The 131,498-nt window shown below is 39.5% G+C and overlaps 2 protein-coding genes across 8 annotated transcripts; both read left to right on the forward strand.

The window, feature by feature from the left end:
• Positions 1 to 21,641: 21,641 nt before the first annotated feature.
• Positions 21,642 to 121,267, forward strand: LOC123319288 (transcription factor collier). Of its 6 annotated transcripts, none has more exons than XM_044906162.1 (15): positions 21,642 to 22,129; positions 23,866 to 24,209; positions 34,325 to 34,478; positions 39,411 to 39,474; positions 60,014 to 60,069; positions 74,950 to 75,023; positions 76,344 to 76,412; positions 106,368 to 106,449; positions 112,313 to 112,454; positions 117,942 to 118,108; positions 118,169 to 118,295; positions 118,356 to 118,444; positions 118,517 to 118,709; positions 119,075 to 119,275; positions 121,005 to 121,267. In XM_044906162.1, the coding sequence occupies exons 1-15, from the start codon at positions 22,127 to 22,129 to the stop codon at positions 121,250 to 121,252; spliced, it is 2,013 nt and encodes a 670-aa protein (XP_044762097.1). In that variant the 5' UTR covers positions 21,642 to 22,126; the 3' UTR covers positions 121,253 to 121,267. The 6 variants fall into 6 exon arrangements, with proteins under 6 accessions (XP_044762097.1, XP_044762098.1, XP_044762100.1 ...); XM_044906163.1 differs by having other exon boundaries at positions 118,517 to 118,694; XM_044906165.1 differs by having other exon boundaries at positions 21,643 to 22,129; positions 112,313 to 112,430; positions 117,954 to 118,108.
• Positions 51,464 to 53,794, forward strand: LOC123319289. Of its 2 annotated transcripts, none has more exons than XM_044906170.1 (2): positions 51,464 to 52,973; positions 53,048 to 53,794. In XM_044906170.1, the coding sequence occupies exons 1-2, from the start codon at positions 52,623 to 52,625 to the stop codon at positions 53,777 to 53,779; spliced, it is 1,083 nt and encodes a 360-aa protein (XP_044762105.1). In that variant the 5' UTR covers positions 51,464 to 52,622; the 3' UTR covers positions 53,780 to 53,794. The 2 variants fall into 2 exon arrangements, with proteins under 2 accessions (XP_044762105.1, XP_044762104.1); XM_044906169.1 differs by having other exon boundaries at positions 51,464 to 52,970; positions 53,045 to 53,794.
• Positions 121,268 to 131,498: the final 10,231 nt, after the last annotated feature.

The following is a 131,498-nucleotide window of genomic DNA, read 5'->3' on the forward strand; positions in this document are numbered from 1 at the left end:
GGGATAACATTTCTGATAACCAATTCGAAATCAAAGAGCTAATTCCTTAAAGACGATCCTAATGGAACTGTTGAAAGTGGTTCTCCTCACATATTGTTCATCGTGAATATGCAGAGTTTAAGGCCACAATCTACAGCTCCTTGATCGACGATCGCCGAGTCCTGACCTGCGTTCTGAATTATTTAAACTACCCCTTCGTATCGATGTCATGTGGTCTATACATCAACCCTCTAGTACAAAGGTCGAACTTATGTTGTTTTGACGCTCGAGCGATCATGAATGGCAAATCCGGATCTCATTCGATTCAATAATTTCTTGGTGGCTTGTTTGAGAGGCTTAATGATATCAAGAAGCCAACAGGCGCAAGCTGATTTATCGTTCAGAAGGCGTATATGCGACTTTCAGGTGTTCTGACTTACCTTGTGAGGGTTTAGGTCATTATAGTTTCTTCAGAGATTAAATTTTTCACCACAATGGAAATGATCTTCCAGTACGAGGAGGTATTGATGTCTAGTTAGCCTAGGCCAGTTCCATGCATAACATGAGTTACGCAATAAATTAAGAGAAAGAAGATGTCCACCGAAATTGTGAAAATCGAGCCATCAACAAGTACCTGTATTTAAAAGGGTTAAGAAGTAAGCAGATTTACGAAGATATGCCTAATACCCTTGGTGATCAATGTCCTTCGTATGTGACCGTGAAAAATTGGACTGCAAGCTTCAAAAGAGGTAATTTTTCCATTTAAGATGATGACCCATCGGGAAGGCCAGTTTCTGTGTCAGTCCCCGAAAATATCGATGCAGTTCATGAAATGATTTTAACAGACCGTCGAATTGGGCTAAAAGGGATATCTGAAGCACTGAATATTTCATACGAACGCGTTCATCTTATAGTTCACGTCTAGTTGGACATGATAAAATTGCTGCAAAATGGATACCCAGATGTTCGAATGTTGACCCAAAGCGTGCAAGGGTAGAAGCATCGCGTTTGATCTGTGCTCGATTTGAAAACGATGTAGACTTCTTCAACCGAATTGTTACTATGGATGAGACTTGGGTACATTTCTACGATCCAGGAACAAAGCAACAATCGATGGAATGGCGACACTCTGGTTATCCAAGACCAAAGAAGTTTCGTGTCCAAAAATCTGCTGGAAAAGTTCTTGCTTCAGTTTTTTGAGATTGCCATGGAGCAATCATGATTGAATTTTTGCATAAGGGTAGAAAAATAACCGGAGATTACTATTCGACATGAGTGGCCACTCTAAGGGGAAAATCAAGGAGAAAAGACGCGGAAAGCTATCCAAAGGTGTTTTGTTTTTGTAGGACAACGCCCCTGCACATAAATATCAAGTTGCCATGAAAAAATTTCGTGATTTAGGGTTCGAATTACTAGAACACCCCCCTTATTCACCAGATTTGGCTCCATCATCTCTTTTCTGAACTGGAAAAAAGTTCAAAGGGTCGTGAATTTTCTTCCAACGAGGAGGTAATAAAAGTTGCTGTGGAGGTCTGGTTTGCAGAGCAAGAAGAAGCATTTTTTTGAAAGGTCTAGAGACGTTGTAGGTTCGCTGTAATAAATGTATCCAATTAAAAGGAGAATATGTTGAGTAATAAAATATTCTGACATTGAAATTTTGTTTGGTTCTATAGTAGGCTAAGAATTGTTCAATATATCCTCGTAGACCTACTTCCTGCGTCTAAAGTCACTCTTTTGAAGAGACAGAGTAAGGGTTTGAGTTACTAGTTACATGCTCATTTTTTTTTAGTTGGGACTCCCTATATGCACATTCAAGTATGGGGTAACATAATCATCCATTAATCAATGTCGCGAAAGATGGTGGAAACGCTGATACGAATCCGATAGAGATAGTTGTCTGCGCTAAAGGTCGCAGATAGCCATCTATCCGACTGTCACCGAGGTCATAAGTGAAGCTATCTCTATGGGGAATCGAGAGTTGGTAGAACTGACTGCACAACTGTTCGGATGTTCCATTTTGGGACATAATGGAATTACACAATGTCACCCCGTACGAGAGTTAATGAAGTGGGGTGCAAGTCTTGCCGGTATGGGTCGATGTTTTACCCTTTTTTCCGCTTTTTTCTCTTATACAGTCTTCGATCGTTTCAGGAAACGAACTTTCCTAAATCTACACTGCACTCGTCTTCTGCTAGACACATTCTCACAGGTGGTAATGGCCTGTAAGGAGTCCAGTGAGAAGGTTAAGCATATTCTTAGCTTAGAACCTTCTTAGATCTCTTGATATTGAAGTTTCAAAGAAACTTTTTGAAATGTCCAATGCCTGGATTGTCTTGGAATGGCCTCATGGGCTAATCCGTCTATCACAAGATGAAAAGGTTGGAGATGTATAATGATGTCCAATGCCCTAATTAGGTTACTTTAGCTCCAGTGATACAAATACACGCTAACCTATGTATTATACCGATGAATCTCCTCCTGTTCTGACTTGCCTTGGCATAACTGAATGTTGCCCCATAAGTTACTATCGGTGCCACAGTCATAACATACGAGGATATATCGAAAAATTCTTAGCCTAGTATGGAACCAAACAAAAGATCAATCTCAAAATATGTTATTACTCAACATATTTTCCTCTTGATTGGATAGATTTATTACAGCGAACCTGAAACGTCTCTAGACCTTTCAAAGAAAAAAGTATCTTCTTGCTCTGCAAACCAAACCTCCACAGCAGCTTTTATTTCCTCCTCGTTGGTAGAAAATTTACGACTTTTAAAGCTTTTTTTCAGTTGAGGAAAAAGATGATAGTCGGATAAAGCCAAATCTGGTGAATAAGGGGGGTGTTCTAGTAATTCAAACCCTAAATCACGAATTTTTTGCATGGCAACATGAGATTTGTGTGCAGGGGCGTTGTCCTGCAAAAACAAAACACCTTTGGATAGCTTTCCGCGTCTTTTCTCTCTGATTTTTTCCCGTAGAGTGGTCAGTAATATCGAATAGTAATCTCCGGTTATTGTTTTATCTTTATACAAAAAATCAGTCATGAGAACTCCATGGCAATCCCAAAAAACTGAAGCTAGAACTTTTCCAGCAGATTTTTGGACACGAAACTTCTTAGGTCTTGGAGACCAGAGCGTCGCCATTCCATCGATTGTTGCCTTGTTTCTGGATCGTTGAAATGTACCCAAGTCTCATCCATAGTAAAAATTCGGTTTAAGAAGTCTACATCGTTTTCAAATCGAGCACAGATCGAACGCGATGCTTCTACCCTTGCACGCTTCGGGTCAACATTCAAACATTTTGGGATCCATTTCCCAGCAATGCTTCTCATGTCCAAATTGACGTAAACTATATGATGAACGCGTTCGTATGAAATACTCAGTGCTTCAGATAAACGTTTTAGCCCAATTCGACGGTCTGAGAAAGTCATGTCATGAACTGCATCGATATTTTCGGGGACTGACACAGAAACTGATCCTTTCCGATCAGTCATCATCTTCAATGGAAAATTTACCTCTTTTGAAGCTTGCAGTCCAATTTTTCACGGTCGCATACGAAGGACATTGATCACCAAGGGTACCCAGCGTATCTTCGTAAATCTGCTCACCTCTTAGCCCTTTTAAATACAGGTTCTTGATGATGGCTCGATACTCGATACTCCAATGCTTGGAACTGGTCTAGGCTAACTAGATATCAATACATCCTCGTACATCCATCGCAATAGTGTTATATCTCCAAGATCTGGACCTCAGACTTTCACTCTATAATGTCTCAATTCAGGGAGAGGTTTCTCGGTCCACCATGTGGACTTAGTTGGGTTTAAGCCCACAGACCAAGCACCATTGCTCGACAGTTCTGAAGCCCCATTGGGGCTTTTCGAATTTTCCAATCAGCCAAGCTCTGTAAGCCTATGGAGCAGCATCCACTGCTAGACACAGCAACTGAGCTATAATCTCACTACTTCATTTTAGTCTCGTCCAAAAGTTACACAAACTCCAAGAACTTTCGTTCACCATCCAGACGTCATAGGTGTCCACAAACAAAATAAGTTCGCTCAAGATGAATATCATACGAATTTATGGCTTACCTAACACGTTTCGTTTTACAAGAAGCTTCACCGCCCCTTTCATGGCTTTTTTGAACGGAGTTACGCGGGCTCCCTCTACCGGCGGATATAAGATACAGTAAATGAGATTCGACTGCCGGAAGAATGGGGAAAAGTAAAGTGACGGTGTCTATAAGACTCCAGGGGGCCATTCGACCTGTGCACTTTTCTGCCGCACGATTGCCGCGAAGGATGTTATCACGAGGACATAAGTTGGGGTTGGATGTAGACGTAATTGGAAGATCAGGTCCTGCTCAAGCTGCACGTGTAGCGAGCTGGTAACTCGAAAACCACGCCGGAAGAATCATGCCGAAAAGGGGTGAAGAGGTGATGTTTCAGTCATTCGAATGTCACTGACGATTGTCATTTAGATTTTAGACCACTGCAATATTCTGCCAGTTAACAAGTTTTGTGAGCGCCATCTCGTGTTTCAAATGTGTTTCTGAGACCTTAAGACTGGTCAAAATATCAATTCGAGGGCCAGTTGGAGAGAGATATATGAAATTTTGTAAGATTTGATATGGCTAGCTCTAGCTCTAGCTTCTTCTAGTTGCTGATCATAAAAACTTTTTCTCTTTTTCAAAATTATTGTGTGTTGAAGAATTGTAGATCAAATAATATGGATTTTTTGAGATGAAGTTTTCACTTCACTATGTAAAATGGAAATGTGAGTATTAAAACTCTTAACATGTGACTCGGTCATTCGCTGATTTCTTCTTCCTGTTCTCCAAAGTAGATAAAATTTTCAGGGCATAAAGACAATGACTTGAGCAAACACTACACCATGTGCAGTGAACATTTTACTGCAAGTCAATTGAGAACTTCATACAGGTAAATTGTTGTTCTCAAAAGGCATCCTTTGCAAGAAGGGCCCTATTAGGAGAAATTATGATCTATATACGTCCATTCAATGATTCTGAATTGCTACTACTTCGGTATATTCAGAACTGAAAAGGTTTTATTGATTTCGTTTTGGAATTGACTGACTGTCAAACCGCTGAAGAGGCTGTCAAAGTTTTGTGTAACCTACTGTGAGTCTTTTGTTCATCCATTAAGCAATTTGTGTACTGTGCCATAAAAAAACCATAGCATGAAGAAATCATTAAAAAAGCATCAAGAAGATGGGCTAACATACAGGTCTTGTACAACTTTCTGAGGTTTTTTTCTTTTTCGAACACAAGATATGACCCACGTCTTCCTGTTTTCTCATTATGACCATTACGTACCACAAAGATACCAAAAATTCCAGGAACCCAACTCTTGAAACTTTGTTGGACGCTATTTGATGAATATTTGAACATTTTGTGAAATGAAAACATTCCTCATATAATGCACCGTTTTCGAGTAATTTGATGTTCAAAAATCGAAAAGTATCTGTGAAATTTGAACAATTGGATAATTTGTCTGACTGCAACTCTGATTGAAAGGTCCACAGATGCATAGGTCACAGATTTAGCCAGTTATTCTGAAGGGAATTTTGTATCTCTACTCTAGGGGTGGCATAGCTCATTACGAAAACTTAAATGGCTATATCTTTTTATCAGTGCTGAATCGCAAAAATTTTATAGGAAAAAAGTGTTTCTCTCGACCTTTTTTCCTGTTGAATATATAATTAAATAAATATGTACGAGTCAAGGACTCCCCCTGTGTTATATGTGAAGAACTGAAATGTGTATGCTTAATGTTAAATACTAACACCTTCGACGTATAACAGATCACCATATCATCACTAATGGATGGATTGCATTGAGAGATATACAGACGGATGCGCCATCTATCGCCAGGTAGGCGTACCTGACACCTAGTCCACGCCCGGCTTCTACTGATCCCTCTGAAACGGCTACCAACGACGCCATTGTACAAGCCATCAGTCTCGTAACGTCCAGAATCAATTGGCCCAAAGGACGAAACCGATTTCGACCCGCAATCAACCCGAATTCACGCACCCGCACCATCATTACCCCTCAAATCGAAGATTTAGGACGTTTACAGCGTTCGACGACGACGTGGCAAACGCAAACAGCGCGGAGAAACATTAGGTGGAGTCTATCAGATTTACCCCGCATCGTTTGCACCTGTTTGCGATCCGCAGAATGGGTCCCAGGCCGGTCGTGGCGTAGTCGCCACGTGGCCGTTTTCTGGCCGCTATTTACCTCCGGCAGGCGACGTAATAGCGGCTTTAACGGCGGCTATCGGCGACGCGCAATTTTCCATACGCGAAACCCTTCGATTTTGGCTGCTAGGCAGATTCGGATCGTTGCGAAGTCGAGGTGGAAAGAAACTGAGAATTTCATTGCAAAGGATAACTGGAAAAAACAGTTTCAGCAAGGGGAAACATTAAATATCGGCCATAACTGCCCCAAAAACCAGTTTTTTAGAATTACCCCCTCTCCTGGGCTTCAAATCGTTTTCGCATTGATCATAAAAGTTGTAGAGAATAATATTTTCTACAAATTTTGTCCGAAGCAATTTTTCCTACGTCTAAACGTTTTTGAGACATATGGCGATGAATGTACATTAGACTGGGTTTCTACATTGACCTTGGCCTTTCGCATTTATGGCTAAGCTCCTCGCCCTCTACCTCGAAAACGGTTAAGGGTATGAAATATTGCTTCAGACAAAAGTTGTATAGAATTTTATTATCAACAACTTTCATGATGAATACAGAAACGATTGGAGTTACAGAAAGGGAGATATTCAAAGAAAAAACCTTTCTGCATGCACCGTATGATTTAGGCGAGTTCCACAGGAGTCAAACGTCTTCTATGCACGACTGATGCACCGATAATGCTTCCAATTCTACAATTTTTGACAATTTAAATCGAACTTTTTCGTTCAGAAAAGACAAGAACAAGTTTAGCAACAAATACCACATGGTTTTTATGCCGCCTTTCGCATGTATGGCTAAGCTCCCCGCATTTATCACCCTCTAGCTCGAAAACGGTTGTCGATATGAAATATTGCTTCAGACAAAAGTTGTATAGAATTTTATTATCTACAACTTTCATAATGACTACAGAAACGATTGGAGTTACAGAAAGGGAGATATTTGAAGAAAAAGCATTTCTGCATCTATCGTATGATTTAGTCAAATTCCACAGGAGACAAACGTCTTCTACGCATGACTGATGCACCGATAATGCTTCCAATTCTACAATTTTTGACAATTTAAATCGAACTTCTTCGTTCAGAAAAGACAAGAACAAGTTTAGCAACAAATACCACATGGTTTTTATGCCGCCTTTCGCATGTATGGCTAAGCTCCCCGCATTTATCACCCTCTAGCTCGAAAACGGTTGTCGATATGAAATATTGCTTCAGACAAAAGTTGTATAGAATTTTTTTATCTACAACTTTCCCAATGAATAGAGAAACGATTAAAGTTAAAGAAAGGGAGATATTTGAAGAAAAAGTCTTTCTGCATCCGCCGTATGATTTAGTCAAGTTCCACAGGAGCCAAACTTCTTCTATGCATGACGGATGCATCGATATTGCATCCAATTCTTCAATTTTTGACAATTTAAATCGAACTTTTTCGTTCAGAAAAGACAAGAATAAGTTTAGCAACAAATACCACATGGTTTTTATGCCGCCTTTCGTATGTATGGCTAAGCTCCTCGCCCATATCACACTCTAGCTCAAAAACGGTTAAGGGTATGAAATATTGCTTCAGACAAAAGTTGTATAGAATTTTATAATCTACAACTTTCATAACTTTCATAATGAAGACAGAAACGATTGGAGTTACAGAAAGGGAGATATTCGAAGAAAAAGCCTTTCTGCATACACCGTATGATTTAGTCGAGTTCCACAGGAGTCAAACGTCTTCTATGCATGACTGATGCATCGATATTGCTTCCATATATTCAATGATTGACAATTAAAATCGAACTTTATCGTTCAAATGAGAAAAGAACAAGTTTAGCAACAAATACCACATGGTTTTTATGCCGCCTTTCGCATGTATGGCTAAGCTCCCCGCATTTATCACCCTCTAGCTCGAAAACGGTTGTCGATATGAAATATTGCTTCAGACAAAAGTTGTATAGAATTTTATAATCTACAACTTTCATAATGAATACAGAAACGATTAGAGTTACAGAAACGGAGATATTCAAAGTAAAAGCCATTCTGCATGCACCGTATGATTTAGTCGAGTTCCACAGGAGTCAAACGTCTTCTATGCATGACTGATGCATCGATAATGCTTCCAATTCTACAATTTTTGACAATTTAAATCGAACTTTTTCGTTCAGAAAAGACAAGAACAAGTTTAGCAACAAATACCACATGGTTTTTAAGCCGCCTTTCGATGTATGGCCAAACTCCTCAGCCTTATCACCCTGTAGCTCGAAAACGGTTAAGGGTATGAAATATTGCTTCAGACAAAAGTTATATAGAATTTTATTATCTACAACTTTCATAATGAATACAGAAACGATTAGAGTTACAGAAAGGGAGATATTCAAAGAAAAAGCCTTTCTGCATGCACCGTATGATTTAGTCGAGTTCCACAGGAGCCAAACGTCTTCTATGCATGACTGATGCATCGATAATGCTTCCAATTCTACAATTTTTGACAATTTAAATCGAACTTTTTCGTTCAGAAAAGACAAGAACAAGTTTAGCAACAAAAACCACATGGTTTTTATGCCGCCTTTCGCATGTAAGGCTAAGCTCCTCGCACTAATCACCCTCTAGCTCGAAAACGGTTAAGGGTATGAAATATTGCTTCAGAGAAAAGTTGTATAGTATTTTATTATCTACAACTTTCATAATGAATACAGAAACGATTAGAGTTACAGAAAGGGAGATATTCAAAGAAAAAGCCTTTTTGCATGCATCGATATTGCTTCTACATCTTCAATGATTGACAATTCAAATCGAATCTTTTCGTTCAAAGGAGAAAAGAACAAGTTAAGCAACAAATACCACATGGTTTTTATGCCACCATCGACACCCTACCACTATCAATCGATTTCAGAGGAAAAAAGCTTCAAAAAAATAAAAAAATATAAAAACAATAATATATTATCCAGATAACTCAAAAAAAGCCACGAAAGAAACAGAATTTCTACGCGATCTTCATCTCAATCGTTGAGCAGCGTATCCCGAGAAGAATTCAACACTTGCAGCTAACCTAGCCAACCCTTATTAATATACGATCACCGCCAAACCCCAATAACGATAAAACCAAGCGATCCACCATAACGACAAGCACCTGAAGACAAAGGTCCCGCAGAAAAGCATCCCCCAACGGTGCACTACTTCCCTTATCAACCCTGCCCTGCGACACCGTACAACGATTAAAAAGCCGACAATCGGCCCCCGACGCCAGTTCGGCATGGCGTCCCGATGCCTCGTAACGACGTTACGTAATCTGATTGTCCATTAAAAAGTACGGAGCGATCGTTACCGTTGATTGTTAGCGACGTCGAAGTGCTCGTTGTTATTTCGGCAGGACAGATTGAATCCGGACGGTTCTAGGACCGGAACGGGTCGACCACGTGACAAAAGGGTCGACGGCGATTCGATTTGTATCGACAATACCGCGATGATTATCGTCGGCGGCTGCTGTTGCTCATTGTTCGGAGATGTGGAATTGTATCGGAAAATTCGATTTTTATTGTTGGGGTTGAGTCGACAGCAAGAACAAACGTTCATTTGGTTGTCAATCTCGAAATTGACATCCAAAGAACGGCTCCAGAGCTCTCATAAGGTCACAGAAATCTAGCAGCGGCTCCTTCAAATGTCAATGTCAGTGTGACATCTTCTGCATGACACACGATCACAGAATAACCTAATACTGATCTGTGCTGTTTTTGTATCACTCTTTAGGCATCTCCTAGTACTCGTTGATCTAATCCACCGTTGAGCATAAGGCATAATCACCATACTCTAGGATAGGGGCAAAACATTAATGCTTTCATGATGAATTATAACTTTTTTGGCCTTAGGAACAGTGAAGAGAATGTTTGGACCAATATAGGTTATCGCAGATGTAATATATACCAAGGTCTTTCTGTTTAATCACAATATGGCCATAAGATGACCACCAAGAGTTAAACACCTTATATACATTCACTGATATTCATCAGAATCATGCTCCTTTGTGACCACACCATAATAAACCCATGCAGCTTCTTCGACGGCTCATTCTCTCGAAAATATCAGAATAAAAGAGGCTCCAACACTGACCCTTGTGGCACCCCGTTCAGAAGATCTCGTATATTGCAGTATAATTCAGGTAAAACGCTCACTGGGATTAAAGAATTGTGCTTCAACCACCAGAGAGATGATATCGTGATACTATTATGCTCCAAATTTTTCAGCAGTTTACTTGCCAGAACTAGAAGTCATCAGTGGAAGATTAAATTGAACATACGTATGTGGTATTGACGAGAAAAAGCCCAAATGAGTATCGAAACTAGGACAAAAATTCATCTGAAGGGGTTCATCTTGAAGGGGGTCCCATATTTCCTAAGATCTTGATGTTGAAAATTTTCAATGATATCGAGCCCATCCACCACTATGAATAAACCATCATCCTCTCAATTTGACTACACACTTCAGCTCTAGTATCTACCATCATAACCTATAAATATTCAGGTGTCCCGATATGGAACGCGAATATCAGAATAAGGCCTTCTGCACACCCTTCCGATCTAGTGCCATTACCCTTCGAAGTGGCTATAAAGACGAAGAAACAGATCACATTATACCAAAAACCAATACATGTTATAATAATCAGCATGCCTGATAGTGAGGCAATAACGCTTTACGACCTTTATGGGCTGCCTCTTCATAATTTGAGGATGCAGCGTTGTCGGTTCAGACCTTCTCCAGACTGGTTGAATATACTTTATACAAGGTGGCAGGTTCACGTTTTATATTGAGGAAAATGAGACGATTCTGAAGAAGAATCATTAAGGTGGCTATTGAAAATATCCACTGGACCATTTTTAGTTACTCAATCCATGTATAAGTGCATGATTATTTCTACATCTGTTAAAGTTGCATCGAAAAAATCAGGTACCACAATTTGAACCTGACAGCAACCAAACTCTTATTTTTGAGAATGGAGTTGTAAAAGCTACGATATAACCTTCTTGAAAGCCTCCTAGATAATGAAGTCCCAGAACATTGTCTCTGCAAGGTTAATGGTGTAGTGGATGAACAGCTCTGTCTGATAGTGATAGGGTGAGCAGTAATCTCAAGGTAGAACTGCAGTGTTATCCCTCAAAACAATCTACAATGTGCAGCCTTGTTGGCTTAAACCTCTAGGATCCCTTAGTTACTTTAGTCGATCTCAAGCGATGATCATTAGTCATCATTGGTATTTACCATTTGTTTTCAAGAGCTTCTGATCATTGTTGGTTATAACGAAGATTAACAACGCTTTGGTTATAAACATATGATGTCATGAACTATTCAACGTCATCATTTTGAAGACTAGATGACCCCAGGTTACCTTACGCGAGAGCTGGGTTAAACTTCTGGTTATTAAAATGAGGTTGAAAGTTGTGAAGGGCCACAAGACACATATCCAAGGGTATGTTGATCGCTTGAAATCGATTTCTCTGAGATCAAGCATCACCAAATCATACAGTGTTACGTCTCAGTCAATATAGATTAATGTTGCGACTTGTGTTCACCAAAAATTGTGTTCAGCTGGGAAAACGCATTGTTTTCTTGTATCTCACAGCAAATGTCAGTTGTCAAAATGTTGTTTTCTTCGATTGGCAACACTCAATCGCGCAAATGGCGCCAAATTCAAATATTTCACCGTTATAACTCTTTAAAGGTGCTTTTTTCCCGATGTACCACAGATTTCTTGGGCTTTTTCCTCGAAAAGATTAAGCTATATACATTAAGCATCCCTCAGAACGTCTAAGTTCACATCGGCAACGTCGCCTGTAGATGGTACCTCGAACAATAACGCCGCTAAGACCTAATTGTCTCGGCTGTTCATGACAAACACGGCATCTAGCGAAATGAGAACGGATGGTTTCCGTAGATGGACCAAATTGCAGATGCTGGCCCTAAAAGTCCACGCGACCTCCTTTGTACCGTCGTTTCGAATAGGTTAGGTGTGTGTGTGCCGTACGCGACAAATTGTTATATTATGTTTGCACACACGGCGGGGTCGTTCTTAACGGACGGTGGTGGTCCACAATCTCAGTCTCCAGGGACGGATCGTATCATCCGAGATGGGTTACAAGTCAGAGGAGTCATGCATGGAAAATATGATTTTTCGCAATACTTGGTTGAAATTCAAATCGTTAACGTTAAGACAAACATTCGAACGACAATCATCATCAACATTATACGATATACAGGGTGTATTTGAAGGTGAGGCTTTTTTTCCAACAGAAGGTAAAATGGTCAAAATGAAGCATTTCACCAGAAATCACCTATACAAAACTTTCAAAATGACAAAGAAAAAAATCGAAAATAATTACTGAACTAGATCCTAATACGACCCTAGACCGTTTGTTAGCTGAATTATCGAAAAGCAGTGGGAAAAAACTTATCTGCTGATTCGACCATGTGGTTTCGTTTAGGATATTGGCTCGTTCGATATTTGCGTGATAATGAAAATGGAAACATAGGATTGCCGAATTGTTCTCATTATTTTTTAATTACTTACACGATTTTATAAAATAGCTCATTTCGTTACCAACTTACAGAAGAAACTTAGGACACAAGTGTTAAAAATAGAATAATACTTCAAAATCTCACCAATAAAATTCGTCTAAGTTATTCACGAATTTTTTCAAAATGGGCATCACAATCTTCTTGTTCTAATATTCCAACAATCTTCGTAAAAATTGGATGAAATGGGGAAAGATCATAGGACTTTTTCAACATAACTAACATAAGCACTTTCAAGAAACTGCCTCGATTTTCTACATTTTTTTTCACCCTAAATTGCACGATACAACAATTATGATTCTCTCAAAAGCGACCCAATACATCTGAACCAATGAACTTGGTACTGAACCATTCATTGTCCAGCCATATGTTTAGGTTTTGTTTCGATGCCGGAGTCACCTTGTATCTCAGCCATCTTGGATATTTTATATAGACATGTTTGGTTGAACGACTAATTTTGATGAGTTCGACCTTCTGTCAAAAAAAAGCCTCACCTTTGAAAACACCCTGTATATGTACATATTTACAAATTTTTCAGAAATTACGGTTTGTAACAGTTCAGAAACTATCTTTGAAATTTCTGAATGATGTGGCACGTTTTGTGTGCCACCGTGTATGTCACTTTTGGATAGTATAATCTATAATCTATAGTCGAAACACTTTCACCCAAAGAAATGGGTTATTCTGAAAAAAATTCCGAGATATAATAATCCCTGTTAGTTTAACTCTTGTTGTAACATTGATTGTGTCAAATCAGTCCACCATCACCTGCTCAGTATTTTTTAACTCACCCTGTAATAAGTCGTAACTGATAAGCCTCATTGTGAAAGATCCATATTCTGCTCTGAACCTGAAAAAATCATCAATCCTGACAAAAAAACATTGAAATAAAGTTCATCTTCAAATTGGATGACTGACAGTTCTGTATTCAGATCGGGAAATTTTCCGAATTCAATTTCGCATCATATTTCGTTACCAACGTGTTAGAAAACACAAAATGAGATTCTTCGTACTCACCAATTCTCGGAATGAAATCGTATCTGCCAGGAAAACTGTCAAGCACTGCAAATTTATTTACGACTGTCAAACCACCCGCTGCTTCAACATTAACCGCTTCGTTTCACAAAAAACCACATTCACTTCAACCCTTCCTCATTATTAAGTCCTCAATTTTCGCCACAGAGCTTCCGCAAAATTCAAAACGACAGATGACAACTTCGGAACCGGTTATTTATTGGTGTTTTGTTCGACTGCCTTCGAGGTATAACAACGTGACTGCAATAATGGGATTTTCTATGGAAACAAGGCAGCACTGATGGAATTACGAGACAGTGAAGAGATGTTTATGGGATAAATCATAGATTCCTTGTAATCCTGTTACATAGAAGGGTTGCCTGAAAGTGATACTTGAGGAATTTTCGGAAGCTAATACAGTAGCTTTTGTTGAATGAGTTGCATAGACGGGGGCTTTGAATGGGTCTATATTTATGTTCTGTCAAGTATGTCCAAGATTTTTTCTATAGTTTCGAACATCCCAGTCGTTGTGTTCAGAAGGTATCTCAGTGAACTCAATTTTAGCAGTAATACAGGTATTTTAAAATAGATTTTGGTGGCTACTATTTGAAAATTATGAATGGGTACTGAATAATCACTCTGTTAATAACACTAGTTTTCTCTGATTTCCAAGGTTCAATATTCAATTCGACGAATGACAATTTTTAGTTCTAGAAATTCCTTCTTTATATCCTTCCTTTCCATTACAAATACACAGAAGCTGTTAGCGTAGGAAATCCATTTTTTCGTTGTCAACATATTGAAACTTACGTTCATGAGGAAGAATGTTCTTATGCACTTCACACTCCACATACGTCATACTTTGCATTGATCACAATTGATATTCAGCTCTATGGGGCTGTGAACAATCTGTGAATGGAAAGCTCTCCGTGGAATTTACATGGGGAGGGTTATTCTTTAAAAAACATATAAATTGTTATTAGGAATGGAGACAATATCAGAACTTATGTTAATATGGGGCGAAAATTACTTGGATAGGTTCATAAGGTTATTTTTTCGAACAACAAATTGAATTACACAGAGTGAATGAAAGCACAGAATTAATATCTTCCATTTTTATTGTATTGTGTAGTGGTGTGGTGTTAGTGGCTCTAACAGGTAAGTTTTTATGTTAAATTACGAAGCTTCTTATGTATAATTCCGTTTTTCATGCACTTTTATATTAACTCAGGTCTTAAAATTTGCAATTTTCGATATTTTTTTCCAAATTGGGCAGATTCAAATGAAATTCGGTAACTGGAGATATTTGGATGAATTGAATCGTCTCTTGATCAAAAACCTTAGTGATTCTCATCAGTGGCGGAGAAAGTAGTGGTCTTCCATACAAAAATTATAATTTGCGAGTAGGAAAGTGATGTAATTGGAATTTTAATGAAAGAAATAGACTCCTTAAGTGAATGTGACATTATTGCTGACGAATGTCAAGCAATCACTGCTTGACTCTGTCACCTGACAATACTCATCAAAAATCACCTGACATACACTCATCAAACTTCACTTTTATCTGGAGAATGTTGCTGAAAGTCGGAATTCTGAGATGCAAGGCAGGAGGAGGGCTAAAATAGGTCTAATGACTTATGTTTTTTGCATTTGAGCCGTGAATGTGTTTTTGGCTTCTTGGAAGAATTTTTGGTGAATGAAATGATATTCTATTTTTCTCTTCGGTTGCACCATAGCTTCGTGCTCAGTGCTTGTGAAAGCACTTGGAGTATTTTTGTACTCCGGAGAATTATGCTCCTGGGAACTTTTCAAAATCTTCCTTACTGCTTAGTGATTCGAGCACTTTATCGAAATTCCTACATCCAGTGTCATAATCAACTTCAAAGTCACTTTAAGTTTAGTTTAGTGTCAGTTTCAGTAGGGTTGAAGAAAAGCTTTAAAATTGAAGGGGCTTTAAGTTTGATTATGAAATTGACCATTAGGCCTTCGGAAATCGTGTCAAAATACGAAGAAGCGATCGACTTATTGTCACCTTATGAGCATATATGGATACTACAGATATATTATATATTATCATATTATCCTGATTCCCCGTAGGTAACGACGAACCTCTCAGGAGCTCTGTGAGCTTGTCAGAATCAATAACGTCCGTTAAAACTTTTGAAAGAAAAGAGATAGGGTAGGCATAGGTTAAGGGTCCAAATGTGCCTATACATACCTTAAATGAGACAAATCTGTTCTACAGAAAGCATTTTGCTCACATGATTCGGCAACAATCGAACGCAACAAAACATTCGACCAATTCTAGCCCCACTACTCTCTTGCATCTCAGAATTCTGACTTGTATCTCAGAATTCCGACTTGTAACTCAGAATTCCGACTTGTATCACAGAATTCCGACTTGTAACTCAGAATTCCGACTTGTATCACAGAGTTCCGACTTGTAACTCAGAATTCCGACTTGCAAGTCGGAATTCCGACTTGTATCTCAGAATTTCGACTTGTAACTCAGAATTCCGACTTGTATCACAGAGTTCCGACTTGTAACTCAGAATTCCGACTTGTATCTCAGAATTTCGACTTGTAACTCAGACTCGAGAATGTACAAGTGGCGTTTTTTGTTGTGCAAGTTTGGCGCCTTCCCACACATTTTCGTCACGCTTAAATTGTCAGATTAAGAGAATATATACTTTTCAACATGTAATTAACCACATATATCTTAATCTGACAAGCTCGAGTATGTACAATGATCGTTTTTTTTTGTTTACTATTGTGACAGGCTGTCCTAGACAATTCCCCCTATTTAAAGGTCTAATTTTTGCTATAATTTTTCCATACAGTATAGGTATACCTATACTATCCATCCACCTCGTCACCTGGCTATATCCGAAACCCTTCCCGAAAAACCCACTTATATCCCGTTTACCCCCGAGACCGCCCGTCCCATTCATTAATTTGCGAAAATCGCCAACCACCCCTACATCTAATGGACTCCGGGCAGTTACCGGACTGGAAGTAGGTGAATATCATTAGGAGAGACGGCGACGCCGGATGTTCGGCGCATATAACGTCAAGTCGGGGACGAAGGCGGAGAGGCGTCGGATAATCAGCGTCGGCAAGTGCATGATCCTGTCGAGCCCGCAGGAAATCCCCGGACTACTATCCCGATCCATCACCATATTCGCAGCCAGCCATAACCTGGTTGAAAATCGGGACGCGAAATGCGATGCGGAAAAATCAGGGACATGGTTTCCGCGGAAAATTCACCTGAAAAATGTGTCTCGAAGTCATACTAAAGGTTGACTAACTAGATAAAACTATTCAGGGTGTATTTACTAGTCTGAGTTACAGTTTTCTCATTAGGACCATTACGTACCATAAAAATACCAAAAATTCAAAGAACTAAGCTATCTAATGAATATTTGAACGTTTCGTAAAATAAAAGTATTCTTCTTATTTCATCGTATAATACGCCGTTTTCGAGTAAATTGATGTTCAAAAATTGAAAAGTATGTGTGAAATTTGAAAAAATGGGTACTTTGAATACAACTCTATTCAATATACAAAACATCCACAGATGTGTAGTGTCATAGATTTAGCTAGTTATTCCGAAGGTAATTCTGTTTTTCCAGGGGTGGCTGAGTTAATTATGAATCATCTTTTTATCAGGGCCGATTCGGAAAAAATGTTACCTATAGGAAAAAATGTTTCTTTTGACCACAAGAATCTACTTTTAAATATTTGTAAAAGTCAGAGATTCCCCCTGTAGAACCAAGCCAATTCATCTCCTATTCCATTTTCAAAACATGTACGTTCAGTTCACCCTATAATTTTTCTGGAATTCCTCCTTTTGCCATCTATACTTCATTCAACTTTATTTTAGCAGTCGGTTGGCCATGGAAATTTGACACATTTCACTCTGTATAGTACGAAAATGTGGGGTTATGAAGCTTGTCAAAACATTTTTGGGTTTTAAATCAACGCTATGTTGCCCGTTCTACGTACAAGTTTCTCTTATTACGTATTTTATCACAATGTCGAATCTCTTCGGAAAATATCTGACGAACATAATTGAAGTTTACACAAACTGATTGAAGGCATACCAAATCCAGTTATTTGCATGGAAAATACAAGAGATCAGTATAATATCATAATATGCACTAGCTTGAGGAGAATTAATGTTCGTTATCTTCTTTGGCTTACATCACTTGTAGATTTCGAAAATATTAACCCGAAGATGAAATGCATATGATGCAGTGGTTGGCAATGGGTATCTCCCGAAGGAATTAACAGACAATTACAAGAATGTTAAATTTTTCAATAAAAATTATCTTGCATCAATATAAGTAAAAGGAGTTGAAGGAAGTTTCAAGTTAAGATGCAACTTCACCGTTGAACAAAAATTTCACATTAATAAACAGTAACAGGGCAACTTGTGCGTATTTGTGGCTATTCATCTTAATATATTGATGTAATTATAATATTTAGGTATTTATTAGTACCTTAAGACATTTACATTGTATAGGACAAGTCAAATGAAAAACAGAAAAATCCATTTTAGGGAACTCATTCTACGATGACATTTATCGAAAATCCTGTAGTTAACTTTTCGCATTAATTCACTCAAACATAAAATTCTGAAATGCCACCACTTTTTTGGGTCTCCCAATAGAAGGAAATTCTTTGTCATACTCTTCATTCACAATCTTTCTGATTGTGGAAATATTCAGCTGAAATATTAGTCGTTTAGATTCAGATGAAACGTTATATAAATTCTCTTACATTGAATATGTTCGCTACCGTCTGACGTATTGTGGATTTTAGAATATCAGGGTATAACTATTTGAATGAGCGGACCTGAATTCTAAATAGCACTTCCTGAAACCCTGTCTCTTTTTTCAATCACTTTCGGCATTTTCGAATTTTCGTAATAAAAATTGATATTAGTTGTGGCAACGGCGTTATGACATTAACGACATTTCATGAGTGCCAACCTAACTTCGTTCTAGTTACAAAAACTTGAGAAAATTATTTCATGGCCAACCGACTGCTAAAATAAATTTGAATGAAGTATAGTCACTAAGCACCTCCTATCGTTTCCTGAAGAAACCATCAATTTCCCTCACCCCTTCCCCGATCTTCCGGAATTGGCAGTAGTTAACATAAAACGGCAATTAGACAAATTTATTCGGCTCGTAAAAATTCCACTTTAATAGCCTGAATCTCGAGAAAACTCAGACGCAGGCGGTGAAGCGTTAAGAAGTGCCGGGGTTGGCGAGAATGCAGATTAAGACTAATGAACAAAATTGGACTTAACGCATCTTTAATTTCGCGGCGTGTTGTCGGGGTTGTCGAAACCTGCCGGGGGGTTGGAAGTGGAGTGTCGCCTCGAAAACGAACCGAAGGGTTAGGGGAAACGAAGGACCAAGAAGCTCATCATCCCTAGGAAACATTTTTCCGGGCAAACAAGATGGCGGTTGTCAAAAGTGACGTTTTTAATGTCGAAATTATTGAATTCAAGATGGCGGAGATGACAGTTTATGTTTGGATGTCACTCTGAACCTTTCGAGCTCTATGAATTTTCCGTACGAAATTATAATTTTATTTCGACATCATAAACAGATTCCATTCGTAGTAAGGGAGTTTTTTGTCAGCATCTGATGATCAAAATGGCAGTTCCCAGGTAGCAATAAAGCAACAGTTTTGCGTGACTGACTCTAGTCAGAAAATTGGGGTGATTGTGATAAGTTTATTTATTAATTCATAGTTTTCTATGTCTGCAGCTCTTCTGGAAACAAAACGGATGAGATATATCGTTTTTACGACGAATTTTGATTCAAGGGGGAAAAATTTTGATGTCGCTTCAACCCTTAGGCCCGTAAGATTAATCGTAGTTTAAACTTCCGATTAAGAAATCTCCGATTAAAGTTAATCTATGGTTTAAACCGTCGTGTTAAGATCAACTACAAAATGACAACAGATTAACTAATCCTGTGCAGTTGTCAAAATAGTTGGCCTATTTGAACTAATTGTGACTCATTGGTTGTCATTTCTTAGTTTTCTGTGTTAATCTGTGGATCAGTGCTTCTGTCAGACTGCAGCGATCAGTTTATTTATTTATTGTGTTCTCTCGTGATCTTTGTATCAGCACTATTATTGTTATATTATTGAGGTGTGAGCTAAGACCTATGGTTGATACATAGCATTCAGTGCTTATATTTTTTCTCAATCTCACTCAATTCTTGTAGAAGTTTTAAAGATAGAATGAATTCCATATCATCCCATTTATCCCAATGATTTTCTCGATCACGGATAATATATGGTCTATCATGATACCTGTTGAAATCATTCAACTCGTGCAAGATTTCAATATCTGAATCCGAATCACTATCATATTCCAATTCCATGTTCATTTTCAAACATTGAAGCATTCGCTAACCGGGAACGCAAACCTAAACACAATTTCTTGAATCAAAACAAGCAAGAAACTTCAAAAAACTTCGTAGAAAATAATTTCATAGAATATATATAGGGTTTAATCCTTTTTGGATGGTTTAAACCTACCGTCCCGAAGGTTTAAACTAATCGATAGTTTAAACCATCTTTGATGGATTAACTATGTTTGATCTTAAGAAATAATCGTTATCCAAAGTTTAAACCCTCATTCTTGGTTTAAACTACCATTAATCTTACGGGCCTTAGTGTTTTAACCCCAACCCCTATATTTTCAATATAGAAGATGGGGTAAGTGACACCTCATTTGGAACGTTTTTTCTTTCTGAACTCACCATATTTTTTTTTTCATTCAATTCGTTCGTTTTCGAGATATTCAAATTTGAATTTTGTACAGTCCTACCAAACAATTTTGTTGAATATGCTGTGTGAGTCAATCAAGTTTTTACTGATTAACTCTGTGGTTTCGATGATAATCATCAACTGCCAAAAACCAGACATCAAAATATTATTGATGGATTTTTGCATTAAGAAGGTAATAGAGGTTTACTCATTGGTAAAAAAAATGGAAAAACTTTGTTTATTTTTCAAGAAAAACGAGGACTAATGGAACTATAATAGTAAAAATTTGATTGATCCACCCATGCTGAATGCTTGAAGAAAAAGCCAATATTGTTTATATTTCAAATGTTAATATTTCGAAAACTAATAGACTAAACGACAAAAAATTAAATAAGCTGAATTCAGAATAAAAAACCCTTTCAAACGAGGTATCACTCACCCTATCCTTCCTACATGAAATTTAGGGGGTTGGGGTTGTAACACTAAGGGTTGAAAAGATACGATTGTAAATTTGATTACAGAATTTGTTCCCCTCGAATCGAAAATCGAGATATCGGAGAATTTTTTCGAAATGAGCTCATTACACCTGTTATTCCATCTGTTTCGTTTTTGAAAGCCTATTCTGTTTTTTTTTTCAGATTCCTTTGAAACTATTCTAGTTCCAGGTTCATTGAAGATTTTTCAAGTGGAAAACAATTTTTTTCCTTCAATAATTGTTACTATTCCAAGAGTTTCCCTCAAATCCCGAAAGAATTGCAAAAACGCGCCTTAAAACCTGCAAAATCGACCGTCCTCTCTCTCCGGCGTTTCGTTCCTATCTGCCGTCACCAGAGACCAGCGCCACCGGTCTCTGGAGCCTCGGCCCAAGGTCCACCCCCACCACCGCCACAAAACCCGCCCTTCCCCCGAACTCGGCACGCCATTGGCCGGTTTCTTTCCCGCTAACCGCGACAATTGGCGCGTAGCAGCGCGGGAGTGCACCGTAGCGACGCCCGGCGACGCCCAGGCGTCGTTCTTTTGGGCCTCTGGGAGGCAGCAGGGCGCATAACGCGTTCCACCCCCGAGATCTGCCGGTGTCAAATTGCCGTCGGATTCCTCGATGGTTATCTGCCACTAGTCAGTGTAGTCCCAGCAGTAGGTACGCAAGCGACGTCCGGCGTCGTCACAAGTGGTCTCTAGACGCGCGATATCTCAGAGACGCATTTCCGTCGGGACGTCCCGACAGTCCACGAGGACGCGCACGTCAATCCTGAGGAGGTTTCCTGAGGGTCGAAACGCGGTGTCGCGGCGCGGTTGTGTTTGTGAGCAACGGTTTATGAGGCGTCTCGAGGCACTTTGAGACGTCGCTCGAGGGACTTGCAGTTTGACAGTTGTGGAGATTGAAGGTTAGGTTAGTTATTTGCATGCTGTGACGATTTGTTTGTTTTGCGACGCGAAAGGGGATGTGTGAGAGTCGAATAAAGAATTTGATTAGTTGAAATTATTTATGTGAGAGAAGAATACGATAGGAAAACGTTAAGAAACAGATAACGACAATTTAGACAGAAGTAGTGTTCTCAAATCTGCGAATTTCGTTAAATGGTAAGCAATAATAATAAAAATCACAAACTGATTCATGTAAATTCAGTAGGTACATAACTAAACCTGTCAATCTGAAGAGCAAAAATTGATCTCTAATTAATAAATATAACTAAAAAATTATATTGTTGAATATAATAACTTTATTTCGATAAAAAAAGGATATATACCTACAAATTGGTGTAGAGATAAATTGAAAATTTTACATCAGAATTTTCTTCGGAGAAATTTTATCTATGAGTAAACGAGGGATATAAGAGAATTATCATTTTTGGTGAACTTCTATTTATGCTTTCTACTCAAATGTATTTTTACAATTATCTATTAATTAATTCATTGAAAATATACAAAGGAATGAAAGATATAACTACATAGTACATTTCTGAGTGCGAATATTTTTGTAATGAAAGAATAAAAATAGGGATGAACGGAAGCAATTTTTTATTGATTCGTCTAGATTCCAGAATAAAAATAATAAACTTATCAAGATTTTTAAATCATGGCCCAATTCAGCAGAATTAACTAAAATTAAAAAAAAATATAACAACTAGCGAATTATCTCCATGAAATCTTAAAAATGCATTCAAATATTTTTATTTTTTGATTTTATCAATGAATAACGATAATATGTGATGTGAAAAAATTTAACAAAGCTTAGAGCGCTGGTGATAAAGTAAAATTAATTCTGAAAAATATTTTATCAGCTTATATTATCCTCTAAATATTTTTTTCTGAATTAAAAAGAAAAAAATTATTGAAGGTTGCGTTGGATAGAATTTACTAAGAAATACAAATAAAATTTGAAAGTGAATGTGCTTTCGCTGACTTTGAAACTTCGAACAATTATTCTCCGACTTATTCGCAGAATGTGGAATGAAAAAATCTTCATTTAATACAGTTATGAGTATTTTATTTTCATAGTTGGTTTATTTTTACAAAATTTTCGCATCGAACTGTCGAGTTAATTTTTTTACCATGTATTGTGGATATTCAATTTTTTATATGTAGATACTATGAAAAGTTTCAAGATCTTGAAGAGTTCCAAACCACCAGTCATTGAAGTGTTAAACTAATATATTCACCATAAAAATTAATCATTTGATATTAATTCAGTAAATCAGAGTTACTTCTCGTTGAAAAAATGTTTGACAAATATCAACTACATAATAAAAATTTAATGTCAGGAGAAAAAATGATAACAAATATTTGTTATCATGTTTGTCTGTGAAAAAAGTTGAATAAACTTTACTTTGATCTTGTTACTTATTTTTATTCAACTTCTTTTTTTGACAAAAAATAATACCTCTTGACATTACCTTTTCAAACTGCCTGCATTATTTTATCGAGTTCAGATCCTTCATTTTAGAAATAGTTGATGTTTGTTAAAATGTTAAATATCTTTTCAACAACAAGAGAGCAACCCTCATATCTCATATTTGGGACAGGCTGTATAACATTTTCCTGCGTGAAAAAAACGCAATTTAAAATAAAAATCGACCTCATCCAGTATATTCACCAGAAGAAAACTATATTTGATTTACTGAATTTATCTCCAGTTTTTTTCTTCCTGAGAAAAAAAAAACAAAATATGTGTTCAACTCGGTATAGTAGAAATGTAAGATTTGACGTCATTTTTCTATCTTCACCACCCTGTGTAATTGAAATATCGAACCAAACATGAAGAATAATTTTTTAATTTTTTTTAACTCAACTTATCTGAACTTTTTCATCCCCCGCAGGTTCTCTCAGCCGTCAAAACGCGGTCGGACGAGTCTCTAACCCCCTCAGAGCGCTCGGGCTCGGGAGGCTACCCCACGACGTCCCCTTGGCCGGCCCTGTCGCTGCCAGCCCCCGAACTGGACCCGGTAGCCGCCGCCTGGGGTAGAAAGCTCTACTCCGGTTCTGCGGGCGCTGGTCCGAGGGTAGCGGCCGGTCCTGGACTAATGTTCGGGCTGCATCACCACCAAGACCATGCCACCGGGGGGCTGCATCACCACCATCAGCCCAGAGGGCCCAGCCTCAAGGAGGAACCCCTGTCCAGCACCAGGGCATGGATGCAGCCTTCTGTGCAGGATCAGAGTGGGTGAGTGCTGTTTGGATGTTATTGGGGGTGCTCTTGAACATTAGAAGATTAGAAAATACCAGACTTCACTGAAATTAATGATATAAATTTAATATTTGATCGCGTTTCTTCAAGAACTACTACTTCTACCACTGCTGTCATACTACCACTACTACTATTGTTACTAGTACTACTTCTACTCTACTACTACTACTTCTACCATTATTACTACTACTAGAACTGATTACACTTTCATTTGTGGGTAATATATCTGTCTCAAGATGATAAAGTTTGAGTCTTCTGGGCTGTAGCCGCATCCTGCTCAACTACTTCTACTTCTACCATTATTACTACTACTAGAACTGAATACACGTTCATTTGAGGGTAATATATCTGTCTCAAGATGATAAAGTTTGAGTCTTCTGGGCTGTAGCCCCATCCTGCTCTACTACTTCTACTTCTACCATTATAACTACTACTAGAACTGAATACACGTTCATTTGAGGGTAATATATTTGTCTCAAGATGATAAAGTTTGAGTCTTCTGGGCTGTAGCCGCATCCTGCTCAACTACTTCTACTTCTACCATTATTACTACTACTAGAACTGAATACACGTTCATTTGAGGGTAATATATCTGTCTCAAGATGATAAAGTTTGAGTCTTCTGGGCTGTAGCCCCATCCTGCTCTACTACTTCTACTTCTACCATTATAACTACTACTAGAACTGAATACACGTTCATTTGAGGGTAATATATTTGTCTCAAGATGATAAAGTTTGAGTCTTCTGGGCTGTAGCCGCATCCTGCTCAACTACTTCTACTTCTACCATTATTACTACTACTAGAACTGAATACACGTTCATTTGAGGGTAATATATCTGTCTCAAGATGATAAAGTTTGAGTCTTCTGGGCTGTAGCCCCATCCTGCTCTACTACTTCTACTTCTACCATTATTACTACTACTAGAACTGAATACACGTTCATTTGAGGGTAATATATCTGTCTCAGGATGATAAAGTTTGAGTCTTCTGGGCTGTAGCCGCATCCTGCTCAACTACTTCTACTTCTACCATTATTACTACTACTAGAACTGAATACACGTTCATTTGAGGGTAATATATCTGTCTCAAGATGATAAAGTTTGAGTCTTCTGGGCTGTAGCCCCATCCTGCTCTACTACTTCTACTTCTACCATTATAACTACTACTAGAACTGAATACACGTTCATTTGAGGGTAATATATTTGTCTCAAGATGATAAAGTTTGAGTCTTCTGGGCTGTAGCCGCATCCTGCTCAACTACTTCTACTTCTACCATTATTACTACTACTAGAACTGAATACACGTTCATTTGAGGGTAATATATCTGTCTCAAGATGATAAAGTTTGAGTCTTCTGGGCTGTAGCCCCATCCTGCTCTACTACTTCTACTTCTACCATTATTACTACTACTAGAACTGAATACACGTTCATTTGAGGGTAATATATCTGTCTCAGGATGATAAAGTTTGAGTCTTCTGGGCTGTAGCCGCATCCTGCTCTACTACTTCTACCATTTTTACTACTACTAGAACTGAGTACACGTTCATTTGAGGGTAATATCTGTCTCAAAAGATGATAAAGTTTGAGTTTTCTGGGCTGTAGCCCCATCCTGCTCTACTACTTCTACTTTTACCATTATTACTACTACTAGAACTGAATACAAGTTCATTTGAGGGTAATTTCTGTCTCAAGATGATAAAATTTGAGTCTTCTGGGCTGTAGCCCCATCCTGCTCTACTACTTCTACTTCTACCATTATTACTACTACTAGAACTGATTACACGTTTATTTGAGGGTAATATATCTGTCTCAAGATGATAAAGTTTGAGTCTTCTGGGCTGTAGCCCCATCCTGCTCTACTACTTCTACCATTTTTACTACTACTAGAACTGAATACACGTTCATTTGAGGGTAATATCTGTCTCAAAAGATGATAAAGTTTGAGTTTTCTGGGCGGTAGCCCCATCCTGCTCTACTACTTCTACTTTTACCATTATTACTACTACTAGAACTGAATACAAGTTCATTTGAGGGTAATTTTTATCTCAACATGATAAAATTTGAGTTTTATGGGCTGAAGCCCCATTCTGCTGCAACCAGACGTAATCCAGATTGTTTTCTCCAGCAAGTTTTTACAATTCAGGCTGTAGGAAGCTTTCTAACATCGAATCGTAACGCTGTGAAGTTACTGTGACGGTGATATTTTCCTAATCGAAAAAGTAAGGGCATATCACTCTGAATTGAGAGACAGCACACCAAATTGTGACTTTAGGTGAGCGGAGTGGCCTTTCATGGAGTTGACGAGGGTTATCTATAGCCCAATACAGGAAACTTTGCTTATTCCCTGTTCCACAAAGTTATTTCGGTCCATATCATGGCCTCAACTAAAAACAACAGACCCTAAGGAACACAAAGAGCCCTTCCTCACTTATCTTCACAGATCGAGCAATGACGCTTCGAAACTCGTCAATCAGCTCTACTTTGTACCCTGTATAATCGAAATTCATGAGCTTCCTCAATGTGTGGTATCATGAAGAATGAAATCTTTTCTAGAAAGTTTTCTATAGGTCTTTGAACTCATTTTCTTTCTCAATTTCATGGTTTGACTAATAGAGTGGAGAACTCTTAAGCATTATTTCTTTTCTACGTTGAATGTTCACATATATACAGGGTGAGTCTTTGACTCGTACAAATATTTTAACAGTAGATTCTTGGGGTCAAAAGAAACACTTTTTTCCTATACCATTTTTTTCGATTCGGCCATGATTAACAGATATAGCCATTTTTTCATAATGAGCTGTGCCATCCATGGAAAAACAAAATTACGTTCAGAATAACTAGCTAAATCTGTGACACTACACATCTGAGGATCTTTTAAACAGAGTTGTATTCAGCCAAAGTACCCAATTATTCAAATTTCACAGATACCTTTAAATTTTTGAACAACAAATTACTCGAAAACGGCGCATTATACGAGAAAATATCAAGAATACTTTTATTTCACAAAACGTTCAAATATTCATTAGATAGCGTCCAACTTAGTTTCAGGTGTTGGTTTCCTTGATTTCTGCTATTTTCGAGGTACATAATGGTCATAATGAGAAAACTGGAAGACGTGGGTGATATTTTGTGTTCGTGAAAGATTCATCGAATAAATGAAAAACTATATTCCGAAATTCATTTCATTCGATAAAAGCATTTCTAAGATAAAACTAAAAATATAATTTTTTATGGTTTTTAAACAGCCTGTATCTTTTAAACCGAGCCGATTAGTAAAAAATGGTATAGGAAAAAAGTGTTTCTTTTGACCTCAAGAATCTACTGTTAAAATATTCGTACGAGTCAAAAACTCGCCCTGTATATCCTAACCCAGAGGTCTAGTCTCAAAATAATCCATCAATAGAAATCAACACTCCTCTAGCCCCCCTAACCCCCATCTCGATATTCACAGCCCACCGCGATAATGTTATAGGTCGCAACGCCAGATCCATCACTCTGTAATTTAAGCGTGTTTTCATTAAGAGCTGCGCGTACTTAAAACATTCGATAATTACTTGATCTCATGACGCGATAAGTCGGTCGCAATTACTCCAAATGTACGTCGCATCGATACGACAGCGGCTCTACACGAGGAAAAAAAATAGGAGCGGTATTAATGAGCTGTTAATAGTCGAATGGAGTTAATGAATTGGCGTCTGGTCCGAATAGAGTTAAAACTGGCGCTACAGCGCGATCATCGGGGGCTCTGGGCGTGAGTTTTTATCGAGCGCGATCCGGCTCGAAGGACCAAAAACGGCGAAGACGGAAAAGAAGGGAATTTATGAAGTGAAACTCTGACTGATGGACAAGATCGAATTATAAACCGGAACATCCCAGGGTTTTTTCAATAATTCATTATTTTGTAGGGTTTTCATCGGTCCAAAGGTTAAAGTCCATGTATCCCTATCGCCAAACACGGCGTCCATTTACATAACGACGTAACATTTTCGCTTCGGTGCAGGTCGGAGGCTGCGGCCGTCATATATCACCGCGCGCGGATATTCCGCCGTTGCGTGCGACAGTATTTCAATATAATCGACGCGATATACGGGCGCGGGCATGGTTAAAACGCAGCGCAGCCGATTGACCGCGGAGATAAACGGCCGAAAAACTGACGGTTCGGCGGCCATTATCCCGTCCGCGAATCGCATAAATTCGGAGGGCCTTCCGGCGTCCGGGCGCGTCGTTACAGCCGCTAATTGAACCGTTTATCCGGACGGAGGTCGTCTTTTTTTGTTGCGAGCCGCCGGACGGGACGGAATCCGTCAGTGTCGCGGACGGGACGGTCGAACGTTTTGGTCCTTCGAGCCGGATCTAGCGCCCGCTTGGGATTCGGTGATGTTTTCCACGTGATGGCGACGTGTGCATGATATGTAAAGATAATAATCTGAAACTCAGAAGGTTTCTTGATACTAAAAGAGTTGCACTTTAAGGAGATGTAACACTTTTAGCTCTACGATGGTTTTTCTGAGAGATACGCGTGTCGAAAGTACGAAAATTATGGGATTACTTAAAAATTCGTCAAGATCGAACGGTTGCACTGGGGTCTATGAAATTTTGATATTTATTTCTAGAAGAGTTGCTCTTTCAGAATATGTATAATTTTTAGCTTTACGTTTGTTTTTCTGGGAGTTATGCGTGTCCAAAGTTAACCTTCGAAAAATGCCGAAAAATATGGAATCAATGAAATAATCGTCAAGACCGAACGGCTGCATCGAGCATCCTGATATTTTGGGATTTATTTCTAGAGGAGTTGCTCTTTCAGAATATGTATCATTTTTAGCTTTTCGATGGTTTTTCTGGCAGATACGCTTGTCAAAATTTGACATTCGAAGTGGAGTCACTTAAAGATGCGTCAAGACCGAATGATTGCACTGAAGTCGATGAAATTTCGAGATTTATTACTAGAAGAGATGCTTTTTCAGATTATATATCATCTTGAGTCCTACGACGATTTTTCTAGGAGATGAGCACTTCGAAAGTTAACCTTTCAAAATATATATCACTACTATACTTCATTCAACTTTATTTTAGCAGTCGGTTGGCCATGGAAATTTGACACATTTCACTCTGTATAGTACGGAAATGTGGGGTTATGAAGCTTGTCAAAACATTTTTGGGTTTTAAATCAACGCTATGTTGCCCGTTCTACGTAAAAGTTTCTGTTATTACGTATTTTATCACAATGTCGAATCTCTTCGGAAAATATGTGACGAACATAATTGAAGTTTATACAAACTGATTGAAGGCATACCAAATCCAGTTATTTGCATGGAAAATACAAGAGATCAGTATAATATCATAATATGCACTCGCTTGAGGAGAGTTAATGTTCGTTATCTTCTTTGGCTTACATCATTTGTAGATTTTAAAAATAATAACCCGAAGATGAAATGCATATGATGCAGTGGTTGGGAATGGGTATCTCCCGAAGGAATTAACAGATAATTACAAGAATGTTAAATTCTTCAACAAAAATCATCTTGCATCAATATAAGTAAAAGCAGTTGAAGGAAGTTTCAAGTTAAGATGAACTTCACCCTTGAACAAAAATTTCACATGAATAAACAAGTATAACAGGTCAACTTGCGCGTATTTGTGGCTACTCATCTCAATACAATGATGTAATTATAATAATTAGGTATTTATTAGTACCTTAAGACATTTACATTGTATAGGACAAGTCAAATGAAAAATAGAAAAATCCATTTTAGGGAACTTATTCTCCGATGACATTTATCAAAAATCCTGTAGTAAACTTTTCGCATTAATTCACTCAAAAATAAAATTCTCAAATGCCACCACTTTTTTGGGTCTTCCAATAGAAGGAAATTCTTTGTCATACTCTTCATTCACAATCTTTCTGATTGTGGAAATATTCAGCTGAAATATAAGTCTTTTAGATTCAGATGAAACATTATATAAATTCTCTTACATTGAATATGTTCGCTACCGTCTGACGTATTGTGGATTTTAGAATATCAGGGTATGACTATTTGAATGAGCTGACCTGAATTCTAAATAGCACTTCCTGAAAACCTGTCTCTTTTTTCAATCACTTTCGGCATTTTCGTAATAAAAATTGATATTAGTTGTGGCAACGGCGTCATGACATTAACGACATTTCATGAGTGCCAACCTAACTTCGTTCTAGTTACAAAAACTTGAGAAAATTATTTCATGGCCAACCGACTGCTAAAATAAATTTGAATGAAGTATAGCTGCACAATGATTTTTCTAGGAGAGCAGTCTAAAAACTTTGTGAATGTTTGATCCATACAACCAACAATTACAAATGAGTCAGTACACCGTCCGGTTCTATCCTTTCACCCCTTTCATAAACGACAACCCCACTGTATCTGGTATCTCCTTTGTCGCCTCTCTAATCCACTAATACCAGAAATAAACCCATTGAATCGAGATCTATTATTCGAAGTGTCAAAACGTAACACCATGTGTGCGTGGGCGTGTATCGACTAAGGGGTTCAGTGGAAGTGTTGTGCATCGTCTGATAAGGCACCGTGCTTGTCATTTTCGGCAAGTGGCACTTATATTACAGGCCCTCTTGATATCGGGACCTAGAGGCGGATGGTCCGTGGCATCGTGTTTCATTTAAGTACGCTTAAACGTTTCTCCTAATGGCGTTAAGGCCATATGGGTTCGAGTGGACGGGCTCCATTGTGTGGAAAATTGAATTTTGAAGGGATCGGGATTATACGGAAAGTATGTTCCGATGCGTGGAAAGGAACTGAAAAGTTCAGGAGGATTTTTGAACGGTTGTTAAATGTTGATTCGATGATGTGGGAACTGAAAGAGGGATGGAATTACAGAAGAAATTATGGAATGATTTCCACACAAACTTGGCCAAATTTCGAAATGTATTCAAAAGTTGAGGAAATTATAATTTTTTGAATGTTTTTTCTTGAAACTCTTTTTGTTATCTCATAGCTAGAAACATCATTTGTCACAACTTTGGCAACGAATTGGTCAGGAGATTCTCGATAGCTTCGTGAGAAGCATATTAAGAAAAGGCCTGGCAGTTTTTGATGCTCGTGGAGGTCAAATTTTGTACTGACCTTATAAGCTGTCCTTAAATATAATAGTTGGGGAGGGAAATTCTGGATTTACTCGAGCGTGTCAGATAATTGAAAGAGCAGATACCTTAGGCCCTGTAGAGTACCCAAAATTAGACCTGTATATAGGGGGAATTGTCTAAGACAGCCTGTCAAAATAGTAAAAAAACCACGAGAATGGTACAGCGGGTCAGATTAGGAGATATGTGGTTGATTACTTGTTGGAAAGTATACATTCTCTTAATCTGACAATTTGAGCGTGACGAACAAGTGTGGGAGGGCAACAAATTCAAAAAAAGGTCACGCACAGTTGCTTTTCTTCTCATTTTGAAGCTTATGATTCAAGAATAATAGAAAAAATATAATCTGACAGTTTCAGCAAGCCGAAACAATAAGAATTGGCCATAAAGATCACAAAGATGAGTGTTTTTGAATTATCTCCTCTCCTGAGCTTCAAATCGTTTTCTCATTCATTATAAAAGTTGTAGAGCATAATATCTCCTACGAATTTTGTACGAAGCTATTTTTCCCAAGTCCAAACGTTTTTGAGATACAATGGCGATGAATGTACATTGGACTGGGATTCTACATTGACCTTGGCGTTTCGCATGTGTGGCTAAGCTCCTCGCCCTTATCGTCCTCTAACTCAAAAACGGTTAAGGGTATGAAAAATTGCTTCAGACAAAAGTTCTATAGAATTTTATTATCTACAACTTTCATAATGAATACAGAAACGATTAGAGGTACAGGAAAGGAGATATTTTAACAAAATGCCTTATAATCATCTTCAAACTGTCAGATTAAAAAAACCCCTTCTGATTAGTGTCAGATTAATGGACCAACACGTCTGCAACACTGAGATTAACCATCTGTATGAAAATCTGATAAGCTTGAGTAGGTACAAGCAACGATTTTTCTGCATTTTCAATCAATCAATTTGATATAGTTGAGTTAGGAATTAGGATCCTCGTATAATGAAAAATAGCATATAATACTTGTGCATTGAAGCCTTCAAAGTACACATAAACTTCTTATATGTCCTTCAAAGGCTCACTTATTGAGTTGCCCATTTTTTGGGTTTAATCCATCTGAAGCAAAATAAAACACTTCACCATCAAATCGATTTCTGGCAATAAACGAACACCACCGCTACCAACCTGAAACAACCCCGTCTCGGACGAATTTCAAGCGTCCCTATCCCTACGTGCGGGATGACCAGAATGTCCAGCAGGCAGCTTGCACAGCGCCCATCATTGCCGTTTGTGGTTGTCCTGCTGGCCGCAGGATCTGACTCGCGAGATAGGCCTAAAATATACCCCGGAGCAGGGGCAGCATCCTACGGATGAATGGGGTACAGAGGGACAGGTTAATTTATGTCCCCGGCCTGTTAATTTGCAGACCCGATATAATCTCCCCGTTTGATATACAGGCTCTTCCGCGACCGATACTGGGCGCTGAAATGATCCTAGATTGCTCTGAGAGTTGTACGACAGGTTCAGGAGAAAATTTGCGGACTCACATATTTTCGATTGAGGCTGAAATTCTTCTCTATAGATGAAAAACATCTTGAAATAGAAGTGGATAAAAAAGGAGAAAGAAGATTTCGACGAATTCAAAATTCGTCAAGACCAAACGCTCTGTGGTCGATGAAATTGAGAGATTCAAAAGTCTGAAAAGACTTTTTCAGAGTGTGTCTCATTTTTAGCAATCTGCTTGTTTGACCAGATAGAGTACCCTGCCAGAATGGGCTATTAATTCGTGATGATTTGAACATTAAATAAATAGTATTGAAGAAGTACAAAAATTTACAGAAAAGCAAATATTTAAACATCTCATGAGCTCAAACTCAGTGAGGTTCAGATTGTCACTGACACTTCCACTATTCGTCACCACAAATGGAAGCCAATTACAGAAATGAAAAGAGTATTTTTGAAGGAAACCAAATACTTTTCTAACCTAAAAAACATCTTGGAAAGCTTCAGATCTAGAAGATTGTGCCAGAGTTTTTTTGTTTCTATTTCATCTTTGTTCTGAAACTTTTTCTTGTAAATTCAATTCTGCTTCAACACAGAAGCGTTTCCGAGCATTTTCAAGGTTATAAATCGAAAATAAAGGAACAAAACGAAGTCAGATAAGAACGACATGCAAGACAAACATACAGATACAACCTTCATCGGAACTAACTGAGCCTCATTCATAATACAGACCGGTAATGCGGATCCTGAAAAATATTGTAGATTGAACCCGTTCACCGCCCTCGCTCTAGCCGCCCCCTAGGCCATTACTTGGCACCCCATATCCAATCGACTGAATATACATCCGGAATATACAATCGTCCCTCTGCTTCTTACCTGGCGCAGTTTCCGTATCAATTCCAACTCAACCTTCGGTTGAGGGTTTTACAGCTTAATAAAATATCGTTCGCGCCCGGGCGCTATAGCGTCGTAGGTGCATCGCGCCCATTCGTTGGGTATCGACAGACGTTGTTGCAAATGCGGCCAGTTATTTGCAGTTATTTGGGATTATGGACGAGATGTAAAACGGGGAGGATATTGCGGTTTTATGGAGTTTCTATCTACGGAAAAGACTCTCGTGGTGGGCGTAGATGGTCTGGGAAATTTCCTCGAAGGCTGCAATGATGGCTCGACATCTTTCGTGCATGATTTTGATCGACTTAGAAGGAATGATAGCCCGAAGTTTTCATTATTTAATTCAATCAGAACCACCTGATTATAGGCACTTTCTATATGATTCAATACATGTCCTTCGTGTACAGTAAACAAGATTAATATTTAGGTGTTTATCTAGGATTAAATGTGTCCTTTCCTCCTCAATTTATGGAATTTCCTCAGGCTACTTCTTTGCGACAATTGGCAACTGCGAACGCCGTATGTTCTAGAACTCTCCTAGTTTATCTACTTGAACAGATCTCTCTAGTTGACCAGTTTGTATCTATAATGAACCACGCTTTTTTTGCAGAATTGGTGTTGGCAGAGCCCATTTCGAGAAACAGCCACCTTCTAATCTCAGAAAATCGAACTTCTTCCACTTCGTTATCGCCCTCTACGACAGATCCGGACAACCTGTTGAAATTGAGAGGACAGCTTTCATTGGTTTCATCGAAAAAGATCAGGTAAGCAAGATACACATTTTTACATCCATATAATCATCTGAAGTGGGTTTTATGAAGGTTAATATGGACACGATTTTTCTTTTATGGATTAAATCTGATATTCAATTGATATTGATGTTTGAGGTGAATTATTTACCAGTCAAAATAATCAAAATAGTCAAATAGTACCTAAAGATGATCCATATGGACCCTAGACTACCCAATAATGAGTTACTTTTCACTAATTTCACCGTAATTATGCAAACACCTGATCGTTAAAGTTCGACGAGTATTAAGGATGAAAAAAATGATTATTATATTTGAATCTGTTCGAAGCCCTTTTCATACCACGACTTAACTGACGTACTTCAAGTCTGTCCTTTCGAGCTCCACCCTATAATTAATTGCTTCAACTGGCGCGACAATTGAAAAATATGAGCGAGAAGATCCCGCCTCAAACTGTTGCAACTTCTCTTGTTTCGCATTAGCTAAATTAGTCTAACTGGCGGGTGGAACATGCGAAAACAAGTTTTGCACGCGTTGTCTGGATCGAGTGTCGCAAACGGTAATTTTTCAGGTCCGGACGGGTGAGAATTCCCACCCAAATTGAGTCATCGTTACTTTTTATGCGAAGTTTAACGGGAAAATGTTTGATGGACCTATTGTGAATTGAAATTGCACATTTCAATCTGCGATATCTCCTGTTGTATTCGTCAGATCGAATTGGGAATTCCGGATCTATAATCAGCGTTGCCTAGGCTTTCACCCTAGCATAAAAACTCGATTTTTTGGGTCAAAAATGAGCAAGGGGTTAGACCCCCCTAAAATGACCTATTTGCCACTCTGTCGGAAAATCAGGATGTTCTATTACTGTCTTAGGATATGGAGTGCATAGAATTTGTTTTGAAGATTCTAGAAAACCAAACAGTTGATTATTCAATAGAGAATTGCACTCCAGAGAGCTCGTCAACTCGAAAATGAAAAGAGGAAAAACAAAAAAAAATACTTTCTACTGAACTGGCTCAGATATTTGGAACATTGGTATGAAAATATAGGTTTTCGAACACGCTGAATTTACTGCGAGCATTTTCGAAAGCCTATTTCCCTTCGTTTAGATTTTCATACTGGAAATGGCATTTTTCAAAAATTGCAAATTTCAATCTGCGATATCTCCTGTTATATTCTTCTGATCGAATTGGGATTTCCGGTTATATAATCAGCGTTGCCTAGGCTTCCACGCAAGCACAAAAACTCGATTTCGAAAATCTCGATTTTTTGGGTCAAAAATGAGCAAGGGGTTAGACCCCCCTAAAATGACCTATTTGCCTCTCTATCTGAAAATCAGGATGATCTATTACTGTCTTGGGATATGGAGTGCATAGAATTTGTTTTGAAGATTCTAGAAAACCAACCAGTTGATTATTCAATAAAGTATTGCACTCCAGAGAGCTCTTCGAAGTCAACTCGAAAATGAAAAGTGGAAAAACAAAAAAAAAGATTTTCTCCTAAACAGTGCCAGATATTTGAAATTTTGGTATGAAAATATAGGTTTTCGAACACGCTGAATCTATTGCGAGCAATTTCGTAAGCCTATCTTCCGTCGTTTAGATTTTCATCATTGGGAATGGCATTTTTCAAAAATTGCGAATTTGAATCTGCGATATCTCCTGTTTTATTCCTCTGATCTATTAGGAATTTTGGGTTATATAACCAGCGTTGCCAAGGCTACCAAAACTTGTTTTCGAAAAGCTCAATTTTGTCAGTAAGAAATGAGCAAGGGGTTAGACACCCCTGAAATGACCTATCTGCTCCTCTACCTAAAAATCTGGATGTTCTATTACTATCCTAAGATATAGAGTACAAAGAACTTGCTTCAAAGATTCCAGAAAACCAAACAGATAATGATTCAGCATTCAATGAGTAAAAAATCCGATGATTTCAGTGCCTGTAAGTTGCTAGCATTGCACCTGCCTAATACGCCTCTGAATTCAAAGTCTAACATGCATATCTTCATTAATCTGTGTGCACTTGCATAATGAATCCATAATATCACACCCGTTGTTTATACATTTCAATTTTAAACACCATGAAGTCTCATCACCTTAAAAGTCTGGACGATAAATTATCAACTCATTTTTTTTTGTCAAAACTAATTCAATTAACTCAGTGTTACGTAATAGTTCAGATCAAGTGATAAAAGTTACTCTAAATAGTGCAGGAGGTATTAATATTTGATTACGAGCGAAGAATTTCGTCGTAGTGGAATCTCAAGTTAAGTTCAGTCTCTTTTTCGATTGGACTCGAAATTTCATTGACAAGACAAGAGGTCTCTCGTAATTTCTGGATTTTAAAATGACGATATGATAGTTGCGATGCGTCAGAATGACGTTCCATTTATTTCCGTAGTAAGGTTGCTCCCGAAATGTACCCAATACAGCGATACCCAACTTGGCGACGAAACCAGGACATCCGAAATAGAGTCATAGAATTATCTGACATAAAATCGTCGAATAGAATCGGGCAAAAAATCGTTTTCCATCGACTGGCGACGGGCAATGAATCCGTAGGAATTTTCGCGAGGCCAATTCACCCGGGCTCAAGAAACAACCCCCAAACACCGTCCCCTAACGCGTCGCAACACGTCGGGGGCCCCTGACGAGCGTCGGCGGCGTCTGCGGAACGAGGTGGCGGCGTCGTAGCCATGGCAACCGGAAAAGGGCCCACGGTGAAATGTACAACAATAACGGTCGGGAGCGGGAACTTCGGGAAGCGGTATGAATAAATACAACACGCTGTTTTGGATCCATTGTTGCGGACCGGGGGCGGCGGGCTTGTGTAAGGGACGGAATTATGTACTGGAATGGCATTCCGGAAACAGGCTGGGGGATAATTGGGACGTGAACGTAGAATTGTGAGGTGTTGTCTTTCATTTTGGACTTTCGCTTTTCGCAACCATGCAGAGATGCTTCTTTGAGATATAGAAGAAAGATCGGGTCAGAAGGATGACCCAAAATGAGCGTGAACTCAATACAAAACCCAGGTTATAATAATAATAATATCGTTTATTTCATAATCTGAATTACATTCTGAAGATGAAATACGTCATAATACATGGGAAACAAAAGCAACAAGGCAAAATAAGAAGAAATAAGAAATTAACAATAAAATACATGAGAACAGCTTAAAAAATATATTAAGAGTTCATATATTCTAGAGTATGGCTCTAAATCTATTAAAACATTTAGGATAGCTTCCTTGAATTTTTTGATGTCCGTTAAAACGCGATACTGCTTTGGTACCCTACTGAACAATTTGAGGCACATATTTTCGATCTTTAGTTTGTTATTTTTTATTTAACCTGAAATACAGGGTGGGCAAAATTCGTTGTCTACCGAGAAGATCTCGAGAACTACAAGAGCTAGAAGAAAACGGATGATACTTTCCGACCTCTTTTTCAGAGAAACAAAGAGTGTTGAAAACCGTAGCCTCCTACGATCCTTCGTTTTTAAATTATTAGCAAAAACTGGGATTTTGACGATTTCCAAAAGTTCTCATAACTTTTTCGTCTTTGAAGTTACAGATCTGAAAATTGAACCTTCTATACCTCACTTCTTTACGTAGGATCCACTGACGGGCTGAAATATTTCTTCGTTTCGAATCATTAGGCGAACTTTCCTTTTTTTAAATGCAAACTTTTATTGAATTTGTCATTTTTTAATTGGAAAAAATCTTTTGTTAGTAGATTCAAAACGTACAAAATTGGCTAAGAATGTTTCAGATCTGTAACTGCAAGGACAAAAAAGTTATGGGAACTTGATGAAATCGTCAAACTCTCATTTTCGCTAATAACTCAAAAACGAAGATTCGTAGAAGTCTACGGTTTTCTCCATTATTTGTTTCTCTGAAGAATTGCTCGGAAATGTTTTATCCGTTTACTTTTAGCTCCTATAGTTCTTGACTCTCGAGATCCTCTCAGTAGACAACGAATTTTGCCCACCCTGTACATCCAATCGTGAGATCCACGAAGGATAGAGCCTAATACAGGGAATTCCATGTAAGAAAAAACGTTGAAACATTGTTTCACCCTGTAATTACCCTTGAGATTTCATAAACACAGAAAACAGAACATCAAGTGAATTTATTAGAGAGAATTTCTAAGGATATAAGGGGTGGATCTTTGACTCGTACAAATATTTTACCAGTAGATACTTGAGCTCAAAAGAAAGACTTTTCTCCTTTGCCATTTTTTCCTAATCGGTTCGGTTTGAAAGATACAGGCTGTTGAAAAATCATAAAAATTCTTATTTTCAGTTCTATCTCACAAACGGTTTCATCGAATGAAATGAATTTCGGAATATAGTTTTTCATTCATTTGATGAATCTTTTTCGAACACAAGATATCACCCACGTCTTCCAGTTTTCTCATTATGACCATTACGTACCATGAAAATACCAAAAATCCAAAGAACCCAACTCTTGAAACTAAGTTGGACGCTATCTAATGAATATTTGAACGTTTTGTAAAATAAAAGTATTCCTCATATTTTCACGTATAATGCGCCGTTTTCGAGTAATTTGATGTTCAAAAATTAAAAAGTATCTGTGGTATGCGCAAAATTGGGTACTTTGGCTGAATACAACTCTGTTTGAATGATCCACAGATGTGTAGTGTCACAGATTTAGCTAGTAGGTAATTCTGAAGAGAATTTTGTTTCTACTGGGGTGGCACAGCTCACTATAAAAACATAAAATGACTATATCTTTTTGTCAAGGCCGTACCGGAAAAATGGTATAAGAAAAAAGTGTTTCTTTTGACCACAAGAATCGACTGTTGAAATCTTGTACGAGTCAAAGACTTACCCTATATACTCAATGCTGACGCTAAACTGTTAGTTGCTTGTTATTAATCGTTATCAAAAAATGTTGCTTTAAATAATTTTATTTTCGTTTCAGGAAAGTGATGGTCAAAAAACAAATAATGGGATACAGTACAGGTTGCAACTTTTGTACTCCAATGGTAAGTAGAATTTGAAACTAACACGAAACACTTTAAGGTATATGTGAACCAAAATTTATTGAAATAGGGAAAAGGGAATAGATAAAGTTGAAGCTAGTACTCGATCATTCGATTTTTTGAGATAAAGTAATGAAATATCCAATAAAGGACCTTCATTTTCGTATCAGCTGATCTTTATTCACTTTCTCTCCAACGACAAGGAATAACAATTTGATATTTGGTATGCATGTGAAGTTCTTCAAGTGATAGTCATAAAAATAGGATTGCCCTTCAAAAAATTATAGATGACGTCATATCTCAAATGTGGGACACGCTGTATAACATTTCCTCACATCAAAAAGAGCGCAATTTTAAAGACTCATCGACCTATCCAAGTATATTTACAACAAAGGAAACTGTCTTTGATTTACTGATGCTATTTCAAGTTAAAAACTGTTTTTAACTTGTTAAACTTGACTGAAAAGTGATCTACTATGAAGGTCTTCAATGAGTGAAAAAGCAGTCTTGTTTCAATATGTCTAAATGTTGAAAAAAGAGATCCAAAATAGAAGGAAGATTTTTAACGGCATCCAGACAGGAATTGAATTCTGAAAAAAGTACCACCCAGAGCAGGATTCGAACCTACGACCCCCCGATTACCGGTCAGGTACTCTCCCAACTGAGCTACCCAGTTGGGAGAGTACCTGCCCGGTAATCGGGGGGTCGTAGGTTCGAATCCCGCTCTGGGTGGTCCTTTTTTCAGAATTCAATGCCTGTCTGAATGCCCTTAAAAACCTTCCTTACATTATATTTCCAGACATTAAAACTATCATTACAATCCAAAATAGAGCCACGTGATATTTTGTCATCCACGCAGACACGTGTCCTCTTGACGCCATTTCAGTCATTTCGACCATAGAGACTGTGTCAGTGCTCTTGAAATTTCACCTACAATCACCCTATTTCCAACTTCTTCCACCCCCCAAATCCCGAAAGTTCCACTCCGAACTTTCAGCGCCCTACTCCGGATTGAATCATTCACGAAATCTCCGATCGTAGGGCCTTATCGTCCGATGCGATAAGTTACACCCCACGCCCGAATTATTAACGAAGTTTGATAAATACGCGCCTCGGGGTGGTCTGGGAAACTACCCCCTCACGGAAACTTGGAAGCAGACTTGCGGTCGTCGAAAACTAAAGATCATTACTCGGACGAGCGACCCAGGTCGGTCTGAGAAATTTGCGGCTCGAGGCTGGAGTCTTGCGGTATTCCAAGTTTGGAGCGCGGGGTCTAAGGGAGATAACGCGGCGGTCGGATGCTACATGGACTCTGGTCATCCGCAGGTTTACGAGCCGGATTTGCCGGGACTAATAAGCCAAGTTCTGAGGGTTCCGGTTCATTGCGGTTGTCTGCCGAATCGATGAGGACGTATGCGTCTTATTTCTGCAGAAAATCAACAGCGTTTCGATCTCTGAATCATAAGAAGCCAGAATTTCTGAGAAACGGGTTGAATCTTGTATTTTGCCTGTCGGAATTCTGAGATATAAGGTCAGAATTCTCAGATATAAGTCCGAATTCAGAGATATAAGTCAGAATTCTGAGATATAAGTCAAAATTCTGAGATACCAAGCCAGAATTCTGAGATACAAGTCAGATTTCTGAGATACAAGTCAGATTTCCTAGACACAAGTGAGATTTCTCTGAGATACAAGTCAGAATTCTGAGATAGAAGTCATAATTCTGAGAAAACAACTCAAAATTCTGAGATATATGTTAGATTTTTGAGATGCAAGACAGAATTGTTAGATATAAGTCAAAATTCCGATATTTCGGGAATGAATAAGTCGAATACCAAGCATCGATCCTCTAAAAATCTGAATTTCGATCTCGAAATCCTAAGAAGCATGTCAGAATTCCGATTTTCAAGTGAGATTTCTAAAAAGCGGGTCAGAACCTGCCATTTGCAAGTCCGAATTCGGAGATATAAGTCAGAGTTCTAAGATACAAGTCTGAATTCTGAGATATAAGTCGGAATTCTGAGATATAAGTCAAAATTTTCAGATACCGAGTCAGAGTTCTGAGATACAAGCAAGATTTCTTAGATACAAGTCAGAATTATGAAATACAAGTCATAATTCTGAGAAAACAACTCAAAATTACGAGATTCGTGCAAGATTCTTGAGATGCAAAACAGAATTGTTAAATTTAAGCAAAAATTCCGATATTTCGGGAATGAATAAGTCGAATACCAACATCGATCCTCTAAAAATCTTAATTTCGATCTCGAAATCCTAAGAATCATGTCAGAATTCCGACTGTCAAGTGAGATTTCTAAGAAACGGGTCAGAACCTCCGTTTTGCAAGTCTGAATTCTGAGATATAAGTCTGAGTTCTGAGATATAAGTCAAAATTCTCAGATACCGAGTCAGAGTTCTGAGATACAAGTAAGATTTCTTAGATACAAGTCAGAATTCCCAGATACAAGTCAGAATTATGAAATACGAGTCATAATTCTGAGAAAACAACTCAAAATTCCTAGATACATGCAAAACTCTTGAGATGCAAGACAGAATTGTTAAATATAAGCAAAAATTCCGATATTTCGGGAATTTATGAGTCGAATACCAACATCTATCCTCTAAAAATCTGAATTTCGATCTCGAAATCCTAAGAATCATGTCAGAATTCCGACTGTCAAGTGAGATTTCTAAGAAACGGGTCGGAACCTTCCTTTTGCAAGTCTGAATTCTGAGATATAAATCGGAATTCTGATATATAAGTCAAAATTCTGAGATACCGAGCCAGAGTTGTGAAGTACAACTCAGAATTCTGAGATTCAAGTCATAATTCTGAGAAAAAGTTTCAGAATTTTGGGAAAACGACTCAAAATTCCAAGATACATGTGAGATTTTTTGAGATGCAAGGCAGAATTGTTAAATACACCTCAAAATTCTGATATGTGAGTCATATTTCGGGAATGAATGTTACCAAGTCGAACCTCAAACATAGATCCTTCGAAAATTTGAATTTCGATCTCTGTATCCTAAGAAGCGTGTCGGAATTTTGACTTTCAAGTTAGATTTCTAGGAAACTTGTCAAAATCCTGCCTTTTACAAGTCATAATTCTGAGATACAACTCATAATTCTGGGATATCAAGCCTGATTTCTGAGATTCAAGTCAGATTTCTTAGATACAACTCCGAATTCTTAGATACAAGTCAGAATTCAGAGAAACGACACAAAATTCCGAGATACATGTGAAATTTCTCAGATGCAAGACAGAATTGTTAGATAGAAGTCAAAACTCTGATTTGTAAGTCATATTTCGGGAATGGATCGCATCGATTCTCTGATTATGAGAACTTCCAACGTATAAGAATGATAACATCACATACAAGTAAATAAAAGGTTTAACGATTGAAAGAAGGTCCTGTCATAATACCATCGACAATATCCTAATGCAAATCAATTCCAAAACGAAGAGTACTAATATTCTAGGAGAGGAATATCCTATCAAACACCCTGATTTTCACAGCTAATAGGTGTCATTATTAGTTTTACCGTCGTCTATTAACACGTCGAAGTGGCAATTTCACACTCCCCAACGTCGACAAGACACCCATATTCGGATCTGGGGCTGCCAATACTCAAACGGCAGCAGATTTGCTACCGGAAGTTTGGTCGCTTCAGAGGTGATGGGAATTGTTGACAGATATACGAGCTTCCCTAATTGCTACAATAAATCAACGACGGGTGACGTTCTATCGGTTTCGGTGGTTTCGGTACGGGCCAGACCATTGTCTGGGATTTCAGAGATAGTAGGGTTATGACTGGTTATAATGGAGTGACAATAAGTCAGAAAATCGACTCTGGTACATTGAGAGCTTGAATAATATACGCATTAACACCAAAACGTCCTTTGACTTCAATTTGAGAAATATCTTATTAAATTAACAGAGTAAATCATGGACTAGGGAATGCTGATTTTGAATAGAGATGCACAGTGATTCTTTGATTTGTACATATATTTTAACAGGAGATTCCTCAAGTAAAAACATAAGTATGAATATAAAATTACTGAAATTACTGGTCAAATATTAATTATTGAGCGTTCAACCTACTTCGATGAGTTGGGTTCTATGATTTTCTGGTGTTTTTATGGTGTGTTATCGTCATAATGATAAGAAACTGCCAGATGTGAGTGGGGCTTTGTGTCCGAAGAAGATTCATCACGTCAATAAGATATGTTCCGAAAATCATTTCATTCAATAGGATTTTTTGTAAATTTTTTTCATGGATGTTCAACAGACTGTATCTTCTCAACAGAACGAATTGGAAAGAGTTGTGGTATCTTGTTGTAATAATAATGAAACGTAATATGTGATCGTATTTTCGCAGAATACGAAGAAGGCACAACAAAGACATCAAAAGCACATTAAGATTCTGGCATATATTTCTTTAAAGTCTCCAATAGTTCCCGAACTTATACCAAGAAAACACTAAAGGATAGTAACAAATTCATCTTGTATAAACTAAGTTCTAAAACGACACAACAAGTTCAGAATTCATGCATATTTCGAAAGTTCTTGTTGGTGGTAATCAACCAAAATCGATTTTGTCCAAAACACAAAAAGGCATCCACGACCTATGCCATCAATAATTGGTATTCGAAGCAGTTACCTCCGTCTCTAGAACTACATCTGCATCCCATGCAATATATCGTATATCTCTGAAATTCAATAATCTGTTGTGGAAGTTCCAACTGACAGATATACAAGCAGCGCTAATAGAAGCAATAAATCTATCGGAACTTGAAACGTTATCTACCTCTGAGCTACTGGCTGCGTTCGTGAAAGTGAAACCACAGTTGTAACGCCCATTTCTATGCTTCATCTTCGGGAACAGACTTTTTAGAATAGGGAATACTCCTTCTGACGAAAATGATTTTTTATGAAATATTTTTGAAATATCACATTTTGAAGTAAACACTTCAACCGTTTCCGAAAAAAAAATATTTTAAGCACTTAAAAATGAAAAATAAAAAAGGGCATTTAAAGATTAAAGCGTTTTGTGAGAATTGCACAAGCTTGCAACATCGACTGAAATATGCCTTGATAATAAAGGACAACAAATTATTTATCTTGATGAGATAGACAAAGATGGCTGTCTATGAAGTCTGCGACAAACGAGGAAGATCGTGAAATTTTATGGGATTTTTATGGCCGGTTGCAGTTGAAGCTCGCCAGTAAGTACGCGTCTGTAGATCAACAGCTGTTATTTTATAAACAAGCTGATGGGACATTGTTCTTTCCATTGTCCTATATGCGCTGTTGCCAAATCGTAAACTCCGCACAAAGCGATTTAAATTTTGAAACCCCATATTTGAAGGATGATTTTGAATAGTTTCCGCGGTGAATTTGAAAAAATCATGAATGAAACTCATAATAATTCAGTTTAAACTTGCATATGCAGTAATAACCTAAATTATGGAGAATTCCCCATTTGAAATTCGAATAGTGAGCCAGGAGATGCCTTGAAAAAGCGATAATGAAATGAATTTCATTAATGCCGAGGCATAAAACATACATATTGTACCATTAGACTATACAAGTCTAATTGGTACAACAACATAGGTTCTAACCTCACATTTGTCAGTTTTGTCAAACTGACGTTTGGTAAACGTCAAAAATCTTGAATTCTGCGTGGTTTTTCGGCCTTTTCCGATCTGGTTCGAGGGTTTAGAGTCGGATTATTGCCCTAGGAAACAGTTCGGTTCTTGGAGACGTTTCACTTCGAGGTACGACGGTAAAAGGGACCAAATTGTCGTTCGAATGCGTCGCGCGGAGCGGAAACATCTCTCCGCTTCTAGGTACATCTCCGGCCTTTTTTTCCGTCGTGACCAATTCGAGAAATTCCCAATCAATCAGTCCGGTTTAGCGGAGTAAAACATCAGTAACGTAGTCGTTCACAAATGGCGCATAGTGTACGGGCCCACCGCGCTCTCTCGCTGGCACAGGAGCTACGCGGCCAATTAATTAATTAGCCTTAAGTACGCGGCTTATCAATCGGTAATTACTTCTGTAAGACACGGTCGCCGCTCTCTATGTACTCGGACCGTTTTGTTGGATTGTCGTCGTCGTCTTTTCTTATTCGCTGTAAGAAAAACCGCCCATTTGCACTTCTATGAGGTTCGGATGGTAAGGCGCGATGTTGGGCGGACAGAGGCGGCTTTGTCAAGAGCCGACGCCGAGGAGAAGAAGCTGAAGAAGAAGAGAAGGACATGGTTTCGACTTTTTGATTGATTCAGACGAAAAAAGTCAGAAAAACCAGGAATATTCAGTTTTATCTAAGACAGAACAAGATTTACTTTACACATCCACGTTTCTATATGAAAAGTTGCCATGATCATCCTGTTTGTAGGTCCAATATATATTCTCAGGTACAAGTCTGAATTCGGAGATATAAGTCGGAATTCTGAGATATAAGTCAGAATTCTGAGAAAACAATCCAGAGTTCTGAGATAAGAGTCAGATTTCTGAGATACAAGTCAGATTTCCTAGACACAAGTGAGATTTCTCTGAGATACAAATCAGAATTCTGAGAGAGAACTCATAATTCTGAGAGAACAACTCGAAATTCCGAGAAACATGTAAGGTTTTTGAGATGCAAGACAGAATTGTTAAATATAAGTCGAAATTCCGATATTTCGGGAATTAATAAGTCGAATACTAAGCATCGATCCTCTAAAAGTCTCAATTTCGATCTCGAAATCCTGAGAAGCATGTCAGAATTCTCACTTTCAAGTAGGATTTCTGAGAAACGGGTCAGAACCTGCCTTTTGCGAGTCGGAATTCTGAGATATAAGTCAGAGTTCTGAGATACAAGACTGAATTCTGAGATATAAGTCGGAATTCTCAGATATAAGTCAAAATTCTGAGATACTGAGTCAGAGTTCTGAGATACAAGTCACAATTCTGAGGAAAATACTCAAATTCTGAGAAAACGACTGAAAATTCCAAGATACATGTATGATTTTTGGGATGTAAGACAGAATTGCTAGATAAAAGTCAAAATTCTGATTTGCAAAAATCATGATCATCCTGTTTGTACGTCCAATATATCCTTTATAGCTATCCCGAATATCCTGTAGGGATAAGCAATATATTCTACGACGATATCCATCAATATATCCAGTATGGATCCCTAGTGAAAAATTCTTAGCCTACTATAGAACCAAACAGAATTTCAATGTCAAAATTTATTACAGCGAACCTGCAACGTCTCTAGACCTTTCAAAAACAATGTTTCTTCTTGCTCTGCAAACCAGAGTTCCACAGCTTTTATTACCTCCTCGTTGAAAGATAATTTACGACCTTTTAAACTTTTTTACAGTTGAAGATAGTGATGATAGTCGGATTGAGCGAAATCTGGTGAATGAGGGGGGTGTTCTAATAATTCGAACCCTAAATCACGAATTTTTTGCTTGGCAACATGAAATTTGTGAGCAGGGGCGTTGTTCTGCAAAAACAAAACACCTTTGGATAGCTTTCCGCGTCTTTTCTCTTTAATTTTTTCCTGTAGAGTGGTAGGTAATGTCTAATAGTAACCTCCGGATACTGGTCTATCCTTATCCAGAAAATAAATCATTATTACTCCATGGCAATCCCAAAAAACTGAAGCAAGAACCTTTTCCCGCAGATTTTTGGACACGAAACTTCTTAGGTCTTGCAGAACCAGAGTGTCGCCATTCCATCGATTGTTGCTTTGTTTCTGGATCGTAGAAATGTACCCAAGTCTCATCCATAGTAACAATTCGGTTGAAGAAGTCTACATCGTTTATAAATCGAGCACAGATCGAACGCGATGCTTCTACCCTTGCACGCTTTTGGTCAACATTCGAACATTTGGGGATCCATTTTGCAGCAATTTTTCTCATGTCCAAATTGACGTGAACTATATGATGAACGCGTTCGTATGAAGTATTCAGTGCTTCAGATATCGTTTTTAGCCCAATTCGATGGTCTGATAAAATTATGTCATGAATTGCATCGATATTTTTGGGGACTGACACAGAAACTGGCCTTCCCGATCGGTCATCATCTTCAATTGAAAATTTACCTCTCTTGAAACTTGCAGTCAAATTTTTCACGGTCGCTTACGAAGGACATTGATCACCAAAGGTATTAAGCATATCTTCGTAAATCGTCTAACCTCTTAACCATTTTAAATACAGGTACTTGATGATGGCTCGATACTCCAATTTTTCGATTTTCACAATTTCGGCGGACATCTTCTTTCTTTTAATTTATTGCGTAACTCTGGTTTACTTTTTTGACCTCAAACTTCACACTGACACTTTTAATGAGTTATTGTTCGTTGGTATGGTAACTATGGTAATATTTTTTATGCATGGAACTGGTCTAGGCTAACTAGATATCAATACATCCTCGTACATCTCCAGAAAACGCCCTGTGTCTCGAGAATGAATTGGGATATCTAAGTTCTGCTTTCTGATTCCTTATTATCTCGTAAAATGAGATCAAGGGTCCTCGATTGCTATGGTAACGCAATATTTAGTACTAACTGGATATCAATATATTCTCGAATTAGATATCATATAGATATCCGTGGAAATATCTTATCTCCTGGATATTCAAAGGTTTCTGGGAAGGTTTTCCGCGTTAAAAAACGAAATTCGACAAATTTCTAGAATATTTTCGGCAAGATTCCAGGCTCTTGCCTCCATCATCGAACGGCCTCTACGCCCCTGCCCTCAGCAGCGTCTTATAAGGAAGCGATATCGCCAGGCGACCACCGTGGGGCTCGCGACGGCACGCATCCTGCATGCCAAATCGCGACATGCGCTGGTTTTAATTAGACGATAATTATTCCCGGGCCGGTCAATCAGATCTGCCCGATTTGGCGGCTGGGTAGATTCCGAGTCGCGATTCTTATTGGTGCCATGTGCGTCGAATACGGCCGGCACGAAATTATGCTGGAATGTTGGAAATTATGCCTGTCGGGTGGATGCTCGCCGTCTTGCATGGTTATTGAGCGATCTGTGGAGACGGGAGTAAGGGTGAAGGTTCGTGAGAGATCCACGGGGCGAAACAACACATTTGTATCATAAATTTCCAACCAATTGGCCATAATCCATTTTAAAATATCGTCGTAAACAGATGAATGCAGGAAAACCTTTTTTTTGTGTAAATTAAGAGTTGACTTGATCACTCGTTTCTACATCTATGAATTTTTATTCAGTTCGGGGAGACCAGAGATTGTATGTTGCTTAATATCTGTAAATTTGGACGAAGCTCCTGAAGATGCCTCAGTAAGGCGAAACATGTAGAGCGAATAGTAAAAGAAAGATCCATTTATGTGCAATATCCTCTAGTATTATTACATTTGTATCACTTTGAATATGCGGTATAAAGTTTATCACGAAACTTCATTATGCAGACGACTGCGCACTTATCGCTAGCAGCTCAGAGGATCTACAGATAATGTTGGACACCTATAAACATATATATGAAGCTTTAGGCCTTAGACTCAATATTGACAAAACCAAAATCCTGGTAAGTCCACCAGAAAGCCTTCAAACAGATATCAGCCTGGGGGATGAAACTCTAGAACAGGTCGAGCAGTTCAAATACTTGGGAAGCTTCATGAATACTATGGCTAACCAGGACACGGATATACACAACCGTATCAATTCGGCATCACGGGCATTCTGGAAGCTAAAGGACAGAGTGTTTCAAAATCACGACCTCAATCTGAAGACCAAGACAGCTGTTTACGAAGCAGTGGTCCTCCCACCGCCTCTTTACGGAAGCGAAAGCTGGACGACCTACAGGCGACATATTAAACATCTTGAACAAACGCAACAACGTCATCTAAGACAAATAATGCACATTATATGGTTCCACAAGGTTTCAGATGCAGAAGTTTTGCTGATCGCGAGTTGTATAACAGTTGAGACTTAAGTAACGAAGACGAAGACGAAGACGAAGTTCGTTTCGAGAGCTCCTGGAGTGAACACGTACTGTCGATTGCTCTGTTCTTTATTCCGATATTTCGCATTGTTTCACGTCTGTGAACTGTGATTCTTTCCCAGAAGATAAAACTTTCGTAAGTTTTGGTTTGAAACATTATCGTTTTCACAAATTCCTGATCTTTTGGAGTATTCTCCGAATTATTTGATTGTTTACTTATTATCTGCGCCATTCATCTGCATAATAAACACCGCCCGCGCATATCGCTCCCACCTCGATTAGGCTACCAACGGGGATAATACGTTCTGACTTCTGTTATTAATTATCATATCATTAGTATCAAACTAGTACCGGAGCGGTGTGTAGCGCTCTCGTTTGGACAGGATATTAAATTTACGCAGTTGAGAATCTGCGTAAAGGATCCTTTTATTCACCCCCTTCCTATTTCCTTCTGTTATCCGAGGCCTTCCACCCCTGTGTCCAAGTCTTTCCTACGGGCCCAGGAAAGTGAAAGGTTGTAATTGTTCTTCCCAACCATTGAAATGCCACGATGCTGTCCAGCTTGTTCTAAGGCGATTGCCTCCAATCGCTCCCAGCTCTCGTGCGCTAAATGCGGTAAATATTATCACCCCGAATGCACTAATTACACGGAGCGCGAAGTTGAATCTCTGAGGGAAAGAAATGAAAAGTGGGTATGTCCTTCGTGCAACTCGAGGGAGCGCTCGCTCAGAAGTGCTAGTAATACTGCACGCCCACAATCCCCATCTGCTAGCTCGCAGACCACTGCTGACAACTCTTTGAGCTCTTCCATGAACACACAACAGTTCAATATAATTTTGGAAAAGCTCAGTAATCTAACAAGTTCAATCGAACGAATGGAAAAACGGCACGACGACTTATTGAATACACTTGTGGCTTGCACTACCAAGATTGAGGAGCACTCCAAAATAATTTCAAACCAACAGATCGATATTCAGTCCTGCAAAGACGAAATATCTGACCTTCAACGCACTCAATCACATTTGAAGGCCGAAATCTGCTCAATCACTGCAAGTGTTGCCAGCTCCGGGCTGGATAATCGCCCCTACACAGAAGCTGTGCCAGAAATTCTAGAGAGGGTCAAGAAATCGCACAACATTATCATAACTAATGTGCCAGAAGGTGGCAGCGATTCCCATGACCTGGAGACGGTATCACAGATTTTGGACTGCATCAGCAATTCATCTAGTAAATTTATTACTAAAATAGTGCGCCTACCTTCGAAAGACAAATCCAGACCACGTTGGACTAGAGTTGTTCTTTCCGACCCCGACAAAGTCTACGCATTGTTGAAAAATAGAAATTCTCTATCGGGCCATCCTCAGTTTCGGCACATTAGGGTCCAGGAGGACAGAACTAAAAGGCAAGTTGACGAGTTGAATGCACTCAGAGACGAGCTCAAAATGAGACAAAGTTCTGGGGAGAAGGATATAACCATCAAATATGTACAGGGTGTTCCGAAGATAGTAAAGACCCAGGCAGTGCGCGGCACCTCAAAAAACTAAACACTCTCACAATATGGCCCATCATTTACACAAATATTCAATCCCTTTCTGCGAAATTCCATGAATTATTATTGTATGTTCAACTCAATAAACCATTTTTAGTACTCATTTCGGAATCCTGGCTTCAGCCTTCAATAGACGACAGTATCTTTTCTTTACCTTCATATACGCTTTACAGAGACGACAATACTGAATCAGTGGGATACAGAGGAGTTTGTATATATGTCCGAAACGATATTACTGACAACTTCAAGATTGATGTGACGCATAAGGATTGGCGTGGTATCGACAACCTTTTTCTACAAATAACTAATAATCACTTCTCAATTATGGTCGGCTGTATCTATCGTCCTCGCCCATGTGCTGCCGATGCCGACTTAGTCGAATTTCTATCCATGTCTTCTGCATCCCAGAAGAACATCTTAATTGCTGGCGACTTTAATTGCCCAGGTCTCAATTGGCCTTTGCTGCACTTACCGGCTGAATCATCGCCTTCCTTTCCCTATGCTAACTTTCTCCTCAACTCGGGTCTGCATCAGTTAGTTAGCAAGCCTACTAGATTTCGCTCTGGCCAGGTGCCTTCACTTCTGGACCTGCTAATCGTTTCCGACGTTAACCTTACTTCGGAGATATCTCATCTACCGCCGTTCGGTAAGTCCGATCACGCAGTGTTATCAACGGAGCTTCAGCTTGTTTGCTCACCCACCGCTCCCAAACATATTAGAACTTCAAGGAAAACCAACTACCAGAGACTCTCCGAAAAACTGCTATCATACAGTTGGAATGATCTCTTGCCCGAATCCGATGACATTGATAGGATGTGGTCAACCTTTTCAAGAATCCTTGACGAGTCGTTATCGGCTTGCTCGGAGGACATACATATCAAGCAGATTCCCTCAAGACCCTGGATAAACAGTCATCTGCTGGGGATGTTACGGCGCAAAAAATCCTTGTGGCAGCGGTATTTGAGAGATAGATCAGCTCGAAGCTATGACGATCATCGGTCATTCTCCAACTTTTTGTCCTCTACAATCCAGAAGACGAGATCTGATTACGAGAGAAATCTGACGATGAAAAGTAACAGAAAGAAGTTTTTTAAGTACGTTCGATCCCACATGAACGCAAAAATCAGTGTCCCTATTGTGAAAAATTCATCTGGAGTTGTAAGTGCGTCACCGGCCGAATCGGCTGATATTCTAGCGAGTCATTTCTCATCGGCATTTGTGGATGAACCTCAGGGCGCTATCCCCTCGATGCATACCGCCCGAACAACATCTTGCTTAGATGACATAACCATCACTAGAAACATGGTGGAAAGATATCTTTCTAATTGTAGGGAAGGTTCGTCACCTGGTCCTGATGGGATATCCACATCGATACTTCGACGTTGCGCACAAGCCTTATCCGAGCCTTTGTGCATTATATTTAGAAGATCTCTATCGACATCCAGTATTCCCAAGCCTTGGTCATCTGCTTTGATAACACCTATCTTCAAGGGTGGGGACAAACTGTCAGCTTGCAATTACCGCCCAATAAGCCTCCTGTCGACAGTTTCCAAAGTACTGGAGAAAATAATCAGCGACCAGGTACTTGAGTTTGCATCACAAAATAACTTGATCCCCAAGGAGCAACATGGTTTTCTGCCCCGGAGGTCAACACTCACTAACTTGCTCACTTGTATTGATGACTGGAGTAGGGCACTTGACATGGGCATTCCAATGGATGTGGTGTATCTCGACTTCGCGAAGGCCTTTGACAGAGTCCCTCATCGGCGTCTTCTGCATAAGTTGGAACACATGGGGATCCGGGGGAGACTACTGGAGTGGTTCCGATCTTTTTTGTCGGATAGGTCATTTCGTGTACGAGTTGGTGGTGATCTGTCTACGTCCGCGAAAACTGTTAAGAGTGGTGTCCCACAAGGCTCGGTTCTGGGCCCACTTCTTTTTATTTTATATACAGCCGATTTACCTGCATCAATTAGATCTAAATGTGCACTTTTCGCTGATGACACGAAGATTTTCAATCGCTCAATCAATTCACGGTTAATTCAGCAGGATCTCGATAATCTAAGCAGTTGGTGCCAGAGGTGGATGATGCCCCTGAATTTGAGCAAATGCTGTGTTATGCACATAGCAAAGAACAACCCTCGGGCCCCCTATTACATCGATGGGGTAAGACTTGGCACAGTGACTCGCCACTTGGATCTCGGTGTGACTATAGCGGAAGATTTGAGCTGGTCGGACCACATCGCGTCAGTATCAACAAAGGCCAGACAGATGATCTACCTCTTCAGCAAGGCATTCCCAAACACTGATGTTGTCTCCTGGGGCATGATTTATAAATCTTATATTCGACCGATAATGGAGTATGCTGGTCCGGCTTGGTGGACTTCTTTGCGAGGCGAGGTGGATGGGTTGGAGTCTGTTCAGAGATGGTGCACCAGAATTCCCTACGGTGTTAGGAGACCTGACTACGCAACAAGGTTGAGAGTGCTCGATATGCCCACATTTGAACAACGACGTGCGAGAGGCGACTTAATATTCTCCTACAGAGCGGTCCATGGTCACTTTGGTCCGGATATTATGAATATGTACCGTATGAACACGAACAATCTACGGGGCCATGGATTTAAGCTCGCGAAGGAAAAATTCAGGACTACCCAGAGGCAAATGTTTCTGTCAAACCGAGTGTTCAATGTTTGGAACTCCTTGCCTGAAACCGTCGTAGAATCGTCTTCAGTGAATGGATTCAAGAACAGCTTTGACAGATGGGTGACCTCGTCGAGATGACGGTGTTTCTATAATTTTTTTTTTTTTTTTTCTCTTTGTTTTCAATCATATGTTAAGTTCATCTTCAGGAGTTCAATTTAAACTTAGTTTTTATGTGAGTTTATAGGTGTATTCCTCTACTCTTATTTAAATAAATAATAATAATAATAATAATAATAATGACTCGGATGGAGCGGCCAAATTCTGAGGATGCAAGACACAAGACTCCCCAAAATAGCTGGTATGGCGAATTCACAGAGGGAGCTTAGAAACCAGGAGGCCAGTATAAGATTTTAAGGATATACTGCAGCAATCACTAAAATCAGTTGATGCCAATCATTACTGGGAACAACTAGCGTTACAGCGGTGGCCAGATCTGATTGGTGACTATCCATGCCCTGAGTGTGGAAGGATCTGTAGGTCACGGTTGGGTCTCTTCAGTCACAGGAGGGCACACAATGGCAAGTAGCCCCAAGAAATTATAAGTTTGATCGCACCGATAGTTTTGTTTTTGAGTATTTTTGTAGATTCATTCTCTGTAACGGGATACAGCAATGAATGATGGAAATATTGAAAAAGTGGGCTTCGAATTGTGCATCTATTATATACATCTGTATATCTTGTGCGTATATATCCACAGGGGACTTGTGATATTCTATTGCGTCTAACTGTAGCAAGAATATATACTTTAAACCTTAAGAACTTCAACACGATGCAATGTAAAAGGGGAGAAAGGGAAAAGGAATACACTACCGAAAATTTCAAAGATAATAACATTAAATTACAGACACACAGATGGTTCAAAGGATAGGAGGAAAGCACCTAGTCCACACAAAAACAAGTGTTTTTCAAGCAGAAATACTTGCGTTGACTCAAAGGAAACGAGAAGGAGATCAAACTCACCAGAAAAGGAGCATAAACGCTACCTACTGGCCCAGAATCTTTTTGGTATACAGGTATATGCACCTATAAGAAAGAGTTTCTGTAGGAGCAAGAAACCAAAAGAGAAATATTCTGGAGAAATATTCCAGGAATGGTTTACTCCAAGAAATTCCTCAAGGATTTTGAAACTGTATGATCCAAGGGGTATTTGGATCTCAATAAGAATAACTTACGCCTCCTCACAGAACATTGTCGTCTTAGGTAGCGTGTGATTGGAATGGGCTTATGAGAAACTGAAGTTTGTAGATTCTGTGTGGAAGAGAAGAACTCTCCTATTCACCTGGTTACAGAATCGCCAGCATCCCCATTGCAAGCCTTTGCAAGGAATGTCTTCGAGGAGAAAATTATGGAAGGCATGAAGGCTTAGCCTCACAGATACTGGAGTTCATTGGAATTCTGTAGCTGGAAGGTTTGCTGTAGATGGCGCACAGCTCACATGGATGGCACAATAGACTTTAAAGACCCAAACTATAACTATAACTACATCACTTCCTCATTAGATTTCCTCAGAGTTGTAGCCACCTCATGAGAATGGGTCCAGCAATCTCAGTGCCGGTTCTGTGATAAGAATTCGTAGTCTCATCAGAAACTGGAGTGTGTAGATTCTGCATGGAAGAGAAGATTACTCCTATTCACCTGGTTACACAATGCATTGCCATTGCAAGCCTGTGCAAGAAATGTCTTGAAGAAGAAAATTAGAGAAGGCATGAGGCTTAGCCTCCTTTAAGTCATCACAGATAGTGGAATTCATTGGAACTCTGGAGCTGAAGGGCTTGCTGTAGATAGCGTACAGCTCACATTGAGGGCACAATGGACTTTAAATACCCAAACTATAACTATAACTACCTCGCTTCCTTACTAGATTTCCTCAGTGGTGTTGCCACCTCATGAGAATGGGTCCAGCAATGTCAGTGCAGGTTCTGTGATAAGAATTCGTAGTCTCATCAGAAACTGGAGTGTGTAGATTCTGTAAGGAAGAGAAGAACACTCCTATTCACCTGGTTACAGAATGCATTGCCATTGCAAGCCTGTGCAAGGAATGTCTTGAAGGAGAAAATTAGGGAAGGCATGAGGCCTAGCCTCCTTTAAGTCATCACAGATAGTGGAGTTCATTGGAACTCTGGAGCTGAAGAGCTTGCTGTAGATAGCGTACAGCTCACATTGAGGGCACAATGGACTTTGAAGACCCAAACTATAACTATAACTACCTTGTTTCCTTACTAGATTTACTCAGGGGTGTTGCCACCTCATGAGAATGGGTCTAGCAGTGTCAGTGCCGGTTCTGTGATTCTTCCACATAAGAATTCGTAGTCACAGAGATGATCTGATAAGGTTTTCGGATGGCTGCATGGCTAACGGCCGTTTTCAATAACCTATCTATCCATCAAAACTGTGGATAGATAGATACTAGGGATAGACAAATCTGTCATTCTGTGCTTGTTTACGTTTCAATATTCTATCTGCAGATAGCGATTCTTACTGGCCGCAGCGATCTATCCCTTCCTCTGAAATGAGGTCAGATTGACAATCAGAGATAGGAACTTTCATTATATATGCGCCTATCTGCGTTTCAAAGAAATTTGAAGTAAATCATCGATTGTAAAAATTATCTCCGGTAGTTCAGTTTTTTGATCTGTCGAGTTCGAGCAGTAAGGGGTAGAGATAAGCGTTGGAAATTGCTATCAGGGTGCATTTCAGTGCTTTTTTCTTAACAATTGAATTGTAATTAACTTTAAAAAATGGATTATTTGAGTAGCGACGATAGCGACATGGAATTATTAGAGATGATTATGATGAAGAAAGTGAATCGGAAGAGACCCAAAAAGTTTATAAAGCACGAGTTGATTACATGATTATTTTTAATGATTACGAGTTCACATGTAGAATTCAACTGAGCAAAGGTGCTGTGAGTGAATTATTGGATTTAATTAATCCATATTTGAGGGCGCAATGTGGGAAAATTGAAACCGAAGAGTTGAAGGATTCGGTCAATCTTCTCCAACTCTCCTCTTTCAATTTATTGTTGGTAGCATTAATAGCTCTGCTGGTAATAACCCCATCAGCTGCTACAAATTGTATCAAACGTATCGCCTCTTCTTTAGTCATTGGTTTTGATTTAGGCTGCAAAAATCATTGCCTTCAGAACTTGAAATTAATGAAAAATGAATATCGATAACAACGGCGCTTTTATTTGAAGGTACTCACGGTTGAGGAATTCATTTTCAAGTATTGCGTGTTTGAGAATCTCGATCAACAATTATTGTGATGTATTTATTGCCGTATGCACCTTTCATTGAACGACGTTTAAGCATAGAATCTCTATGGGAAAAAAAGACATTAAGGAATTGAGCTCGTTTAATGAAATGGTGCATACGGGTATGTAGTCATACACACACGATTAACCTTCTATACATAATATTCAAATATTTACACTTTCTAACACACTCCAATATCTCAACCGCTAGAAATGAATTAATGATGTGAGGTCTTATATTAGTGTTCTGTGGTCTGAGCTGAATAGATTCCTATCTATCCTTGCCTTGAGATAGATAACGTCAAACCATAATTGTGAAATGCAAACCATAGATAGATAACTACAAGGATAGATAGGCAGACAAACTGGAGATAGCGATCTATCCCTTATCTTGGATAGGTTATTGAAAACGGCCGTAAATCGACTGAATTGACATATCCATCCCATTTTTCGTCTACGCCAATGCCGCCAGACGATCCGATCCGTTTTTGCACCCATGCCCGAAGTGTCCATACCGTCCGAATAAGTCTCGAAAAGCGGAATCACGGCCGAAAAGGCCTCCGTCGCAAGCGGAATCTGAAATGAACGCAGAAAAACGTTCACGGCATGTGTCCGGCAATCCAGAGGGCGCATCGATGGTTTACCGGCCACGCTAGCGACGCGTACAAAAAGGAGTGATCGGTCCTCGGGCAAAAAACGGGGCCCGGATTTGTTCGACTGGCCAATTTGCACATTGCCATTCGGGGGAGTTGGTTGACTCCGTCTCCCGGTGTGACGGATGTAAATGAGGCCGTTTCGGATTCCCATCTTGGATTTTACGGGTTTCCGCTGACTAGGACGGGTTTTTCTTGGAAATATCGCGAAAATGAGTCGAACTCGCGGACGTTAGGTTATGGATCAATAGGTTATGGGCCCAGGAATCTAATCAGATGAGGTAGTTGATATCGGGATTATGCAAAGCCCACTAGAAACCAGCAAGGCCATGAGGTTTCTGTAAAATGCGATGTTGCCGGAATAATATCGGAGTGTCGGGTATGTAGTCGGTAATTTTAATTAGAAATTCGGCCAAAGGGTGCGTGTTTTTTACTATTTTGTTTTGTTTGGTTGTTTTATCAGTGTTTCAAGTACAAATAGGTGTAAAAATTACAAGGACCGTGATTGTTTAGTGCCTGTTACTGAAGAATTCAACTTGGAGGCTTACTTTCCATTTGGAAATCGGTTTAACAAAATGAATATTGAAGCTGTATTTCCAAAAATATCTTGAAATTGATTTCAAATCAGTCACCGTTTGACAACGATGTTATGAGACTTGGGTACATTTCTCCAAGACCTAAGCAGTTTCGTGTCCAAAAATCTGGTGGAAGGGTTTTTGCTTCAGTTTTTTGGGATTGCCATGGAGTAATCATGATTGATTTTTTGGATAAGGGTAGAACAATAACCGGAGATCACTATTCGGCATTACTGACCACTCTACGGTAAAAAATTAAAGAGAAAAGACGCGGAAAGCTATCCAAAGGTGTTTTGTTTTTGCAGGACAACGCCCCTTCACACAAATCTCATGTTGCCAAGCAAAAAATTCGTGATTTAGGGTTTGAATTACACCCCCCTTATTCACCAGATTTATCTCCATCCGACTGTCATCTCTTTCCTCAACTGAAAAAATTTTTAAAAGGTCGTAAATTTTCTTTCAACGAGAAGGTAACAAAAGCTGTGGAGGTCTGGTTTCCAGAGCAGGAAGAAACATTTTTTTTGAAAGGTCTAGAGACGTTGCAGGTTCGCTGTAATAAATGTATCCAATTAAGAGGAGAGTATGTTGAGTAATAAAATATTTTGACATTGAAATTTTGTTTGGTTCTATAGTAGGCTAAGAGTTTTTCAATATATCTTCTTATTCTTTTGAAACTGAATCACTCGCGATGAAACAGGATGAAAGTGATCGAAGTAAACGAAATCCTGTATTGTTTTCCTCCCTACAGTTCTCAATTTTAATGTGAATTGAAATCCACGAAAACTGTTAAACTAAAAACAAATTAGATGATTTTCATAAAAATGGATTTCGAAACCACGACGCGGGTTTCGCTATCACAAAAGCATCTTCAGGTGAGGGAGGGTAAAGTGAGTTTAACAACAACCTGGGACCATAACCTGTTGTCATTAACACATTGAAATGAATACACTATAAAACAGCGTTAAAAATTTATGAAATAAAGTTGGCCCTTCACTACTATCGATGAAATCCATTTGGGACAATCAAAGCGCCACCCCCAACCCCATTTACCCTCCCACCTACCCATCGCGACAAGATAACTTCATACGTGGACTTACATCAAACTACCCTCAGCTCTAGCAGTATATCAATAGATATACTGCAGCCTACAACAAGACCTCCATCCAGAAGGGGCGATAAGAAAGTCATAAGAGGGCCGAAACGGGGTAGAGACGACGGGGGGGCGCCTAATGTGTGTGCGTCGAGACAAAGGACGCCTTGCGATACGGGACGCCGAGAAAAGGGCCTCGGGCCGCCATCTTTCTCTGCGGTCCTCAAGGGAACGTTTGCGGAGTTATTTTATTACAAATAAGGAGAGGAAGAGTGCTCCTGAGGGATGGGACTGAGTGAGGTGTGTCTTTTCTAGTCGATGAGATACGACAAGAGCCGGCAGCTATGAGGGAGTCCTTATTTCGGACATGTTCACAGATTTGCGTGGGTGGAAGTATCTCGCTCACGTCGTCATAAATAGCTGAACATCGAGGAGAGATAAAGGTGCCTGAAGAACACTAACTCAGTAGAAATGGGGCGTGCTAATACGGTACTGTTTATGGTTCATGGGCTATTTATGATTTCTCTCTAAACTTGCTTGGTATACTGGGTGTCTCTCTAACTTGGAATGAACGACAGTGAATCAAAGACTGCAATTTTGCAATTGTGTTCAGCAAGTCGACTGTTATTTTGAATTGCGTTTCTTTTTTGATGTGACTATTCTTGAAGGGTATATTATCTTGATGTAATTCATATTATATAATATAATATATATAATAATTCAATTTTTCCTTGACTTCAGGTGTTCGACAAGAACAGGATATCTTCGTCAGACTCATAGATTCTGTCACAAAACAGGTAAGTTTTCCCACTTTTTAATATCATTCAGTTAACCATTGAAAAAGGCAAGAAATGGCATCGAATTCAAAGTTGAAAAGAACAAATCGTCCCAATCCACGACGGAGTAAGTCATCCTGTTAGCGCATCTAACCTAATTAGAATCACCGAAAAGCCCAGGGCTATAGTTTTGGCGGTGTTATCGCCCGCCCCCTACTGCCGCCGCCGCTGCATCCACGGTGTAATTTTAACGAGATGGCGAATAAACACCCAGTTTGGAAAGTTCCGTAATTCGGAAAACCTCGTCTGGATGTCTCCCCAGTTTTGTCGGGACGTGGGCGTGGCAGCTACTAATGCCTCTGTGAACTGAACAGATTATTTCAATTTGTATGGGTCTGGCGTTCGTCCTTTGATGTGGTTTTTTAAAACGTTGAATCATTCGAAACAGCGTTGGGAGATGAAGAATTTTGACGTTTATCGAGATTTTACGACGTTTTCGAAGCCACAGAGTAAATAGCAAATATGGCAGACCCTGGTAGATGTCATAATATAGTTGTGCAACTGGTTGCCAAATTTGACGCCACTGGTTCAGTAGGAAACAAAAAGAGGGCGCATGAAAGAGACGAAGCGAGGGACTTGGATGTTATAGGTCATGTAGCAATGGATCGTTTTTTTTTATCTCTTGTTCTATGAGTGGGAAATAAAAACATTTCGTTATTCTGAATAAGAATGCATTTTTTTTTGGATCTCATATCATACTAAAAAATTTGCTTCTCAAAAATATATACAGGGCGAGTCTATGACCCGTACAAATATTTCAACAGTGGATTATTGAGGTCGAAAGAAACACTCTTTTGCTATTCCATTTTTCCGATTCGGCTGATGATAAAAATATATAGCCATTTAAAGTTTTCATCATAAGCTATGCCACCCCTGGAAAAACAAAGTTACTTTCAGAATAACTAGCGAAAACTGTGACACTACCCATGTGTGGATCTTTTAAACAGAGTTGTATTCAGCCAAAGTACCTAATGTTTCAAATTTGACACATACTTTCTAATTTTTGAATATCAAATTACTCAAAAACGTCGCATTATACGAGAAAATATGGGGAATACTTTTATTTCACCAAACGTTCAAATATTCATTAGAAAGCGTCCAACTCAGTTTCAAGAGTTGGGTTCTTTGAATGTATGGTATTTTTATGACACGTAATGGTCATAATGAGAAAACTGGAAAGCGTGGGTGATATCTTATGTTCGAAAAAGATTCATCAAATAAATGACTAACTATATTCCGAAATTCATTCCATTCAATAAAACCGTTCGTGAGATAGAACTAAAAATAACACTATTCTATACTTTTTGAACATCCTGTATCTTTTTAACCGAGCCGATTCGGAAAAAATGGTGAAAGAAAAAGTGTTTTCTTTGGCTTCAAGAAGCTACGGTTGAAATATCGGTTCGTGTCGAAGACTCACCCTGTATATTTTTGAACAGCTAGTTTTTTGTACGATATGAGATCAAAAAAGCATGCATTGGGATCTAAAATAACGTTGTACCAAATATTAAAAAAAAAATTAATATAGTTTCGTATTTCTAGTGGACTTTTAACGAAAATCGAGGACTCCTTTAAGCGTTTTTACCTCTATCTAGTCTAGAATTTAGAAGTATCAGAAACAACCAAAATCAAGCAATATAGGATACCCTGTACATGAAATATCCATTCTCCGCAACTTTGTGGGAGACCCTGTATATTAATATCACAAAAGAAGCACTTTGATAAACTTTGAATTCACTGAATTCAAGGAGAGAAATAAGTAAGAACACAAAACAAAAACTTTTTCCTCCTCCCAGACCAATGATCTAGATCTCCTACAACGAATAGCAATCATCTCCTTCATTAATTCAAACTACCATCTAGATTGCGTAATCCCAATCCCGGTAGAAGTGAATAATCTATCCAGCGCGTAGATTGCAATCTACTATACGTAATGAGCAAACAGTTCCGATTTCGGCCACGTGGCGATCACGTGTCCGGGCAATGGACTCAGGGCAAAAAAGAGCCCCCATTTCGCCTTATCGAAAAGTCCTTTGGCTGATCGGTAAACACGTATGACTCCTGTCGGGATTACGCCTCGGCAAATCCTGAAATATTATCGTTTTGCGAATGGAAATAAGTGGTTAAGAATGGGGATGAAAAGAAGTCATCACAGTGGTAGAGGGTGGGAGTTGACGTTGGGCGATGGGGATTGAAACTTTGATTATCAGGAATCTGTGAGAAGTAAGTAATGCCTCATATGGTGGCAACTGATTTTCGTGGTCTCAGAGAGGTTAGACATTAGTCTATAATATTCAGTTCATATCACTGTAATGATGATGTTTTTTACAACATAATTTCAATCCTAAATACCCCGCAATAAAATTAGAAGTTTTCATCGCTTATTTTTTTATTGTATGTATTCGTTTCTTTGAATTTAACCTGAAGCGCCTCAGAGCAAAAGCCTGTACAAAGTTCATCACTGAACTTCAATATGCAGACGACTTGGCACTTATCGCTAACAGCTCTGAGGATCTACAGATTAAGTTGAGTCTTCCTGTAGATTTATTCTCGGTAACGGGATACAGCAATAAATGAATCTATTTTCGAGTTGCAGAGACAGAGACGGTATTTTTCAAGTATTCAATGAACCTAAATGAATACTGGTTTATGCATTCATGCTCTTTGGTTGGTTTTTGCCTACTAGTGTTTATTTTTTTATTTTTTCTCGCGATTTAATTCTTGAAAACGATCAACGTATCGAAGCTGTATTCAAGGCTTAATTTCCCATCGAAAATCACCCTTCCCAATTCAATAATTCCCGCAGAAACAACCTTTGTTCCGTCTCCACCCGAAACCGTTATAAATAAACCTACTGCAAGGCCCTAAAAGCCATCCCACCGACAAAATAAATAATAACGAAATACGGCCCGTTATAGACGGGCTGCAAAGGAATTACCCTCCTTAGTAAAGTGCGAAATTAATCCTTCCCCACCTGACTCCAACCCCAACCCCCCCATCCCTCCACTTCTCCCGTTCCTCCCTCTCGATCCCTGTCCCGAATTAGTTAGGTTGCGATAAATCTGCGATAATTGGGTATGGGGCCACTGCATTAAACCATAAAACTCGAATTTCCCAAGGAAAATTATTATTTCAGCCGCAGAGGCACCGTGAAGGAGGGGTGGGGGGAGGAAGTCTTGGCCTGCCTTTATATTTCACAGTAATCACTGTCTTACTCCTGATTTCAGGCTTCTTGATCCCGAAAAGATTTCGTCAACGATGTCCTAGCCAAACAACTTAGTACTCCAAAACAGATCGCTTTGAAAACACAATAGGGAATACTCCTTCTGACGAAAATGATGTATTTTTTATGAAATATCTTTGAAACGTCACATTTTGAAATAACCATTCGCGTTCCCAAAAAAAAAATCATTTTAAGCACTTAAAAATGAAAAATAAAAATGGGTATTTAAAGTTTAAAGCGTTTTGTGAGAATTGTACAAGCTGGCAACATCGACTGAAATATGCCTTGATAATAAAGGACAACAAATGCATTATCTTGATGAGATAGACAAAGATGGCTGTCTATGAAGTCTGCGACGAACGAGGAAGGTCGTAAAATTTTATGGGATTTTTATGGCCGGTTGCAGTTGAAGCTCGTCAGTAAGTACGTGCCTGTAGATCAACAGCTGTTATTTTATAAACAAGCTGATCGGACATTGTTCTTTTCATTGCCTTTTATGCGCTGTTGTCAAATCTCAAACTCCGCACAAAGCGATTTAACTTTTAAAACCCCATATTTGAAGGATGATTTTGAATAGTTTCCGCGGTGAATTTGAGAAAATCATGAATTAAACTCCTACTTATTCAGTTTAAACTTGTATATGCATTGATAACCCAAATTGAGGAGAATTCTCCATTAGAAATGGTACTTCGATGTCTTCGTGGACTTTTTGTGGCATAAACTTCGACCCTGAATACCCTACGCAAGGAAGTCCACTGCACAAGCTCTCAATCCCTGAAAAATGCAATCAAAAACGGAGATAGAAGATGAACCCCAAATTTTATCCGCATAAAGAAAGATATGCAAAATAAAATTCAATTATGGCACGTCGATCGCCAAAAAAAATACCAAGGAAAGACTGATTTCCGGAAAAACCCCCGTTTTAGGTAGAAGGCGACGTCCCGTAGTCACTTAAGTGGCTGAAAAACACGATCCAGGCGTTAATTCTATTTACCCTCTTTTGGAAAGCCGTTGAACTTATTAAGGTGAGAGCCTCATTCAACGCTGTTTTTTCCGACTAAAGTGGGGATGAACGAATTGATCGAAAGAGGCAAGGTTCAGGATTGATTTTTCTGTGACGCTGTACTGGTTTGAGGTGTATTTTAACTGTACAGTTAGTTCTTTGCTATCTAACGCTTCAGGAACAATGGGGAATTCTCCTCAATTTGGGTTATCACTGCATATGCAAGTTTAAACTGAATAATTATGAGTTTCATTCATGATTTTTTCAAATTCACCGCGAAAACTATTCAAAATCATCCTTCAAATATGGGGTTTTAAAATTCAAATCGTTTTGTGCGGAGTTTACGATTTGGCAACAGCGCATACAAGACAATGAAAAGAACAATGTCCCATCAGCTTGTTTATAAGATAACAGCTGTTGATCTACAGGCGCGTACTTACTGACGAGCTTCAACTGCAACCGGCCATAAAAATCCCATAAAATTTTACGACCTTCCTCGTTCGTCGCAGACTTCATAGACAGCCATCTTTGTCTATCTCATCAAGATAATGCATTTGTTGTCGTTTATTATCAAGGCATATTTCAGTCGATGTTGCCAGCTTGTGCAAATCTCACAAAACGCTTTAAACTTTAAATACCCATTTTTATTTTTCATTTTTAAGTGCTTAAAATAATTCTTTTTGGGGAACGGTTGAAATGGTTATTTCAAATTGTGACATTTCAAAGATATCCCATAAAAAATAGATAATTTTCGTTAAAAGGAGTATTCCCTATTCAACCTTCCCGGTTCATCCCCCAAGCAAACGAATTAACCGGGCTTACCTACCGCAAAAACGATGTCGATAAACACAGACCTGTGTTCCTTCCTTTTTCCTCCTTCTAGAATGAAATTTCCGAAACGAAAGACTACAAAGACACTCCAGTGCGTTTTACATTCACCCCGCGGCTCGCGCGTTCCTACAAACAATCTCACTACGCGGAAAAAGTGCCACGTTCCCATCAGGCGAGCAGAGATGAAGCGGCGGCAAATAAGAAACCCAGAATGGCCTTTACACTGAACGAATTTAATTTCAGTCAGTCAGTTTTGGGACGGTTTGAGGTTGAATTTAATTTAGGGGGGGCCCAAATGTGGAGGCGCGAGTGGAATGGGAAAATTTCCGGGCTATGATTTCGTGTTCGGATTTGGTCGGGTGGCAATCTTGGACTGCAGATCTGTACAGGGTATCCCAAATAACTTGACTTTGGTTTCTGGTACTTCCAGACTAGATGGCTGAAAACTTTGGGAGGTGTCTTGGGCTAGGTTTTCGTGAAAAGTCCATTAGTGGAAAGCGTTTCACGATATCTTCCTTTGTCTTGAAGATATAACCTAATTTTGATATTTTGTCGATTTCGAAAATGTGTCACAACTCCTTTATTTTAAAAAATATCTGAAAGCGATTAAAGCACTTTTTCACTGGGAATACAGTACACTATATTAACATTTTTAATCTCTTGTACAGGGTGGGCAAAATTCGTTGTCTACTGAGAGGATTCCGAGAACTATAGCAGCTAGAAGAGAATGGATGAAACATTTCCGACCTCTTTTTCAGCGTAACAAAGAATGGTGTAAACCGCAGCCTCCTACGATACTTAGTTTTTGAGTTTGACAATTTCCTCTTGAAGATCTCATTATTTTTTGTCTTTGAAGTTACAAATCTGAAAGTTGAACCTTCTTCAGACACTTTTTTACGTAGAATCCACTGATGAGTTCAAAATATTTTTTTCATTTCGAATCATTAGTTGAACTTTAATTTTTTTAAATGCAAACTTTTATTGAATTCGGTATTTTTGAATTGGAAAAAATCTTTTTTCGGTAGATTCTACTTATGACAGTGCCTAAGAAGGTTTAAAGTTCAGATCTGTAACTTCAAAGACAAAAAAGTTATGAGAACTTTTCGGAATCTTCAAAATCCCAATTTTTGTTTATAACTCGAAATCTAAAAACGATAGGCCGATTCTGTTTTCAGATTTGGATTAGTCATGAAAAAAGAGCTAGTAAATGTGTTATCCGTTTTCCTCCAGCTGCTATAGTTCTCGAGATCCTCTCAGTAGACAACGAATTTTGCCCACCCTGTACATTCCAGCGATACTATGGGTGGGAAAAACAGTTCCGTTATTATGATGAAGAATGCATTCTTTTTTGATCTTATATAACACAAAAAAAATTAGCTTCTCAAAAATATACAGGGTGAGTCTTTGACTCGAACAAATATTTAACGGTGGATTTTTGAGGTCAAAAGTAACACTTTTTCCTATACCATTTTTTTGGATTCGGCCCTGATAAAAATATATAGTCATATGGAGTTTTCATTATGTGCTGTGCCACCCTTGGAAAAAAAGTTGCCTTCAGAATAACGTGCTAGATTTGTAACACTACACATCTCTGTATCTTTTGAACAGAGCTGCATTCAGCCAAAGTACCCGATTTTTCAAATTTCAAAAATACATTCTAATTATTGAAAATCAAATTACTCAAAAACGACGCATTATACGAGAAAATCTGAAGAATACTTTTATTTTACAAAACGATCAAATATATAGAGTCCAACTTAGTTTCAAGTGTTGGGTTCTTTGAATTTTTGGTATTTTTGTGATACGTAATGGTCATAATGAGAAAACTGGAAGACGTGGGTGATATCTTGTGTTCGAAAAAGATTCATCAAATGAATGAAAAACTATATTCCGAAACTCATTTCATTCGATGAAACCGTTTGTGAGTTATAACTAAAAATATCATTTTCTTATAGTTTTTCAACACCCTGTATCTTTTTAACCGAGTCGATTCGGAAAAAAAGGTATAGGAAAAACGTGTTTCTTTTTACCTCAACAATCTACTGTTAAAATAATTGTACGAGTCGAAGAATCATCCTTTATTTGGCACATTTTCGAAATCGGCAAAATATCAGAATCTTCAAGACAATATGGTCCTATAATCCCACAATCTTTATTTTGTGACCTCTAGTTACGAGACTTTTCCATTAGTCTCATTCTCAAGTCTTCCAAAGCTACAAAAGTTTTCAACATGAGGTAAAAGGGTCATAAACTATAAAAAGGACAAAACTCTCGAAACTTGCCGTCACAAAATAAAGATTGTAGGATTATAGGACCTTTTTCTCTCCCTTTATGATGAGTCACCCACATTTGGCAATCTTCCAGTTCAAATGCAGATATCGTGCAGCGGTTTCCAGTAGTAGACTTTTCACGAAAATCGAGCCCAGCACTATTTTCAAATTTTTTCCCTATCTAGAATAGAAGTATGAGAAACAGCCTAAATCGAAGAATTTGGGATACCTTGTATAAACAATTTCAGATTTGACGTCATATGAGCCTCATAAACGACAAAAACCAGATTCCATGTGGAATATTTTCATATTTTCATCAGTGTGGACGTAGCAGACCGTAAAATTCTTCATATCAAAGAATATATTCCAACACCACCCATAAATCCCTTTGCAACAAGGACCGCCCGGTATAGCAACCGTCAGAACCCCGCACGTAGCGCATCGAACAATTATTTAATCTAACGCAATTAAATCCGGAATAATAGAAGGACGCCTCTCGGCCGCAAAATCTTATCATTGAATTACGAGCCGGTTCTAATGAAACTAATTACACATGCATTCGTTTCCGACGCCTCTCCGACGCTCCTGCGACGTCGACGGCGCTTAGCCCCGTTTTCATTAGGGGCTTATCTGGGCGTCCCGCTCTTCGCGTATCTATGCATGAAAATTTTTATGAATATTAAAATTCGAGACGGCGTAGATAAACTCAGCCGAATGGCGTATTAAGGGCATTAGTGTGCTGTTACGTATTTACGTGCTTTGTTTATGGCTTAATTGGGGAGCAGAGGCTATAGATTTCACGTTTTTTAGTTTGTAGACGTTATTTTTTCAGTTTGTCATCCACGAACTTCGTTTAAATGCTGAAAATTGAATGGAATCGTTTGGGTTTCGCCAGAGGAACAGATTTAACCGCATATAAATCAACATTCACGTAAAGTTGCCAGCATTTTCTGCTGAACCTTCTCATCAGAAATCATTTTTCTGGGAGATACGAGGATATATTGAGAAATTCTTAGCCTACAATAGAACCAAACAAAATTTCAATGTCAAAATATTTTATTACTCATATTCTCCTCTTAATTGGATACATTCATTACAGCAACTCTGCAACGTCTCTAGATCTTTCAAAACAAAAATGTTTCTTCTTGCTCTGCAAACCAGACCTCCACAGCTTTTATTACCTCCTCGTTGGAAGAAAATTTAAGACCTTTTAAACTTTTTTTCAGTTGAGGAAAGAGATGATAGTCTGATGGAGCCAAATCTGGTGAATAAGGGGGGTGTTCTAGTAATTCGAACCCTAAATCACGAATTTTTTGCAAGGCAACATGAGATTTGTGTGCAGGGGCGTTGTCCTGCAAGAACAAAACACCTTTGGATAGCTTTCCGCGTCTTTTCTCTTTAATTTTTTTCCGTAGAGTGGTCAGTAATATCGAATAGTAATCTCCGGTTATTGTTCTACCCTCATCCAAAAAATCAATCATGATTACTCCATGACAATCCCAAAAAACTGAAGCAAGAACTTATCCAGCAGATTTTTGGACACGAAACTTTTTAGGTCTTGGAGAACCAGAGTGTCGCCATTACATCGATTGTTGCTTTGTTTCTGGATCGTAGAAATGTACCCAAGGCTCATATATAGTAACAATTCGGCTTAAGAAGTGTACATCGTTTTCAAATCGAGCACAGATCGAACGCGATGCTTCTACCCTTGCACGCTTTTGGTCAACATTCAAACATTTGGGGATCCATTTCGTAGCAATTTTCTCATGTCCAAATTGACGTGAACTATATGATGAACGCGTTCGTATGAAATATTCAGTGCTTCAGATATCCGTCTTAGCCCATTTCGACGGTCTGATAAAATCATGTCATGAACTGCATCGGTATTTTCGGGGACTGACACAGAAACTGGCCTTCCCGATCGGTCATCATCTTCAATGGAAAATTTACCTCTTTTGAAGCTTGCAGTCCAATTTTCCACGGTCGCATACGAAGGACATTGATCACCAAGGGTATTAAGCATATCTTCGTAAAACTGCTTACTTCTTAACCCTTTTAAATACAGGTACCTACTTGATGATGGCTCGATACTCCAATGTTTCGATTTTCACAATTTCGCTGGAAATCCTCTTTCTCTTAATTTATTGCGTAACTCTGGTTTCGTTTTTTGACCTCAAACTTCACACTGGCTCTTCTAATGAGTTATTGTTCGTTGCTATGGTAAAGCAATATATTTGTTATGCATTTAACTGGTCTAGGCTAACTAGATACCAATACGTCCTAGTACACGTATGAAAGTTGACTCGAAAAATCCCGAAAAAGATGGGGTCAGTAAAAAATTCGTCAAGACCGAACGGTTGCTCCAAAATTGATGAAATTTTCAAATTTATGACTAGAAGAGTTGCTCTTTCAGAATATGTACCACATTTGGATCTACGATGATTTTTCTGGGAAATATGCGTATCGAAATTTGCACTCATAGGCACGTTCTTCGATTCTCACAATCATAGGATCAATCCCATTTCCGATGCTAGATTAACCCCATCCCCTTTCGAAATTCCCAAAATCAGCTCGACGACGCAGAAACGTCAGTCTTCGTCTCCCAAAACACCCCATTTTTACATGGCAGTCACGGACCGGGGTTTTATTAAGGACGGGACTCTATTCGTGTCTTCAGACTTAACGTAATCAGCTAATGAGAACGGTGGAGATCTCAATTCCATCGCCCGAACGTCAGACGTATCGTTTGTACCCTCGCGAATACTGATGAGCATGCAATCTGCATTTCTAGACTTCGAACCGTGCCGAGGAATGAAGAAAGGGTACTCAGGGCGATTAGATGGGGATAGAAGTTGGGGAGTTATCGCAGTAATACACTCGCCAATTGTGGGTTGGATCGTGCAGAAGACAGGTTGTTAACAAGGCCAGCTCAGGGCATTAAACCGATCTTAGGGTCTTGGTAACACCTTTGAAACACAGATGGAGCTCGCATCGCTTTACCAACTCTATAATCTTTGATGTCACACTTCATTCTGGGTTCATTTCACTCATCTTTCGATTGCCATCAGTGCAATCCCTGCAAACGCCCTGTGTATCTAATCATGAGCACCGGCCAGCACTCCGTTATGTATGAATTATCGTGCGATTAAAACCAGTAACAAAATTTGTCATCACGATGACGCGATCCCATTCAAACTGGATCCAATTGGCTCTGCTGGCAGCTAGTTGACATAATCTGGTGATAACTGATGTAATATTCAGAAGCCTTCACAAGCTCGGATCTCTATCAGCTGTGCGGATATTTTCGAAAGCTCATATGTATGTAAATAGTAATATACACATAAATAAAGCATGAAATGTACATACGTCCCTGTTCGTTTGTCTGTTGGTCTTTACAGTACTCCCAAATCAGATGCCAGATATTTGTGGGGACTTCATTATGGTAGAAGAAACCATGTAGGATGGAAAATTTCGTTTTTCCAAAAAGGGCTCTTGAGTAAACGGGCCCTAAATGGTCCATCCACCATACTCCGACCATGTCGGTTTTTCTGCTACTTTGAAAACGATCAAATTCCCATGGGAATGTTTTAAGAGGTCTATTGGGTATCTATCTCAAACTCCCGTGAGAAGAAGTAGCATCAGATAGTCCTTGTGGGTACGTAGATTCATCCACCTCTGTGGGGTGATAATGCCTGCCTCAACTTCAACCCCTTGAGATTTTATCCGACAAGGATTGTCGGAGGAATCTCTTCGGGGCTTTTGATCAAGAGCACACTCTTAATTCTGAAGCTCCCAATGGGGCTGTGATGTTTGGTAGGAACTCGTCTATTTTTTCACAAAGTGGAAAATGTGTTCCTCGTGATTTATCCAAACATATGCAAGTTTAGTAGTGAAGTATATTGGCGTTTTTGATGGCGATGCATTCAGAGAAATATTTGTGTGAAGGAGAACTACAATTATGTAGTTCAAACCACATATTGATGTGGTTTGATAAATACAACCCCTATGCACATCGGTGGTCCCTCTTCCAATAGCATGTTTCAGAGGGGGATTTAGTGGAGATTCTCGATATTAATAAGGCAGATCACTTGGGTATTCCCACAACCATAGCCTCTGCCTATGTGGATTATACGGGGTGGCATCCTATCCTACTGGTTCAATAAATAAACAAGATCATATACCTACGTATTTTAGGCATAAATAACACCTTAAAGTATTAAAACTTTATTGAAATACATCCGCAGTAATCTTGGTGTTCAAGTTAGAGAATATTTAAACAAATATGACATTGCAGCTATCTAAGTTGTGTAGTGAATAAGGAGACTCATCTCATTTTATGGTTACAAAAGAAGTTTATATGAGCTTTTAATAATCCTATTATATTCAAGTCGTGGAAGTGGCATCAGTTGGCCTACTAGAAGATGCATCGACAGAAGAAGCAGAAGTTTAAGGACCTGCTCCAGCATCACTTGGGGGAGTAGCAGTTGCTGATGTAGTTGTCTCTGAAGAAGTTGTTGTAGGTGTCGTAGAAGAAGTGGTTGTAGGTGTCGTGGTAGAAGAAGTGGTGGTAGGTGTTGTAGTAGACGAAGTGGTTGTAGGTGTCGTGGTAGAAGAAGTGGTTGTGGGTGTCGTGGTAGACGAAGTGGTTGCAGGTGTCGTAGTAGTCGGCGACGTTGTCGGTTGTGTTGTCTCTTCTTCTACATCATAGCAAAAGAGATCACACATTGCTTCGGTGAACCAATCCAAGCAGTCCTCATCAGAGCAATAGTAATTACAGTCCTCATCTGTCTGAAAAAAGCAGAACATACTATATCAAGGGTGAATTCAATCTGAATCCATTGCATTCTTTCGATACATGTACTTTTGACATCTGCCAAATATACAGGGTGTCGAATTTAAGTTAAAATACTTGTATTTGATATGTTTTCTTGGGAGATCTAATAGGGAACTAATGAACTATGTTATGTATCATTTTTTTCTGTATCCATTATATGCCTGAAACGATATTTGGGATATATCCATGTTTTATCTAATTTATGTCCACTTAGGATATTCGAGTAAATGCAAAGACAGAAACAGAGACTGGTAAAGACTTGTTTTGATTTCCCTTGGAGAACAGTTATGAAATAAATCATAATTATGATGTTTTAGGTACTTTCTACTTCAATTACTTTATGCACTAATTTTTTTCTATCAATTTTGTAACCTGAAATTCATGCAAGCATAGATCTATTCCTTGAGATATTTCATCGAAATAATCTGAACTATTTTTTAGAATTTTCTTCTCAACAATGATTGATAGAAGCAAACACTCAGTTCAATATTATAGGAATCATTCATATTGATATCTTTGATTTGTCATGTTTTCGTGGCAGCGTTTTCAAATACAGATCTTTTTTCAAATCACATAAAGGTATCAGCAATGTAGCTTATATGGAACAAATTATTTGCATGATCCATATTTGAACTATTGACGTTTTCATCAGATTGTTTTAGGCGAACCAGGGCTGCTATGTATCTTTTATATATTTTCACTCTTAATGCTCTATTTATGTGTCGAAAAAAAATATTGCTGGGCTGTTATATGATCACCTGGGATTCTATCTGTGTGTATTTCAACAAACAAAGTCAATTTTCAACTACTTACCCACAAAAATGCTGACGTCATCGACGAAAGCGTCAACAGGAAAAAAATTGAGGCAGAAAATTTTTGCATTTTGTCTATTTCGCTTGTGCGACAAGTAAACGACTTCATATGAACTTCTCCTGACAAAATATATATAACTCGAACGTCAGTCTGATCGTGAGCATGTATAATGAACCAATTCCCCCATTCATGCACAAACAAATGATTTTCGTAATGAACGATTGGTTAGTTTTTGTTTTGTTTCGCACTCAGAATGAAATTCTTCGAATTCAGAATGAAAAATCGAGTTGTTTCGAATAGATTCACGGTAAAATAGGACCTTGATCTCGATTCGTTAGTAACTTTGAATCCTGACATGCGTTTAATGTTTTGTGGCGAGGTCTAATTGAGATATTCACGATACAATGAGTGATACTAAGAAGATAGAGCAGAAAATGATGGAATTTACGATAAATCAACAGGTTATGTCCCCAGTACTCTTTCAATCAACTTCCTGCGCACGTAGAAGGAGGAAAATCAATCTGTTGGTACGAAAATCCGTCTAATTTTTGCCGATTCACCCCCGGTCCCCTTTTCGACGACCGTCGAAAGCCAGGGATGCACCGGCCGACCATCTATTTGCAAGGGATTTGGGCTACCCGCACCGGAGTCACTAGTCCCTGGATTAGGTGGGCTTAGGTTTAGAACAGTTGATAGATTTTTGTTTAATTGAATATATAACGGGAGGGCCCAAAAGTTGTTTTGTTGGGGGGCTCAGCTGCGGGATTAGGTAGATACCGTGCAACATGTGTTCTTATGTAAAGACGCCATTAATTCTTCGTCCGCGCGCTGCCCCTAACTGGATGGGTTATGCCTGGGATTCTATGGTTTTTGGGGGACTTTGAGGGTCCGCCGAATTGGCCATTTGGATGTTAACGATGCCGAAGGAGATTTGGCGATGATAGGTAGGCGAATTTCTGGATGGCTCTTGGACCAGCAGTATTATCTTCAAACGCTCAATCAGAGGAAGCTGCGGACAGCTGAGATCGAAATCCTAGCTTGAAATGGGGAATGGAATACTCCTTCAGAAGAAAATGATGTATTTTTTATGAAATATCGTTGAAGCATTACATTTTGAAATAACCATTTCAACCGTTTCCCAAAAAAAATATTTCAAACGCTTAAAAATGGAAAATAAAAATGGGTATTTAAAGTTTGAAGCGTTTTGTGAGAATTGCACAAGCTAGCAACATCGACTGAAATATGCCTTGATAATAAAGGACAACAAATACATTATCTTGATGAGATAGACAAAGATGGCTGTCTATGAAGTCTGCGACGAACGAGGAAGGTCGTAAAATTTTATGGGATTTTTATGGCCGGTTGCAGTTGAAGCTCGCCAGTAAGTACGCGCCTGTAGATCAACAGCTGTTATTTTATAAACAAGCTGATGGGACATTGTTCTTTTCCTTGTCTTGTATGCGCTGTTGCCAAATCTTAAACTCCGCACAAAGCGATTTAAATTTCAAAACCCCATATTTGAAGGATGATCTTGAATAGATTCCCCGATGAATTTGATAAAATCATGAATGAAACTCATAATTATCCAGTTTGAACTTGCATATGCAGTGATAACCCAAATTGAGGAGAATTCCCCATTGCATCCTTGAATAGGATGATAACATAACGAGAGTTCAAGAAATTGGTCGTCAAGTGATCCCTGTAGTGCCATTGGATCATCTTTTTATTCAACAGTTTCATGAAGATCAATCATGATTGACAGTTTGTCTGAAATAATAATAAGAAATATCGTATTTCCTAAAAATGTGAATTGCTTTATTTTTTATGCTTGTGAATTTCATTGTACTGACATCGTTTTTTGTTACAGGCTATAATTTACGAGGGACAAGATAAAAATCCAGAAATGTGTCGAGTCCTCTTGACCCATGAGATAATGTGCAGGTAGGTTGATATTCACTCTACTTCTTCTCACTGATCGATCATTTTTACAACAATTTCGATTCACTGCAAGATATGCGGGAATATCTCAATTTGTTGGTCCCATTTCAAAATAATTGTTGAAATATTCAACGCTACACTGTACTGGCGAGGGACAATGATCCCGAAACCGGTCTAGAGTTGCGCTCAGAAGTTTCTACTTCTCTGGGATTTTCTACGCCCGTTTATGACTAGCTGGCATTAGTGGAACCAAAGTTCTTTGGATTTGTTGCTTTCAGTTTCAAATTTATGTTGTCAGCACCGTTTATCTTTGAATAATTAGGTTTAAAGGGTTGACAATCAAACACTATCGTCCATCAACATATTTCAACAATCCCTGAATCATGTTTCCATTAGAAAATGAGAAGAAAACAGGAAATAATGTCGGTTACTTCTACAGAAGACCCATTCTATCATGAAACTTTCAGAAATTTTGGTTAAAAGTATTATTTTTGTTGAGGAGAAAATACTTATAAACTGAAAACTCTCCACCTTCAGAGTTGTCTCTATCGTTTCAATCCTTTATTCACGAACTTCCTACTAGGATAATATGGCCTAGACCGGAATTTCCTAGAGCGACATGAAGCAAACTTTTTATAGGCCTTCAGGATCGTCCGAGATCGCGTGAGGTGAAATAGGAAAGGGAAACTTTTAGCAAAGGGAAATGATGAGGGGTTGAGATTGGCGAATGAGAAAGCGATGCTCACTATGTTAAGACAAGGGGAAAGAGGAAAGATGGCGTCCCCTAGGGACCTCTAAGACCGTTTTCTACCCAGGTCCGGGTGTGTTGACGTCATCGCGGTCGTTTTCATTTGTCACGGAGGAATTTCTCGCAAGGTTTCGTTTTGGTTCTTCGATTTTGGGTATAATTGATGGGAAGCGCAGAGAATTGCGATGTGGGAAACCTTTTTGAGTTTTCCTCCTAGTTGATTATTCCTAGTTACTGAACTGGAACTCGCCTAGTCCAGATTTTGTCCGTATGACTCTGATGGCCAATGTTGGTGTGGCGAGGACGGGGTGAACGGTTCAATGATGAAGAAAAACAGAATTCGAAATACCTAGATCAAAAAAGATAAACTGAATTGATTCCAAAGGAGGAACTAGCACTAGATTCTACAAAATTAACTGAAATTCTGATTATTCTAGTAGTTATGAAGGTTTTTCCTAGGAAGAGGCGAAGTTTGAAGCCCCTGAATGTTGGTTTACCATATGCAACTTCATATCGAGAATAATTCGTTGCTTTTTGGCATAACATCATCAACTGACATTTTTATTCTTTTTCAGTCGATGCTGTGACAAGAAAAGTTGTGGAAATAGAAATGAAACACCGTCAGACCCTGTGATAATAGACAGGTGAGTTGATTTTATACCCATTCTGGTATTAAACTGATTGAAACTCGTGTACAACTTGACAAATTGATGCTGAACCTCTCTCTGATGATTCTGGATTGTTATACGTTCCCATTTGGTTCATATAGACCTGCTCCAGACAATCTACCTGAAGGGTAAAGTTATTCACCGATGGTTTTAGACCATATCTACGACTAGAGAACCTTGATGGTCAGGTTTATGAATATCATTGTTACAAAATGCAGATATCTGACAAACTCAATGTCTAATTGCTTTTGTCGCCACACACTTTCCACTCAAACTCCAAAAGGAAGTAGATTCTTGAAGAAAAATCGAAAAATAATAAGTAAAAACCACAAAACGCCAATGAAAAATGAAAGGAATAGCAAACATCGACACACGTTCCAGCAATTCCATAAAGCTCTCCCCGTAGCGCGTAGATGAATCGAAAAAGCTGCGTATATAGATAGCTGTATCATGTACCTTTCGAACTTTACACGATATACGTAACAGCGCCGTCCCCTCCTGCTGCTGGGGGCGGCGTAGACTTCACCCCTTCCCTGGGGAGCGGGAAATAGACAAGGGGAAGGAAGACATCTTGTAGAAAGAACGCCGCAGTAAACGCTCGCGATGGACCGGGGTCCCTTCTTACAAATGGACGATTTCCGGTGAATGGAGATGGGGGTGGCGGTTGGGATGAGCGAAATTTTCAATTTCACGCTTAGAATGAGGAAGGTGAATGTGGATGCTCGATCTTTGATTGAGGTTTCAATGAGATCTGAGGAGATTCTTCGGTGAAAATGTGTCTACTATAACTATCAGTTGATTTCTTCATTGTGATTGTCGAACCTTCAGTTTTTCCTCCTTTAATGGTTTCAGCGTGCTCAGAATTTTCCCCACTGTTCAGTTTTTTCAACAGTTTCACACACACTAAAAAATGAAGCGAGTTTTGGCAAAATATTCTTAGACCCGTTTGCGCCAAACATACTTAGTGTTAAGTGTCCCTTAAAATGAACTCTTGACTTAAATTACGTTGCACCAACTGTTAAGTGACATTTAAATGGCTAAAGCTAACCTTAAATTTAAGCGCTTGTAATGACCACTTAGGTATTTAAGGGCGGGATTCTAACCTGAAATAATTTGTTGAACTGGCTGCAGAACTTCCCATTTTTGATGGATTTTGAAAATTGAATTAATCTTTATTGAATATCAAGCCTTATCTTTTGCCTTTATTGTTATGCCATTGGTCTTTCAATTTTCAATTTTGTGTCACAAATCATACTATAGTTAGCAACAAACTGTTTTCTTCTGTTGAGAAGTTGAGTGTAGATTTGTAGATTACCACTACTTGCTTGGCAATCATTCATTGTATTCGTACTAACAAGGACTATAAGGACATTTTCTTCACGTTCCTCTTCAACATTAGTAAAACAAATTCACACAAGACCTTACAAAGAAAGTGTTGTACTTATATAAACTAAGGTACCCTTTATTTGACAATCCTTATGATTATCAATAATAATACTAATTCAACAACAAAAAGTTGTTACTCTTTGATAATATTATAGTAATATCCTTGACACTGACTGACAGGACAATAAAGTTAGGTTAATGAAATGACAACGATCATCGGCAACCGGCCAACCAATGAAATAGCTTTATTGGACTAGGATGAAGTGGCACCAAAATAAAAAACTGAAATATCACTAGATATAAAAACTAAGGGGCCCCTTACTTAAGAATGTGTTAAGCCACAGTCGTGCAACTGGGAATAAAATTAAGCGTCCATTAACTTTAAACGACACTTAGTTAAGTACTCGTTTTAAGGGGTATTGGTGCAAACGGGCCTTAGTTTTCAATTTTAGACGCCAATTTTCCGCATAATTGATATTTAACTTGTGTAATATTCTCTTTTTTTCGTCGAATTTTAACCGGTAAGACTGCAGCTACATTCTCGATTGTCCTCGACCTAATTCCAATCCACGAAAACGCGCGTTGCGGTTCTGAAGTCCCTTATTAAGTAACCCCCCTTTGTTTTACTACAACTCGACGGGGTGCCTTATTTACCACTCGCAGTGAAGAGGCTTAACCGGCTAATCTGGGGTAGTTGACAAAACAGCCTTTGCGGCGTTCCCCGTGGTTCGGTTTGCGACAATCGGGGCATAAACGACATGAGCTCGCACGAGTTTTGACAGCGACAAGTCAAGCGGAAGGCCTTTTTACGTTGCTCAAGGTGAATCGGGAATGTTAGGCGCTCTTTCTGAAATGACAGAAAACCGAAAACGAACGATCCTTGGATACTAAACTCATTGAGGCCCGTTTGCACCAAACGCACTTAGTGTTAAGTGTCCCTTAAAATGAACCCTTAACTTAAATTACGTTGCACCAACTGTTAAGTGACACTTAAATGGCTAATGCTAGCCTTAAATTTAAGCGCTCCTGTAATGATCACTTAGGTATTTAAGGGCGGGATTCTAACATAAAATAATTTGTTGAACTGGCTGCAGAACTTCCCATTTTTGATGGATTTTGAAAATTGAATGAATTCATTACTGAATACCAAGCCTTTTTTTGCCTTTATTATAATGCCGTCAGTGTTTTTTAATTTTCAATTCGGTGTCACAAATCTTACTATAGTTAGCAATAAGCTCTTTTCTTCTGTTGAGAAGTTGAGTGCCCTTCGTAAATTACCACCACTTGCTTGGCAATCATTCACCGTATTCATACTAACAAGGGCAATAAGGACATTTTCTTCACGTTGCTCTTCAACATTAGTAAACAAAGTTCACACAAGACCTTACCAAGGAAGTGTTGTACTTATATAAACTTAGGTACCATTTATTTGACAAACATTATTATCATCAATATTAATGCTAATTCAACAACAAAAAGTTGTTACTATTTGATAATATTATAATAATATGCTTGACACCGACTGACAGGACAATAAAGTTAGGTTAATGAAATGACAACGATCATCGGCAACCGGTCAACCAATGAAATGGCTTTATTGGACTAGGATGAAGTTGCACCAAAATAAAAAACAGAAATATCACTAGATACAAAAACTTAAGGACCCCTTACTTAAGATTCTGTTAAGCCACAGTGGTGCAATTGGGAATAAAATTAAGCGTCCCTTAACTTTAAACGACACTTAGTTAAGTACTCCTTTTAAGGGGGATTGGTGCAAACGGGCCTGAGTCTGCAATCGCTTACAAAAGTTGTCATAACCCAGACTAATGGCTGAATCTAATCATTTTCAATTCATAGAACTGGAGGAATTTGTCTTCTAAACAAACCCCTAGAACATCTGAAGTATTTCTGCTACTGCGGAAAGATCAATGCGTTAGTAATGTATCCTAAAAATGGACAAACGTCGAAAATAGCGCCATTTTAATCGATCAACGGTTATGGCGACGAGATAGAACGGTTTAGCAACAAATCAGCAACCTTTTCTCCATTTGAAGATGTTGATTAGGTCTAGAAGTAATAACTGCTTTCTCAATTATCTCCAATTCGTTTGAGGATGCCGCTACGTTTAAAGAGATATCAATTGACCAGATTTGGCCATACTTTACATCGTGTGATTTATTCTTTCACCATCGCTGTTTAGTTGTCGACGTTTTCGTTTAATGTTGAATTATAAATCAGGCGGAAGTAGGAGTAGAAGACGGTTCAAACTGTAGCATTTACATCAGACGAACGACTGCCTTCTAGAGTGCCATTTCAGTCGCCATTAACGGCTTTTCAAGAGGTGAATGGTGGGATTTTTTCTCGAACTAATGACTGTGATTAAGGAGGCACATTTCCTGATGGAGCTGCTCCAATGATGAACTGGGGAATGTGTAAAACACACGCAGATATAACTCTTCACGTATATCTTCCAAAGTTCTCCAAGCTTCTCTCGCTCATTCAGAAGATCACATGATGCGTCACCTAAAAATCAATTTGTCGCAACATAACCTCAAAAAGACCCTTCCAAACTTCCCCGTTCCGTCGACGTTGAACATCAATCCAAGTAGGCGCTTCGGCAGCTTCCAGATTACGCAATACAGCAAAATTATCAGACTGAGACCGTCTCGGGGAAGACAGGGACGGAGAAAACCATCTAGAGCGCCCTCCGAAGACGTCGGAACGCCGAAGAAGTTCCCGGCTAGAGCCGAGAGGACTCGGTGACTACACAAACATTAATTTTCAAGGATGAACGCGTGCACAGCAACTGACAACTATCTTATCCGGGGCAATTTGTTAGGTTCCTTTATTTCCACCTTCCGCCTTGGCAGACTGCAGTTGGGTCTATGGCTGGGATGGTCGAGAAGTGGATTGCTAAGTTTGGAAATTCGAGCGTTGTCTCGATATTTCGTATTTCGAGAATTTGGAAGGATGCTACAAGATTTTTAAGATTGTTCCTACCGTATTCTTCCACACTTTAACTCTGGGTAAAACAGGAGATCCACCTTGTAGGTTCATTCATTCATTCATCATTCAATCATTGCTGTATCCCGTTACCGAGAATAAATCTACAAAAAGACTCAAAAACAAAACTAACTAGTGCGAGAGCTGGCGACGAAAATCTGCAAGAGTTTTGTAATGGCTCATAATTAAATATGATTTAGTATTGAGGGTGTACATTAGTCGGCACCCACTCTCAAGGTCAGGTAGTGGAATACCTAGCGGCAACGCTCTTTGGTGTACGTATATAAAATTACAACATACTCTACAAGTATTTTGTAATGATTGAAAATACTCACTCAGCTAGTTTATAGAACAGAAAACTTGAGAATGTGGTCAGACCTCATTTTAGTGAAACACGGTGGTCAGTACCCCACAAAAGTTGCTGCCGTAACGATGCCGTTTCAAGTGATTTGTAATGGCTGAAAATGCATTTATTGTTCAAATATCATGTATTATTTGAGAATAAAATAGTCAGACTACATATCAATAGAACAGAAGCGGTCAGCAGTCACTCAAAGTACGGATATTGTAATTTTACATAAATCAAAGAGCGTCACCGCCAGATGTTCCACTACCTGACCTTGGGAATGGGGGCTGACTCATGTACACCACCAAAACTAGCTAATATTTAAATATGAGCCATTAAAAAACTCTTGCCGATTTTGGTCGCCAGCTCTCGGACTAAACGGTGCGATCAAACCTTCAATTTCTTAGGGCGACTGTGTGCCCTCCTGTGACTGAAGAGACCCAACTGTGACCTACAGATCCTTCCACACTCCGGGCATGGATAGTCACCAACCAGATCTGGCCGCCACTGTATTCTTCTCGAGTCTCCATGATAGCTGTGGACCAAAGACCTCCACTGTGATTTGTCTAACGCTAGTTGATCCCAGTTATGGCTGGCTTCTCAGAATGTGGCCGCTCCATCTGAGTCGGGCCTTCGTTACTTGAGTCTCAATTGTTATACAACTCGCGTGCTGCAATACTTCTGCATTTGAAACCTTGTAGAACCATCTGATTTGCGTTATTTGTCTAAGATGACGTTGTTGCGTTTGTTCAAGCTGTTTAATGTGTCGCCTGTAGGGCGTCTAGTTTTCGCTTCCGCAAAGAAGCGTTGGGTGGAACACTGCTTTGTAAACAGCTGTCTTGGTCTTCAGATCGAGGTCGTGATTTTGAAACACTCTGTCCTTTAGCTTCCAGAATGCCCGTGATGCCGAATTGATACGGTTTTGTTTTGCCGTGTCTAGGTTAGGCCTAGTATTCATGAAGCTTCCCAAGTATTTGAACAGCTCTACCCTTTTGTAGATTCTTATCAATATTATTCTATTGATGATTCATTTCTTTATCGGTAGTGATGGTCACAGGCAATGTGAATTTGGGAATATTCTACATCATAGACCGAGAACCCGAAGCCACTTCGACAATCTTCCATTTCAACCCCCAACTCTTGTCGTGACTACAGATCGATACCTGTCCTTTCAATATAATACCAACCCTTATAACATAAGAAACTTTCCCCCCCTAATAAACGACATCGTCTTCCCAAGGAAATTTTGAAGGTTCTGTCGGTGGCCATATCCCCGATCATAGATTTCGAGCACATTACTCAACGCCAATGGCCTCGACCCCCCTCCACCCCTGCCTCGCCGAAGAGTGAGGAGGGTCAAAAAGCTCAGAAAATCGAACATCTTGAAAGGGTCCCTCACACACGCCAGGAGGGTGCAGTAGGTGAAGGATAGAGAGAGGATTAGAATGGAGGAAATGTTGGGATTCATGCGATAGGAGAGATTCGCGCGGGCAGAGATGCTTTTCAGGTTTTTTTCTGAAAACGTTTTCCTTTTATCGATCTGGCTGTGGATACGTTGAAGCGTTGGGACGAAGCAACGGGTTTCGCAGAATGGATACTGAGAAATTGAAGAATTCGAATAATACTATTGGAAATAAGTTGATTTAATCCGGCCCGAAGGACCAAATCTTCATTAGGGCAAAGGATGAAGCGATAAGAGGTCAGATCGTACATATATCAAACTGATGTTATTGTCTGTACACGTTCCATTTCTTTCGCCCATTTAACCCCCTGCAAGAGGAAGTTTTCCGCAGTTTCTCGGCAATTTCCGGTCCCCATCTTGACTGTGTTCTGCGTGGATGGCGAAAGGCAACTGGATCTCCTCTGGTAATGGAAATTTCATCAATTATTCAGGCGTCTTGATATGGGTTTTATTAATTGATGACAGTCGGATGAAAATCGATGTGTATAAAGCAGGGGACGATAACTGAAAACGGAAGTGAGGGATAGTTCCTTGAGATCGTGTACGGAAGTGGGGAAGTTCTTAACTATTAGTTTTCGACGACGTATGCTTCATATATTGGAATTTCCAGGCGTAGAAAGGCATGAGAATGTCTTCTTTACAACGTTCTGCTGTTCCAATTCTTTCGAACGCTCTGTATGTCGGTTTTCCACGAAACTGCTTCAATAGATGTTATAAGATCACGTGTCTATATGTATTGCTTTGCCCTGAGCCTAATATTAACAGATGCAACTGGGGTAAAGGCTCCTAACGTCGAATAATCTGGTTACAAGAAATAGACACGTCCAGAGTAGAACTGAAGGAGGGTCCTTATATAGTGTTAGTCCTTTAGCCGGAGGCTACTACAAAGCTATTTATCTTCGCACATAATTCCTCCCGGTTTTGAACCCCGAAACCAGAGTAGTCATAACTTGGAACTCAGGACCGGACTGAGTGATAATCAAAATTCAGCATAAACGGAAAAGGAACACAATACCAATGATTTCTTATAACAATATTGTCACTTAACTCTCCGCTCATTGTAGGTTGTTTTTCGAATATTAAGAAAAATATTTCATACTACTTTTAATTCATTCTCGTTACCGAGAGTAAATCTACAAAAAGGTTCAAAAACAAAACTATCGGTGCGATCAAACTTATAATTCCTTAGGGCTACTTGCGACTGTGTGCCCTCCTGTGACTGAAGAGACCCAACGTGACCTACAGATCCTTCCAGTCTCCGGGCATGGATAGTCACCAACCAGATCTGGCCGCCGCTGTATTCTTCTCGAGTCTCCATCATAACTGTGGACCAAAGACCTCCACTGTGATCTGTCGAACGCTAGTTGTTCCCAGTTATGATTGCCATTAACTGATTTAAGGGATTAATGCAGTATATCCCTAAACCGCTTATACTGGCCTCCTGGTTTTCGAGCTCCCTGTGTGAGTTCGCCATACAGAGTTATTTTGGGGAGTCTTGTGTCTTGCATCCTTAGAATGTGGCTGCTCCATCAGAGTAGGGCCCTCGTTACTTGAGTCTCAATTGTTATACAACTCGCTCGCTGCAAGACTTCTGCATTTGAAACTTTGTGGAACCATCTGATGTGCATTATTTGTCTTAGATGACGTTGTTGTGTTTGTTCAAGCTGTTTAATATGTCACCTGTAGGGCGTCGAGCTTTCGCTTCCGTAAAGAAGCGTTGGGAGGACCACTGCTTCGTAAACAGCTGTCTTGGTCTTCAGATTGAGGTCGTGATTTTGAAACACTCTGTGCTTTACCTTCCAGAATGCCCGTGATGCCGAATTATTGAGGGTGTGTATTTCCGTGTCCAGGTTAGCCCTAGTATTTATGAAGCTTCCCAAGTATTCGAACTGCTCGACCTGTTCTAGAGTTTCATCTTCCAGGCTGATATCTGTTTGAAGGCTTTCTGACAGACTTACCAAGATTTCGGTTTTGTCAATATTGAGTCTAAGGTCTTAAGCAATGAACTGATGACCCGGTTGGATCCCTCAAATGTAAACGTAGATGTCCTAGAGGTTTGAATCGATCATTTTCTCTGATCAATATATACCAACTTCTTCGTTGTACCGAGAGCCACACATCGTCGACTACAGAATGATATTATTTTTGAGTCTTGCTGCACCAATGGCACAATTTGAGGCTTCATAGAATCCCAAGCCTCAACGGTGTGAGTAAATCGATGGCCTCAGCTGAATAAATCAGAAGAGTCGACAGTACATGATAAAATTGGAATCATTGAAACTAAGGACAACAGCGTTTTCTTGTAAGAAACCAATTGAAACATAGACTATATTAGAGATCCAGGAGATGCACTACGAAGACTCTTCTTGCCTTTACTGTGCATTTAACGGTTTGGTTAAGGATTAGACTGATATTTGTAGGATTGATTTTAGGTGAACTAGGACAGGAAATATGTTATATTGGAATAGAGTAGTCTCCATGTCATCAGGAGTTTTGTACTGAATCAAACTCTGCAAATTCTGAAAGGCACGCTATTTAAAACAGATATATACGAAGAGTTGGATGTCCAGCGAAAGGTATGATTTATATAGACTTTAATAACGAGGAAAAGTATGAGAGTCATGTTAATCCTATTTATAATTTGACGAGAGGTCCTTCAAACACCTGCTTAGCTGTATTCAGATTGGTCAGCAACCACACAGAATGCTTATCAATCGTATGGCTGGTTCAAATCGGAAAAAACACCAACAAAATCATCCCTTATCCCGATTCCACATCTCGCCCTATTCCGTTCCTGATGAATACATTAAGCAACCGAAACGTATTCGGGCATCGTAACACGGTCGACATAAGGCGCTCACTTTGCAACTAGTCCCGCGGCCATATGGGCAGGGTAATAAGATAATGCTCGCCGTCCAACCCCAGAATCACCCCTGGCCACGTTCACGCTACCGACTATGCCAATACTGGCCTCTGCGACCCCCCGACGCGAATGTTGCTCCCAATTATGTAACTCCATATCGAGTATACAAATTGCATTACAATCGTCCTTGCCTATTTTTATTAACTATTAGCGTATGATTCTACCGATGGGGTGAGTCCTGGGGTTCGCTTGACACTCGATACGCTAGGTATGCGTCACAGTGTAGTCAATTATCGGGATGGAAGCGTATTTTTTCGGTGGTAATTGGATATTGTCGTTGTGAAAGAGCGAATTTATACGGGATATATTAATTTTATCGCTATGGGACTGGGTGATAGTTGGGACGTTTAGAAGAATGTGGGGGCATAATATTGAGTTTTGACTGCGAAATCGCGAGATGAATGTTTCACCTATGCAGAATTATTGAGGTTCAATATTTATACACAATCGAGCTTGTCAGATTGACATATACGAGGATATATTGAAAAATTCTTAGCCTACTATAGAACTAAACAAAATTTCAATGTCAAAATATTTTATTACTCAACATATTCTCCTCTTAATTTGATACATTTATTACAGCGAACTTGCAACGTCACTAGGCGTTTCAAAAGAAATGTTTCTTCTTGCTCTGTGAACCAGACGTCCACAGCTTTTATTATCTCCTCGTTGAAAGAAAATTTACGACCTTTTAAACTTTTTTGAAGTTGGGGAAAGAGATGATAGTCGGATGGAGTCGAATCTGGTGAATAAGGGGAGTGTTCTAGCAATTCAAACCATAAATCACGAATGTTATGCATGGCAACATGAGATTTGTGTGCAGGGGCGTTGTCATGCAAAAACGAAACACCTTTGGATAGCTTTCCGCGTCTTTTCTCTTTGATTTTTTCCCGTAGAATGGTCAGTAATGTCGAATAGTAATCTCCGGTTATTGTTCTACCCTTATCCAAGAAATCAATCATGATAACTCCATGGCAATTCCAAAAAACTGAAGCAAGAACTTTTCCAGCAGATTTTTGGACACGAAACTTCTTAGGTCTTGGAGAACCAGAGTGTGGCCATTCCATCGATTGCTGCTTGGTTTCTGGATCGTAGAAATGTACCCAAGTCTCATCCATAGTTACAATTCGGTTTAAGAAGTCTACATCGTTTTCAAATCGAGCACAGATCGAACGCGATGCTTCTACCCTTGCACGCTTTTGGTCAACATTCAAACATTTGGGGATCCATTTTGCAGCATTTTTCTCATGTCCAAATCGACGTGAACTATATGATTAACGTGTTCGTATGAAATATTCAGTGCTTCAGATATCCGTTTTAGCCCAATTCAACGGCAATTTTTTCTACATTTGAACGTTATATGGCGATGAATGTAGACTGGGTTTCCACATTGACCTTGGCCTTTCGCATGTGTGGCTAAGCTCCTCGAACTCATCACTCTCTAGCTCGAAAACGGTTAGGGGTATTAAAAATTGCTTCAGACAAAAGTTGTATAGAATTTTACTATCTATAACTATCATAATGATAACAGAAACGATTAGCGGTACAAGAAGGGAGATAAAAAAAAACCTTGTTAACATCTTCAAACTGTCAGATTGATGAAACCCTGCCTGATTAGTGGCAGATCAATGAGTTACTCCTTATATAACCTTAAATAAAATTCGTTCGAAAAACCCCTATACCTGACTAGCAAAAAATTCCCAAAAATGAACTCGATTACAGTTTATTTCAAAAAACTCCAAAACGGCTAGATCGATTCCGACCAATATCAACAGTCTTCGTGAAACTCTAGATGAACCCACACGCAAAATTCCACATCGATAGGTTCAAAATAGCGAACTGTAGCGTCCCCACAAAAAAATTTCGAAAATTTCGAATAACTCGAAAACCGCTCATCCGATTCCCATCAAAATCGACACACTCCTTAAGACGGCTGATGTGAAGAAACGTGCCGAAATTGAGCTCGATAGCTTCAGAATTGCCACTTGTAGCCTACCCAAAACAAAGCGTTACACTCATATAAAGAATCTACGTCTACTAAAACGGATTCGGTACATAACAAGAATAAAAAAGAAAAAACAGATTGCATTCCAGCATCCTCAGTACCAAAAACATCACATTCCCCCATCCCTGACCACCCCAACGACCAGCTGTCCGTCATTCAGTCGCGAAATGACAAATTACATCCGTACGACCGGACATGGCCGGCCAGTTCAATGTAAATGAGTTATACGAGCCTTGATTGCACGCAAATTTACACGATCCACCTAGCGGACCCGTCCTGAGTTATGACACTGAATTGTCATCGGCGATATGACATGGTCGCTTGTCACATACCGGAACGCGACATCCCGTTGTCGATTTTAGCCCGCTTGATTTACGCCCGGTTTTTTCGTTGTTGTCGCAATCTGTCCAATTTATTCGTCTGACCGTCGATTGTTAATTTCGTCGATTATCATAAATTTATGGGTGTTGCCCGGCCGACGATAACTTCGTTTTGATTTTATCCGGTCGGTTTTGGGGTTTGCGATCGAAATGTGCCATTAGGGTTAATGGGCACATGTTTTTCCGTGTTTATGACGAAGAGTTTTGAAGTTGCTTGTTTCCGGCAACATCCTGCTTTCAATCAGTTCGGCATATACCTTATAAATCAGCCAAACAGAGATCTATCTTAGAACATAGATTGTCAACCTCAAATTACATGGTTTGGTAAGAGGCTTACACTCCACTGTGACCTTAAATGCCAGCCATCAGAGCTGCTCTCACAACTGTGCCATCTAGAGCTCCAGAGTTCTAATGAACTCCAGTATTTGAGAGGTCTTCAAGGAGGCTAAGTCCTCGATCCTACTATAATTTTTAATAATGACCAGTAACCAGGTTACCAGGAGATTTCTCCTACTCCCCACAGAATCTGCTCGTCAGTTTTTGATGAACTCGTTTTCATCATATGCTTTTTAATGCGACAATGTCCTGTGAGGAAGCCAGTGAGGAGATGTACCTTATTCATGATGACATCCAAATACTTCTCGGATGTTGCAGATTCAAAATCTCTTGGAAAGATCCTTCCTCGGAAGATTCCTCTAGAGTATTTGCCTTTGGTTTCTTTCTTTTACATAAACTCTTTCCTTATACGAGGGTATATTGAAAAATTCTTAGCCTACTATAGAACCAAACAAAATTTCAATATCAAAATAATTTATCACTCAATATATTCTCCTCTCAATTGGATACATTTATTACAGCGAACCTAGACCTTTTAAAAAACTTTTTTCTTCTTGCTCTGCAAACCAGACCTCCACAGCATTTATTACCTCCGCGTTGGAAAAAGATTCACGACCTTTTAAACCTTTTTTCAGTTGAGGAAAGAGATGATAGTCGGATGGAGCCAAATCTGGTGAATAAGGGGGGTGTTCTAGTTATTCAAACCTTAAATAACGAATTTTTTGTATGGCAGCATGAGATTCGTGTGTAAGGGCGTTGTCCTGCAAAAACAAAACACCTTTGGATAGCTTTCCGCGTCTTTCCTCTTTAATTTTTTCCCGTAGAGTGGTCAGTAATGTCGAATAGTAATCTCCCGTTATTGTTCTACCCTTATCCAAAACATCAATCATGATTACTCCAAACTGAAGCAAGAACTTTTTCAGCAGATTTTTGGACACGAAACTTCTCAGGTCTTGGAGAACCAGAGTGTCGCCATTCCATCGATTTTTGCTTTGTTTCTGGATCGTAGAAATGTACCCAAATCTCATCCATAGTAACAATTCGGTTTAAGAAGTCTACATCGTTTTCAAATCGAGCACAGATCGAACGCGATGGTTCTACCCTTGCACGCTTTTGGTCAACATTCAAACATTGGGGTATCCATTTTGGAGCAATGTCCAAATTGACGTGAACTTTTTGATGAACGCGTTCTTATGAAATATTCAGTCCTTCAGATATCCGTTTTAGCCCAATTCGACTGTCTGATAAAATCATGTCATGAACTGCATCGATATTTTCGGGGACTGACACAGAAACTGGCCTTCCCGATCGGTCATCATCTTCAATGGAAAATTCACCTTTTTTGAAGCTTGCAGTCCAATTTTTCACGGTCGCATACGAAGGACATTGATCACCAAGGGTATTAAGCATATCTTCGTAAATCTGCTTACCTCTTAACCCCTTTCAAATACAGGTACTTGATGGCTCGATACTCCAATTTTTCGATTTTACAATTTCGGTGGATATCATCTTTCTTTTAATTTATTGCGTAACTCTGGTTTATTTTTTTGATCTCAAACTTCACACTGACACTTCTAATGAGTTATTGTTCGTTGCTATGATAAGGCAATATTTTTTTGATCATGGAAATGGTCTAGGCTGTTTATATTGATCAGTGAACAATTTTAATATTGATCAGTGGAAATTTTGATATTGATCAGTGGAAAATCTTGGTATTAATCAGATGGAAATTGTGATATTGATCAGGAAAAAAGTTTTTATATTGATCAGGGAAGTTTGTTCATATTGATCCGTGAAAAATCTTGATATTTATCAGAAGACAATTTCTATATTGATTGTGCAAAGTTTTTTCCCTATCTTGATTTATACGTGTCATTATCACCCTCCAAATCATACAGAGTTACAAGAAAACCCGTAACTCCACATCGTACCCGGTTATCCCGTCATATTCCCGACTTTTTCCCGATTTCCCGAACGTCAATCAATCTCGAAGTCGATTAGGATGACGGACAAATGAACGATGGTCCCGCCAAATTGAATCCGCTAATTTTCCGGATCAACAAGCCATATATATCCGTCGAGGAAATTCACCGAGGAGCGGACGCTCGGGACGGCGGCGGGCGGAGGAAAACGCCGGGAAAACCCGCCAGCGCTCGGCCAGTTTCGGCTCCTAGCTCCCAGCGGTATTGACTACCGGCTCACTGGGGAGAGAGAGAAGAGTCAATACCGGCCCGAGGGAATGGGCAGGATCCCGAGGGAGCGAAGGCGACGGCGGGAATTGTGGACTCGGGCGGTCGCGGTAAAGGCTCCACACACGGACGGATTTGCCCGACCGTTTCGTCCTACGTTACCGTTCGTCATTTTGGCGGGGCATTTGGGTAGGGGCATGATCTTTTATTTGAAAATCGAAGGTTCGCTCTTGACGAATTTTTAACTGACCTCACCGTTTTCGGGATTTTTCGAAAGTCAACTTTCCACACGCGTATTTCCCAGAAAAATCATGGTTTGGTCACGTGTAATACATATTCTGAAAGAACAACTCTTCTAGTTATGAACCTGAAAATTTCATGGATCTCTATGCAGCCGTTCGTTCTTGACGATCATTTCATTGATTCCATCTTTTTGGAAATTTTTCGATAGTCAGTTTTCGAGTTGTTTTTCTTTCAATAAAAGTAACCGTAGATGGAAATGCGATACATATTCTGAAAGAGCAACCCTTCTAGTTGAAGATCTGAAAATTTCATGGAGCTCGATGCAGCCGTTCGGTCTTTTCTTCTCGTTTTTCTACATCATATCGATACCTACGACAAATCCGCCCATGTGTGGGACCCTTAGTTTGCGAGGAACGAGACGTAGCCGGTGATATACTCCTCGTGTAGCGTTAACGTAGTTACCTGCTACTCCACGCTGCAGCTGTTGCAGTAAATAATTTTTTATGTGTACAAGAGCCACGAGTGCTTGTCGTTTGCGTCATGAACGTTTTTCCATAAGTCCTGGTAGGTTTACCGTCGAAAGCTCGGCATTTGAACCTTGCACGGTGGTTATTTACGTCAACCGTTGACGTAGTGGAGGAATAACGTTCGATATCATACCTCGAAATGTCAGTGAGTCACGTCTTCGACTATTTTCGGTATCATTCCAGGAAAAACTGGGACATGTGGGGCTCCTGCAATAACGCAATGAATGTCATCGCAGATAATTTTTGACGTCAAAACAAAAGACATTCATTCAATCATAAAAAATTCAGCTGATAAAGAAATAAAAAAGAGAGCATAACATGAGAATATTTCAATTTTCGCCGGTTAAACAAACTGATCTATATTCATCATTACAAAACGTTGTAACTCTGTGATAAACCATTATCCTCAGAGGAGTTCACGACAGTGTGGCCTTATGATGCACTCCAGTTCCTGGATTACAGGATCTTCATTCCCAACAACTTTACAGCTCTTTTACTACTTCTCTGCATCATTCATCCCAGTCGAAATATAATGAAAAATTACAGGTAATAAGCATAAAGCTCGGAAGCTCCATTTAATGCGCGTAAACTCCAGTCTGTTTGCTCTTTGCTACAACTCAAGTTCCAGACAAGATGTTTTATTTTCATGGCGTAGTCCCTGTTTCTTATTGGTGAAATATTGTCAGTGCAAGTGTAGGAGAAAACGGCATTGAAGAAGTTGATGAAAATCGTGATTAGTAAATACTTGTGGTTTTGATGTTCCTTTGACAATATCGCCAATTGACAGATGATGCATCTCTAGGCATACCTATCATAAGAAGACCTATCCAAAGTTCCCTGAAAACTGTCATGTTAATTTAAATATCCGGAATTAATTCAAAGAGATGATACCCCAGAATGATAGGATTATCCATTACCAACTCACCATCAACACCTACATCCCATCATGTCCGACCAATTGAACAACACTCTTCCAAATGGACCGTGAAAGTCTAGAAATACTACAGGACACCCCAACATAAAGAAACCTATTAAATAGTGGATGAAATCCCGAACAATCCTTCGGAATTGAAAAGACCATTCGAACCAAATGAGACATAACTGAGCTGCAGCGCAACGATAAGGGGTGACGAATTGGAATGAGAGGGAGCGTGGGGTTGAGAAACATGAAGGGGGATGGGGTAATCATTCTCGAATTGATCTGGGATTGATTGGATGTATGTAAAATTGATCACAACGGGATTCAGGGTATTGTACACTGAAACTCTGCTGGAAAAGTTCTTGCTTCAGTTTTTTGGGATTGCCATGGAGTAATCATGATTGATTTTTTAGATAAGGGTAGAACAATAACCGGAGATAACTATTCGACATTACTGACCACTCTACGGGACAAAATCAAAAAGAAAAGACGCGGAAAGCTTTCCAAACGTGTTTTGTTTTTGCCGGACAACGCCCTGCACACAAATTTCATGTTGCCATGCAAAAAATTCGTGATTTAGGGTTTGAATTACTAGAACACCCCCCTTATTCACTAGATTTGGCCCTATCCGACTATCATCTCTTTCCTCAAGTGAAAAACAGTTTAAAAGGTCGTAAATTTCTTTCCAACGAGGAGGTAATGAAAGCTTTGGAGGTCTGGTTTGCAGAGCAAGAAGAAACATTCTTTTTAAGGTCTAGAGACGTTGCAGGTTCGCCGTAATAAATGTATCCAATGAAGAGGAGAATATGTTGAGTAATAAAATATTTTGACATTGAAATTTTGTTTGGTTGTAGATATAGTAAGCTAAGAATTTTTTAATATATCCTCGTAAATGTGATTCAAGATTCTATTCCCAACAACTGCGAATTTGAATCAATTAAACCACACAAGATGAAGAACTCTCTATATTTCACAATCAGCTTACATAAAACAATACGTCTACTAACTTCGAAATTAGTGTAAATTTCAAGGACCCCTACAACTCAAACCTTTTTTTCGCCTCCAAATCATGCGGTTACAAAAAAATTCGAATTGAGCAATTAAACTAGGATCAGATCGGAGATCGTCCGTGCTCCCACAAAATCTCTACCTCTCACTCTCTCATTCCAGGCCAATTACGGTGGTCTATCTTGTGACTGACCCGATTCAATTAATTCTACATGTCTGCACATATTCGCGAATTCCTGATCCTTGTTTTTATCCCGGCCCTTCACAGTGTCTTCGACCGATCGATTGTGGGCATCATCGAGCGTGCTTGACGGTCACGTGTAGAGCAGCGACAGAGTCGTATCGTTCTATGTTTCCCTGGAGTAAGAGTACAGAGTAGAATCCCATAATTTTTCGATGCCAAAAACGTAGACACTATCGAAATTAGCGACTGAATCACTTCAACCTTGCGGTCGGATAAAAATAACGGAAATCAAGGTTAGTTTCGGACTTATTGGTACTCTTCAGAGCAACACAACTGGATTTCGAACTAATACGTGGCTATCCGTTGATTTCGGTCCCAAATAGATCAACGGTATCATCGTCGCGCTCAGATCTTATCTCAGACACGTCACATCCTCATAAATCTCCGACAGTCTGAAGACTCCGTCCGTCCGTTCGTGCGTTTAACGCATAAATTAACGCCGTCCTAAGCGGGATTCGGGGACCTATAAAAAGTTAATGAAAATTGGCGTGGGGGTACGCGCACGATATGTAGATTAATTTTTCGACTTAATTTCTAGACGCGCGTTATTTCAAGCTTAATTAATTAATACCGCCGTATCGGCAACGTCGATCTGCGGACGGTCGGAATCGTCCATTGATTGATGGGGTACAAATGACATACCTGCGTCGGCATATGGCGTTATCAGTTGTTTCTGTAATGTGTCATTTGTGTGCCGTCGACGTCGATGACCGGAAGCGGGGAGGGGATGATGAGTTTTAGCGGCAGACACGATTAATCTGGTATTAATATTTTTGTTATCATTATATGTAGTTGACTTATCTATGGCAATGCGATCGTCCACAGAGAAATCGGCGAAATAGGGTTGACGTTTGATTCCAACTGATTACACGTTCAATCGTGTCTTTTTTCTATTGGTTGGTATTACTGTAAGAGATTCTATGTTCAGTACATCCGCCAATGCAGGGTAATGTGTTAAAATTATACTCCATTCACTTTTATTTTAGCACTCGGTTGGCCATGGAAATTTGACACATTTCACTCTGTATAGTACGAAAATGTGGGGTTATGACGCATGTCAAAACATTTTTGGGTTTTAAATCAACGCTATGTTGCCCGTTCTACGTAAAAGTTTCTGTTATTACGTTTTTTATCACAATGTCGAATCTATTCGGAAAATATGTGACGAACATAATTGAAGTTTATACAAACTGATTGAAGATATACCAAATCCAGTAATTTGCATAGAAAATACAAGAGATCAGTATAATATCATAATATGCACTAGCTTGAGGAGAGTTAATGTTCGTTATTTTCTTTGGTTAAAGTTTGAATACGTTACATCAGTTGTAGATTTCAAAAATATAAACCCGAAGATAAAATGCATATGTTGCAGTGGTTGAGAATGGGTATCTCCCGAAGGAATTAACAGATAATTACAAGGATGTTGAATCCTTCAACAAAAATCATCTTACATCAATATAAATAAAAGGAATTAAAGGAAGTTTCAATCAAGATGAACTTCACCTTTGAACAAAAATTTCACATGAATAATCAATAAGCAGGACAACTGGCGCGTATTTGTGGCTGTTTATCTTAATACATTGATATAATAATAATAATTAGGTATTTATTGGTACCTTAAGACATTTACAATGTATAGGACAAGTCAAATGAAAAATAGAAAAATCAATTTTCGGGAACTTATTCTACGATGACATTCATCGAAAATCCTGTAGTAAACTTTTCGCATTAATTCACTCGAACATAAAATTCTCAAATGCCACCACTTTTTTGGGTCTCCCAATAGAAGAAAATTTTTGGCAATCCTCTTCATTCACAATCTTTCTGATTCGGCATTTTCGTAACAAAAATTGATATTAGTTGTGACAACGGCGTTATGACATTAACGACATTTCATGAGTGCCAACCTTACTCCGTTCTAGTTACGAAAACTTGAGAAAATTATTTCATGGCCAACCGACTGATAAAATAAATGTGAATGCAGTATAGATATTCATCTTTACACTATTTCATAACGTTGGCAAAAGTTGCGGTCGAAAGCATAGAAGAACGAGCACTAGGTTAGAATGGCGCAGAACAGAATGGCGAAAATTTTATAAGTAAACTGTTAATCCAGGAGACTAATACGCAAAACAACTTGAAGAGTGTTAGAGTTTTAAATTCTAACATCAAATGCTCAAATTTGATTAACCATTCAGTTGGAGGACACAGACTTTAAGTCTATAACAAGAAGAAGAATATAAGAAAGAAGAAGAGGATGAAGAAGAAGAAAAGGAAGAGAAAGAGGAAGAAGAATAGGATGTCAATAATCGAAACTCATCTTAAGGCGTTCCGCTTCGTCGTTGGTGACACTTTTTTGCGGACATTGAATGCATGCGCCGCAAACTAGAGCGGCAAATCCGAGCGTAGAGGCAAAAACGAATTTTCTCTATTGCGTGGCAATCAATTGCTTGTTCGGTCTCGGTCAAAAGGGCCCCGCATGGCCCGGAAAAACGATTTTGGTTAATGGGTTTATGACGCTCATTTTCGATAGAGTTGCAAGCGTTTTGTTACGACGGACCATCGAGCACGGTTCCGCCAATACAGGGACGCTTTTGAATGTTTCAACGGACGCGCTATCGCCGGCATCGATCAGAATTTATTCGGTTCGGTTTTTTTCGACTTGGTGGGACCAAGAGGGGTTTCATCGTTTCGAGGTTTGGATAGGGTGAAAAGTGATTTTTTCGAAAATAAGATCACTATACAAGGCGAGTCTTCGACTCGTGCAGATATTTTAACAGTAGATTCTTGAGGTCCTGAGGAACACTTTTTTTCTTTACCATTTTTTTAGATTCGCCTCGGTTTGAAAGATACAGCTGGTTGAAAAAACATAAAAAAATGTTATTTTTAGTTATATCTCATAAACGGTTTTATGGAATGAAATGAATTTCGGAATTTTTCGGAGTTTTTCATTCATTTGATGAATCTTTTTCGAATACAAGATATCACCCACGTCTTCCAGTGTACCCATTATGACCATTACGTACCATAAAAATAACAGAGATTCAAAGAACCTAACTCTTGAAACTAAGTTCGACGTTATCTAATGAATATTTGAACGTTTTGTAAAATAAAATTTTTATAGGTAGTTTCTCATAGGACTCAAGGGACGAGTTTGTTACCTTGGCAAGATCCGATTATTCAAAATTCGCGAGACACAGTTTCAGGACAAATAGAGCTCCCTAAATCTTCCCTCATTACCTCTCTCCCTCGGTTTTTTTGTCAGGAGAAGTGACTGTTCGTTTTCCACTTTCAAGGGACACCCCGTATGATCCTCCACGACGGAAGCACGTAAATCCAATCGATCGCCGACAAGCGGGAATGCGTCTCGAACTGGAACACCTCCATGTTACGCCGTTATTACCCAAATGATTTATCTGACGTGTCCGTTTTACCGAGATTCCTCGACAATCATCGCGACCGCTTTTTCCTCGCGCTCGGCCGGTCTCAGATCGGGCCGCCTGGAAGGCCGGCATTCGATAATTTGTCGGTGGTGCGTTCCGCTGGCATTTTTTTCGCGCGGTACGATGTCCGAGCGACCCGTCAACGTGTTCTGCGAGAGAAATGTGGCGGGCTTAATGGACGCGGCGGACGTCATGGTACGCGAGTTGTGGCAGGGCAAATAGTCGAACGATCTGGATGATGTATGTGGAGAGATGCCGTATTTTTTATCAGTGGCTCGAGTTTTCTTTATGGGCCCCTGTGACCAGGGATTTGGCGAAGTGAGTCGTCAAGATAATGATTTGCTTTGAATTTTCGAACCTGCAAGGTCTCTAGACCTTTAAAAAAAAAGGTTTCTTCTTGCTCTGCAAACCAGACCTCCACAGCTTTTATTACTTCCTCGTTGGAAGAAAATTCACGACCTTTTAAACTTTTTTCAGTCGAGGAAAGATATGATAGTCGGATGGAGCCAAATCTGGTGAATAAGGGGGATGTTCTAGTAATTCAAAATCTAAATCACGAATGTTTTGCATGGCAACAAAGGATTTGTGTGCAGGGGCGTTGTCCTACTAAAACAAAACACCTTTGGATAGCTTTCCGCGTATTTTCTCTTCAATTTTTTCCCGTAGAGTGGTCAGTAATGTCGAATAGTAATCTCCGGTTATTGTTCTACCCTCATCCAAAATATCAATCATGATTATTCCATGGCAATCCCAAAAAACTGAAGCAAGAACTTTTCCAGCAGATTATTTAGGCACAAAACTTGTTAGGACTTGGATAACCAGAGTGTCGCCATTTCATCGATTGTTGCTTTGTTTCTGGATCGTTGAAATGTACCCAAGCCTCATCCATAGTAACAATTTGCTTTAAGAAGTCAACATCGTTTTCAAATCGAGCACAGATCGAACGCGATGCTTCTTCCCTTGCACGCTTTTGGTCAACATTCAAACATTTGGGGATCCATGTTGCAGCAATTTTTCTCATGTCCAAATTGACGTGAACTTTAATGATGAACGCGTTCGTATGAAATATTCAGTGCTTTTGATATCCGTTTCAGCCCAATTCGACGGTCTGATAAGATCATGTCATGAACTGCATCGATATTTTCGGGCACTGACACAGAAACTGGCCTTTCCGATCGGTCATCATCTCCAATGAAAAATTAACCTCTTTTGAAGGTACTTGATGATGGCTCGATACTCCAATTTTTCGATTTTCACAATTTCGGTGGACCTTTTTCAATTCATTGGGTAACTCTGGTTCACTTTTTCGACCTCAAACTTCACACTGACACTTCTAATGAATTATTGTTCGTTGCTATGGTAACGCAATATTTTTTTATGCACTCAAACTGACTTTAACCGGTCTAGGCTAACTAGATATCAATTCATCCTCGTAATCTCAGCAACATTGATATTTGAGGTGAGGCGTTCAAAAACTACGATTGTACTTTGGTCTAGAACTGGCTTAGTTCATCTACTTTTGACGAAGTGTTTCACTTTTCGTGAAGAAATATCATAACAGAAGGGTTTTAACCCACCGATTGTATACATTGGACTTCAATAAATTCAAATTTCATTAGGAAGAAGATACAGAAGAAAAAATAAAAAAATATTTAGGTTCCAGGTTTCTGAATCAGAACACGAAAAACAAACGTAAAAACGCTCTAGTTTCCGGAGCTTGAAAATGACAGTGAATAGCTGTATTTCTTCATATCAATATACCCATAAGACACCCTGTATCGAAAGATCAAACCGCGATTCTAATTGCACAATACGAATTCCCAAAGAGACCGAAAATCTCTTCCGGCAATCTTCGAAATTCCAGGGCTGAAACCGAAGGGAAGTCTGCGTTTCCAGCGCCGTAAAATATTTCCTTGATCTCCATACTTTCCGCCACTTTAGCAACTCTTTATTAAACTTGTTCCGCCTTGTTTACAGCGGAACAAGTTGGCTAACAGTCTACGACACCTCGGGGAAGTTTCACCGAGGCCAGGTTGTTCGTTTATATGGGGCAAGATTAGCGATCCGAATACCGTTGGTGGTTCTTTTTTTTTATCAGAGGTTCAACGAGGAATTATGACTGGAATTTGGGAGTAGGAAAAGTGTTTTTCTTGATGATTTTTCCATCTGTGTTGCTTTGGTGTCGATTAGATGGAAACTTTGAGGTGGAATCAGAATTTGAGTTTCTTCATAAGATTCCGAGGTCGATGAGTTGGGGATTTTTGTTCATCTGAATGGGAATAAGCCTTTCAGGGTGGAAATGATACGATTGTAGGCTTTAAAGAGAGTTGTATTGCACTGCGACCTCATATGATCTATCGTACTCCTATCAGTCCAAAACTCAGCCGGAAAAGTCTTGCTTCAGTTTTTTAGGATTGCCATGGAGTAATCATGATTAATTTTTTGGATAAAGGTAGAACAATAACCGGAGATTACTATTCGACATCACTGACCACTCTACGGGAAAACATCAAGTAGAAAAGACGCGGAGAGCTATCCAAAGGTGTTTTGTTTTTGCAGGACAACGCCCCTGCACACGAATCTCATGTTGCCATGCAAAAACTTCGTGATTCAGGGTTTGAATTACTAGAACACCCCCCTTATTCAACAGATTTGGCTTCATCCAACCTCTATCCTCAACTGAAAAAAAGTTTAAGAGGTCGTAAATTTTCTTCCAACGAGGAGGTAATAAAAGCTGTGGAGGACTGGTTTGCAGAGCAAGAAGAAACTTTATTTTTGAAAGGTCTAGAAAAGTTGCAGGTTCGCAGTGATAAATGTATCCAATTAAGAGGAGAATATGTTGAGTAATAAAATATTTTGACATTGAAATTTTGTTCGGTTGTATAGTAATATAAGAATTTTTCAAAAAATCCTCGTGATGCTGATGAATGGAAATAAACATGTGTTAATCAAGAACCACTTGCAGATATTTCATAATACAAAAAATTGAAGAATTTCTTTGCGGGAATTCTTGTATTTCAGGTTGAGCTTTCGCGATCGCTGACCTCGCAGTTATCAATCCATCTAACTCGACAGGCCGGGTCTCTTTCCCCGACCGAAAAACAGTCCATTTCCCGAACAGTCTCGCTTTTCGAATATTCCATTTTTACGAGGCAGCACTCGATCATGTCTTCCTTCTCGTTCCTGCCTTATTCCTGGCACTGGCGGCAATTTCATAGGTAGTTTGAAGGTGGATATATCGAAAGTTTCCCTGTTCCCGTTTTCTCTTCCGTTTCCTTCGCACAGGCAGGGACTCCTGGCCCCACTTTCCACCCTCCCGAAGTGAGGACTAGGATGGTCGTTTCCCTCGTTGCCTAGGCGACGTTTGTAGATGGAAATAGCCGTTACTTTCTACGATGCTGTGTGTTTTGGTCACGGACGGGTCAAAGATGCTGCACGAGAATTAGAAAAGTGTCTTTCTTCACGAAGGAGAACTGTGTACAGGGAGACTCCACAACTGAGAGATGAGAAGTTATCAATGTACACCGTAGATGGCTTCAAAATTTTTTTGCAGGGCATTCCATCAATCCAATGAGGAAGGGTAGCATACAAGGGCGGTTCCAGTGTTACAGAATATTAGCTCCTACAAGAGGATGCTCTTTTAGAAAATGTATCATATTTAGATCTAGGATGATATCTAGGAGATACGCTTGTAGGAATTTGACCGTCGAAAAATTCCCAAAAAGATGGGCTCATTTGAAAAATCGTCAAGACCGAACGGTTATGCCGAGATGGATGAAATTCTCAGATTCAATACAAGAAGAGTTGCTCTTTCAGAGTCTGTATCACGTTTAGATTTACGAAAATTTTCCTGGAAGATAAATCACTCTGAAGATGACCTTCTAAAAATTCCCAAAAAATTGGGTTCAGTTAAAACTTCCTCAAGGTCGAACGGTTATGCCGAGATGGATGAAATTCTCAGATTTAATACTAGAAGAGTTGCTCTTTCAGAGTCTGTGTCACGTTTAGATTAACGAAAATTTTCCTAGAAGATAAATCACTCTAAAGATGACCTTCGAAAAACTCCCAAAAAATTGGGTTCAGTTAAAACTTCCTCAAGATCAAACGGTTATGCCGAGATGGATGAAATTCTCAGATTTATTACTGAAAGAGTTGCTCTTTTAGAGTCTGTATCACGTTTAGATTTACGAAAATTTTCCTGGAAGATAAATCACTCTAAAGATAACCTTCTAAAAATTCCCAAAAAATTGGGTTCAGTTAAAACTTCCTCAAGATCGAACGGTTATGCCGAGATGGATGAAATTCTCAGATTCAATACTAGAAGAGTTGCTCTTTCAGAATATGTATCACATGTACGAAAATCTTCCTGAAAGATAAATCACTCCAAAGATGACCTTCGAAAAGTTGGATTCAGTTGAAACTTCCTCCATATCGAACTTTTTTTTTAATTATCTCCTCTTGTGGGCTTCGAATTGTTTTCGTATTTAGTATAGAAGATGTAGAGCATAACATCTTTCACAAATTTTGTTCGAAGCAATTATTTCTACGTTTGAACGTTTTTGAGATATATGACGATGAATGTACATTAGACTGGGTTTCTACATTGACCTTGGCCTTTCCCATGTGTGTGGCTAAGATCTTCGCACTCATCACCCTCTAGCTCGAAAACGGTCAAGAGTATGAAATATTGCTTGAGACAAAAGTTGTATAGAATTTTATTATCTACCACTTTCATAATGAATACAAAAACGATTAGAGGTACAGGAAAGGAGATATTTAAAAAATTGCCTTGTTATCATCTTCAAACTGTCAGATTAAAAAAACCTACCTGATAAGTGTCGGATTAATGGGTCACCACGTCTGCAACACTGAAATTAACCATCTGTATCGAAAAAACCTTTTCCGCCGACCTCTTAATAATAGCACTGTTTAATGTACATGAAATTAGCTGTTAATAAACTCTTTTATTGGTTAATTTCCTATTAATGCATTATTGTCATGGGTAATCGAACATAAAAGTATTCAGTAGCTTCCCAAATAATTATTTCATTTGTAAGTAGCATTGATTTTCGTTGTTCCTAGCGGGTGAGTTGAGAAGAGATGAATTGTGGAGGTTGCGAAAAAATTATGATGGTTAGAGAGTAATCAATTTATCTATGTACTACAACTCCAGCTTCCACCAGCTCCACACATTCTTTAACAGATATAATAGGGACTGATATCAATGTGATTTACTCAAAATGTCACAACTCGAAAATGCCCTCTATGGACTTCTCAAATTGTTCGATCGGCCGCATAAATATCAACATTCCGATATGAGCATAGAAAATTCTTAAGGTGTCAAATTTGACTAATTATGGATCGAAAATTTCGCTCGCACGTTAAAATATCTCAATCATTGATCGCTTTTATTGATAACCTTGTTGATTAAATAACTATTTCACCATTTTCAACTACGTACGGCCAGCCCCACCACGCAAACTGTCATATTAACATGAATTTATCATCAGAGACACGCCTGGGCATATACAGTATCTTAATCTGACACGCTCGAGTATGTACACCTTACGATTTTTTTTTTTTACATCTTTGAGAACCTACAGATGCTTTACCCAATGCTGAAAGTGCATACATCATAGAACCTTCTTTTCTTTCTACCATCTTATCTTCAAAATCCACTAGGTCTCTACGACGCTCGAGTAAATTGCGATCTAGCATCATGGGCATCCCAACTACCAGCGTCACATAAAATGAGCAAGTGCAACAGGCCCTAAGCCGTATAAAACATCGAAAAAACCGAAACGTTGACCGCGTGCCATCCACCGAGGTTTCCCTATCTCCAACAGCGACTTTTTCATCGGCGTTTCATCCCAGAAAAACCGGCAACAACTCGCTCGACCGTCCTGTCTCAGCTCGCCGAAAACCAATCAGTCGGATTGATTGCGGGCTATCGCATATCCGTCCGCAATTTGCGGGGACGCACGCGGAGCCGCGTGCCCCCCCTAATTCGGTCGCGTGTCCCTGTTTTGTTACATGTGTAGACTGGAGTGCGCCGGGACGCCGTCCGTATGTCGTCGTTTCTCAGCGACGAGGCACGCGATGTTGAGCGACGTATCAAGTGGAATGGCTAATTTTGGGCCATATAGCTGATGGGGTCCTTTATTTTAGCGAGGGATGAACGGAGGTATTTATCGATAATTGAGACGGGGTGGGTTGGTAGACGATGGTTCGAGGAAAATGGAATTATGTTAGAAAGAAGCATCGGGAATCGGAGACAAGGAAATAATCCTAAGAATTGAGTACACAAATCAGTTTTGTCTGTTTTCTGTGGTCAAAAACGCATTTATTCCAGGACAAAATGGATGAACAGATCATAAGAAGTGTTCTCCATCGCTATCTACGATTTTTTTTCGCCTCTCAGGCAATTTTCGAATTTCATCTCGAAAAAATGCCTCGTCTCCTGAGGCGATCCAGTTGGGAGGCTTCGACTTTTGCGAAACTGCGCCAATAACCTGCCAATTCGTGGTACATCCAGCAGAGCAACCAGTTATCAGAAGAGGCATAGTCTAGCTAGAGAATTTAGCAGATGTGGTAAAATGTCCCATGAATTTCATTTGTATGTTGCTCATACTGCCTTCCAGTTATTTTTGTCTGTCCAGAGAGAGGCTCGTCTTCAACGCTAAAATTACCCATCACAGCATTGTCACCACAAAATTAGACAAGCATTCGAAGCATTGCAGCTACACTTTCTTCCAATTCATTCATTCATTGCTGTACTGATACTGATACTGATTGCTGGGTGTGTTGGACGGATAAACCCAAACCTGCCACTGCGACCAAGCGGTCTATTGTAGCACACAGGCAAGCTCGTAGAGCTAGATCTCTCCCTCCAGTCCCATCCTGCCCAAAAAGGAGATGATGTCGGAGGGGGAGTGATTTTTGAGTTCCTCTAGGATCATCTTCGGAGAGACAAAAACTCCATGTCTGACCTTTCTGCCGCCGGGCAGTCACAGAGGATATGCTCAATTGTTTCGTCCTCCTCTAAGCAGAGTCTGCAGAGCGGGTCATTGACGATGCTAAGTTTTTTGAGATGGGCTCTGAGTCTGCAGTGTCCTGTGAAAACCGCTATTATAGATCTCAGATTCATTGCTGTATCCCGTTATCGAGAATGAATCTACAAAAAGATTCAAAAACAAAACTATCGGTGCGATCAAACCTACAATTTCTTAGGGCTACTTGCGACTGGGTGCCCTCCTGTTTCTGAAGAGACCCAACCGTGACCTACAAATCCTTCCACACTCTGGGCATGGATAGTCACCAACCAGATCTGGCCGCCGCTGTATTCTTCTCGAGTCTCCATCATAACTGTGTACCAAAGACCTCCACTGTGATCTGTCTAACGCTAGTTGTTCGCAGTTATAATTGGCTTTTACTGATTTTAGGGTTTAATGCAGTATATCCTTAAACCGCTTATATTAGCCTCTTGGTTTCCGAGCTTTCTCTGTGAATTCGCCATACAGAGCTATTTTGGGAAGTCTTGTGTCTTGCATTCTCAGAATGTGGCCGCTCCATCTGAGTCGGGCCTTCGTTACTTGAGTCTCAATTGTTATACAACTCGCGCGCTGCAAGACTTCTGCATTTTAAACCTTGTGGAACCATCTGTTGTGCGTTATTTGTCTCAGATGACGTTGTTGCGTTTGTTCAAGCTGTTTAATATGTCGCCTGTAGGGCGTCCAGCTTTCGCTTCTTAAAAGAAGCGTTGGGAGGATCACTGCTGTGTAAACAGCAGTCTTGGTCTTCAGATTGAGGTCGTGATTTTGGAACACTCTGTCCTTTAGCTCGCAGAATGCCCGTGATGCCGAATTGATACGGTTGTGTATTTCCGTGTCCAGGTTAGCCCTAGTATTTATGTAGCTTCCCAAGTATTTGAACTGCTCGACCTGTTCTAGAGTTTCATCATTCAGGCTGATATCTGTTTGAAGGCTTTCTGGCGGACTTACCACGGTTTTGGTTTGGTCAATATTGAGTCTACGGCCTAAAGCTTCATATATATGTTTATAGGTGTCCAACATTATCTGTAGATCTTCTGAGCTGCTAGCGATAAGTGCGATAAGTTCCAATGAAAGCCAAAAACTAACATTACCCTCAAATTCTGTTTAGTTAGGCATAATTCAATATCTTCAACATAGTAAAAACAAGATTTTTCATTAAATTCAAAGCGAAATATAATGAACAGATGTCGAACCTCACTGAAACTACCAAAATCAGCTGTTACCGTGAGACATTCATGACATTTGAAGCCCTTTTTGTTAAAACTGAGTTGTACTCTCAATAATGTACAAGAATGTGAGAAGTAAATTGCAAAGAAGAGACCTTACCCAAGTTATATAGAAACCAAGTCCTCAAAATCGAAGAAGAGACTTACTCCCCAAAGGATTCCCAATAATACCTACTCAATAGAATGAAATCAGTCTATTAACACTCCAGTACTCGCGCGGGGTACTACAATACCCCAAGCTCCACGTATTGCTTATGTATCTATCGGACGCGCGAGTACTGGAGTGTTAAGATAAGAATATCGTTATTGGAAATAACCAACCAGAATATTAACGCTCCAAAACTCTCCTGCTTCGAATGCTTAGGTTTTCTCGAGTAAAATTCAGTTTCCCAATTCGTGGAAACCTCCATGGCGACCCTGTAGCCAAACCGACAATGTTGTTCTTCCAAATAACCGTCCATCTCCTGGTGTAATTGTGGGCGGCCCAAGGTCCTCTCATATCCGGTATCGTGTGGACCGGCAATATCCGGTATAGCCAAGCCAGCAATGACCTGTCGCTCCCTTTATCGGGCTCAATTAGTTTTTATTTGCCCCCAAACGGGCGGGGTTGCCTCTTCATTAGTCCGGACAAATTGGCGAAAAACATCTCCAATTGGATTAGGACGGAGTGAAGAAAGCAAGAAAATTACGGTGCTTCGCCTTGGCGCGTTTCCACGCACTAGATACAGGATGGCTCTGTGAACAAGTTTTAAACCTGCTTGGTTTCTGAAAATGTAGATTGGATCCAATTGAAAACCAGTTAAAACGGAATTAGAGTATCATAGACGGGTTATTTTAATGATTTTGGTCATGCAGTACTTAAATTTTATTTTTTTTTTTAATTTCTTCAATTTTTAGGGACTTTTTGATTTTCTAGTTAGTAAATTCTGCGAAACACTTCGTATCGGGTCTCTAGCTTTCATTTCGAAAGTAACAGCGTTACGACAGAACTGAATTTGCCACGAATTTTCCTCAGATAGTCGTTTGATGATAAAAGTTAAAAAATTACAGAAATTTGGATGAAATCTCTCTTTCCTACTATCAAGCAGGCAAAAAGGAAAAAGTGAATAGAGTTCTGGAGCATTTCTTTGATAAGTTTACCTGTTTGAGAACATCCGAAACTTCCTCCTGCATTCGAAGTTTTGACTCTATCAAAATTGTGATTTACGAAACCTGATTGATCAATTCTTATTTCAGATTTTTTTTGAAGTTCTTCCTCAAGTGCAATCAGAACTGCCTCAAGAACGCTGGAAATCCAAGGGATATGCGCAGATTTCAGGTAAGTGTTGTCTAATGAATTGAAATAAGTCGTATTACAAAGAGAGTTCTCTCGCACTTTTGACATAACTATCCTTATCTGAAAAATCAACCATGAATATTCCATGTCAATCCAAAAAAACTGAAACAAGAACTTTTCCAGCAGCTTTTTGGAGACGATACTTCTTAGGTCTTGGAGAACCAGAGTTTCGCCATTCCATCGATTGTTGCTTTGTTTTTGTATCATAGAAATGTACCCAAGTCTATCCATAGTAACATTTCGGTTTAAGAAGTCTACATCGTTTTCAAATCGAGCACAGATCGAACGCGATGCTTCTACCCTTGCACGCTTCTGGTCAACATTCAAACATTTGGGGATCCGTTTTGCAGCAATTTTTCTCATTTCCAAATTGACGTGAACTATATGATGAACACGTTCGAATGAAATATTCAGTGCTTCAGATATCCGTTTTAGCCCAATTCGACGGTCTGATAAAATCATGTCATTAACTGCATCGATATTTTCGGGGACTGACACAGAAACTGGCCTTCCCGATCGGTCATCATCTTCAATGGAAAGTTTACCTCTTTTGAAGCTTGCAGTCCAATTTTTCACTGTCGCATACGAAGGACATTGATCGCCAAGGGTATTAAGCATATCTTCGTAAATCTGCTTGCCTCTTAACCCTTTTAAATACAAGTAGTTGATGATGGCTCGATACTCCAATTTTTCGATTTTCACAAGTTCGGTAGACATCTTCTATCTTTCAATTTATTGCGTAACTCTGGTTTACTTTTTTGACCTCAAACTTCACACTGACACTTCTAATGAGTTATCGTTCGTTGCTATGGTAACGCAATATATTTTTCATGAATGGAACTGGTTTAGGCTAACTAGATATCAATACATCCTCGTATATATTCTTATATGTAAGCAACGTTTTCACTTCAAATTTTGAATTTGTATTGAATTTCAGGGAGATTGCGATAGCGTTATATTCTGACCACGTTTTTGAGTGGAACTAAGGTCAATTTGCATTGACCTGAAAAATAGCGAGGGAAGTATAGTCAATTTTCGCAAATATTATGCAACATCTCTTCTTCAACGTCAATTCCAATCTCGTACACAACCATTCAAATATGCTTTTGATGTGTCAGGTCTAGAATGAACGCATGCTAAAGCCACCGAACCGTTGGAAAGCGTTCGGGTGAATTTGACGATGCTTTCCGGACACAAACCAAGGTATCAAAATCTCCCTCCTCATGTGCTTTAGTTTGCCTTCGAACATCCTTGTAGAGAAGGAGTCAGCATTGGAAAATCAGAGTAGAAGGACGAGTGATCCACGTTGTATCAGTTCTGAGAGGCTGGGCTAAGCCTTAGCAACCTCCACTCAATAATAATAATTAATTCAGATGCATACCACCCACTGATATGAATATAAACGAGTGTTACAATCTCATTTGAACTAGCCAAGTTCCATCGTCAGGACAACTAAATGGAGAACGTTCCAAGAAGAAGGGCATCTAGATGCTGAGCATGGTTTCGGTGTCATTTGACCTCGTCAGAGCAACACAGCTCCTACTCCGATGGAAAAACGCTTGGAATCGATAATAGTAATGATTCAACCTTTAAAAATGAATCAGTGTTTGATTTATAGCGGTAGTTTGTCGATAATATTCTTGATTGAGATTGTAGAGGTATGATCCCCACCCATATACGTCTGAGCGACAACCAAAACGTACAAAGACCATCTCCAAGACCCGCAAAAACTCCTTCGGCTTCCTGCCGACGTCGGAGCGTCGTTAACGACGGAGCCGGCAAGAACTACAAAGTCTCTCTGGCTCCCCAGGGGGTGCCGCAGTTAATCGCTGCGTTTAAAATGCGTGGAAAAACGGGAAAACGTGCAACGTAGAACAAGACGGGGGGAGGGAAGGGGGAAACGAACGTTTCTACGCTACGAACGAGGCGGGGAAGAACGGTTGAGTGGCGGCGCGGGACGGGGAGCAGGAAAACGTAATCAAATTAATGGCGGACTATTAAGTTCTCGCGCCACAACATTGTTGTTTCGCTGTTTCCGCTGTTTCGTCGCTTATTTCTAATCGGGAGGTTGTGTCCTGACGTAGGTGGTGCGTCGGCAGGGGTTGGTAACAGGTCAAGGGTGTATATGGGAGGTTGAAGAGGTTTAAAAAATGGTGCAAAGGGCATTTCTGGATGACTTTGCGTGAAATACGATGGGAGAGTTCGTTTCAAGTTACCAGACCAACGATTGAAACAATTTTACCACTAAGAAAAGGAAATTTCATGACATAACTCCATTATGTTGAGTCAAGAAGGTACTCAAGAGGACACGGAAGTTCCATCCGTCATCTAAGAACCTGTTACTACAGAATTAAACTTTAGAGAGTCCCCAACAGAATTTTCATCACAATCAGGCATGATCTTCGCCAATATCAATATTGGCACCTCATTACCTGGATTGCAGATGATGTTAATGAAGCATGAGAATGTTAGCCTGATGAATTCATCGTCAAATTTTTGTTTGTTCCCCAGTGGCTTCAACAAGATGTTATCAGAATGATTAGATGATCATCTATGGACTGGCTTTTTATGTAGAGAAATCAACAAATCCTCCTTCTGGTTATTCTACGAGTATGTATTGATATCTAGTTAGCCTAGACCAGTTTCATGCAGGGAAAAAAATATTGCGTTACCATAGCAACGAACAATAACTCATTAGAAGTGTCAGTGTGAAGATTGAGGTCAAAAAAGTAAACCAGAGTTACGCAATAAATTGAAAGGGAGAAGATGTCCACCGAAATTGTGAAAATCGAAAAATTGGAGTATCGAGCCATCATCAAGTACCTGTATTTAAAAGGGTTGAGAGGTAAGCAGAGTTATGAAGATATGCTATATACCCTTGGTGATCAATGTCCTTCGTATGCGACCGTGAAAAATTGGACTGCAAGCTTCAAAAGAGGTAAATGTTCCATTGAAGATGATGACCGATCGGGAAGGCCAGTTTCTGTGTCAGTCCCCGAAAATATCGATACAGTTCATGACATGATTTTATCAGACCGTCGAATTGGGCTAAAACGGATATATGAAGCACTGAATATTTCATAGCTCACGTCAATTCGGAGATGAGAAAAATTGCTGCAAAATGGATCCTCAAATGTTTGAATGTTGACCAAAAGCGTGCAAGGGTAGAAGCATCACGTTCGATTTGTGCTCGGTTTGAAAACGATGTAGACTTCTTAAACCGAATTGTTACTATGGATGAGACTTGGGTACATTTCTACGATCCAGAAACAAAGCAACAATCGATGGAATGGTGAAACTATGGTTCTCCAAGACCTAAGAGGTTTCGTATCCAAAAATCTGCTGGAAAAATCATTGAGGTTATCAATGAAAGTTTGAGGAATGTTTTACCAAATGTCAGTTGAAGCATAGGCGAGCAGTTTTAATGTCTGCGGTGGGTCAGGTAATGGTGTAATTGCTGTGACATTGCAGACTAGACATGTTCAATAAGATCTCATTATCCTTCAAAACTTTTCCCCTATTTCTTCATAGTGCGCAGGAATTTTTGTTGACGAATGTCCTCCCGTTCATGAAAAAATTGAAAAACAAACCTTTCAACACCCACTCACAATTTTGAAATGGTCTACAAAGCCAGAGAGAGATGATAACAAAACGAATCATCAGATCTACGCCATCGCGCGTCTTACCCTACACCCTTCAGACCCTCCAACGACTTGAACCCCAAGAAAACGGTCCCTCATCGAAACCGAGCCTGCCGCGCCTCCCGCCACCCCTCCATACTTCGGCCCCCAAGCTCCCCCGTTTTTAATCTCGCCGTCCGACGATGGCCGTCGTATATTTTCTTTCCTTTATCGACGCCGCCCACCGTCCGCCACCGTCATCATGTCAGTCTTGCCGTTCCCATGGGAACACCGCGTGTGTATAGCGGCGGCATGGTCCCCGGGGACGGGCCGCTGTCCCGTGGGAGGAGCTCCCTGTGATACAACGGCGGCGGGCGTCGGGAACGCAGAAAAGTCGCCACCGTGCGACGAAGATGCGGACGCGCGCCTATGGGTATTGTTGGCGGCCGGACGCCCGTGCCGCCTATGGTTGGAGTGTGACCGGAAGGAAATATTTTGGGGAGAAGTCAGGGAGAGAGATTGTTGATTGTTTCAAAGTTCGATTCAGTTCGTAAAATTTGAATTAATATCTGAATTACTTCCTCTATCTGTCAAGAATCCGAACGTTTCCACACCCCTTCTCGACTGCTTGATGACTGCAGTATGCGGTTCCCACAAACTAAGTTTTTGGAGCAAGTGGGTACAATATGAAGACCAAGGCAGCTGTTGACAAAACAGTGGTCCTGCCAAAACTTCTTTAGGGAAGCGAAAGCTGGACGTCCTACAGGCGACATATTAAACAGCTTGAACAAACGCAACAACGTCATCTGAGGCAAATAATGCACTTCAGGTGTTTCCACAAGGTTTCAAATGCTAGCAGCTCAGAAGATCTACAGATAATGTTGGACACTTATAAACATATATACGAAGCTTTAGGCCTTAGACTCAATATTGACAAAACCAGAAACCTGGTAAGTCCGCCAGAAAACCTTCAAACAGATATCAGCCTGGAAAATGAAACTCTAGAACAGGTCGAGCAGTTCAAATACTTGGGAGGCTTCTTAAATACTAGGGCTAACCTGGACACGGAAATACACAACCGCATCAATTCGGCATCACGGGCATTCTGGAAGCTAAGGGACAGAGTGTTCCCAGATCACGACCTCAATTTGAAGACCAAGACTGCTGTTTACAGAGCAGTGGTCCTCCCAACGCTTCTTTACGGAAGCGAAAGCTGGACGCCCTACATGCGACATATTAAACAGCTTGAACAAACGCAACAACGTCATCTAAGACAAATAATGCACAACAGAGGGTTCCAGAAGGTTTAAAATGCAGAAGTCTAGCAGCTCGCGAGTTGTATAACAATTGAGACTCAAGTAACGAGGGCCTGACTCAGATAGAACGACCACATTCTGAGGATGCAAGACACAAGACTCCCCTAAAAGCTCTAGATGGCAAATTCACAGAGGGAGCTCGGAAACCAGGAGGCCAGTATGAGCGATTTAAGGATATACTGCATCAATCCCTAAAATCAGTTAATGCCAATCATAACTGGGAACAACTAGCGTTAGACAGATCACAGTGGAGGTCTTTGGTCCACAGTTATAATGGAGACTCGAGAAGAATACAGCGGCGGCCAGATCTGGTTGGTGATTATCCATGCCCGGTGTGTGGAAGGATCTGTAGGTCACAGTTGGGTCTCTACAGTCACAGGAGGGCACACAGTCGCCAGTAGCCCTAAGAAATTATAAGTTTGATCTCACCGATTGTTTTGTTTTTGAGTCTTTTTGTAGTTTGATCCCTGGTAACGGGATACAGCAATAATGATGATGATGACATCCTGTCATCTTAACTCTGAGAGTTCAGAAGGAGGATAGAGCTGGATTTTGTTCCCTGTCAGATGGCGTTAAGGTGTATTAATACACCACAGTTGCATCAGACGTCGCGTCGACTGTAGGGGCCATCAATTGTCATTTTCGTCGACGTTGAAGTTGTGTTGCTCTGATGATGTCAGATGAGACCGAACCTGTGGTCAGAATGTAGTCTTTCTCGATGGAGTGCTCTTTTGCTAACTCAGCCGATCGACCATTCGATCTAACATTCATATCGGCAAACGTGCTATGTTTTTTTTTATCTCGGACTTATTTCAAATTTCAAAATTTTCTGAGCTGCACGTATACGGTTTCTCTGATCATTCATGATTTTACAAAGGTGACAAATTGATTGAGCTTTGTTTTTTTCAGGTTGTCATAGCAACTCAAGTGTCAGTAGATGGACCACTCCTAGCAATTTCCGACAACATGTTCGTACACAACAACTCCAAACACGGAAGGAGGGCGAAAAGAATGGATCCATCAGAAGGTGAGGATTTCCTTGTTTACCTAGGTAATCAACAAATTTGACACAGATTTCATTCCAAACTTCTTCTTCTTCTTCTTCTTCTTCTTCCACATATCATAGGCCTTAGGCCTGTGTTTTCCAACTCTCAGTTCTCTTGAGACATTGATGACCACGAATCCATCCATCTCTTTGGGGGTCTTCCTAAGGGGCGTCGTGTCCGTGGTGTACCATCCCTAGCGATTTTTGCTAGTCTTCCCGTAGTCATCCTGTCCACGTGATCATTCCAAGCTCTTCTACGCTTACGTCCCCACCTGACAATGTCTTCTACTTGACATTCGTGCCTTATGTCAGTGTTTCTTTTCCTATCTCTTAGTGTGTAGCCTGAGATGTTTCTTAGTATTTTCATTTCAGTTGTTCGAATGATATTTTTAGTTTTTTTGTTGTCAGCTCTTGTTTCTATAGCGTATGTTAATACCGGTCTAACACAAGTTTTGTATATCCTTACTTTAGCCTTTTTATTCATAAACGTATTATTCCAGATGATGTCCCGTAGTGCACCTGATATTCTGCTGGCTTTAGTCGCTTGTCCATTCACTTCATTTGTTCTATTTTGGCTTGAAGTAATTTGTATGCCTAGGTAGTCGAATGACATAACTTGTTCAATGATTTTATTTTCCAGAGAAAGTTTGCATCTCACTGGTTCTTTGGAAACGACGAGGGTTTTGGTTTTTGTGATGGATATTTGCATGTTGAGGTTTTTAGCTTTTACATAGAATGCGTTCAGGAGCCGTTGCAAATCGTCTTCGTTCTCTGCTATAATCAGGGCGTCATCGGCAAAACAGATAATCTTGATTATGCCCGTTGTAAGCGCATATCCTCCTTTTGTACTTTTAACTTGATTTATTATTTCGTCCATTATTTGATTAAAAAGCTGGGGGCTCAAAGAATCTCCTTGTCGAATTCCTGTTGGCGTTTTTATTTCCTTTGTTAGGTTTTGATTAACTAATATGTGGGTAGATGTATTGTGATTAAGTTGTCTTATGATATCTATTATTGTTTTCGGCACCTGTTTCTTTCCAAGGATATCCACTACGTCACTTAATCTTACCCTATCGAACGCTTTGGTGAGATCTATAAAGCACATGTATGCGGGCTTTCCGTATTCTATAGCCTTTTCCACTACTTGCCTAACTATGAAAATAGCATCTATAGTCGACCGATTTTTCCTGAACCCTTGCTGTTCCTCTGATATGTTCACATGCTCGCTTATTATTGCTTCTATGATCTTTGTGAAAAGTTTCATTACTGAGCTTAGTAGGGTTATGCCTCTATAGTTTTCTGGTGATTTCTTGTCCCCTTTTTTGAATATAGGAATGGTTATGCTCTTTTTCCATTCTTTAGGGACTTTTTTGGATGTTAATATCTTGTTGAAGAGTTTTGTAAGTTCCACGATCAATTTTTGACCTCCGTATTTCAACAGCTCATTCGGTATATTATCTAGCCCTGGCGATTTTCTGTTCTTAATCTTTTTTGCCATTTCTGTAGTCATTTCTTCGGTTATTACGGGACATTCTTCGTTTTCTCCACTTCCTTCTTCACTGTGTTTCTTATCTTTCTCTTCGGGGTTATCTGTGTACAGTTGTTCAAAATAGGTTTTCCAGCGGGACTCATCAATTTGTTGTGTCTGTGCATATTCCACGATGTCCAGTTTCCTTCTCTTCAACATTCCCCACACCTTCCTTTGAGCTCCATACAAGTCATGCTCCATATCGCAGGTAAACTTTTCCCAGTAGTTACGTTTTATGTTTCTGATTTCTGCGTTAACCCAGTTTCTTGTTTGAATGTAATGATATTTTTCTTCTGGTATTTGGTTGTTTCTATATCTCAAGTATGCTTCGCGTTTTTCTCTAGCCAGAGCTTTTACTTCTGGTGTATACCATTGCTTGTTTTTATAATTTTTATTAGCTCCAACCTTTCTCACACCCAGAGCCTCAAAAGCTGCGTCGGTAATGTTTGTTTTTATCTTTTCCCAGCACCTCTCTGTGTCGTCCTGTTCCGTGATGGTGTTTGATTCTATTTTTTGAGATAGTCGGGCTTGGTATAGTGCCTTAGTTGTTGGGTCTCTGATGGACTCTATGTTTATTTTCTCCTTTTTTGTTGAATCTGGTACCTTCTTCTTCTGAATGGTAATCCTCAGCTTACAAATGACCAAAAAGTGGTCGGATCCTATATTAGCTGATGTCAGGCTTTTTGTGTCCAATATTTGGGTTGGATGTATGGCCCTGTTCGATATTATATAGTCTATGGTTGAGTTTTGGCCTCTAGTGTTCTGCCATGTAATTTTGTGTTGGGGCTTGTGTTTAAAAAAGGTGTTGTTAATTCTCATATTATAACGTGCACACAGATCTATTAACGCTTCCCCGTTCTCGTTGATGTAGTCCTCGTTAAATTTGTATTTTACTCCAGGTAGTACACTATTCCCGATTCTGGCATTTAGATCACCCATAATCAGTAGTTTTTCATTTGTTGGTATGTTTCTTAGCTCGGTTTCTAGATTTTCGTAAAATGTCTCTGTTTCTTCTTTGCTCTTACCAATGTCTGGGGCATACACACTGATAAGGTTGAGATTTTCTGTTCCTATCATCAGTGATACTCTAAGGATTCTTTCATTTACGTAGTGTATGTCTTGTATTAGGTGTTCGTATTTTTCGGCTATAAGTAGCCCCACTCCGGCTGTGGCTCTTTTGTGTTTATCGACACCGCTATATATTAGCACGTAGTTTGGTGTTCTTATGGTTCCCTTACCTTTGCGCTTGGTTTCTGACAACGCACATATATCTATTTTGTGCTGTTCCATCTCTAAAAGTATTTCGCTCCCTTTGGTATTCCACGACATTATGTTCCAGCAAGCTGTTCGAATTATGTTTTTCCTCCATTTCTGCTTCTTGTTCAGTTTGTTTTCAGTTTTCGTATTCCAGTTTCTAGCAGGGTTCGTCATCGTTGCATCCGTCCTGTTCCGAGGCTCATTGTTGGATCTGTGAGCATGTATTATTTTTTTACGTCCGGCAGGTTGCTAGCCTCACCTGACAACCCTCCTCCTTTATCCGGGCTTGGGACCGGCAACAGTATTCGCTGGACTACTCAATCCGCCCAGCACCCACTGCAGGCGGAGTTCCAAACAAGACTCAAAATCCAATTATTGTGTCAGTAAACGACTCGCTGCATTTCACAGCGCGCACCGGACTTACCGTACGACAAGTCCCGCGATAAATCCGTCCCGCCGCGACACCCTTACCGGCCACGTCGTATCCCCCCGAAACGGGGTAAAATGGAGTCGGTGAATGGAGAAAGAACCGGCTAGTCATCGAGTTACGCTTCTCCCCCTCCCTACCCTCTCCGAGCCCCTTCCTCCTTACTCCACTGAACTGAATCGGGAACCAATTTCGCGAAGTTTCGGATACGCCGCGCGCCCCCGCATACAAACGAGACCTTTTTTACGACGCCAAACCGACTTTGGACGTCGCGGCGGCGGAACGGCGTCCCCGCCGGTGCGGCAAAGACGACGCTGAGCAAGGACTGGAGCCGAATAACAACTAGGCCGGAAATGATTTGTGAGGGGACGTATATACGCCGTTTTGGGGAGATTCGTCCTATGGCTCGGCTCTCGTTTCGCAGGGGGTGGTTTTTGATGATTTTTCGAACTTCTTCCGTTGAAAAAACTAGTAATCCATTGTTTTGTATAATGACAGGGGCCAAAAATCGTTCATCTGGTTCTATGACTCGAACCAGTGTCACAATGAGACATATAACTCACCCTGCTCTATGATCAAGGCTAAATTGACTTCTGTCGATGATGATCTGTGGCGAAGCCAGTATATTAAAACTGCCGATCTGAAATGGGTATACGGTTAATCTTATCAAATATGATGATGATAATGATCAAATATATCAGAAGTGAAGCTCCATAAATACTAAGGCTAACCTGGACACGGATTACGGAAATACACAACCGTCTCAATTCGGCATCAAGGCCATTCTGGAAGCTAAAGGATACAGTGTTTCAAAATCACAACCTCAATCTGAAGACCAAGAGAGCTGTTTACAAAGCATTATAACAGAATTTGAGGGTAATGTTAGTTTTTGACTTTAATTGGAACTCATCGCACTTCTCAGCTCAGAGGATCTACATATAATGTTGGACACCTATAAACATATATACGAAGCTTTAGGCCTTAAACTCAATATCGACAAAACCAGAATCCTGGTGAGTCCGCCAGAAAGCCTTCAAACTGATATCAGCCTGGAGGATGAAACTCCAGAACAGGTCGAGCAGTTCAAATACTTGGGAAGCTTCATAAATACTAGGGCTAACCAGGACACGGAAATGCACAACCGTATCACTTCGGCATCACGGGCATTCTGGAAGCCAAAGTACAGAGTGTTTCAAAATCACGACCTCAATCTGAAGACCAAGACAGCTGTTCAAAAAGCAGTGGTCCTCCTAACGCTTCTTTACGGAAGCGAAAGCTAAACGCCCTACTGGCGACATATTAAACAGCTTGAACAAACGCTACAACGTCGTCTAAGACAAATAATGCACATCAGATGGTCCCACAAAGTTTCAAATGCAGAAGTCTTGCAACGCGCGAGTTGTATAACAATTGAGAGTCGAGTAACGAGGGTTCGACTCAGATGGAGCGGCCACATTCTGAGGATGCAAGACACAAGACTCTCCAAAATAGCTCTGTATGGCGAATACACAGAGGGAGCTCGGAAATCAGGAGTTCAGTATGAGCAGTTTAAGGATATACTGCATCAATCCCTAAAATTCAGTTGATGCCAATCATAACTGGGAACAACTAGAGTTAGACAGACCACAGTGGGGGTCTTTGTTCTTCAGTTATAATGGAGACTCGAGAAGAATACAGCGGCGGCCAGATCTCGTTGGTGACTATCCATGCCCGGAGTGTGGAAGGATCTGTGTGGGTCTCTTCAGTCACAGGAGGGCATACAGTCGCAAGTAGCCCTAAGAAATTATGAGTTTGATCACATCGATAGTTTTGTTTTTGAGTCTTTTTGTAAATTTATTCTCGGCAACGGGATACAGCAATGAATGAATGGTGACATTAGGAATCATCTCGAGAGACAGGTGCCCACCATCACAAAGTTACTATGGTTGGGTTCATGTTTTTCTTGAAGAGCTGCGCAGTTTTGATTCGAGCCCAAAATTTCCAAGAAACCTTGAATTCCGAACTCCAAAAATCAAGAACCTGTTTGAGTCTTACAAAGAAAAAGAGCCTCCACTTATATTTACTTGAAAGCGACTTGCAGGTTCAGGAATGCTGGCATATAGTTGTCAACTTGTTCTTCCTTTCATCCGCTTATCAATTATGATGTAATTCTGAACAGATTTTACTATCTTGCCAGTTCTTCCAAGGCTTCGATCTGACCAACGATTAATTGTACTTCACACTTATTCCAATTTGCATTTCAAATCCTCGAGTGCATAAGCGAGATACATCATATGTTTAGGTCAATTTCCAGGACTGTACCCGCCTCTCCCCGTAGCGACACCCTGTATAAAGGCCATAAGCCCGAGCGAGGGTTGGACAGCGGGAGGATCCACCGTCATCATTGTCGGCGACAACTTTTTCGACGGCCTTCAAGTAGTCTTCGGAACGATGTTGGTATGGAGCGAGGTGAGTATTCATTTCAATAAGTTCCAATTATCGATACTCATCCACTTCAATCTTCACCAGTTGATAACGCCGCATGCCATAAGGGTCCAAACGCCACCAAGACATATACCTGGAGTTGTCGAAGTGACACTGTCCTACAAGTCGAAGCAGTTTTGTAAAGGCGCACCAGGTCGTTTCGTATACGTATGTAAGTACCACTAAGAAGTCATGGTGAGCGACAGATATTGACTTTTGTGTCCTTTCACAGCTCTGAACGAACCTACGATAGACTACGGCTTCCAGAGGCTCCAGAAACTTATACCAAGGCATCCAGGCGATCCTGAGAAACTTCCTAAGGTAATTTTCCAACTAATCAGGGTGTTGAAAGTATTTCAAGAATATTTCTTGACCTTCTTCGTTTCTTTTCAGGAAATCATCCTTAAGAGGGCTGCAGATCTCGCGGAAGCCTTATATTCTATGCCGAGGAATAACCAACTGACCCTTGGCGGTCCCAGATCTCCATCCATGGCGAATAATGGGATGTCATCGGCCACGTTTAACGCGTATGCAGGACAATTGGCTGTCAGCGTTCAGGAGAGTGGAAACGGTCAGTGGACTGAAGGTGCTTATCCTTCTTTTTCGACACTGTCGTCTGCAAGCTTTAGTTCTAGTTGTTGTAGTTTAGCAAAAGGTTCTTTTGGCACTTCTAACATAAATTTCAAATCTCCAATTCCAAAATGAATATCAACTTTGTGTTCTTGTACCTCCGTCAGGTCAGGTTAGGAAGCTGGAAGCTCTTTGTAGCCAGATTTTGAACCTATCAGCACAAAATTTGCATGATGTATAAAACTCGTATCTAGATGGTCTACTGAAACCAAAAACAAGTAGTTGATGGAGCATGTGCATGAGTTAAATCGAAATATCCCTGTGTCGATTTTCGATGAGTACTGATTGGTGGTTTTCTGATCGGTAGGGTTTTTCTTTTAGACGAGTACGGAAGGGCACAGAGTAGCAGCGTGTCGCCTAGGGGGGGTGGTTATTGCTCTAGTGCTTCCACACCACACTCGTCCAACGGTGGCTCGTTCGTGAACGGCGCCTATGGAGGATCCACGCCCACTAGTACGCCGCTGAACACCTCCAACATGCTGCCAGGATCCCCGTCCACTGGGATCTTCAATTCCGTACCCAGTAAGTATATCCCATTTTCGTAAATCTCTGCCATTTTCACTTGCTCGCTAGAATAGTTGGTAGAGAATCGATTTTGAACAGGGGAAATGTAATGTTACCATATATTTCGGATATTTTCACATCCAAACTCTTGACCAAAGGGGATAGATCGCTTGAAGAAGAATGTTGAGTGTTGAAAACCTATACTGAAGCTACCAGTGACTGCACCCTGATTCTTCTTGAAAAAAAAAACCCCCAATGGGTCGCTCAAAAGTCATCCAATAACGTTGGTGTATGTTCAATCAAAAGTACCTCTAAAAGAACATTCAATACAGCCCGGGTTTACTGCTGACTGAGGAATACCTTAATACTACCTAACTTGCAAAAAAAAACAGCATGACATTCCTATGGACTCCAATATCTAATGGTATTGGAGGTGGATGAACATGCGAAAGGAGCATCAGGGTTAACTTCAGCTAGTGTTTAACCCTTTGGAACGAAACAAGGCAGCTTTCAACAGTGAAAATGCAACAGTCTACACGTATTACACCAAGAAGCTCTTGTAGCTGCCACCTGCTGAGTAATTCTCACCATGCGACAGCCAAGACTCTTTCAGACATCGTAAGATTTGTCGACCCCAGATACTGATCGAGCAAGAGTATCAGAAAAAACTAACAGAAGGATCTGATCACTTAGAGAACAAAATTCGTAGCAGAAGAGTAGAATTCCTCAATCGATCAATCACTAACCTAACCTAAACGAACCTAACCTAACTTAGCTCAATGCAACCTAACCTTACCATTGAAGTTAATGGTATGTGGTACTAATTTTGCTTCTTTGGTCTACTACTTGTCCGTGGACTCAGGGGGCCAAGGTAGCCATAGTTAACCGAGACACTCCTTAATCGTAATAAGCCTTTTCTTGCTAGCTCTGACTCTGGCGTTTTTTTTGTCTTTTCTGCCTAGGTTAGGTTAGGTTAGGTTAGCCTAAGTTAGGTCAGCCTCTGTTAGGTCAGCCTAGGTTAGGTCAGCCTAGGGTTGGTCAGCCTAGGTTAGGTCAGCCTAGGTTAGGTAGCAAAGATGTCAAACTCTAAACGCACGCTTTGACAAGAGCCTTGGATTTGGAAGGAGTTTGGGTTCGGGATATTGTGGTGTGAAGTACTAACATTACTCTTTGGGTCAGCCCAGGGTCCATAGACTCCAGGGGACAAGTGAGTCATAGTTACTTCCAACCCGGCTTTGGGTAAAGTACTAACGTTACTCTTTGGGTCTACCTCGAGTTCGCAGAGGGGGCAAATGAGTCATAGTTACTTCTTGTTTTGAAGGACTCACATTACTCTTTGGGTCTGCCTCGACTACGTGGATTCGAGAGACTAAGAGAGGCATAGTAACTTCTTCTTGGTTTCGTGGCTCCTCTCAAGAACAAGTCTTAAGATTCCTGACAACTACTTAAGCTCGTACACCACGACAAGGTGATGACCATTGTACGGGGACTCAACCCACCCCAACTTAACCTAATATAACGCAACCCAACCTAACCTAACTGATTTTGTCTTCCTAATGGTGTGTTTCTGTGGAGAGACGTTTTAGTTTTGACCTGTTGTCGATATCAACACTCTTCTGGTGAGGGTGTGTTGATTTGCAACGTGGTTTAAGGGTGTCATCTTCAGTTTCGAACCCCGCAACCTCGTAAAACTGCGAATGTTCTCGAAATCAGTCTAATTGTTCCCTTTTGAATTTTGTTATTTTAGTCTCAACTGAAGCGGGTCACTACCATTTCGGCCTTCACTACACCAGCAACAACAACAACAATAACAACAACGATACCACGACCACCGTCAAGTCCGAAACGTCGGACAAGGAGAAGAGCGCCTTCGCCCCCGTCATCAGGGCAGGCTGCGACGTGTCCCCCTCCACCAGCACCCGCACCCCCGCCCCGGCGCTGTTTCACCACCAGCCCATAACCGGTTGGCACCATTTGGCAGCCGTACAATGTTAGTATATTATTTTATTATCTTTGCGCCCGTTGCCGCTTATAATTTTCCATTATCTGCAACAGTTCTCTTTTCCGCCGGTTCTAATTGCGTTACGTTCGCTTTCATAAGCGTCCTACTATTCAGAACTAAGTAGATTTCGCCCCGTTTTAAATGCCCGGGCTTCGGTAACAAGGCGTAACTGAACTGGTTTTTCGGGCTTTCTCTCTATACGTTTTCCCTTTGATAAGTTCGCCGTTTGTGTGTGTGCGTGGGTGTGGGGTTATCGAATTTTTGCGGAAATTCGAGAACGATACGATTTAATGGGTATAGTTTATTCGTTTTGGCGACGAAGCGACGTCACTTATCGGAAGGAAACGTCGTTGTCAGACTGCCGAAATTATCCTTTAACTTTTGGATATTTTACAAAAACAAACGTGCTTGTTTGATGAAAGGGAAAATTTGAGTTTGAAAGTGTACGTGATTCAATTTTGATTCAGCCAAATTTCTATAAATGAATATACAGGGTGAGTCTTTGACTCGTACTAATAATTTAACAGCAGATTCTAGAGGTCAAAAGAAACACTTTTTTTTATTTGCCATTTTTTCCGAATCGGCTCGGTTTGAAAGATACAGGCTGTTGAAAAACCATAAAAAAATGTTATTTTTAGTTCTATCTCACAAGTGGTTTTATCGAATGAAATGAATTTCGGAATATAGTTTTTCATTTATTTGATTAATCTTTTTCGAACACAAGATATCACTCACGTCTTCCAGTTTTCTCATTATGACCATTACGTACCATAAAAATACCAAAACTTCAAAGAACCCAAGTCTTGAAACTGAGTTTTACGCTATCTAATGAATATTTGAACGTATTGTAAAATAAAAGTTCTCAATATTTTCCCGTATAATGCGCAGTTTTCGAGTAATTTGATGTTCAGAAATTGAAGAGTATCTGTGTAATTTGAAAAATTGGGTACTTTGGCTGAATACAACTCTGTTTGAAAGATACACAGATATATAGTGTCACAGATTTAGCTAGTCATTCTGAAGGTAATTTTGTTTTTCCAGAGCTGGCACAGCTCATTATGAAAACTTAAAATCGCTATATCTTTTTATAAGGGCCGAATAGGAAAAAATGATATAGGAAAAAAGTGTTTCTTTTGACAAGAATTCACTGTTAAAATATTCGTATCGTGAGTCAAAGACTCACCCTGTATATATTTTTGAAAAGCAATTTTTTTTGTATGATATGAGATCAAGAAAAGTATGCATTCGTCTTTGAAAATTGTTTTTTTTTTCACCCTTGGTACAAAATATTAAAAAATTATGAATATAGTGTCGTATTTCAGTGAAAAAGTGCCATATGAAAAGTAGTGTGTTCCATTTGGAAATATCAACTTTTTGACGTTTTCGTATCAAGTGAAAAGACGAACAATTTTGTAACACCCTGTACAGGGTGGGCAAAATTCTTTGTCTACTGAGGGAAATTCGAGAACTATGGCAGCTGGATGAAAACGGATGACACATTTCAGAGAAACAAAGAATGGTGAACCGTTTTTGAATTATTAGCAAAAAATGAAATTTTGACGGTTTGGAAAAATTTTCATAACTTATTTGTCTCTGAAGTTACAGATCTGAAACTTGAACCTTCTACAGGCTCTTTTTCACGAAGAATCTACTCACGAGCACCAAATATTTTTTCATTTCGAAACATTAGGCGAACTTTCGTCTTTTTGAATGCAAACATTCATTGAATTTGTTATTTTTGAATTGGAAAAGAGGTTCTGTCAGTAGAATCTACGTATAAAAGTGACTAAGCAGGTTCTAGTTTCAGATCTGTAACTTCAAACACAAAAAAGTAATGAGAACTTTTCGAAATCGTCAAAACCCCAAAATTCTAGAAATGATAGGCCGGTTCTGTTTTCAGATTTGGATTAGTCGTGAAAAAATATCTCTAGAATGTGTCATCCGTTTTCTTCTAGCTGCTCTAGATCTCGAGATACCCTCAAGAGACAACGAATTTTGCCCACCCTGTATATCACAAAGCGAGTTTTTTCTACACGAAACTAATCCTCAGAATCTCAGCGAACTAGTTTCAAAATTTCAGCTTATCAAAACATGAAATGCCTTTTCTATGCCTATTTCCATGTTTTTGGCAATTTTCGTGGAAAAACGTTTAAATTATCAGATAAAGGAATGTGCTAGACATAAATACTCATGCTATTGCTGAAATAAATTGACACTCTTCTCCCAAAATGTATGCTTGATGAAATTTAAATATTTGCCATTATAATCAATTGTAACCTTTTTTATCACAATTCTTTGCGCCTTTCAGTGTTATTATTATCTTTGTATATTCGAGTTTTTTGTTTTAATTTCATTGTGATTTAATTTTTTTTTAATTTTTCCAGAAAATGCAGAATATCTACAAGGCTTTACCAACTCCTGTTGGTGATCACATCCTCTTCATCAACCTAGAACAACCACTTCCTCATCAGTGCAATTTGTGTATAGTTCAAACAGTACCAAAGACTCGATTGTACATACATAAATGACGTTTTAACGCGAAACCCATCCAGTTACCTCGTCTGCAAAATATACCAAGTGCGAAAATTACGAACATTACTGCACGAGATGAAAGAATCGAGAAGCATACTCGCGAAAAAAATCATTCGATAGACGAATGAAGTTTGCCGCGGTCTTATATCGAAACAGAAATTGTATATATTCACATAGTAAGTAAATCGACCCAATGATCTGTGATCTCCATAATTATAAAGCGAGAGTTTTGAGCAGGAAGGGGTAGTAGACGCCACTTTCCACTTTTTTTGTCTATGATTGTTGACATATCTTTATGAAGATTATATACATATCGCTTTAAGCTGGGATTTGTCTGGTGAATTGTTGATATCATAATATAGTTATGTGTGTAAATATTGAGAGGTGCATTGTGGGAAAACTGGCACAGGGTTATCCAGAAGCTTCTTACAGGATGACCTCTATAGTCTTCTGGGACACCCTGTAGATCGTCAGTTTCCCCCTTGTATCTTTCGTTTCTGTACAAAGTTGTAATTAAGTAAAAAGTAGGTTACATACAACGATTAATATATTTGGTATTTATTTTTCATATTCATCATATTGTCGATCAGAATCTGTATATAAATCTGCGATATTCCACGCTCCATTCCACACTCGGATGTCGGATTCACAAATGAAGCACGCAAAAGTGAGATCAAAAAGTATACGAAAAGAGGATACCACTTTTCTACCTATTAAATAAAGGGCAGAATCTAATCAAAGTGCCCTATTTATTCGATAATTTACTGATAGTTTTCATGAATTGTTGCACTAGGTACACTATAAAATACATATCAAAGTCTATTTTCATTCCACGTGCAGAACTCTTAGATTCAATCTTGACCATGCATCGTAAAATATCTCTAGTTTGAACTTTTATATTTTTTTGTAGTTCCTATGTTTCGTTCGATTGTTACTAGTTTGTTTTCAACGTTCTCACGAATGCACATATGAAATGTCGATTTATTTTGTTGTATTTCACTTTTCCCTTGTATATCTATTGTTATTTTTCAGAGATGTTTTATTTTGTAAATATGTAATGAACTTATCGAATTGTAAATTTGGTAATACACGTTTTATATTTACACTTGACTTATGTTTTTTTTAATTATTCAAGTTGTTTGACGAGAATAAAATGTCGAATTATACAAGCTGTTGTTTTATTCAGTCATTTTCTCATCAAGTTCACGAGTAATAAACATAAATATATTTCAATGATCATCACAATAAACGCCATTAGAGATTTTATAGATGACCTGATAATATTAATCAAGCTTACATTCTTCGGAGCTGAGTCCAGGCCTCAAGTCGTTGTCAAATATCTGCCGAAGTTAAAACAATGTTCATATCGTTGGGGACCTTTATCACATAGACATATAGACATGGACTGTGCCTTCCCTTTCTATCTATGCATGACATACGGTCAAAAAAAGTGACAGAGAGAAACGCACGTCGGGAATGCAGTTGTCTCTTTCTAGAATTTTGATTGGTCTACACTCACCTCTATGTGAACAAAAAAAAGACAGGTAAATTCCCGACGATCATTTCTCTCTTTCTATAAAAAAAGCCAATTTCATGCTGACATTGCTCAGTCCATGTCTCTATGTCTATGCTTTATCATTACAAATGGAGAGGTTCCATCCAGAAATAAACCGACAGGTGCGTCACCTATCGCAAGGTGGGCGAAGCTATCACCTAGGCCATCTGTAGATCCCTTTAAAATGAGTATGAGCACCACGAGATTTAAAATCGACCTCATTTAAGCATTTAGCTAAACCATTTCTTTGAAACATTTTCAAACCGAGGTTTTTATGGATGATTTTCTTCATTTATGTCGATATTGTCAAAAAACATAATTTAGACCTCTTCGTATCGTTCTAGAATCTCCTGGGAATTACAACCCTACTTCATTGACTCAACTCGTTAATTTTTACCAATTGAACAGGTTTTTACGCTTTCTAGTAATTTAATTTTTTTTTAATCTATGTATTAAAATTAATATTTAGTTTTGTGCATCTATGTGCACCTTTTTTGGTTCTTTCCCCAATGTTCATGGCCCGGTACTTTCACCTTCGAATAAATTTTATTCAATGTGAATAAGTATCTGTCAAATAATTTCCCATCTGATGGATACCTTTTTTCGGTGCTTCCAGATGAAATTATTTGACGAATAACAATTCTATGAAAGCACGGTATACAACTTTTCACTGATTAATGTAAAATAAGACACCGCATTGTAGAAATTGTCATAATTCCAAATAGAAAGTGAATATTTCGTGAAAATCACACAAAGAATAACCATACATCAAGAATCTAAAAAATTCAAGCAATAATGACGTACCGACATTCGATCTATGACAAATAAACTCTAATTATCAAGTTTCAATGACAGATTTATTCGATGAATAACACTATCTGAAACTGAAAAGACAGCATTTTTACTTATTCTATGAATAAGGCTTATCTATCGAATAAATTTATTTATTTTCACGTGAAAGTACCGGGCCTTAGTGTAATTGGGAGTTATTGTTTTTTTTTTGTATGGGTCTCTCAATCATAATCGCGCATCTAGATAAAGGTTCGACCGTTTTTCTGACCAGGTGTGGTGAACACATGTATCAGATCAGTATCGCCGCAGACTTCGCTAAAACAGTGTGTTCGATTTTCTTCGCATTTTTACACTTTACGAAATAAAGTGAAGTATTTCTCGCTGTTGAAAATAATTTCGAGAGTGAGACCATCTTTGGATGCACTTCATAAAGCTGGCCAGCTCGTCTCTTCACTTCACACCATAGGTAAGTCGTGCCTTTATTGTTCAAGACAGTCCATCAACTCTTCTCGAGAAATCGAGTGGTCCTTCAGACACTTTGAATTTCTTATTTTCTTTTGAGTTTGAAATCAGATACCAATATTTTATACAACAATATTAAACGTTTTACATCAACGTTGAATAGGAAACCAATATTCAACCACTACTAGGAAGCGTTTTTTATAGGTCTTGCTCAACATATATTCAATAAAGAGTAGGAAACGTTACAACTGCGTTGAATACGAAACTACTCAAGAACTCGTTACTTTAACACCAATATGAAATCTCCTCAACTTATATCAATAAGGAGTTAGAAACCTTAAATCAACGTTGAATGGCAAACTATTAAACAACCCGTTACTTTAGCAACTAATATGTAACGTATCCTTGTTGTATCTCCTCATAGTTTATTCAATAAAATATAAAAACGTTATATCAACGTTGATTCACATTTATATTTGCATACCGCTAAATGATGAATTGAAGTAATAAAATGACTTGATTTTCATGAAAATAAAAACAGTTCTTTCTCTTTATCACGAAACATTGTTGAGGCACAATTGAGCTAAAACCTTAGATTGATAAAACAATCTATGGCTGAAACGGATATCTGAAGCACTGAATATTTCATACGAACGCGTTCACGTCAACTTGGACATGAGAAAAATTGATGCAAAATGGATGCCCAAATGTTTGAATGTTGACCAAAAGCATGCAAGGGTAGAAGCATCGCGTTCGATCTGTGCTCGATTTGAATACGATGTAGACTTAAACCGAATTGTTACTATGAATGATACTTGAGTACATTTCTACTATTTAGAAACAAAGCAACAATCGATGGAATGGCGACACTCTGGTTCTCCAAGACCTATGAAGTTTCGTGTCCAAAAATCTGCTAGAAAGATTCTTGCTTCAGTTTTTTGGGATTGCCATGGACTAATCATGATTGATTTTTTGGGTAAGGGTAGAACAATAACCGGAGATTACTATTCGACATTACTGACCACTCTACGGGAAAAAAATGAAGGGAAAAGACGCGTAAATCTATCTAAAGGTGTTTTGTTTTTGCAGGACAACGCCCCTGCACACAAATCTCAAGTTGCCATGCAAAACATTCCTGATTTAGGGTTTGAATTACTAGAACACCCCTCTTATTCACCAGATTTAGCCCCATCCGACTATCATCTCTTTCCTCAACCGAAAAAATGTTTAAAAGGTCGTAAATTTTCTTCCAACGAGGAGGTAATAAAAGCTGTGTAGGTCTGGTTTGCAGAGCAAGAAGAAACATTTTTTTTGAAAGGTCTAGAGACGTAGCAGGTTCGCTGCAATAAATGTATCCAATTACGAGGAGAATATGTTGAGAAATAAAATATTTTGACATGGAAATTTTTAAATATATCCTCGTATAGTTTCAACATTAGCATCGACTGAATATAGTCCCCCTGTTCCCATGGCACACGCCGCTGAGATACCAAATCATAAGCAACAACTGCCGGATTGACATCGGGATGACACCCAATTCTAGGCACTTGAATTCGCTCGTGTTGATGTCAATTAGAAACGTGCCCCTGATCGGATTAAGACGGGGGCCAGTGTTGTCTGCCGGCCTTTTTGCCTGCCAGTCCGACCGTGTGCACTTTTGTGCACCGCTTATTACCACTTGTAATTACGAATTGAAGGATCCAGTTTGGGGCTGGTGGACGAGTACGAGATTGTGTGATTAGAAATTACGTGTAGAGTTCGCCTTTTTTAGGGGTGGGAATTCCGTTTGATGGGCTAGATAGGATGGGAATATTGCGTTGCATTAAGATTCAACTTGGGGTGTTTAATCGTGATCCCTCTCGTGAGGATAGTTCGCTAGTGAGTTGAGCCTTTTATGAGATGGGTTTTGCCTATGTAAATTTGTTAAATCCTCTGTTCATTCTTCCGTTGCTATTGTTTGTTGATTTTACTGAAACACTGTGTAGATTACGATCTAGGTTAGATCGTATTTGAGGCAAGATTACATGCGACATGTTCGCTTCAAAATTTTAGAGGGGCTGATTCTTCTTAGGATTAGGCGCTTTCCGAAATTGTCAAAGGGGTTTCAGGAAAAATTGAAATCGTTGTGATCAGGTTCTAAGCCTAACTACTTTCATTGAAGCAGGTTTGAAGGATAAACTGAAAAAAAGAACAACATTTGTGGATTTATCTGCTGCATATGACATGGTATGGAAGGATGGTTGATTTTCAAACTTTGTACACATCTGAAGTGTGAAAAGATGGTTCGTTTACTAGAAAGCATGCTGTCAGATAGATGGTTTCGTGTTTTGTTGATGATAATAGTTGTTATTTCAAAACTTTGAGTAACGGTCTTCCCCAAGGTCAGTTTTAGTACCTCTTCTTTCCAATTTATATCTGTGTGATGTCCCTACTACTTCTTCTGAGAAGTTCATATACTCTGATGATATTGCCCTCGCATTCCCTCAGTCTGACTTTAGATGTATAGAGAATAATCTATCTACAGAGTTAGAAATCTTGAGGAAATACTTTTTCGAGTGGTGTTTGCGTCCTAACCCAAATAAAACCAAGGTTTCGTGTTTCCATTTGTATAATCATCAAAAATATAGAAAATTGAGCGTAGTTCTCGGTAATTCTGTTTCGGAACATAACTTCATCTAAAATATCTTAGAGTTAAGCTGGATTCCTCGCTCAATTTCGAAGCCCATTTGAGAAATTTGCGTCTGAAGTTTGTACGGGTTTTTGCTCTGAGGCGCTTCAGGTCAAACAGGCCTCCATCAAATCTGAATCTTATTCAAATACCTCTCACAGGCATATTTATGTCAGCAATTATCGAGACAATTATGGCGAATATATTGAACAGTGAAGGCGCCTGCACGCAGTCTTGTTTTATTCCAGAGTTGGTTAAGAAATGGTCGGTTGTAAAGAGCCATTTACGATAAATCAGTTTCGAGAGCCAGGATTTGTTGAAAATATAAATGCCTGTGACAATAACTGTCATTTATTCTTGGCAGAATTCGAATTTCAAGCCAAAAATGCTCTCAAAAGATTGAGTTAGTGTTGGTGCTAACTGAATGTCATTTCATCATGCTGATCTGATGCTCTTTGGAGATCCTTCTACCCCCAGCCTCTCAACCACCCCCTCCGTCATTATTTATCGATGAAAATTCCCCAATTTCCCCCTGCTCCATCGCCCCCGACGAATAAAAGAAAATACATCACTGTCCGTAAAATGAGACGGGAAATTCGATACCTTCCAATTACGATTCAGGGCTCTACGACACACATTTACATTTAAATTCGTCATACACGTACGTACCAACCAACCCTAGTCAATAATACGAGCAGTGAGTGGTTATATTTCGGGTGTATTTGAATATGATATAACAAAACGAATCAGGTTATCATCAGTCGGTGGCGTTGGAGTGGCTACGCGGGTGCACATGATGGGAGTTGTACCATAATTGGATTTATGCTCGTCAATTTAAATTACCCGAATGCGATGTGATAATTCCTTGCGGTTTATGGCTTGTTTCGCGGGCGAACCGGTTTATTTTCGGATCAGAAATGCTGGTCGAAAAGTTTGTTAATAACTGTACATTTCGAAGAGCAGAACTCTGTATGGTAGATCATCGAGATTACCATTCTTATTGAAGGAACTGGTAACAGAGTATTTGGGTTGAGTTGCCAATATAGAATTTTGAGTATTTCCTACCTCAGGGATGAAAAATTTCATGAAGATCTCATCATGTTGAGGTTTACCTTACTTATAAATAACCTGCTCGTCAGAAGTCTGGGATACATTGAACTAATTCGTGTTTTTCATCCAGAAAAACCTAATTTCCTTTTGAAATATGTACATGTGGAGTTTGCAGGTAGGAATATAGATTCTTTCGATAAAGAGAATAACAATTTTTGGAGGATGAAACTCTAGAACAGGTCGAGCAGTTCAAATATATACTCGGGAAGCTTCATAAATACTAGGGCTAACCTGTACACGGAATTACACAACCGTATCAATTCGCCATCACGGGCATTCTGGAAGCTACAGGACAGAGTGTTTCAAAATCACGACCTCAATCTGAAGACCAAGACAGCTGTTTACAAAGCAGTGGTCCTCCGAACGCTTCTTCACGGAAGCGAAAGCTGGACGCCCTACAGACGACATGTTAAACAGCTTGAACAAACGCAACAACGTCATCTGAGGCAAATAATGCACATTAGATCGTTACACAAGGTTTCAAAGGCAGATGTCTTGCAGTGCGTGAGTTGTATAACAATTGAGACTCAAGTAACGATGGCCCGACTCAGATGGAGCCACATTCTGAGGATGCAAGACACAAGACTCCTCAAAATAGCTCTGTATGGCGAATTCACAGAGGGAGCTCGGAAACCAGGAGGCCAGTATAAGCGTTTTAAGGATACACTGCATCAATCCCTAAAATCAGTTAATGCCAATCATAACTGGGAACAACTAGTGTTAGACAGATCACAGTGGATGTCTTTAGTCCATAGTTATAATGGAGACTCTAGAAGAATACAGCGGCGGTCAGATCTGGTAGGTGACTACCCATGCCCGGAGTGTGGAAGGACCTGTAGGTCATGGTTGGGTCTCTTCAGTCACAGGGGGCAAACAGTCGCAAGTAGCCCTAAGAAATTATAAGTTTGATCGCACTGATAGTTTTGTGTTTGAGTCTTTTTGTAGATTGATTCTCGGTAACGGGATGCAGCAATCAATGAATCCCTACTATCGTATTTGTTTATATGCGACACACAGAGCGGACGAAAAGTGTTTACGGACGAAAAGAATGGCATCAAAAATTGTCGAATTAGTACGTAAAATCTCATTTTATTTTTTAACTGAAGGGTATGTACTGATT

This window comes from Coccinella septempunctata, chromosome 8 (assembly GCF_907165205.1).
Source record: "Coccinella septempunctata chromosome 8, icCocSept1.1, whole genome shotgun sequence".
Lineage (NCBI taxonomy): Eukaryota > Metazoa > Arthropoda > Insecta > Coleoptera > Coccinellidae > Coccinella > Coccinella septempunctata.

Bases quoted from the DNA above. Each gene is read 5' to 3' on its own strand.
- LOC123319288 (XM_044906162.1), top strand. The intron at 34,479-39,410 runs GTAAGCAAGATA...TTTTCGTTTCAG, and splicing joins GTTTCATCGAAAAAGATCAG to GAAAGTGATGGTCAAAAAAC. The intron at 106,450-112,312 runs GTAAGTGTTGTC...TGTTTTTTTCAG, and splicing joins GGGATATGCGCAGATTTCAG to GTTGTCATAGCAACTCAAGT.
- LOC123319289 (XM_044906170.1), top strand. From the start codon at position 52,623: ATGGTTTTCTGCCCCGGAGGTCAACACTCACTAACTTGCTCACTTGTA. The intron at 52,974-53,047 runs CTAAATGTGCAC...ATTCAGCAGGAT, and splicing joins TTTACCTGCATCAATTAGAT to CTCGATAATCTAAGCAGTTG.